Raw genomic sequence first — 144,179 nt, forward strand, 5'->3', positions numbered from 1 at the left:
ATTTTTGAGACGAGGCAAAGATCTTTTTTTTTTTCCTGAAACAATAGTAACAATAGCCAGGGAAACTGAGGAATGTCAGCACTGGTCCATGGTAGGCAGTATGAGGTCTTGTCCACTGGTTTCTAGAGCAAGGAGGAAGAGGAGGGCACTACTCTATCCAAGAGATTGAGAAGTGGGGCCTAGAAATCAGCAGCCTGATGTCGGCTCTGGGAGTCCCTCTTTTGTAGTCCTTGTGTGAGTCTGGGCTGTTCTGCGTCTAATTGGCTCACTAATCCCCCTAACTTCTAGTGGGGAGGCCACCTGTCCGTTTGTCTGGAGTGAATTCTTAAACATGGGGAAGACTGCAGACAACCATCCGAGGTTGCTGCTAAATACAGGAAATGGTAGTTTTTCCCCACAATAAAACAAATCCTAAACCTCTAAGGAGTGGTGAGCAAGATCCTAGAAATTTCTAGAAGCTTCTGGTTCAGTTCAATCAATAACAGATGGTAGGAGTTTGCACAAGTGTCTGATTTTTAGAATCGAAGGCCAATTCGATCCTGAAAAATGAGGTTCAAGTTTTTTTTGTTTTTTTGTTTTTTGTTTTTTTGGGTCCGGTCTTGAGGCCTGAACTCTGGGCCTGGGCGCTGTCCCTCAGCTCTTCAGCTCAAGGCTAGCACTCCACCACTTGAGCCACAGCACCACTTCCAGCTTTTTTTTCTTTTTTCTTATGTGGTGCTGAGGAATTGAACCCAGGGCCTCATGCACACAAGGCAAGCGCTCTACCATTGAGCCACCTTCCCAGCCCCCAATTTTTTTAAATTTTAATTTTATCATCTTTAAGTAGTTGTACAAAGGAGGTGCCACTTAACAAAGCAGTTTATAGATATGATGCATTTTGATTCCTGTTACCCTTTTTTTAAATCATTCTGTTTAGAAACAAGACTATTCTACATTGGGAATTTTACTGTTGTTTAGCAATATTTATATGAGTCTGTTACCCCTCCCCCACACCTTGTTTTGTACATTACTTCCTTCCTTCCACAATTTGTTTTTACCATGTAGAATTTTATATTGAAAATAGCCTTAGGCCAAATATAGCCAAACCTTCCCCTTTGTACTGGCCAGTGCAGAAAGATCCCTAATTTCTGACTTTGGACATTGGAATAAGCATGTTAAGTGAGAGGCTCCCTGTGGACCAATGAAACATCATTCTGGTGATACTAATTTCCTAGTCAGATTAGAACAATCCTCTGGGTGGTGAGAGCAACATAGAAGCACAGCTCTACATCGCCCCGAGGTATTAGGACAGAGCTTGCTGATTTTATTCAAGGAGCAGTTGGTGAGCCCCTAACAATCCTTCTAGCTCATGACACATCCTGGAATCTATTTCCGTTTATTGTATCAGAGAAAAAAATGATTTCAAGCATACCTTATTGCCAATAAACTCTCTGGTGGTGTTGATTTTGATAACCATATTTGAGATTCTTATTAAAATCCTTGGGCTGTTGGTGTTCTTGATAAGCAAGCTTCAAATGCTAGCCTCGTGTGTTTAGATGTCTGTGATGGTCTGTACTGAGCGCTTCATGCAGTATTGACTTAATCCATGCAGGTTTCCTTTCTATCAAGTAGAGACATAGGCATTGAGGTTTAGAAGTCTGCATAACATCTGGAATTAAAAATAGCATCAGTATTCTCGATGAGGCAAGCACATTTTGGAGCTGATGTGTTTTACATACATGTAAAGAGTCACGCTAGGGAAGCATAGCTCTTTGACACACCTGTAACCTTCTTGCTCCTTCCACAAGAGGACAATCACTTTGAGGAACTCGGCCTTAAGGCCTCTCCCAGTTATTTGTATTGCCTCCCATCCCATTCCACTGGGCATCTCAGTGTGTCGGTCGGGTTGTGCTTGACCACACCTAGCAGTAAGGGTGGAGAGGAGACCGTCTGTCAGTGGAATGACCTGTCCATCTGCAGTGGGAAGAGGTGAGCAGGAGTCCTCAGCCTGCGGGGACAGGTAGGTTCCCTCGAGTGGGAACACACGGGTGAGGTGTGACCGCAGGATAACCAGAGGACTTGAAAACCAGAGACATCGGAGGTGGCATTTTGTGGATGAAGAGTGGATTCCTTTCTTGCTCAGGGACATTACATGTTTTGATACTTTGGGGTAGAGGAGGTTGAAATTCAGCAGAGGCATGAAATGAAGCCAGATGTGGGAGTATAAATCCTCTTGGAATCGTTTACAAATGTTGGTAAAGCTAGTGGATCTTCCATCCCCTGGTTCTGATAATTGGAGAAAATCTTGTTTGCATTTAAACTTCTATGGGGATTCTATTCTCAAGTTAAAACCAGTGATTTATTTTATTTAACAAGTACTCTGGACGATCTATAATTTGCTTAGCTAGGGCCTTTAGAGGGATACAACATTTAAATGTCTGCCATTGATCATTGCCTTTTCAAATGAACATACTGTCCAATTGAGAACTAGAGCTGGAGTCGGGGACACACATTACAATTGCTGAGGAAGTTATTTAAAGCTTTTGATGGACACAAGTGCACATATGTTCCTTATCACCTTACTACTATCCTCCATATTTCTCTTTTCCTTTACAAAATTTGAATTTCTCCTTATTACTCCTATTCTTCAGAGAGCCACAGTTTCCAAAATGTCCATTCTTTTTGTGCGCACATGTGTAATAATGCAATGTTGTGCACCTTACAGGTCTTGAATCACAAGGAGTTGTCTGTGAGATTTCTAGGGCATTGGTGACTTACATATATTTTGTAGCCCTCAGAACTTCTGCAATAGTCTTCCAGCCCAAAGCTGAATGTCAGTCTTAATGGAAGAAATTGTGTGGGGTTTGACATAGATGGTTTTCCTACAAACATATTCTGAGAAGCCAGGGAAAGAATATAAATAAGAGAAAGCTACTGCTTAAGTGAAAAGTGAAATCTTTCTTTCTTTTTTGTTCTGGAGCAAAGATATCAATGATTTTCGAGCCTAATTTTATGTAAAGGGCAGACAATCATTCCTCTATTGTTTCTTTGTTTATGTCTAGGGACCATTGGTAGCCTTATTGAAACAATGATCCCAGATCTTTCCTTCTTTTGCTATTTTTGGCTCCTCGAATCAAAACCAATCATTCCTGGGATGTTCGGTTTGTTTTATGGTCCTGGAGCTTCAGGAAATCAGGGCAGCTCACCTGCTCCATGCTGCTGCGGATTCTAGCTGGGGAAGTTCTCAACATCTGTGTGGATAATAAAAAGCCTACGAAGGCAAAACAAATGGTTTTCCCTTCCTCCATTTCTCCTGCACATTAAAGGCTGATCACCCAGTCACAATCCTGGCTCTGAATGGAATCTGATGGAACAAAAAGAGATCAATCGCTGTCCCCACAAAAAAGGCCATGCAACATAAATTAGGAAAAGAATATTTTTCTATTGCTGGCCCCAAGCCGTGACTGGTTAGGTGCGAAGCCATACTTTTCATCAATGAAAAGCAGAAAGCAACTTTACTTAGCAGCAGGGTGGACGATAGTAGGATTATATTTTGGGCAATTCTCACTTCTCTTTATCGATCTTCAAATAATGAACTGAAGCACAATGATTCTCTCGAAAGTGAAGTTTGCTACTAAAATGTTGTGAGAAAGTTTTTCAACTGTAGCGAGAGAAATAGGTGAAACTGGCCCAGGCCTCAGTGGTTGCTGGCTTTAAGCATTTCAAGCATATAAAATGATCTTGGCTAGCCCCAAGACAAAATCTTATTAAAATATTTTCAAGAACTTTTTTTTGTTGGTCATGGGGCTTGAACTCTGGGCCTGGGTGCTGTCCCTCAGGTCTTCAGCTCACGGCTAGTGCTCTACCACTTGAGCCACAGCACCACTCCTGGTTTTCTGGTGGTTAATTGAAGATAAGAGTCTTTCTAGACTTTCCTGCCCAGGATGGCTTTGAACCATGATCCTCAGATCTCAACCTCCTGAGTGGCTAGGATTACAGGTGTGAGCCACCGGTACCCGAAGTCTTTCTTAAAACATTTCCAGAATGAAGCTGGGTGCTAGTGGCTCACACCTATAAACCTAACCACTCAGAGGACTGAGATATGGGAATGGAAGTTTGAAGCCAGCCCAAGCAGGAAAGTCAGTAAGACCCTTATTTCCAATTAATCAAGCCCCACGACTGACAAAAACCAGGACAAGAAAAAAAACACCCCAAAACAACAACAACAAAACGCACTGAATAGTGCTGCCATGTATAGATGTATTATGTTATGTTTATACATTTACCTCCTGCTAGGCATTTGAATTGTTTCTGGTTTTAGGGGGCTATTATATGATTGATATTGCTATAAAATACGTATAAGTCTTGGTGTGGACAAATGATTAAATTTCTATTGGGTGGATATTTAGGAGTAGCGTTATTGGCTCAGATGCTAAATATAGGTATTACTTTTAAAGGAAAGTGCCAAACTGTTCTCTAGGTGGCAGTTTTGACATTCCTTCTAGCAATATGTTAAAATTACAAGTTCTTTCTAGCTTCACTAACACTTTGTATTGTCATATATATTTTTTTAAACAAAAAGCCATTTAGTGGCTGCTATTTGTGTCTTGCTGTGCTTTAAATGATCTTTTTTTTTTAAATGACTAATGGAGATGAAAATGAGGAATTGCTTAATATGTTTAGGATTTCCATTTGTAAGCTGAAAAGAGTTCTGTAGATTGTGTGGGGGTGAGTCTACATTATATATTTATTTCACACCACTGAGTTGCACACATAAAAATGGTTAATATGGTAAAGTTTACATTTTGTGTTATTTTATCACAATAAAATTTTGTAAAAATAGGTTTCCACTATATTTTAATTGGTGGTATGGCCACGTTTCTAAGTATACAAAACCATTTTTGTTGGACAGGATATTCTGGCAGTGTTCCTCATGTCCAACTTGTTTTCAAGATAGATACCTTTCTATTTAAGAAATAGGTGTTGATGTAGAGTTCTATGTAGGTCTAAATAGTGGATAGATTTAGAAATGTACATGTGGCTTATCTATTTGGATCTGTGTATTTGATTTTGTATTTTTAATATATATTTTTGTTGTAAAGATACGGTACAGAGGGGTTGTAGTTCCATGAGTAAGGTAATGAGTCCATTTCCTATGGAGCATTGTTACCCCCTCCTTGGTGTTTTCCCTTACCATCCCTTCCCTCCCCAAGATTTTGTTTTTTGAATGTGACAAATGAATGTTTTAGGAGAAAAAAAGGAGGTTATGTTTCAGGAATGGATCCAGAGACAGTTGGAAGACTATTGGAATGTGCAGTGTTCAGGTGAAGCTAATGCTTCACATCAAAACAAATTGCTGTAAATACACTCACCTTTCAACACTGAAAAGTGTTGATAGCTGCTATGGTTTAAAGTTTTGTGTCCCCTTTAATATTTACATTGGTATTTCATCTCTAGTGTGTGCGTATAAAGAGATGGAGCTTTTGGAGGTGATTGGTCCCATGGACTCTCTCTCATGAAGAGGATTAAGATTTTATAAAAAGAAGCTTCCCAGAGCATTTTCTTTCTCCTTTTCTCCCTCCCTGGCTCTTCTACCATCTGATGCCACGTTTTACTCCTGGAAGGATGTGGTGGTCTGGCCTGGCATCAGCATGAAGGTAGCAAGCAGTCCTCAGTAGACACCAAACCATTGTAAACACATATGCAGTGAAGATCAGCTCATCCAAGTTTATAAGCACTACTGGACGTGAAGGTACAGATCGACTCCAACACAATAATACTGGGCGACTTCAGTGTCCCACTTTTATCAACAGTTCTGTTATCCAGACAGGAAAACCAACAGGGAATCATCAGGGTTAAATGAAACTATACATCACATGGCTTTATCAGAGAGCTACAGCATAGTTCACCCAACAGTCACAAACTACCTAGCTTTTCTCAAAAGCTTGTGGAATATTCTCCCCAAATAGGTCATATTTTAGGACATAAAACAAGGCTTAACAAATACAAGAAACTTAACCCCTGAATTTTACCAGATCCCAATGGACTACAACTAGAAAACAACAAGAAAAACTACAGAAAAATATACACACATAGGGATAGTGAATGCTGGGAGGGTCATTGAAGATAACGGGAGAAAATTAAGAGTCTTCTAGAATCCAGCGAAAATAAAAGCATAACCTACTGAAGCATGTGGATAAAACAGAAGTTTTAAGAAGGAAGTTTATAAATCCCCATATTAAAAATCAGGGAAATCTCAAATAGATAAACCCAGTGATTCTCCTCAAGGTCTTAGAAACAAAACAAAGTAAAACAAAAGGACTGGCCAATTCCAAAATTAGTACAGGAAAGAAATAAAGATTAGAGAAGAAATTAATGAAACAGAAAACAAAAGCATAATAGGATCAATGAAACAAATTTTGTTTCTTTGAAAAGATAAAGATTGACGAGCTCTTAATAAAAAATGAAAAAACCCGGGTAACTTATGCCTGTCGTCCTAGCTACTCAGGAGGCTGAGATCTGAGGATCACAATTAAAAGCCAGCCCAGGCAGAAAAATCCATGAGACTCTGATCTCCAAAAAACCACTAGAAAACTGGAAGTGGTGCTGTGGCTCAAGAGGTAGAGTGCTCACCTTGAGCTGAAGAGCACAGGGACAGTGCCCAGGCTCAGAGTTCAAGCCCCATGACCAACAACAAAAAAGAAAAAAAATGAAACAAAAAGTTTAAATTATAAGAGATAAGTATATTTAGGGGACAACTTGAAAACATACACCCCAATAAATTGGAAATTATAGAAGAAATGCTGGCTTTGAACCTTGATTCTCAGATTTCATCCTGTTAGCTAGGATTATAAGCATGAGCCTTTGGCATCCAGCTAGTTTTTTTTTTTTTAAACTTATTTCTTATGAGCTGCAGCTTTCTATTTTAAATTTTTGTTCTATTTTACTGATAAACATCTTCAAGTAATTCCTCAGAAAGGGTGTGTGGACAGCAAATGTTTGAGCTGGAAATGATTTTATTTTGCATTCTTGCTTGAACTGATAATTTGGCTGGCTGTTGACTTTTGGTTTCACAATGACTATTTCTCTTTAGCTTGGAAAATCTTATTCTGTGGTCTCTTAGTGTTCACTGCTGCTCATGCTAGCCCAGAAGCTGATGAATGCGCTTAACTGTTCCTTCAGGTTCTTTTGTTTATTGTTGCAGGTCTACAATGACATCAAGAAAATAGAACCCTAGATATTTCTTCAGTAGGAGAGGGGATTTGAATTAATTCCGACCTCATGTCAATGGCACGCTCCTTTTTTTTTTTTTTTTTTTTTTTTGCTTGTATCTCTAAAGTTCAATGCCAGGTAGGCATTCTACTGTTGAGCCACACCCACAATTCCAGTCTCTTTGATTCCTTCTGCATTCATTGTGACCATTCAATTGGAAGATTATTTTGACTATTTTTCAATATACAAATTTGTTTCCCATTTTCCCAGTTATGATTTTTTACTCAACATTTGTCTTTCTTCTTGTTGTATTATCTTTGTGTGTGTGTGTGTGTGTGTGTGTGTGTGTGTGTGTGTGTGTGTGTGTGTGTGTGTGTGTGTCCTGGGGTTTGAACTCAGGGTCTAACCACTGTCCCTGAGCTGCTTTTGTTCAAGGCAAGCCACTTGAGCCACTTATCACTTGAGCCACAGTTCCACTTAAAGCTTTTTTGATGATCAGTTGGAGATGAGCGTCTCATGGACTTTCCTGACTGGCTGGCTTTACACTGTGACCCTCAGATCTCAGCCTTTGGAGTAGCTAGGTTTACAGGTATGAGCCACCAGTTCTTGACTTGCATCTAATATTTTTAGGGTCTAAATTTTTTTTATCTGATCCTCTTGGATTCCCCCCCCCCCGTACTGAATTAGATTGTTCTTACCAGTTTAATGACAATTTTTCAAAATTTTTACAAGTTTTTCACATGGTGATACATTTTCTCTCTTTACCTTCTTAGAAAAATTTAAACACACTAAAAAGTTAAAATAATGACACAGAAATATCCAAACAACTTTAATTTCAATGAGTGTTAGCTTTTTGCCTTAAGTTTTTTCCTATTATATACATATCCATGTTTTCTACCGATCATTTGAAACTAAGCTGCAAATATAATGATGGCTAAATATTTTGGAATGTAGTCTTTTGAGAATAAAGAAAGCTGTGGGCTGGGAACGTGGAATAATGGTAGAGTGCTTGCCTAGCATTCATGAAGCTCTAGGTTCCATTCCTCAGTACCACATAAATAGAAAAAGCCAGAAGTGGTGCTGTGACTCAAATGGTAGAATGCTAGCCTTCAGGAAAAAGAAGCTCAGGGACAGTACTCAGGCCCTGAGTTCAAGCCCCAGGACAGAAAAAAAAAGAAGAAAGACAGTTGCTCTAACATTACAATACTGGCATCATACTAAGACAATTAACAATTATTCAGCAATGTCACACTACATCCAGTCTGTTCAGTTTCTGAAGTTGTGCAGAAAATGTCTTCTATATGTATTTAAAACAGAAGTAATCCATATTCATAGACTGCACTTAGCATATATGACTTAGTCTCTTTGTCTTGTGGAATGTCTCTCCATCCCCCAGATTTATCTGATTGTGTCTTCATGGTATCCTGACTTGTTCCTTTATAATCTACCCTTCTAACTTGTGTCCAAAGAATTAATTATATTCATCTAAAATGTTTTTCCACAAATACTTTGTGGGTGGAGTTCTGGATGTACAGAGCAAGGCAGATTGTATCAGGTAAGAACTGTACTATAATTTGATCATTTTGTTGAGGTGAGGTCCTATAGAGTGAACTGACCTGAGGGTTTCTTTCTAACAATTAGAAGTCATCTTTGAGGTTACTACACGGTTTTAACCTCAGTTGATGATATTACACAGAGATAATTACTAAATTAGAAGCTGCAAAGTGGTGATTTTCTAATTCTTCATTTCCTTTTACTTTCAATAGGGATTATTTTACCTAGAAAAGCTTTCCCTTTCCTTTCTCATTTTAGCTTCACTGTGTACCAAAAGCATTCTTATTACTTAAACTATTGCAAGGAATTATAATTACAGTTCTTTCTGGTGGCCAAATTGTCCCAAATTTAAAGATTTAAAGATCCGTGTTGTTGGATCATTATTCAGTTGGTTTTTGTGCGTATTCTTACTTTTTATTTTTGTGTCAGTACAGAAGCTTGAACTGAGGAGCTTGCATAGATGCTCTACTACTTGAGCCATACTTCCTCTTCCAGCTCTGTGTTGGTTAATTAGACATAAGAGCCTTCTGGATTTGCCTTCCCGGGCTGGTTTTGAACCTCAAGTCTCAGATCTCAGCTTACTGCATCACGAGGGTTTAGGTGTGAGCCACCAGCCCCTGGCTATGTTCTTACTTTTTCGACATGACACTTTGCTCTAGGGCTTGGAATGAGGCATTTCTCCAAGGAAGCCTGGTTTCTTGTAGTAGAGAATAATTTTTAGAAATCAAGGTTTGGAAGCTAGTATGCATTCATTTATACTCGTTTGTATTGCTTCTGGGCTCTTCCAGGAAGTGGAGCTAGGAATAAGTCTTTAAACCTTCCATTTTCTAGTTTGAATGTAACATTAGAGAGTTACGTTTTTTTTAAAATTTCATACTGAGCAGTCTTTGTTGCTACTGCTGCTAATGATCCATTTGTCTTATCTCATAGTATGTACAGTTTCTAAAATACACTATCGTTACCAAAAGCAAACATACCGAGTTAGTCTCCACACAGCTCTGCAGTTTCTTTTGTTCTTAAAATACATCACAGGAAGAACAAGCAGTCTGTACTTGAAATAATTATTTTTCTCTGGGTGGTTATCAACCTTGTGGAGTTTGGTTCATTTGTTTCCACAGGCTTTTAATGTTAAGATTTGCTTTTTGAGGTAATTTAATTTTTTAAGGGTATACAACATTTACATGATCAAATGACTGTGTTTTAGCCTTCTGAACCTACTTGCTTTATGAAGTTGCTGCTAGGACTCTGGAAACTACATTTCTTGTCCATAATTGCTTCTTGCCCTTCTTCCTTTCCTCCCTCTCTCTCTCCCAGGTTTATGCTGCCAATGACCCAAAGATTTCCAGGTAGGGTCTTGCATCTTAAGGGATCCTCATCACTTCTCAATTCCACCACTCTGGAGACTGGAGACTTAACTTACATCAAATAAACCCTGTTGGGGGAGAGGAAATAATATTTAAATCATAGCACTAGTTGGCAAGTTTTACATCCAGTTAACAAATCTTTATGCCAAATCATTTCTGTTCAAATAACGGTCCACTTCTATCTCCTGGCTGAATGTTAACTTAGAAATATGGTTCATACACAAAAATCATATGAAGGTTTTTTTTTCAGAGAAATCTTGAATGTCACAGTGGATGTCAAATTGAGTGGCTGTCAAATCAGTTTTTCTGTTTGCCTTTGTTACTCTCCTCCATGATGTCATATTATTCTTGCAAGTCTTGCTGGTTTAATATTAAAGAAAGAGTTCTTGGGTGGAGTGTTCAGGGAATTGGCTACTATGCAATTATCGCAGCTCCATATGTCTGGATGAAGAAGAAATTTCCTAGGGAGTGAATATGCTTGTCTCCAGTAGCTGTTTTCAGGGGAGGAGAACTTTTTTTGACTCTAGGTATGACTCTAGGCATACCTGTGTAGAAGGCTATTGTTAGAGAATACAGATCTAAATAACTTCTCTTTTTACACCCACATTTTAATTTCCACACTTTACTGGCATTTTAGTCTTTGAGTACAGAGCTCTTATTTTTAATTTTTAATTTTTTTTCCTGTTGTGGGGCTTGAACTTAGGGCCTGGGCGCTAACCCTGAACTCACTCAAGGCAAGCACTCTACCACTCTGAGCCATAACTCCACTTCCTCTCTTATCCTTGAGATAAGAGAGTGTCACAAGGACTTTCCTGCCTGAGCTGGCTTTGAACCACGATCCTCAGATCTCAGTCTCCTTAGTAGCTAGGTTTACAGGTGTGAACCACCAGCACCCAGCAAACATAGAGCTTTTACAGAGATTTTTCTCCCCTCTTAGTTTCCATGCACTTTAGAGTCTGGATTCAACATTACCCTTCTGAAATTTATTGAAGTCATCCATTTTGTTTCATGGATTTATGTCTTTTTTCATTCTTTGGTTATCTTTTTAAATGTATCTTTAGCTAAGGAGAAAAAGTCACATGCTAAGACTACCAAACTTGAACCGGAGTCTTTTTCCAGCTTGTTATTGTTGTTGGTGATCTCAAGACCTCCTGCTTTTACTTTGTTTGCTGGCTCTAGCCTGGTGTTCTCTTACTGAAAGCTACCCCTCTAGTCTGACACTATTTTTAAAATTTTTATTTATTTTTTATTGTGAAAATACTGTACAGAGGGGTTACAATTAGATGGGCAAAATAATGAGTACATTTCTTATCAAGCATTGTAGCCTCTTCCTTTGTCTACCCTTCCCATCCCTTCCCAGCCTCCCCCCACCCCCTTACCCAATCCTCCTCCCCCCTCCCACCAAAGTTGTAAAGTTCGTTTTGGACATGACACCTTGTACTTCTCATTGTTGCAACGGGTCCACCTGTATCCTGATTTAAATGACTTGTTTTTCCCCTTCCCCTCCACAAATTATGCCGACATCAAATACAGTGAAAGCAGGGGTTATACTGTGGGGGAGAGACATACAAAGCAACAAAGAAATAATCTTATGAATGTGTTAGAAACAATCGCATGAAAGAAAAAAAAACATTTGAATACATATCGTAGGGTTTGTTTCCCTAACATCACCTTATCTGACCTTTTCTGCTTGACTCAGACATATACTAGATATTGCAAATAAGGGAAACCATGGGACCTATGTTTCTTTGGCCTGGCTTACTTCATTTAATATAAGTTTTTCCAAGTCTTTCCATTTCCTAACAAATGGAGCATAGATGGAGGCATAGAATTCCATTGTGTATATATACCACATTTTCTTGATCCATTCATCTACTGAGGGGCATCTGGGTTGGTTCCATATCTTAGCTATGGTAAATAATGCTGCAATAAACATAGTTGTGCTGGTAGCTTTAGTGTGGTCTTGTTTGTAAACATTTGGGTAAATGCCCAAAAGTGGGTTTGCTGGGTCATAGGGGAGCTCTATGTGGAGTCTTTTGAGGAGCCTCCATACTGCTTTTGTCTGACATTTTTGAAAGCAGTTCATAGCTGATGGTGTCCTATGGACTTTTCTGCACTGGCTGGCCTTGAGCCTTAATCCCCAAAGTCTCAGACTCTTGAGTAGCTAGACTTAAAGGTGTGAGCCATGGTGCCCAGCCCCTGACTTCTAAGTCAGGACATGTAAAATCTCTATCACTGGCATCAGCCAGCAAGAGTCTGATAGAAGAGTTAGGATTTTTGTATGAGGTTCAATCCTGGACAAATCCATCAGTCTATTATTGGTGGACATCTAATTTATCATGGATTCTTATTTTAAAGTTATGAGTGGCAGCCCTGTGAAGAATGTATTTTTGTTCTGTTTGGCGGAAGTGGGCCTTGAACTCTGAACCTTGGGCTTACTAGGTAAGTGCTCTATCATTTGAACACACAGATGAAGAATGTCTTTTATGTGTATTTTTCAACCATTTCCTGAGGATAAATTCTTAGGTATAACATCTCTGAGTCAAATGGCAAAATCTCTTACTTTTTTTTTTAACATTGTCCTTCAGAAATATTACACCAATTGTGTTCCTAGCTGAAGTGTATGAAAAAGTGTATCAAACCTTACTGATAATTTGTATTAGGGATCTTTTTATTCCTTGCTAGTTTCAAATCCAAAGGGATTATTTAATTCCAGAATTATTATGCTGTGTTGGAAGCAATAGTAGTATTTGTTTCTACTTGTGAAGCTTATCATTTGCACCATGCTTTATTTATTCCTGTTTTATTTTGTGCTATGCTTTATATCTCTGATTTTTCACAAGTTTTATGTCCTATGATTTACGTTTACAGGAGAAGAATCTATGATTCAGAAATAACTGTTAAATAATTACTCCAAAGTTACGTAGCTGAATGGTTGTCTTGCATTTGGACTTCTATCTGCATTACTCCTACAGATGGGTAGAGACCGAATTTGCACAATATCCTATTCAAGATGTAATGTTATTTGATTCTCTTTAGATCTAGTGATCATAAGATTAAAATCAGTGGTAGGTAAATCTATATAGGAAAGATGAAAGCTAGCTTATTTCTGTCTTCTGAAAAGGCTTTGAAGCAATTATGACCTTTGCACTTTAGGTTGTTTCAACTCCCAAGTGACATGATTAGGGACTTCTTTGTTCTGTGGGTAGACAGCCATCACTACGGACAGAAAAGAAACAGCGATTACTATTTGTATTTTACAGATGAGGTACCTGTAAAAATGTATCTGAGTAACCAGCCCAGCTACGTCACTCCAAGTGTTAGAGTGAGTTTTCACCATTGATCTTCCTTTTTGTCTCTCACCAATCTGTAGGCTCCAAGTCAACAGCTTGACAATGAGAAAAGACAGAGCAGAACTTCATTCCTGATGATGCAGGGAGAATGGATACTTTGGAACTGATTTCCTGTCTTCTAACCATCCGAATGGAAAATCAATGGGGCTTTTTGAGGACATAGAAAGATAATCAGTTATAACCTCAGAGAAACAAACTATGTCTCTGAAAAAGAAAAAAAATTCATCTGCTTTCAGCATCCTTTGGCCCAACCTTATAATAAGGTTGGATTTTATCCTAACTTCAACCCCCAGGAGAACATCACTGTCAGACTCTTCTTTTGGAACAGCCTCTTTCTCATTTCCCAATAAAGGGGAGAGATACTCAGGAAATCAGCTACAGATTCTTTTAAAAAGGCAAAAATTGTTCTTAATAACTTCATCATAGTCTTTTTCTTTGTTATTGTTGGTTGTGGCGCTTGAACTCTGGTCCTGGTTGCTGTCCTGCGCATTTTTGCTCAAGGCCAGCATTCTACCACTTTGAGCCACAGTGCCACTTCCAGCTTTTTGGGGGTTAGCTGGAGATAAGAGTCTCAAGGACTTTCCTGCCAGGGCTGGCTTTCAATTGAAATCCTCAGGTCTCAGCCTGTCAAGTAGTCAGGATCATAACACCCCACAATAACTTTGTAGTCCTTTATTGACATGAGGGTCCCTACTTGGCCACTAAAATATGTCTCTTTCAGAGAGCAGTATTTACCCAGTTCAAGCCCTGTGTGGTTGTACAGGCTTGTAAAATTCTGGTCCTGTTTGATAAGAAGAGTGGTGATAAACGTGAAGCTCTCTATTATAACACTTCAATGCTTCAGGTGTCCAGGCTCACTGGTGGGAGGTCATTGGGATCAGCTGTTAAACTTCTTTTAGAGTTCATTCTAAAAATTAAAGCACGTAGCAGTGGGGTCATGCCTAGCCTTCACCACGGAGGTGTTTGCAGCCTGTTCAAACCTTCTTAAAGAAATAGGAGATTGCTAGTTGCAAACTAGTAGCTATTCTAGCATCTTGTTATTTCCCTTTAAAGCTCGTGATTGGAGCTTTATCCAGTAAGGCTGAGTTAGCATTACCACGGCCGTCTTTGCCTCTACTGGGTCTTAAGGGAATGGGAGATAGCTTCAGGTCTGACCTCTGATTAAGTCACACAGGGATTCTGAGATGTTGTAAACACTACTAACTTGAGAAAATGGATCTGCATCAGACTTGTTCTGAGAAAGAGAAACGAGTCTTCATTTATTCTGTTCCAGCCCCCTCATTTTCAATCAATCTCCATCTATCTGTCTGTCTATCTATCTATCTATCTATCTATCTATCTATCTATCTATCTATCTATCTATCTATCTGTATTTAAAGCCAGTATTGGGGCTTAAACTAGTATGGTCTCGCATTCTCAAGGCTGGCTCTCTACCACTTAAGTGCCAGTTCAAGCATCTCCACTTCTGGCCTTTTGCTGGTTAATTGGAGATGAGAGTCTTATGGACTTTTATGCCCTGGGTGGCTTTGTACCATGGCCCTCAGATCTGTACCTTCTGAGTAGCTAGGTTTATAGGAATGAGCTACCAGAACCCAGCTTGAATCTATTAGTTTTGGTGTCACTTATTCTCTATTATAGCACCTTGCTATTTCCCTTTAAATTGTCTAGCTTTGTCTGTGATTACACTATTTATTGGTCTATATACTTATTTTTTCTGCCTTTTTTCTACTAGGCTCCATCAACATGGTTTTCACAGCCGCTTTTGTTCACCACTCTTCCGCACCATCCAGCCCAGTGACTGAGACTTAAAACAGAGGCCACAGTAGTAATTTGTTAGATGAATTTGGAAGTGTTCATGAAATACTCAAGGGTAAGAGCAGCAGACACCACCAGTACTTTCCCCAGGGTCCCCATTCCCACTTTAGGACAAACCAGCTCCCTTCAACAGAAGCCTAAAGACTTCTTTTTGCCCTTTTCTTATTTTTGGCCTTGAGTTCTGCTTCCCCCCACCCCCCAAATTGAAATGGAAGTGCCTGGAAAGAGCGGCCCTCAACCCTGACTAGAGTAAGGGTATGGATAGTTTAGCTCTTTTGTCCTTTGGAAAGTGTTCAATGGTTTTGGCCTGAAGCAGCCACAATACTAGTTCACATGTGTTCTAATAACTTCTCCATACATGGTGAACTGTAACCTAACTTGACTTGTAAACAGACTAGAATCACCTCCAGTAACAAGTAGTTCAGTCTCAGCCAATCACAAGTGGCCAGCTTTTCAAACTGTATTCTAATAATATGGGACCTCTAACCAATCAGGGTGTCTCCCTGCCTTCCTTTTTTCTGTATGGTAATTTATTTTTGCTGACTATAAATATAAGCTACTCATGTAGTGGAGCCAGGCATTCAGAAGCATTTTTGGTCTGGCTTGCTGCCTGATTCTAGAATCCCAAATGTAGCCAGTTTAAGATATGAAAAACTAGATTTGTTGTAATGTTCTCTTTAAATGGTGGGATAATTCTCAAGTGATTTTATATGGTTTTAAGGTTGTTGAAACATTATTCAATGTACTGTCTGCCCCAGGACCTCACCCCTTATTAGCTGCTTTGCAATTCTTACTCATTTCAACTTCATAGGTAAAGCCTTTCTACCTGAGTCTTCCTCTCAGGGTCTACTAATGGAGAACCCAAAGCAAGCCAGATGGGAAAAAGTTCATCAAAATTTTACAGACATTCAAGTTTCTTGACAGAGCATACATATTTATTTTCAAGTGAAACTAAGTTGGAAAAGAAGTCATTTTCCGTTTTAAAACATAGATTTTTTTTATTGTATCTTTAGATTGGTTAGTATATTGAAATATGCTAACTTTGGTATATTTGATTGTTTCTTTTTTATTCTTTCCACTTTAGTTTTCAATGTACGTTATTTTGGGGCTACAAACCTTTGTGTGAAGGGATAGATACAAAAGTCATTTAGCACTGTGGGTTATATGATTTCTTTTGCAGCTACAGTGGCAGCCATTACTGCTCAGCCATAGGCAATATGTGTATCAATGAGTAAGCTTGTGGTTCCAGTAAAACTTGTTTTGCAAAATAAGCTGCACCTTGCCCCAAAACTTAATTTTGTTAACCTTGTGATAAATGAATTGTAGACGTACAGCGATGTTCCAAGTGATTTACTCCTTTATGAGGTAACATTTGCATTTGAACTCTATCTCAACACTTTAACAGGAGAGGGATCAACAGATCTGGAGGAGAAAAACAGGTAAGGAGACAGAAATTCTGGTAATTATCCAGTGGGATTGGGTTGGAAAGCCAGATGCTTGTGACTGATGCCTGTAATCCTAGCTATAGGAGGCTAAGATCTGAGGACAGAGGTTCAATAACAGACAGGGTAGAAAAGTCCGTAAGACCCTTACCTCCAATCAACCAGCAGAAAGCCAGAAGTGGATGTGTGACTCAAGTGATAGAAAGCACCAGCTTTGAGTGAAAAAGCCCAGGGACAATGCTCAGGCCCTAAGTTCAAGCCCCAGTACTGGCACTAAAAAGGAAAAAAAAGTTCTAGAATTGAATCATCTAGGGAGAGAGTAAGATGATTTTATCCATATGTTGAAGCACAGTGAGATTGCTGTGGAGGAAAATTAGGAAATATTGTAACATAATGAAACACGTTATGATAAGATGGATGGTTTCAACAATAGCGGTTTATTGATTCACAGTTCTGGAAGAGGGAACTTTGAAATCAAGGCACCGGCAGGATGTTTTTTTTTTTTTTTCTGAGCCTTTCCCCTTTGATTGTAGGTGGCTTTACAAAATGTTTCCTCTCTCTGTTGAAATCTTCAACGTTTACTTGATCTGTTCCTTAGCTTTTTTGCTCCAGATGGCATTCTATCCTCGAAGCCACAACTTCCACTTTTAGTTTTTGTTGGTTTATTGGAGAGAAGAGTTTCAGGGTCTTTCTTGCCTAGGATGGCTTTGAACCATAATCCTCAGATTTCAGCCTTTTGAATAGCTAGGACCACAGGTGGGAACCACGAGTGCCATTCTTTTAAGGACACCAATCACACTGGATTAGAGTTCACCCTCATGCTCTCATTTTAACTTCATAACCTCTATAAAGAGCCGATTTCCAAATAGTCCCATTCTTGAGATATTGGAGCTAGCTCTTTAACAGATGAACAAAAAGTTTGGAAGCTTCTAGTTTGCTTCTAGTCTCTCTCAATTGGACAAAGCTAGTAAGGAAATGCCATCTTATTAAGTCCTCCAATTTCAATCACTCACCACAGGAAACCTTCTTGTTTTCTGATCTATATATTTTTTTTATTATTCTTATTCTATAATGAGAAGTATGAGAGTAATTTCTGTGTATTTATTTGCTCTTAGAATATATAAAACAGCAATATCAATATATTACCAATAACAAATGTAGTAAATATGAGATTCTTTTGCAGTGAACATTGTTCTTAGAGTATATCTCATGGAAAGTTATGTCAGCCTAGTAAATTCAAAATTTGTTTATGATTTTTGTAAAGAATTAATTCTTAGGGGACCCTAAGATATTTGCAATATCTAGTATATGTCTGAGTCAAGCAGAATAGGTCAGATAAGGTGATGTTAGGGAAACAAACCCTACGATATGTATTCAAATGTTTTTTTTCTTTCATGCGATTGTTTCTAACACATTTATAAGATTATTTCTTTGTTGCTTTGTATGTCTCTCCCCCACAGTATAACCCCTGCTTTCACTGTATTTGATGTCGGTATAATTGGTGGAGGGGAAGGGGAAAAACAAATCGTTTAAATAGGGATACAGGTGGACCCATTGCAACAATGAGATGTACAAGTTGTCATGTCGAAAACGAACTTCACAACTTTGGTGGGGGGGGGAGGGGGGAGGGTTGGGTAGGGTGTGGGGGGGAGGATGGGAAGGGATGGGAAGGGGAAACAAAGGAGGAGGCTACAATGCTTGATAAGAAATGTACTCATTACCTTGCCCATGTAATTGTAACCCCTCTGTATGGTATTTTCACAATAAAAATTAAAAAAAGAATTAATTCCTGTAAAGTACTGGTGGCTCATGACTGCAATCTTAGTTACTCAGGAGGCTGAGGTCTGTGGATCATGGTTCAAAGTCAGCCCAGGCAGGAAAGTCCATGAGACTTTTATCCCCAATTAACCACCGGAAACCAGAAGTGGAGTTATGGCTGAAAGTGGCCAAAGTGGTAGAGTGCAAAAAAGCTCAGGGATAGCACCCAGGCTCTGAATTCAAAAAAGCTCAGGGATAGCACCCAGGCTCTGAATTCAAGCCCCATGACTGAAAGGTTAAAGATTGAGGCAGTGACCACTTGTTGCTTGTTTCTGTCTAGCAAAGCAACACGTGGTGGTAATCCAAACACCTGGTTGATTGTGTGCCTTATAAGACCTGCAAATCCTTAGCTCGGGGCTCTCCTCCTGGGCTCTGCTGTGTCGGAGCGTAGGATGAGGCCCGAGCTGCAGCCCATTTAAATAAAACAGCTGTAGAGTCTGACTGTCGGTGGTCTTCTTGCCGGACTTCCTGCGACCTTGACATAACATATTAGTGGGGGCTCATCCGGGATCCCCCCAAAGACCCCTGAGACCTCAGACTCCAAAGGTAAAACAGCGCTGTCTTTGTTATTTTGTCTTGTCCTGTTGTTTGTCTGTTTTACTTTCGTTTTCCCTGTGAGGATGGCCGCTCCGATTCGTAAAGGGTTGTTGGATGCGCTTGCATGACAACCCTGGAGGAACTGGGAGACGTCCCAGATCCTCTTGTGGGGCAGGAGTAACCCCGCCGTGTGAATTGTGGGGCGGGGGTCGGTTCGGTGTTGGGCCGGAACTGACCAAGCTTACCCACTGAGGGTCTGTGGACCAATTTGGGAGATCTCCACTTCGTAAGCTTTTTTTTTTTTTTTTTTGGTAACTGTCAGGCCTGCATGTGACTTGTTTGTACTGTTTATTGTTTTTTGGAAAACAGCTGTAGAGTCTGACTCTCGGTGGTCTTCTTGCGGGGGTTCTGTGACCTTGGCATAACAATGACCACTACCACCACCAATAAAAGTACAAAAAGACAATTAATGCTTTAAAATACGCTATTGATTTGATGAATAATTTAAGATGAATTTCAAAATTAATTCCATTCTTTTTGAGCTAATTTTAGACTTTGGAGATGTAAAATGTTAGCATGATTCAAAAATAAAAGTGAGCCAGCCTATAATCCTAGCTATTCAAGAGGTTGAGAGCTGAGGATCCTGTTTTGAAGCTAACCTGGGCAATAAAGTGTTTGAGGCAATTAATTGGCAAAAAAATCAGAGATAGAGCAGTTAGTGGTAGAGTACCAGCCATGAATGAAAAAGTTAAGGGATAGTGCCCTCACTCTGAGTTCATGCTCCATTGTTGGCACACAGACACAGGCATAAATACATATATACATATAGACATATAGACATATAGACAGACAGACAGACAACACACAGAAGTAAAACTGGCACGGTCAGATAATACAGTCAACCTTTTATCTATGGGGTCTGCAGGTTTTGTACCCATAAATTTAATCAGTGGTGGATTAAAATATTTGGGAAAAATAAGTACATCTATAATGAACATATACAGCTTTTTTTGGTCTTGCAGTTAGTCCTTAAAAATGCAGCATATTCACATAGACTTCATCTTGTATTAGGATCATGCTTAATATCTAGATGATTTTAAGTCTATAGAAGTGGCACTGTGGATCAAGGTGATAGAACACTAGCCTTGAGCTAAAGAGCTCAGGGACAGGTCCCAGATCCTGAGTTCAAGTCCCACAACTGGCAAAAAAGAAAAACAACAACAACAAATCTATAGGAGTGCATAGTTTTTATGCAGCTATTGTGCCATTTCACATTAGGGGGGCTGGAGAATCCTTAGGGTTTGGTATCTGAACAAGATTCTGGAACCAGTTTCCCCTGGATATACAGAGATCCTTGTGATTTTTATTAGTTTCTTTTTTTTAATTTTTATTTTTTGTGAACATACTGTACAGAGGGGTTATAATTACATGGGTAAGATAATGAATACATTTCTTATCAAGCATTGCAGCCTCCTCTTTTGTTTACCCTTCACATCCCTTCCCAGCCTCCCCCCGCCCCCCCCACAAAATCCCCCCCCCCACCAAAGTTGTAAAGTTCGTTTTTGACATGACAACTTGTACTTCTCATTGTTGCAACGGGTCCACCTTTATCCTTAAATGACTTGTTTTTCCCCATCTCCTCCACAAATTATACCGACATCAAATATAGTGAAAGCAGGGGTTATAGTGTGGGGGAGGAACATACAAAGCAACAAAGAAATAATCTTATAAATGCGTTAGAAACAAATGCATGAAAGAAAAAAGCATTTAAATACATATCTAAGGGTTCATTTTCCTAACATCACATTATCTGACCTTTTCTGCTTGACTCATACATATACTAGATATTGTAAATAAGGGAAACCATGGGACCTATGTTTCTTTGGGCTTGGCTTACATTAGTTTCTTATTGCTACTACATTTGCTTTATTTTTCTTTGCAAATTAAATGCTACCATAATATTATTAAATATTTGCACATTCTTATTTTTTTTTTGTCATGGACAAAAGTCTGCATACTATAAATACTCTTTTGACACTTACTTTTGTCTCTTAATATGTCATGGAAATAATACCATATTATTTCACAGAGAGCTTTACTTCCTAAAAGAAAAAAAACTGTTGAATTTTAAAAAATGTTTCACTGTGTGAGTAGCCCTTAATTTAATTGGCTTATTTTATATTGATGGATATTTGAGTCACTTTCCATGCATAGTAAAAATAACACAACTTTAAACAACAGCTTTGTAGCATTTTTTTTCTTGTTCTTTGAGGTGTATTTAGGCAAAATTCCTCCATGTGTGATTTCTGGATCAAATAATAAATGTATCTGTGGGACATATGGTATTTTCTTAGACCCATAATAGCAAATTACCACAAGCTTGGAATACCTGCTTTTTTTTTTTTTTTAAATTTCAATGTGCTAGTCATGGGGCTTGAACTTAGGGCCTGGCCACTGCCTATGAGCTTTTGTTTCCAAGGCTAGATCGCTACCATTGGAGCCACAGCTCCAATCCTGGATTTTTCTGCCTGGGCTGGCTTTGAACTATGGTTCTCAGATCTCAGCTGCCTGTGTAGCTAGAATTATGGGCATGAGCTACTGGGGCATGGCCCAAGTGGAGAATCTTCAAAGAACATATAAGTATTTTCTTAGTGAGAGCTGAAGGTCTGAAATCAAACTGTTGGCAAGGCCTTGCTGAGTCTAAAAACCCCAAAGCATGATCCTTGGTGGACTCTTCTTAGCTTCTGATAACTGCTGGCACTTGGCTTGGGGTTGCATCATTTCTTCATCTGCCTCCACCTTCAAATGGCGTTCTCCCCCACCACTTTTCCTCTTAGAAAGATATTAGTTATTGGATTAAGGTTTACCCTAAGCTAGCGTGACCCCAGTTTAAGTTGATTATACTTGCAAAGTCTCTATTTCTATATAAGCTCATGTTCACAGGTTCTGAGTGTTATGACTTAAATGTATTTGTTGTTTTTGCTGGATGTAATGAGGCTGCCATCATTGTAGACAAGAATGACTTCTTCCTTCCAGTTCTGCCAAAACACAGTATTGCAATTAAAAAAATATTTCCCAACCATAGAGGTACGAAACAATATCTTGGTATTTCTGTTTCTGTTATTAGGAAAGAAGTTAAATATATTTCATAGGTCTAGTTGTCTTTTGTTAACTGTCCCTTCATGCCTTTTTCATGCTATACAATTTTCCAACACACAGTACACACAAGCCAAGGATATGTTCTAACAAGTGAATATTTCTAATGCTGAGGTAATCAGTTACCATTTTCTCCCTCTTGTTTTATCCATATTCTTGCCGCCTATAAATTCATTTTTCCTGTTCCAGACATCATAGTATTTTATTTATAAGGACCGCAGAATGTAACTTTAACACAAAGAGCTTAAAAAAAAAGGTCAAAATATAATAGTGATGCTATTATTAGATATCACAACACTACCAATGATTCTCTGACTTTACTCATGCTCAGAATGTGTTCAAGTTGTCTTAAAAATCTTCAGTATAAGTCAACTTATTAAATGAGAGGTCAAGATTGTGTCCAGAATCCTTTTTTCCTTTTAAAATTTGGAGATTTTCAATATCTTCCACCTCTCTAATTCTACATAACAAATAAAGAGAAACCTGGCTATCGTAAGCTTTGAAATAGTTCCTGGTAATAAGCTCATTACTTACTGGTGTGCTCCGCAGTGCTCTGTTCCTGTGTTCTCTTTCTCTGGTTTGTAATAGTCTGATCTATTTTGCTACCATTAGATTGTTATCCATCACTCCTCTGGAAATGGAGTGACTTGGTGCTCTAATGGGACTTTGTTCTAAAAGCATTTTTCAGATGTGACAATAGATGATAATGTCACCTTAATCTTGCGGCGAGCCTGGTAGAGAGTGAAAAAAATATTATCAGGCCTGGATCTGACTGTAGGCTTGTCATTTTTTCCCCCTCATTTGTTCTCTCCTATTAATTTTCCCCAAATCTGGACTCTGCTACTCCATTGTTCCCAAACACTTGCATACTGCTAAGATCTAGTGGGCATTTCCCCGAGGCTCAGCACAGTGTCCAAAGTTCATATCTGCTGGGGCAGGAACTGTGGTTTTGGGCGACGTTTCTTTATCTGGAACAAAGAAAAATGATTTAAAAAAACAACAAACCTTTTCCAGCTTCAGAGAGTTGTTGGCAAGATTAAATAAATCCGTGTTACATATTTGCAATGTCCAGCAGATAGTGTGAGCGTAGGGTGGCGCTAACCCGTTCACATCCTGCATGCCTGTAGTCCTCCAGGCCTCTTTTCCCCCACTATTGTCACAATAAGAACGCTCTAGGAGAATTCCACCCTCCAATGATGGCCATTATCTGCCTATGCTGCTTCAGTTTAAATAATTGGAAACGAAAGTCTATCAGACATCTAGTTGGTCAGTCAAACTGGCCTCTTCGCAAGCACCCAGGTGCTGACCAACTGCACAGCCCCAATGTGTCCATTTGTCTCCACTCAGATAGGCTATGTCCGATTGCGATTGCTCATGCTGATGCTTCCAATCAATGCCAGAAGGCAATGTTGTTCCTCCTTATCTTATTTACATGAAGAAAGACAGTTCCTCTGTCTTTTAGGAGATGATTTGGGGGTGGGGAACCCCACTCAGTCCTCAGTCCTCTGTATGAGATAATATCCTTAATGGTATAGAGAAATGGAAGAATTCATTGAATCTAGTGGAAGAAATAACATATAAACTCTTTTCCCATCAGAGAGGATGTGTGTGTCGGGGGGAATGTTGGGAAGGGGTGATTCTGCTTCAGAAACACCAGACACTTCTCTGGACATGTTACTGTTGTAACCTCTCCTACAACCTTTCGAAGTTCTGAAAAACAACTGTTTTCTCTCAAAGGTGGCCCTTACTTCCTCATTTGTTCTCTTCCTTGGACATGTCTACCTGCCAAGGACTTTGCTTTTCTCTCTCCTGTTTCTATCGAGGTTTTGAACTCATGGCCTTGGGCGATTGCTCTTCCCTCACTCATGCTGATGTTCTACCACTTGAGTCATGGCTGGCTTCAGTTCAGTTTCTTCTGGTTAAGTGGAAATAAAGGTCAGATTTGTTGACCTGGGCTGGTCTTGAACTACTGCCTTGATCTCAGCTTCTTGAGTAGCTATGGTTACAGGCATGAGTCACAGGAACCTGGCTTTCTCCTTTTGCTTCCTCCTCTTCTTCCTCTTCTTATTCTAACACGCTCTCTTACTCAGACATGGCATCAATCCTGGCAGTATGGTTCCCTTCCTTACTCCTCCTGTCTCCCTGGGTGTGTGAGTTCAGTTCAGAAAAGGGCCAGGCTCCAGAGCTGAGCAGTACTGGCCATCCCAGTGTTGCTGAGAATCCCAGTGCTCAGGATCTTAAACATGATCCTGTGGTTTAATCACCACACATATATTTCTCAAATTGAGTACAGGCCACAGAGCAGGAAAGGGAACTAGTTATTTTCCTCTACAGCTCCTACTCCTCTCCCAACAGTCAAAATGCCTACCCAGGAATCCAAATTCCTCCATCTGACTTTCAAACTCTGTAATCTGGCTTCCCCATAATTATGTAATCAATGAATTAAATCTAGATTAAATTACCTTCCTTTAATTCAGCGACTGTTAGATGAATGTTTATGATATTTGGTTTCCTCTACTTGGCCTTGATATTGTAAAGATGACAGGATGTTGGTTCTTCATAAAAGATGGATTCGTGTGGTAGAAAGGCATAACAGCTCCATTACAGGTCTAATGTGCTAAATACCAGTTATAGTTAGAACAAGATGCTCTCGCTCCCACATTCTTATTGAAATTTAGCTCCCAGCGCATCCGTGCTGAGCAGCAAGGGAGCTGTGGAGGGACAATTAGAGTGATAACAAGGATTCATGCTTTTTCTGTGGGAATGAATGGATTTTTTGAAGGCCTGGATCTGTCTCTGTGAGAGCAGGATTTTCAAACTCAGAGTGAGTCCCTGAGGTTTTCTCTCGTGTGCATGCTCAGCCTGAGCTTCTGCTTTGTGCCCATGTTTTGGTGAAGCTGAGCTGATGCTGCTCATCAGCATTTGAACTTCCCACCCTCCACAACTCTGAACCAAAAAACGTCTTCCTCTTATAAATTATCCAGTCTTGGGTATTCTAGGATAGCCATAGAAAGTTGACTAAAAGAATTATAACAGAATGTGTTCTAAGTAGTGGAAGACCATGAAAAAGAGAGCAAAATTTTTCTCTGTAGCAAGAAACAAGTGAAGCCCCATGGAAACACACAGACACACAGACACACAGACACACAGACACACTGCCACCACTACCAGTACACACACACTCCGATTCATTGCTAATAGGAGTTTGCCAGAGAGAAATGCCATGGAAGGAACAGTCTAGGTAAATGGAGTAATACAAATGAAATAAGACATGGATTTTATGTTCCTTATAAGGTTGTGGAAGAAATCAGATTTAGTGGTTTTGTTGGATAAAATATGAGAGTGTCTTTTATCTGAGGGTGTGTCTTTTTTCTTTTTGCCACCTCCCCCTCCTCCTCCTCTTCTTTCTCCCCTCCCCCTCCTCCTCCTCTTCCTCCTCTTCCTCCTCCTCTTCCTCCTCCTCCTCCTCCTCCTTGTCCTCCTCCTCCTCCTTCTCCTGCTATTGGAGGAAAGATCCAGGAAAAATACTTTCTGTTTAATATGAGAATATACACAATATATAGGATGGAAGATTAATTATCACAAGACTCATAAATTTATGTACAGAGGAATGAGTTAATTACTACCATGGCTGGCGAATTCATTTAGTGATTTCAGTGAAAAGAATAGTTTCCTACACTAAATATCACCTATAAATTATATGTTTGTTATAACAAACATTTCTATAGACTATTTCTTATATGGGAATATCATATGATGGGCCAATTTTCCCCATAAAGAAGCTTTGTAATCACTATAGACTTCAAATTTAAAAATTATTCTACTTAGAAATCAAATTTAGAAAACTAAACAAAAAAACAGAAAAATATTTATGGTTAAAACTGGATATCTTAACTCCTTTGATAAGCACTAGAAAGAGGAATTATAATTTTTCCTATCAAGATTAGAGCGCATGGAAACACAGATCACACTAGTTCTCCACACTAGCTCTAGATTTCAGGTTTGCTTTATTTCATTTCTGCCATCAGAATATAGCTATTCTACAGTCCTTTCCTCTGTTTATCTTGTTGTGAAGAGCAATGGTCAGTTCAGTGTTGAAACCCAGATCTAGTCTAACACTTGCCATTCACAGGTGAGGCAAAGGAAGTATGAAGTAAGTTGGTTGTGTGGTTGTGTGTGTGTGTGTGTGTGTGTGTGTGTGTGTGTGTGTGTGTGTGCCTGTACTACTATACTAGGGCTTGAAGTCTTAGCCTGGGCACAGTCCCTAAGCTGTTTTGCTCAAGGCTTGCACTCTATGACTTACAACCCAGTTTCCCCTCTGGATTTTTGTGGTTCATTGGAGCTAAGAGTCCCTTAGACTTTCCTATCTGAGCTGGCTTTGAACCACAATCCTCAGATCTCAGCCTCTTGAGTAGCTAGGGTTTGTCATGATCCCCAGGCTTGAAGTCGCTTCTTAGGAAGGCCCTTCGGTGAATAGATGACTGAGTCACGGACAGATCTCAGGTCTTCTGGATATGGTGCCTTGACACTGCCTGGAATGTCTTTTCTTTTCTTTTGTTGGTCATGGTGCCTGAACTCTGGGCCTGGGCGCTGTCCCTCAGCTCTTCAGCTCAAGGCTAGTGCTCTACCACTTGAGCCACAGTACCACTTCCCGTTTTTTTCTGCTTATGTGGTACTGAGAAATCGGACCCAGGGCCTTATGCATGCAAGGCAAGCACTCTGCCACTGAGCCACCATCCCAGCCCCTGGAATATCTTTTTATTATTTATTTATTTATTTATGGAATATCTTTTCTACAGGTGAACACATAGGAGACAAGGATATAGGATTCTTTTTTTTTTTTTTAGCTTCATAGGTTGAAACTAAGATAATGAAGGATTTTGAGATTAAATTCTGGTTACATTACTGTAAGTCCAGTAATTTTAGAAATGCATAAAAGTATTCGATACTTCGATCTAGCAATGGTATTTCCAAGCCTCAGGTCACTGTATATATTTACTAGAGATAAAGTTCTTGCAATGAACAGCCATTATGACCCCCAGATCCTTGGGGTTTATTTTAATGAGATATAAATTGTGTTTGGCATGATTGATGATAATAACAAAGCAATAATATGTTAATAAGTACTATTTAAAAACTTTTCCCACATACATTATCATATTTTCATTATTTAGCAAGCCTTGGGGGAAGTTATTTTCCAGTTTTATAAACACAGAAGATGAAGCTTCAGTGACTTTATTTTAAGGGTTAGAGTTTTTAGTGATCTCATTAGGGCTACCAAGGGATAAGATTGAATAGATTCAAAGCATCGTGAGCTAGAGATCGAACAATGGATAGAGAATGTGTAGGGACTAAATCGAAAATACTCAGACCCCAAGTCTTGGATGCCCTAAAAATAACATATAAACAGATAAGCAAAAGTAGTTATCCTTGTTTTGGTGCTAGATACTGAAGCAAGGACTTTCTTCTTCTTTCTTTTTTTTTTTTTAACAAGTGAAGTATGTATTACTATTGAGCCCCAACCCTTGGCTATTACAATTGTCATTTTCCAAGAATGGAATAGTGGTAAAAGACCCAGACACAGCAGCACAAAGGCTTTCAGCCATCCAGATGGAGACGAGGTAGACATGTAGGTTTGTTGTAATCAGAATAGGGAAGCCAATGATGAAGCTGGAATCTTCTCAGCTCATGACAGGCTCTGCAACAGGGTAGAAAACTTGTTCTGAAAAGTTCTAGCATGATCACACATGGATTCCCAAGTTTGACGGTATTCAAGAATGCTGGAAGTAAGCCAGGTTTTTAGCCTAGACACATCCACAGTCTCACTGTTTAGGAAAAGTCGATGCCCTGATGCTGCCCCATTAATGCTGCATCCGATGTTGCTGTAACCGGAAGAAAGAGTAGCATGGATGGAGGGTGCTTGGCGCGTGGGTCAGCCTCCGATATTGCCACAATATAGCTGAGATGATCAACTTCGAAACAAGAAAGGTTTATTTTTCTGCTCACGATTTTGGAGGCTTCTGTGCACGGTTAGTTGGCCTGGTGTTTGGGGACTGTGGTGAGACAGAACATCTCTCTGCCCAGAAGCAGAGAGAGACACCGGAAGGGGGTGAAATCCTGCTATACTATTCTCTTTAAACCAACACCTAGCTTTCCTCTCCTAGGCCCTTGATCCTCCAAACCGAGTCCTGGCAGGAATTCTTTCAGAAGAAAGCAGGGAACTTCCAGAAACAAAGGTAGGCTCAACTTAAGTCATTCCACCAGTCAATAACAATATTTTAACATATGTAGTATTGTTTAAATTATTAACTCTTACATTAATGCCAGGGGTGTAAATGAAAATCTCTTCTTTCCCTCACTCCCTTCCTCCCTCCCTTCCTCCCTCCCTCCCTCCCTCCCTTCCTTCCTTCCTTCCTTCTTCCTTCCTTCCTTCCTTCCTTCCTTCCTTCCTTCCTTCCTTCCTTCCTCCCTCCCTCCCTCCCTTCCTTCCTTCCTCCCTTCCTCCCTTCCTCCCTTCCTTCCTTCCTTCCTTCCTTTCTTCCTTCTTCCTTCCTTCTCGGCCTCCCTCCCTCTTGCTCTTTCTCTCTCTCTCTCAACTCTCTTTCTCTCTCCTTTCCTCTCTCTCTCTATTTCTTCCTTCCCTCCCTCCCTTTCTCCCTCCTCCCTCTCTCCCTCCTCCCTCTCTCTCCCTCTCTCCTCTTTTTCTTTCTCTCTCTCTCTCCCTCCCTCCCTCCCTTCCTTCCTTCCTTCCTTCCTTCCTTCCTTCCTTCCTTCCTTCCTTCCTTCCTTCCTTCCTTCCTTCCTTCCCTCCCTCCCTCTCCCCCTCTTTACTGGTCCTGAGTGTGAAATTAGGGCCCAGTCTCTGTCTCTAAGCTTCATTTTGCACACGGCTATAGCTCTACCACTTGAGCCATACCTCCACTTTCAGCATTTTTGGTAGTTTATTGGAGATAAGAGTCTCACAGATTTTCCTTCCTGGGCTTGTCTTAAACTGTGACCCTCAGATCTCAGCCTCCTGAGTAGCTAGGGCTGCTAGGATTACAGGTATAAGCACCAGTGTCTGGCTACATCTCTACTTTTGAAGTAAAACAAACACGTTTTATACTAGTTCAGAATTTTTGAATTCAATCTTTCTATTATATGAAAATATTTTTATTTTGAAAAACTTTTTAAATCACTGGAATGTTTTAAGTTATTAATTTCATTTTATTCTATATATGTTAGTACATGATACAAAACATTTTTCTTGTGAAATGTGATGTGGAGTTCAAGAAGTATTTGTTCCGAAGTTAATGCAACCTCGGAAAGGGAGTTTCATGTCTGCAGAGCCTTATTTATTTATTTATTAAAAACTTTGGAGGAAACATGGCAAGAAAATGTTACATATGTACTTCGTGAGTTTACAAATGCTGATAATATTATTCTAGGGATTTCTCTTTGTGTTTGGCTTATCATTGAAGCATCAATAATGTAAGAGGAACGTGTAGTTTCAAAAAGGTAATTCTATAGAGACGTGTGTGTAATATTTGTTAGTGTTCATGATAATATCTGACTATAGATTTCTAGGTTAAAAAGGAAAAATTAAAAAGAAAAATTGTACTGAAAAAAATAACCTTCCAAACCAAACTTTTCCCTTCTTCAATGCCCTCTGGGGAGACGTGATAATCCTGAGACATTTGATCACCTTGCATACGCCAGGAAATAAGGTCTCACTGTCTATGTAATATTCTCAGGTTTGATTTGAGAAAGTGGGGAGAAATTGGGACTGGGAAGGTGGCTCAGTGGTAGAGTGCTTGTCTCGCATGCATGAGTCCCTGGGTTCGATTCCTCAGTACCCCATAAGCAGAAAAGCCGGAAGTGGAGCTGTGGCTCAAGTGGTAGAGCACTCACCTTGAGTTGAAGAGCTGAGTGAAAGGTTAAAGTTTGAGGCAGTGACCACTTGTTGCTTGTTTCTGTCTAGCAAAGCAACACGTGGTGGTAATCCAAACACCTGGTTGATTGTGTGCCTTTATAAGACCTGCAAATCCTTAGCTCGGTGCTCTCCTCCTGGGCTCCACTGTGTCGGAGTGTAGGATGAGGCCCGAGCCTGTTTAAATAAAACAGCTGTAGAGTCTGACTCTCGGTGGTCTTCTTGCGGGGGGGTCCTGTGACCTTGACATAACACTGAGGGGCAGCACCCATGCCCAGTGTTCAGGCCCCATGACCAACAAAAAGAAAGAAAGAAAGAAAGAAAGAAAAGAAAAAGTGGGGAGAATTAAGACATTGTGTCCTTATTGGGCCGCGAACTCCTCAGAAGCAGGAGAACCTGATGAGCTTTGGAAGATGGGAGACTAAGACTCATGAAGAGCCCCAGAGAAGAACTTGCCTAGAGCCTTGAAGTCATGGAAAATTTCCAGAAAAGTTAGAGGGCAAGTAGGAAAAAAATACCAAAAGGTAGAACCAACAGGTGAGGCTAATTGAAATCAGTCATCAGCCTTCTGTAAATATCTGAATCAAAATGTGTTTACAGGGGACTCTCTAGACTTTCTAGACCTTTAGTCCGTCAGTGGAATAGAGCCGTGTTTTCACAATAACTAGCAGGAGGAGAATTGTCCTCCAGGGCTTCTCACACTTGGAGTCTGTCGGAATCACCCGCAAGGTGTGTGGACGTAGCTTGCTGTCCCACTGCAGTGTTTCTGATTCGTAGGTCTGATTGAAGGATGAGGAGCTTGCATTTCTAACAAGTTCCCAGCCAGCCTCCCGCTGGGATGCTGTGGCAGATGCCCCTGGTACCCAGCCATCTCCCTTTCCAGTAGGTGCATCTACTCAGTGCTGCAGCTAACAGCCTAGCGCCTGCTGACTTCCTCAGAAAATCACCCTAGTCTGATGCAGCTGCCTTTGTAGAGATGACTGACGGCTTCCTGCCCTCTTGCCTAGCACTTCCAGCAACTAGCGATTGACCGGCAGTTGACTACCAAAGCCTGGTTCTTTACCTGGAGAAAAGAAAGCCCTATGATATGATTTAAAGCCCAGAGGAGTCCCTTCCCTCACTGGTCCCCTTTCTGCCACTTATAGATCAGGCCAAAGCTGTTTTCCTTTCCTCTCTCTGTTTTCCTCACTCTTTTGCGGTTATTTTGGGCAGAACACACTATCTATCTCAGGCATGTAAAACCCTGTCTCTGGCAATGATTCTAGGGGATCGATAGATAAAAATGTAAATGGCAGTATCTAGGGATTGGCTTAAAATAGACAAGTGTCTGTTTGGGAGCCCTGCAGCTTCAGACCAAGCTGTAGACTGAGATGTATACTCTGCTTCCTTGTTGCTCTCTCTGGCATGGCCTATTTCACTCTTGAGAAATCTGTCTGTAAACATGGCACCCAAGACTGTTGGAAGAATTGTGGCTTATTGTCCTTGTTTTATTTTTTTAGTCTCAACTGATTGGAAGCAATAAGAAAACATGAAACTGATTGGGGCAAAGTTTAGCCGTGGGGTTGGGGGAATGAACGAGGACATTAGCAAATACTGAAAATCAGGAGGGGGAGAGATGAATGTTTGTAATGGAAATGACAAGGTGGGTCAAAGGTATAGAAAGAAGGAGGTATACTCATTTTGAAATACATTTCTAGACAACTCATATTATGCAGAGAAACTTCACTGTGGTTAAATCTAAGGTATCCTGTGCTATGCTCAGCCATCCCCCATAGGTACCACCTGTTTCTAGCTGTAGGTAGCATAATACCAAAAATAGTTTTTGCACCCTCCCTAAACTCAGTCCTATTTCTCCTCAGTGGCAAATGACAGCATCGACTAAACTCTTACTCAGACCAAGGGTTTAATTTCTCCCTTTAGCTGACCCATAGATAAATCAGGTTAGCTTTGACAATCTCCAACTGCAGAGGCATATACTAAGTGTTCATTTTTCTTGAGGTGAGGTCTTTCATTCCACTTATTTCTTCCTTGCTGAAAAGTAAGGGTACCACAAGGGCCTCTTCCTGGTAGGACTCCTTTAATTGTGAATTCTAGAGTCTGCATTCCTTTATTTCTTAGAGATTCAAAGGAACCTTCTTGCAGGCTGCATGTAATTGCAGGGAGGGATGTAGACACACAAGCTCTCAGCGGTTCCTTGATTTCCTGATGGAAGGTAGAGGAGAAAGTGCAAAGGAACCATGAACAAAAGGATGCGACCAAATGTATCTTTTAAACGAAGAAGAAATCAACCACACAACAAATGCCTTCTCTTGAGAACCTGTCCATTTAAGCAGTGATGAGGTCTCTAGTCACAGAAGAAATGCAAACCAGTGACTTAATTTCATTCTTTCATATATACTTTCTGTCACTCCTCTGCCCCTCACGAAAATGGAAGGCATTCCACAGATTTGCAGTTTTCTTTTTTGACTGTACTTGGGCTTGAACTCAGGACCTTGTGCTTCCTAGAAAGACAGTCTATTGCCTTGCACTTTGTGTTTAATTTGTTTTTCAAATAGGGTTTCACATTTATGCCTTAGCTAATCTGGACTGTGGTCCCCCTATTTACACTTCCCTTGTAAGTGGAAGGAAAGGCGTGACCCACTACACCTAGATTTTACTGGTTGAGATGGGGATCTCTCAACCTTGAACTATGATTCTCTGGATCTCTGCCTTCTGAGTAGCTAGGATTTCTGGTGTGAGTTACCAAGCTGGTCCAGGAACACCATATTCTTTTCATCTCTCCCCAAACAATACTTTTTATCCTGGCTTCCTGGCAAATGAAGATATAGAACACATGTTCTTGGCATTTTGGTTGTGCCAGTAAATCAAAGGCTGAAGTTGTTTATGTCAGGTATTTATCAAAGCCACAAGAAATTAACACAGAAGAATACCAAAATGAGATGCCCCTTGTAAAGTTATTTTACGCACTATAGCACATACAGAACACAGATACGGCGCCAACTCTCACAGGTGTTAGTTTTTAGGTAAAATAAGTTGCAGTGCACTTTGGGGTTCACTCATTGCCAGGTATATTTTCCCTTTAAGTTCTTTACTTGAAGCACAAAATAATGGTAAATTTAATCGTGGTGTCAGCATGCAAGCTGAGACATGGAGGGTCCAGATACCAGAACCGTCTAAAAGACTTTTGGCTCTCTATTAATCTGTGTATTGAGCTTTAAGCGCCTCTAACTCCAGAGGATGTAAAATAAATCAAAACAAATTAATTAGCACATTCTACTGCAATTAGATCTAAGCTCAGTGTTCTGGGTAAAGGAATTCAATACTACGGTATGTATTGAACGAGGTGTTTGGAGGAATGGTGAAATGAAAAGATCTTTTCCTTGGTGTTAATTTAGTGAGGGAGAAGTCTCCCATGTACTTTGGCACTTATGGCCATCAGGCACTGGAATACGGTGGGGAGGATTTTTACTTCACTTTTTTCATTGAGTCAACTATGTTCAGGCTGGATAGATGCTATGAGTTCTCTCATTTTGGTATCCTTCTGTGTTAATCCATTTCTTGTGGCCTTGATAAATGCCCGACATGAACAACTTCAGCCAGAAATAGTGATGTCAGCTCAGGGTTTCAGTTTGTGCATGCTTGGCCTCATCATTTCAGGGTTGGTGGTGGAAAGAAGATTCTTCACCCTTACTAGGGCCAGGAAGCAGAAGGAGGGAATGCTTGCATTCTAAGGATCTCTTCTCTTTTTCTATCTGGGTCCCTACCCTGTGGGATGTTACCTCCCACATTTAGGGTCGGTCTTCCTCCATTAATTAAAGCCCTCTGGAAGCATCATCAGATACACCTCCTTAGACCGTGATAGAGCCATGGTTCACAAGCTCGCTCCTGAGGTACCACTGAAGACAACTCACAGTGGAATCATCACCACAGAAGTTAAAAAATGCCCCAGGGAAACAGCACAACCTCTGTTAAGCCACCCGTATCAGAGAATCTGCGCGACACTTAAGAGTCTTATTTCAGCACAGCTTGGTTTGAGGCAGTTGCTAGGATTAAAAGACAGCACCCTTAAAATTCAATGCGCAACAGAAATGAGAGCCTGCTATCAGACTCAATATACATAATTCTGAGGGCTAGGGAGCTGCTCCGTGATCAGGAAGCACACACATCCCATTTGACCGCTCTTTAAGAACACACTTAACACCCAGGCACCAGGTTTATGCCTGTAGTCCCAGTTACTCAGGAGATCTGAGGGTCACAGTTCAAGCCCAGCCCAGGTGGGAAAGTCCTTAAGACTGTTATCGGCAAATGACCACCAAAAGATGCTGGAAGTGGAGATGTGACTCAGGTTTGTTAAAGTACCAGCCTTAGTGAGAAAGCTAAGGGACAGGACCTAGGAATTGAGTAGCAGGTGCACACACATGCAAATAAATCAAAGAATAATTTAAATGCGTGGTTCTTTGAATTTATTTTCTAAAGCTACTGAAATTCACTGGGCCTGTAATGCTTACTAAGTTTTCATTTAATTACTTAGTCAGTGGGACTGTTGGGCATTTATTTGGGCTTCATTTGATAATAAAGGTGCCTTGAACTGTGAACTCAGGACTGGAGAGAAATGAATATGTTCCTTAAGCTCTATGTGGAAAAACTTGCTCAGGCTCTGAGTTCAACTCTTGGCCCACACACCAAAAGAGTAACTACCAGCATTTGAACTCAGGGTTAGGACACACTCTCAGCTTGCTTCTAACAGGGTTTAATCTCAGCTTGCTTGCTCTACCACTTGAGTCAGGCCTCCAGCAGGGCTTTTGGCTAATCACTTTGGATATGGAGTTTTATAAAATTTTCTACTCCAGTTGGCCTTAAACCTTGATTCTTCCGTACCAGTCTCCTGTGTATCTTGGTGTATAGGCATGAGTCACGTGCATCCAGCCTGAAAATGCTAATTTATTTTATTGAGCCAATGTCCTGAAAATTCCCATCATTTTTATAGTACATTATTCAAGTATATGCTATTACAAGATATCATGTCTGGGAAAAAAAGAAACAAATACTGAGTGAGGAGATAGTTGAATACTCACACTTCAGAAAGCTACTTCAACAGATGCTTTTTTTTTCTTTCCTCCCTCTGGTTAGAGATCTCTTTTGAGAGAAGAGAGAGGAAGGAATGACAGTGAGAGAGGGGGAAGAAAAAAGCAGAGGGCAAGAGGAGAGGTGCACCCTGTCCGAAGGCGTCCTGCAGGGCATGAGTGAATGAAGCTCAAAGAACTTGCCATGGGAAGTCAGGTTCATGGACGCCTGCAAGCTTGTCTCTCTCTTTTATGGTGGACAAACTACTGTGGAGAGCACATTCAAAATACTGCTCTGTAGTCCAAGTGCCCTCTGGATGTTCTAAAATTGCTTATTAGACTATCGTTTTAGAGAAGGGAATGGGACTTGTGAGGGAAGGTGACAGTGGACGGTTCCGTGTTAGGTCTATGACTTCCTCCCAGGCTCCCACCTGCCTGCTTAGGCCCCTCTGGGATGCTGGACGGAGGCTGCTGGGGGAGGGGGAGGGCATTGGGCTGGAATGGCACTGCAAGTAGCCAAAATGTCATCTCCACATCCAGGGGGAAAATGTTAGCAAAACCCACATGTAGTCACGAGGTTACTGATTGTACTTAGCCATCTATTCATCCTGGAGAAAGGCTGCGGCCCTTGGATTCAGCCCCTTATCTCCAGCCCCTTGAGGCAGTTTTGCTATTCTTCCTGTCAACATGGCACACTGCTAGTGTGGTACTATGACCATGTCCGGAGGTTACCAGCAAAGATTGTGACCTCTGAGAATCTGAGGAGTTCATTTGTCATCCACTGCAGGTGAGGTGTTACAGATCTTCCTTTCCAGAGCTTTAGAGAAAGCACTCTACCAGAATGTTAGAAACCAGAAAGGTAGGCAGGAATTGTAGATGATAAAATTGCCCTGAAGAGTTACACCTGCAAACACACACACACACACACACACACACACACACACACACACACACACACACACACACAGTCCCTCCCCCACACACGAACACACACATTATATATTATTCGTGGCTCTTTTTCCCATCGAACACAGGATAATCAGGAAAGGAGACTCAACATTTGCAACTGGCCTCCATGCATACCAGATCCTTTTCTAATGTTAAGCTGCCAGCAGGGCAAGAGCTATGCTGCTCTGCTTGAGCCATGAGAAGCAGAAAGACTCGCAGGACCTGTGCCAGCACGAATCCTACAAACCTGCTAGGAATATGAATTCTCAGGGACATCTGGGAAGAACTTTAGCAGAACGTAAAGAAGTTTGACTACCCCAGAAATCTGATACGTCTATAACGACTAAAATAGACACTACAAGCTGCTGAGGAAATTTTTAGAATAAAAGAGAAGGTAAAGAGGTAAATTTTGATAAGATATAAGAAATGGTGAAGAAGAGCAAAAGAAGGAAGATCTTGGAAAAAACCTATACTCTTGTTTTAGAAAATAAAACATCCAAAATACTACTGTTCATCAATGGTGGAAAAATAGCCTGTTGTAATGGAGGGGCAGAACTTTGAATTCTATGGTCTTCTTTTGGGTCCTGGTATAAGATGAATATAAAGGCTTTGTAGAGTTAGTATGAGTCAGGAGTGTGTCAAAGTGCACTAGTGTCTTTTTTAATGAATACAAATTTATAGAATTAGCATTTATTACCAATGGAGATGAGCAGCAAATCCCAGCTGTGTGTATTGAAGGAAGAGCTCATCATACCCACAGCTACATTCTCAACAAAGACATTCTCCTAAGGAATAAGAATATCTACTTTATTTGCTGCAGAGTGAGCTTTGCAAAGTATGTGTGCCTTATTCATGCTGTCAATGGCTGTCCTTTGGAGGCTGAACTGCTAAGTGGTCCTGTGTTTACTTTTGTCTTGGATAGTTTCCTTTTTGGATAAATTTGACTGTGAGGCTATTGATGAATGTTTCTCCAGGAACCTGTTAATTTTAATAATTTTAGGCCATTCACGTTATTAACTTCCAACATCCTGAACCTGTTTATATATCTATTCACCCAATTTGGAATCATTTGTCCTTATTATACCTCTGAGACATTTTAAACTTGTAGTTTTTTCTTGTGATGATGCGGGTCAGGTGATAATCACAAAGAAGTACATCTCCATCAAACTGTTGAACATATTGTTGCATTGCTTAGTTCTAGACTCCTTGTTTGTTTTGTTTTTGTTTCTGAAGATATACAACTGTACCCAATAAAAACAAAACTAAACAACACAGAACAACTTATTAAGATCACTAACCAGGCATGATGATAGGGCTTATACACCCCAACACTTGGGAGGCTGAAGGGAGAGGTTTCTGACGCCATCTTGTACTACACAGCGAAACATATCTAGAACAAGCAAACAAACAAAACAAAGCAAAGTACTAGTTGCTCCCACCTATAATTCTAACTACTTAAGAGGCTGAGATCTGAGGATTGCAGTTCAAAGCTCACCAGAGCAGAAAATTCCATGAGACTAGCTTCAGCTAACTAGCAAACAGTCAGAAATAGAGGTGTGGCTCCAGTTGTGGCACCAGGCTTAATTGAAAAAGCCTAGCCAGAGCTTGAGGACCTGATTCAAACTCCAGTACCGGCACGCATGCACACACACACACACACACACACACACACACACACACACACACACACACACACACACACACACTAAAACAACAACAGGAACCACACTTGCATGTCCATGTTCACAGATGCACTATTAAGAATAGCTACGTTCTCGAAACAGCCCAAATGCCCTTCAATAGATGCGTGGATACAAAAAATGTGATGCCTATGTACAGTAGAATTTTACACAGCCCTTAGAAAGAATAATATGATGTCATTTGCTGAGAAATGGATGGACCTAGAACAAAATCCTGTTAAGTGAGGCAAGCCAAGCTCAGAGATGCAGATGGTGCATGTTTTTACTCATATGTGGAAGCTAGATCTAATATACATTGGAATATGATAAACTATGCAAGACTCTAGACTTTCAGGCAGAGTAAGACCAAAGGAGGATATTCTTATGAGAGGAACAGAAAGTCACAATGCCTATGTACATCTGATCATACAAAATATTTATAGAAAGGAACTCCAGAAAATGGAAACAAGTGGTTTTGTTCTTTATTGCTGTTTTTGTTTTATTTTATTTTAGTCTTGTTTGTTCATTGATCTCTCTTTGGAGGGTAAGGGGGCGCATAAATAGAGGTCAAAGGGTGAACAAAGGCAGCAGTGATACTCACTAGACTCTACGTTGACAATGAACTATGTAACTTGTAAGTAGTGATGCGAGGGAAAGACTGGGAGGGAGGGAGAGAAGGGGTGACATTGTTCAAGACATACTGACGTATGGTAATGTCACCCCTCTGTGCATTACCTTGACAATGAAAAAATAAAAACAAAACAAAAAACACAACCCAAAGCAAAACAAACCAAAACAAAAAACACCCCCCCAAACACAACTATTTACCCTTCATTCAATGTTGTGTTACTTGTAGCAAATAGATGTATATGCTGCAGAAAACTTTCAATTTTGTGTTTGAAAGAATCAGCTAGAACAACTTTCTGTAATTTCTTGGATCCTGGCTGGGACATCTTCAAAATCAGAGATGAAGATGCTTGTTCTGAAAAGCTACTCAGGTTACAAAACCTCCCAGTCTCTGGGTACATAATCTCAATATTCGCTTCCTTTTCCTGGTATGAATTCTGCTGGAGCTGACATACTTGTTCAAACTGTTTAACTCTCTTCCACAGGGATAATATTTTCTATCTTATACTTTTTCTTGCTGAACTTTCCACATAGAAGCAATTTTGCTAATGTGCTAAGTTTTTTTAAAAGATTGTTTTTATTTTTCAGAATGTTTGAGGATTTGGCCTATAGCACATTAACTTATCTAGAAGTTCTTCTAGGCTCCTAACAAATGATTAAATTATTGTTATGTATGATATAGAATTAAACTCACGTGCTGTGAAAACCTTGTTATAGAATGAGTTGAGACAAGCCTATCATATTATTCCAGAATGATGAGTGCTGGAAGGAAACTTAGAAACATTTAGAATGCTTTATCATATATAGATGAGGAAACAGATCTGGAGGGGAACAAGGGGGAGGAACTGACCCAAGTTAAAAAATGCTAATAAGAGAGGTTAAGATTTTTCTGGATGAAAACCAGAGACATTTGCCCAATGAGTTCTATGAACTTCTGGAAAGTATTTTGAAGTATTTCGAGAATTTTTTATTGTTATTGTAAAGGTGATGTACAGAGGGCTTACAGTTATATAAGTCAGATAAACAGTACATTTCTTTTTGAATAATGTCACCCCATTTCCTTGTACTCTCCCAATCTTTCCCTTCTGTCTCCAACCACTAATGGTATAGTTCATTTCCAACATATGGCCTAGTGAGTATCGCTACTGCGCACGATCGCCTTTTGTATCACTATTTCTATACCCTCACTTTCCCTCCCAAAGACAGATAAATGAGCAAACGAGACAAGAGGAAAGTAAAATAAAAACAGCAGCAAAGATAAAGAAACTTTTTATTTCTACTTCCTGAAGTTCATCTGGATAAATATCATTTTATATGATCAGATGCACCTAGCTATTGTGCCTTTGTGATCCTCTCTGAACGCTATCCTCAGCCAGACATCAGTGGCTCACACCTGCAATCCTAGCTACTCAGGAGGCTGAGATCTGAGGATCATGGTTCAAAGCCAGCCTGGGCAGGAAAGTCCGTGAGACTCTTATTTCTAATTAACCACCAGCAAACCAGAAGTGGTGCTGTGACTCAAGTGGTAGAGCACTAGCCTTGAGCTGAAGAGCTGAGGGATAATGCCTAGGCCCAGAGTTCAAGATCCATGACTGACCAAAAAAAAACAAAACAAAAAGAATATCCTTCTGTGGTCTCACTCTGTGTGAATGTCTAGGGACTTGTAGAACGTATCATGTCCCAGTGGTTTTTAATTTTTTTACACCATGCATTGCATTTACTTGTAGATTTATAGGCATTCTAGTTACCACAAATGAGGGAAATTGGGCAACCTATGTTTCTTTGGGTCTGGTTTATTTCACTTAATATATTTTTTCCCAAGTCTTTCCTTCTGAATGGTACAATATCATTCTTTCTGGTGGATAAGTAGAATGCCATAGTATACATAGTATCCATATTTTCTTGATCCACTTGTCCACTGAGGGGCATTGGGGTGGCCAGTCAACACACAAAGAAACACTCCACATCTCTGGCCATAAAAGGAATGTGAATCTAAACAACATTGAGATTCCACCTTATCCCAGTTAGAACTGCCACTATCAAGAAAATGAACAATAACAGGTCCTGGTGGGGATGGGGCCAAAGGAACTCTATTACACGGTTGGTGGGGATGTCAACTTGTTCAGCCACTCTGGAATGCAATATGGAGGTTCCTCACAAGACTACACATAGAGCTTTACTGTGACCCACAAATTCCACTCCTGGGCATTTATCCAATAGACTGCCGGTAAAACTATATTAAAGCTACCAGCGCAACCGTGTTCATTGCAGAATTGTGTACTATAGTCAAGATATTCTGAGAATTTTTCTTAAAGAATTTATTTTATTGTTTCTGAAAAATGCTTAAAGCAAAGACAAGATAATGGTTTGTCATTTGTCAAACTCAGTTGATGAATTTAGATACAGTTCAATAGGAGTAAATACATAAGATAGTATATGTTTGTGAGATCTTTAGCTCTTTGGTTTTCCATTTCAAATCTTTTTCATTATGGGTACATCCTCCCTACAGAAACACAGAGTGAATGTGGAATAAACCCCATAAGCACATGTCTTAAAAATTTATCATGCTAATAAAATGGAGTTGCATAAAGTACAACTTGGTTTAAGGCAAGTATTTTCTTGATAGTAAAATCAAGTCAAGGTTTTTTTTTTTGTGATAATGAGATTTGAACTCAGATCCTGTTGCTCTACTGCTGAGCCACACCTCCAGCCCTCAGCCAAAGATTTTGAGATTAGAGTTTGGGTCTCTGAGACTGAAATGCTGCACCACCCCTTGCCATACTTAGAGTATCAACTCAGAAGTGGCTGCTGATATCCCCTATCAGTAATTCTAGACATTGCTTTTACTTTTGCCTGAATTGTGTAAGTTAGCATGAAGCAAACATTTCAGGGAAGTCCAGATGCATGTTTCAGGCATGGATGGGCAACTCTGAGCCACTCCATCAGCCCTGTATTTGAAAGCACAGTCTGGGTACCTATACAGTACTCTGATGATGTAGTATGGTTGTACAGCTTAAGTACTTTCACAAGTAGACCTACACTCATCTGAATTTCAAGGCCTTTTCCTATGGAACATATAACCAGTCTGCTCTCACAAAGGAAGGGGAAAATATCCAATTGAGAATCTTGTCCTTTCCGATAAGCTTATTATTACCACCGAAGGACAGTGGAACAGACTTCAAACCTCACACGTGGAATTCAAGTTGCATGACTCATCTTTTGTTTTTTGTTAACACATCCCCAGGCTTTCTCCAACAGCCCATGCCCTCTATGTCCACACAGCCCTTGTAGTATTTAAACAATTTCAGAGAAGGGAGGTGACGTCAAGCCAGAACTGAGCCAAATTCCACAGCTGGCCCACACACATGGGTTCAAGTCTCTGGTGATTGGTGCAGGGAGATCAGAGCCGCATATTTGCCAATTATGTCTAGGCCCTTTATCAAAGAAGCAGACTCTCATCACTGGCCATAAATTGTTGACAATGCATCCTCAAAGATGATCACAGAAAAGTGAAGCCTGTGGATTTTCAGACTCTGAGGCTTTATTTTCATCCAAGGGTTAAAGACGCAACATGATCTTCTCTGGGTTAGCATAGAAAAGTAGTAGAAAATGAAAGGAAGCCATCCATCAGCTTATTCTGTTGTTGGTAAGTTTTTGCAATGCTGGATGTATTGAGGAACTTTGGAATATGAGGCTTGTTATTTCTGGGAATAAAGAAGCAAAACTGGTTAGTGTCACCATAACCTCCTAAACTATTTCTGACCTCTAGTTAGAGATGGACAAAGGGGAGTACTTCGCCCTCATTCCAAAAGGCCAGGAGCAACCTTTTTACTCATGTCTTATCTGAGTCAAGAATTTTACAGTTTTAAAATCACACAAATATTCTCTCACTTTATATCCCTCCTCTAGGCATAGTTTTTGGGTCATATGGAGAAAATTCTAAGTGTGGGAGAGTGTTTTTTTTCCTCCTGGTCTCAAACCAAACAGTAAAAAACAAGGAGTGTGTGTGTGTGTGTGTGTGTGTGTGTGTGTGTGTGTGTGTGTGTGTGTGTGTGTGTGTGTGTGTGTGTGTGCGTGTGTGTGTGTGTGTGTGTGTGTGTGCGCGCTGGTACTGGAGCTTGAACTCAGGAGTCTGGGTGCTATTCCTTAGCTTTTTTGCTCAAGGCTAGCACTCTACCACTTCTGCTCCAGCTCTATTTCTGGCTTTTTGTTGGTTAACTGGAAATGAGAATCTCACAAACTTTCCTGCCCAGACGGGCTTTGAACCACAACCCTCAGATCTCAGCCTTTTAAATAGTTAGAATCACAGGCATGAGCCACTGATACCTAGTTAAGGACTAATTCTTTTTAGAGCAAGAACTTTACTCTTTAGAGCAAGTCTTTATTCTTAGACATTTCTTAGAGGCATATTCATGGGAAGATTAAGCCAAATTATTTTAGGTTTAAATTAACATAAAAATTTTAGTATGAGGGGGTTTCATTGCGATATTTCCATACACAGTGAACTTTGAACAAACTCACCTCCTCTACCACGTTCACATTTCTGCCTTCCTGTCCTCTTTTTCCAGATACCACTTGGTACATGTAATTATGATACATTTATGCTGCTGTGTAGCATGTGTGTGTGTGTGTGTGTGTGTGTGTGTGTATGTGTGTGTGTGTAGTGTCCTGTATTTCCATCACCTCTTAGTTTTCCTTTCTTTCCCTCTCTCCTTCCCACAGATTCCCCTGTAAATCTAGAGAAGGATTTTTCATAATGAGTTGAGCGACTTGCATGTGCCAATTGAGACAGAGTGAGTGATACTATTACAGAAAGCATCATTCATTTGGATGTGAGGTCCAGCATATTTGCCATGGTTGATCCTATCACTCAGCTGGAAAGGACGTTCTGAGATTTCCTGGCTCTGTCTGATATTCTTTTCCTCTGTCCCAGTGTCTCAGCTGTATGTTTCTGTGTCTTCTGTAAGTAGGAATGAAAGTATCCCTAGTCTGGCACTGCTAATACTCTTTTTATTGTCGGTCCTGGGGTTTGAACTCAGGGCCTGGGATCTGTCCCTGAGTGTTTTTGCTCAAAGACAGGGCTCTATAGCTTTGAGCTGTAGCTTCTACTTTCAGGTTTTTCTGGGGGGTGTGTGTGTGTGGGGGTACATTAATTGGATATGAGTCTCATGGATTTTCCTGCCCCAGCTGGCTTTGAACCATGATCCTCAAGTCTCAGCCTCCTGAGTAGCTAGAACACAGGTGTAAGCCGCCAGTTCCCAGCTGTTAATACTCTTGCTTTCAACAATAATAAGAAAGATTGTCAGTCAGGGAGACAAAGAACTAGAACTTGTGTGATAATTCAGCTTTCGTCTGGGCATTTCGTCTGCCCTCTTGTAATGAGCTATGCGAATACAATGGGGCCGCCATTGAGATGGGCTAATGTGTACTTAATTTAGATTCTTTCTTGACACTACAGAATTGGCCCTGTATGCTCTTACAAGAATATGTGGCAGTACTGGAAACTCAGAGCCTGGTATAAGCTTTCTACTTCTTGAGTGGCACCTACAGCTCTTTATGTTTTAGTCTTGCGCTTTTTGTTTAGGCTGACTTAGGACTGTGATCTTCTTTGCCTCCTGTGTAGCTGAGTTTACAGGTATGTGCCACAACACCAGGCTTTTAATTTGGGATAGGGTCTTGATAACTTTTTTCCCAGGCTAGCCTTGAACCATCGTTCTCCTGATCTCTGCCTCCTTAGTAGTTGGGATTAGAGATATGAACTAACAGTGCCTGGTGGTCTCACAAGAATTTACAAATACAATCTACCTCTATTGTATTACTTACAAAGCTGTTGCTTCCTCCTCCTCCTTCTCCTCCTCCTCCTCCTCCTCCTCTTCCTCCTCTTCTTCCTCCTCCTCCTCCTTCTCCTCTTCTTCCTCCCCCCACTCCTCCTCCTCCTCCTCCTCCTCCTCCTCCTCCTCCTCCTCCTCCTCCTCCTCCTCCTCCTTCTCCTCCTCCTCTTCCTCCCTCCCCTCTCCTCCTCTCTTCCTCCTCCTCCTCCTGCTCCTCCTCTTCTTCCTCCTCCTTCTTGTTAGTTCTGTGGCCTCAACTTAGGGCCTCCTGCCTCCTGCTCTCATTTGGTTTTCTTGTTCAGGGCTGACATCTACCATTTGAGCCACACTTCCAGTCCACCATTTGGCTGATTCTTTTAGTGATGGAGTTTTGCAGACTTTTCTGCCCAGGATGGCTTCAAACCATGATTCTCTAGGTCTCAGCCCCCTAAGTAGCTAGAATTATAGGCACAATCTACTGGTGCTGGGTTTCTGGTTCATTTATTAATCACAGTGGTCTCTCTGTATGTATAAGGACAGAGATGTACTGGGAAGCACAGACCATATAGACACAGATTTTCATGAGCAAATCTGAATGCATTTTGTTCTGCCGCAAGCATCTTCTTCTTGTTTGTTTTCCGTTTCAGTCATTATTATGAGGTGAGAGACTCCGTTTGTCACCTGTGTTTTCCCACATAATTGATCCATGAATCCTTTTGATTCTGTGTGTTCAGCATGCTCCTCCCATGTCGCTTTTCATTTAGACTCTCTCTAACGAGGGTCAGACCCTGGTTCTTGTTTTTTGTCTGGATTATTGCCCTGACTTTGTCACTCCCCCGGCAAACTCTTCTGCATCTTCCTGCCAGATTAATCTTTTGAAAGCACTATTCTGATTGTATCATTCCTCTGTTCAGAAACTTCATCAACTCTCCACTCCAGGATCTGACTTCAACCTACATTTTCAATCCTGTCTCTCACTGGTCTCCTTTACTTAATCTGTCTTCCAGCCAAACGGAATGTCTGTCATTCCTTAAGAATGAGCTAGTTTCTATCTCTTTACCTTTTGCTTGCTATGTCATTTCTCTCACTTTATAATTCCTCCTAAGAGCATTGCTGCTGGTTAGAAACTGTCCATTCTTCAAACTCACTTCAAATGCCTCCAAGAAATCTCTCCTGTTCTTCTCAGTGGGCCAGAATTCCAATAACCCTGCGCATTGCCTCCTTTTCAGTACTGTGACATTTTACATGCAGAGGAAATTCTACTTGTAGAGGAAACAAGTCGTAGCCAACAATGTGGGGCTGAGTTTAAGTTCTACATTTTCTTATTTTTGTGTGATTGTGATTCAAAAAATGGATCTTAGTCTGTTTGCCTCAGTTTCCTCTTAGAGTAATCCCTTGCACACAATTCACTGGATTATTGTGAAGATTATATAAGAAGATGTACATAAAGGTTTTACAATATCTGTTTATGCTAGTCTATATTTGATCTTTATATCAAATCACATATCTTGAAAGCATGTTCTATTCTTTTTTTGTGTGTGTTGTGTGACCCTTATGTAGAGCATTGGGTTATTTCAGATACTCAGAAATGTTTGTTGGATTAGCAAATATTTAACTTATTAAGCTTCATTGAGAAGGCATGTCAAGAGTGATCTTGAGGTCATAGTCTACATAATCATTGTTCTCATCAATACAGTCTTTCCCTCATCAATTTGAGATTTATTTTCCATACAGATCCATTTTTCAGTCTCAGTGCTACAAACCTTACTACTTGCTTATGCTTATATAATATAACCTTCAATGTTTGTAGTCTACTTTATATAAAACTTCTACTAGTTTTTTTTAATTTTTGTTTTTGGTATGTACTGTGGCTTGAACTCAGGGCCTGACCCTTAGCTTTTTCTGCTCAAGGCTGGCACTCTATCGCTTGAACTGTACCTCACTGGCCTTTTGGTGGTTAGCTGGAGCTAAGAATCTCATGGACTTTCCTACCTAGGCTGGCTTCAGACCCAATTCCTCAGATCTCAGCCTCTTGAGTAGCCAGGCTTACAGGAGTGACCCACTGGTACCTGACTTTTCTATTGATTTTTTTTAAAATTTAAATTTTTTTATTTGTTTTATTTGCTTTTATTGACATCAATGAATTGTACAGGGGATTTTAGTTTAAGAAATCCTTTTATGTATATGGTACTTTAAAAAAAAATGGCGGGTCTCAGAACCTTATATAAGTTAGGAGTAAGACCCACAGAGGAAAGGAATGTTGAAAGACATAGAAAATGGAAGTCAGTAGATTCAGAGAATGCACACTCTAATAAGAAGGTGGCAGAATGAGGCCATCATCTAGATAAAAAGAAATCACTGTCGTTTGTCTGTGCAATTGTACCAGTAAAGAATTGAGCCAAGACACATAAGGCCCTATGCGTTCAGGGAGTTGGAGGGTCTGCCTTCTTTCTCCTAGGGAAGGAAGCATGTTGGCTTGTTTCAGGATAGGGCTAAAGGGTGACATAATCTTCTTGGAAGAGTCTGGCTGGATTTGGTGACATTTTCTGGAAGTGTGAGTGATACTGCATCAACCACAGACGGCTTGGGAATGACTTACGTGGCAATCTCCTAACACCCTTCATGCTTCCCTAGAGGAGAAAGAAAGAGGTCACAAGAAAACCTAGGGACCGATGTGCCAGTTCTTATTCATCCTGGTATGGGAAGATCTGTGTGGCTGGAATACTAAGCGTGGTGGGTCTGAACGGATGGGGAGGCTGCATGCATTGTCATAGAACCTAGAGGGTCTTACCCATGCTTGTGTAGATACTCCAGCTTGTCTCGGGCTGAGGGAGAAAAACACGAAGGAGAGGATTATCAGAGTCTGGGTTGAATCAAAGAAGCTCTGGGTAGTAACTCAGATGGAAGAGGAGCATCTTTTGTGTACGCAGCACATCTTAAAATCCTCATCACTGTTGCCTCTGAGCAGTCAACGCGTTTGCAATTTGTGACTAGAGGACAGGTATAGAGGACAGGATGGACTCCTGATGGTCTCAAGTATGCATGCTGATGAAGAGGGTGGTGGCATCCAATAGAGATGAAGAATCAGTTTCTTACACACACACACACACACACACACACACACACACACACACACACACAAACACAGAGGCACACTTCTTCCTTCCTGGCTCTCTAGGACAATTGACCCCTCTTTTTTTTTTTTTTTCCTTTTATTGTTGTTGGTTATGGAGCTTGAGCTCATGGCCTGAACTTTTTTGTTGAAGGCTAGCTCACTACCACTGTGAGCCACAGCTCCACTTCTGGTTTTCTGGTGGTTAATTGGACATCAGAATTTCACAGCCTTTCCTGTCCAGGCTGGCTTTGAACTGTGATCCTCAGATCTCAACCTCCTGAGTAGCTAGGATTACCAGCATGAGCCACCAGCTCCCAGCAGTAGGCTCCTCTTTTATCTTCTGCTCCTGTGTCTTTGAGAGCTGTCTTTCTTCTCTTTCTTACCATTCTCCTACTTACTCTCTTTCTACTGCTGTTGCTGGAAGCCAGATTCATCTACACAAACATCAATACATTTTTGGCAAATTGACACAAGCCTAAAAAGATCAAGTCTCCTGTCTCCAAAAGGCCAAATGATGGGAAGTTGATTGCTTTTATTCTTGGTCAAGATGGTAACAGAGAAGCTCAGGAAATGTCCAATTATCCTTTCAAAGAATCTCACTTTGTCTGACTGACTGAGACTACCTAACCTCAGCATCTCCTGAAGGGAAGCTTAGTTAAATCCTTTGTCTTCCTCATGGCTTCTCATCAGTGGAATTTAAAAATGTTCAGACAAGAAGCATTGGTTGTCAGAGACCCATGACAGGTTGAGGAGACTCGACAGTGTCCAATACCAACCCCATTGGACAACCATCCACTGTGATACATTTTGGATTCATACTCAGGAATGTATATAATTTGAATTCTGAGCAATTTAACATAATAACCGAGGGATGGGCCTGGAATTTGGACAAGAACGCTAATGTTCATTACTCCTTCACTTAAAAAGAATCCACAAAACTCCTTTGTGCTAAGTTGACTTCATTAATCCTACAAGAGGTCCTGGCCCCCCGTCTCTGGGCTGTGGAAGCTGTGTGCAGATCCCCTTTAGTCCTGGCACGTAGACCTGGTTAATGAGAAACACACATGGTTTCAGTTATCTGAATTGAAAACAGATCTGAATGAGGAGATAGCTGTATTTTTGTCCCAATACCTCCCTATCCAACAGGGGGAATGCATGGGATGAAAAGGTCTTCCAGCCTCATCCCTGCCTAGTGATTTCATTTCAGAGCTCAAATCATAAATTGGACTTGATGTCAAACAGCAGCCAGGGCTGAGGATCTGCCTGGGTGTCCCGGGCTGGCTTCAGGCTGACTAACGGGCAGGCATACTGTCATGTCTGGGTCATCTACTGCCAATGGACCGTTCCCTGTGGGAGGTCCAGGTTGCCAGCTTTGCAAAAGTCTAGACAGGAGGTGACAGTGTGCTGACCTTTCCAACAAGATTGATCTCCTCGTGGGTTTTGTTGTTTTTTCTTTCTTTCTTTTTTTGATAGAAGGCCTTTTCAGATTGGAGTCTCGGGAGGAACCGTCTCGAAGCTTCATCATGGAGTGGAATTAAACCTGTGCATCAGCTCCACCCAGACTTGAAGGCCAGATTGTTCAAAGGCGTGTTTTGAGAGCTAACCCGTGAGATTCATTGCTCTTGCTAGTTTATCTGAAAGGCTTGCTTTGGGCTTCAGGAGTGGGGAAAAGACTTTGAGGAGGAAAGGAACGTGGGTAAAGGTACTCGACTGACTTCGAGGCTGACTCTAGGGACAAGATTTTATTTAAACACTCTACCCTGTTTTGCAGTCTGGGTTATCACCTGCATAACAACTAGGAAAATTGGAAGCTCACAGATGATCAAACCTGACCCAAGGCCATGAAGCCCGTGATTGCCTAGCTTCATTCATTTCTGTGCTTTGTCCAATGCCTTTCTAGGGACTGTCTTTTTTTTTCCCCCTTCCAAAGCAAGGATAATTTGAGCTTCCCCTGGAAACTCTGAGGCCTACACCACCATTAAAATAACTTAAAAATAGACTTTTACTTTCAGTAAAACTTTTATAGCCATAGGTGGTTATCTAGTTATACCTGAAAGAGAATAGAGATTGTTCATTCAAGCAAGCAATGGAGGAATCAATCTGGTCAAGCATGCCCTCAGTTACATTCCATAACAAAGTGGTCTCTGGATATTATCTGCACAAAATGCGGTTGGGGAGGGGGGATTGGCTTAAAATACCTGCTTCATGTTGTGCCGTACAACTGGATCATGCCAGTTTCATGCTTGCTAGAAAATGAGTCATAACGTGGGTCTAATGTCTTATAGAGCACAATTTGCAAACACTTTCCTAAATTGTGTTTTTGTCGGTCATGGGGCTTAAACTAAGGGCCTTGGCACTGTCCCTGAGCTTTTGGGCTCAAGGTTAGTGCTCTACCACTTTGATCCCTGGCTCCACTTCCAGTTTTTAGGTGGTTACTTGGAGGTAAGAGTCTCATGGATTTTCCTGGCTTCAAACCACAATCCTCAGATGTCAGCCTGCTGCGTAGTGACAATTACAGCTGTGAGCTACCAGTACCTGGCTTAGGGTCATTCCTTAAGTTTTAATGATACTATTTCCTTGGATCTCTACTCAGAAGCTTTATTAACTTTAGGCATAAAAATAAGATCAAATATAAGTATTTTCAGTCACTTGCTATGGCTGAGTGCCTGACTTAATAACAAACATGAAAGCAACTCAAGCAGCTTGAAGATTACACAAGGACGATTTGGGAGGTGTTTAAGATATTTCAAGTCAGAAAAAATTATCTGAGGCTGGGTGCATAGTCTTCTAAAGTTATGTTTGTGTACATCTTAAAGACAAGAATGTTTTTACCCGCACTACCATTCAGTAACGTATAATTACAAAGCATAAATACTCAAATCCAAAGATCTTTTTTGTCTTTGCAGATTAAAAAAATTAAATCAAACTCTTCTTGAACCTTTGAGCAAAAGTGAAATATATTCTCTCTCTCTCTCTCTCTCATTTTTTTCTTCTCTTTATTTTGCTCTTGGCTTTCTATTCATTCTCTCTTTTATTTTCTTTCTCCTTTGCATCCCCTTTCTCCACAGTGGATCATGGCTACTTTGTCATAATGGGAGTATGTGTGCTAATAATACTTACTCAGACTGCTCTGTTTCTGAAGACGTCAACCATCTTGCGGCTGTACGTCATCTATGTCAGCTAGGGCATTTTAAGTGCATTTCCATTGAGATTAACCAGGGTTTGGGGAGTAATAAAAATGTTTCTGGTTACTAATGAATCTCACCCAATATCTCATTTTATGGACTATCAAATAAAATTAAGCCACTCAGTTATTTATTTTGGATTTGTTCATGAGTCTAACAGTGCACTAGAGATATGGCTTTTTTAATTTGATTTTCAAAAATAATTATATTTATATAGAAGAAGGGGTTTCAAAGCTTGGGGGGATTATTGAAGCATATACTCTACTTTGGTTGCCTCAAGGTGTTTTACTGATGTATTTTCTGATAATAAAACATTTCACATGGGTTGGTTGTTTAAAGGGGAACAATATGTGGCCCACGAATTTTCTATAACGTAATGGGAGGCTTAAATTTTATTTTATTTGCTCTGATAAACAGAAAATCCAATCTCCTAGATGTTCAATTTAGTACTTAGAAGAGTAGCTACCTTCAAAGGGATTGAGAGACAGCTTAATCTCTCCAGTGGGAAGTTCTATGTATATGCCACCCAAACAAAACTTGGCATTTCAGTAAGCCTTGCTGGAAACTCTTAATTTGAAAATGTTATACAACCACAGCCATGTAGTTTATTTTTTCTTTTGGTATTGGAGTTTGAACTCAGGGTGATGTACTTGCTAGGTGATCATTGACTGCTTCTTTTGGGGGGGGCATGGGTTATTTTTGAGATAAGGTTTTGCTTTCTGCCTGGATGTGCTTTTGGACCACTATTCTCCTATTGTTTTGGCTTCCTGTTGTGGCTGGGATGAGAGGCATGTGCCCAGCTACTTCCACTGAGCTGGAGTCTTTGGATTTTGTAGCTTGGGTGGGTTAGAGGTGTGATCTTGCTGATCCTTCATGCACAAGGTTGACAGGTGCAGGCTATGGAACCCAGCTTTTGGTGGAGAAGGGGTCTTGTGTTTTGCCCCTATGGGCTGGACTTGTAGCCTGCTTGACCTCTCTCTGCCCACTGCCTGCAGTTTGCTCCACACATGTCCCATTTCCTGGTGTTTACATTGCTGAGACTTTTCTGAAGGCGTCTTCTCTATTGTCCCAGGGCAAGGTTCTTAGTTATTCTGTGTGTGTGTGTGTTTGCTGAGGCTGGGGCTTGAACTTGGGATGTGGGAGTTGTCCCTGAGTATTTTTTTGTTCTATAAACTAGTGCTCTACCCCTTGAGCTACAGCTCCACCTCTGGGTTTTTTTTTTTTTTTTTGGTGGTTTGTTGGAGATCAGAGTCATGCAGACTTTTCTGCCTGGGCTAGCTTTGAACCTTGATGTTTTACATCTCAGCTTCCTGAGTAGCTAGGATAATAGGCATGAGCCACCAGCACCTGGCTCTTGGCTACTTTTTAGTTGGACTGAACTCTTCAGCCAGCATAACTTCCTTGGTTCCAGCTTTGTGAGTGTTTCTTTTTGGAAAACTTCTTTTCTATGCATTTTGCTATTAATTTTCACTACTAATCTGGCGCAAAGCAGCCAGGAGTAAACAAGCATAGCCTGAAGACAGGGCTGTAAGCAGGAGTAAACATGCATAACCTGAAGACAGGGCTGCCTTGAATTTTCCACAGCTGGAGTAATTGCTTCATCATTTTTAAACTCAGCCTCCCTCAAACTCATAGGCCTTGGACAGACATGTAGAAAGTTTGTGAGAATGTTACATGCAGGATCTCTAGCTCTGTTTGCACTGGAGTCCCTGCTCTCGTTGGAAACCTCAGTCTCTTCCGTGCGCATTCCCGTCAGCATGCTGGTATTCTGAGCTTCTACCAGAATTACCCCCCACCCCCCCCTCCCCGTTAAGCTCCACTTACATCCTTCCAAACACTCCGTGACTAGCTCCAAAGTTGTAGGAGCTACAAGTAGTTACAGCTTCTTAGTACCAATTTTCTCTGTTAGTTATTCTTATGAGTATGACAGAAAACTTGGCACAGAACCTTAAAGGAGAGTGAATGTATTCTGGTTCACAGTTTCAGAGATTTTAATCCCACAGAGAGGGTGTTATCAAACAGAGAGGTTCACATCATGGTGGCCAGGAAGAAGACAGAGAAAGAATAACCATGATTCTTTTTGTTCTCATCCAGTCTGCGACCTCAGCCTTCTGGGTAGTGCTACCCACATTTAGGGTGAGTCTTTCTTAGGGGTTTGTCCTCTTTGGACAAACACGCAGGCATGCCCAGGAGTGTATGTCATGTTAGTACCAGTCTCAATCCAGTCTCCAGTGTAACCATTAATGTGATGGCTCATCTTAATTCACTATCATAATGATTAGGACTTTAAGTATCACACCTGCAACTTCTACCAAGATAAACATCTGTGCTCTAACCCTAAGACTTAGCAGTCTTTAAGTACTGTGTTGAGTTTGAAGACTTATCTTCTCTGGTCCCTTTCTGCATTATTGTGTTACCACCATCAGTTCTATATGGCAGAGCTGAATATGGTCCTGACACAGAAGGACAGAAGGAAGATGAGACCCTCCGTTTGAAGTCTGCTCTATGTTTACCCTCTTAAATAATCCAAGCGTGTCTTTTGGTCTTGTGGGCATGTCCCATGCACAATCACATGTAGAATGTGAAAACTGCTCCCACTCATGAGAAAATTTTTTTTCAGAAGGAAACATCTACTGATAATGATGACTTCCAACCCAAAACAGGCAGGGCTGGGTCCTTAGCAAAACGGTGAAGGAAACAATCTTCCTTCTTTTTCCATTGCTTCAAAGCCACAACGTTCAGGCATGGTACCTTTAGTATTACTCAGTGAATAGAAAATATTCTAGTGGTTAGTCGCTTCTTCTGCTTGAAATACAGGGTGCAGGCCATCACATTCTCTTCTCTGAAGATGCTGGCCTGGAAGTTTCGTACCTTAAAAGAATTTTCGTATTTAAGCTTGTGTCAGAGCTGGGAAATTTTTCTCTTCTTTCTGGCCACTTCCCATTTAAAAAAAGATGCTATTTCTCTATGTTGCCAAGGCTGGACCTGAACTCCTGGGCTCAAGTGATCCTCCTTCCTCAGCATCCCTAGTAGTTGTTTCATGGGTTTTTTTTCCTGCCCAATTAGCTGTCTCTTAGCACCCAGATAACAACACTCATGGGGCCAGGTTCAGGTCACTGAGTCCACAGCTGTACTGCTGAATGAACTCGTGACTCAAGAAAAAGACAATCACTGTCTAAATTTGGGGCTCCAGACCTAGGAAACTATGTTGAGGTCCAGATCAGCTAGTCTGTTTTCTGTCTGTCAGTGCAAGGAGGAAGATTGGATTTGGCAGAAGCACATCTGTGTGACATAATTAGGACGTGTCATTCCCTCCACTCATTACTGTGGCTGGTGATGTGCATCACCACTTTCTTGGTTGTTTTGAGGTAGACACCTTCCCAGCAGTGTTTACTCTGTCTCTTGGTGTTTTGAACCAGGACAAGTCACTCAGGGGCTGGTATACAGATTCGTTTGAGATAGCAAGCCCCAGGTTGAGGAAATTGCTAAAGATTGCCCTCTTCCTTTTCCTGGTGTTTAACTCTTGGGGCTGTCATCCTGTCTATCCTGGATCTGGATGACTTCAGAGTCTCTGTCCAGTTGGATGCCCAATGCCTGGATCATCTTGCAGGGATGGGAAAAGGCGTGACTCATGGGGGTAGAATGGGAAGTCTCACAATCCACCCTGACTGTGAGAATCATTTCTTGGGCTTTCGAGCTCATTACTCTGAGCCATGCTGATATTTTTTAGAGGAAGCTTGGATGTCCCTGTGATTGTGTTTGGGTCATATTAGTCATAAATTCCTCTATCAGCACATCAAGCTTGCGCATGAGAACAGCTCTCATACATATGATGAAGCCATTCGTCTATACCTAGCTTTCTAAATCCTGTAAATTTCTAGGAAAGTGATGTATTGTATTTTTTGCATTATTTATTTGTCACACTTTTTAGTAGATGACTTGTCCCAGTTCAATACTAAGAGTATTACAAACATTTTATACAGCAGCAGGAGAAATGTAAAACATTCTCCAATTAGGTTCCAGGAAGAAGCAGAGGAATGAGCGAATCACTCAGCCTGAATTTTCATTATGGCTAAATGCTGAAAAATAGCAGGTACCAGCTAAAGAATTGGTTGCTATCTGTAGATAGATTGCTATATCTGTTGATGGAGATAAAGCTTTAAGTAGACTCATTTCCCAATTCCACATCATCATGACACTGTTGGCAACAGCCTATTAAAGAAGAACCTTTGTTTTCTAAAAAAGTTATTTATTTCTGTTATTATTCTTAAGTAGTTGTACGAAGAGGTTTCAATTCAACCTGTCAGTTTGTGAGTACAATGTATTTTGATCAATATCACCCTTCCATCATTCAGAGAAGGTGTTAGAACCATTTGTAAAATAAACAGCTTAAAGCACCAAGTAGTTAAATAGGGATGTATACATGTGTGTACATTGAACACATGGTGTTAAGATGAATAAAAGGATGTCACATGACAGGTAAGACTGTATTAGATATGGTCATGTAAGTATAAGTAGGAAGAATCCATCTTCTCATCAGCTCATGGCTCATGTATTGATTGTAGTGGGTGCTCTCCAGTGTAGGGAGACCGGCTGTGGAGGAAGGGAGCTGTCTTATCCAAACTACATCTTCCCAGGTGCACCTCATGTGGAGTGACTGGTCTATGAGCAAGGCCATGATGAGGCCCCACGGGGTCCCAGCTGGAGGGTCTCTGAAGGGCTACCCTCACTTGTCTGAGTCTAGTCACAGTGTAGCTTCCCTTTGATTGTGTAACTCCTTCCAGCAACTTCTTGTTTTTAGACAATAGATACCAGGAAGCTGTCACATGTGTTATGTGGTGGGGTGGGGGTGGGAGGGACAGCAGACAAAGGGAGAAAAGAATAGTAGGAGACTATAATCTCAATATTCAGGAGTCATAGATGAAAATGAAAATAGGTAAACAAGGGAATGGGTAGGTTTGGAAGTGATGGGGGGAAAGGAATAACTTGGGGAAGGAATAACACTGATCAAGACACAGTGTAGATACAGGTGGATCCATTGCAACAATGAGATGTACAAGTCGTTATGTCGAAAAATGAACTTTACAACTTTGGTGGGGGGTAGGATCGGGTAGGGGGGGTTATGGGAAGGGATAGGAAGGGGAAACAAAGGAGGAGGCAACAATGCTTGCTAAGAAATGTACGCTTTATCTTGCCCATGTAATTGTAACCCCTCTGTACGGTATTTTCACAATTAAAAAAAAGAAAATTATAAATTTCTAATGAAAGAAATAAAAAAGACACAGTGTAGTCACAAACCGATATGCTGAAATTCCTTTGTACAATTTCTTAAATTAATTTAAAAAAATCATCTGTTCCGCTGAGTATATTACATATGTTTTCCCTAGGATCACCCCCAAAAACTTGCTGAACCCAGATCTGTGTTCCAGGCTCTGGGTTCTCAGGAACAATGATTTAAAACATTAATCTAGTAAGTTCCAAGGGCTTCTGGAACTGTTAGATGATTTTCTTGGGATATTACTAGTTTTCCTGTGGTACCCAGTATTCAATTAGGATGAGGGGTTGTAATTTGTATCCATCCATCTTTTATCTAAATGCTAGTACCTGTCATATTCCGAGCATTGTTTAGTACATTGGAACTCTACTGGTGAACAGGCAGAAAAAGACCAGGTGATCACTGGACTTACCTTCCCTGGAAGAGTCTGACAAAACAAAACAAAACAAAACAAAAACAGATAGTACAGAGGAAAGAATCACATAATGTTATCAAGGACTTATAATGAGGGGATGTATTTGGGGATGTGTTTGTGTGTAAGTGCATATGTGGGTGCGGGGAAACTCAACTCCAAGAAGTGATATATTTTGGTGAGATTGTGAGTAGAAGGACCTGGGCCTACAAACAGCCTGAGAAAAGGTGTTCAAAGGGACTTTGGTGACCTACATTATGCCTAATAATGAGGGCAAGCGGGAAGGCATTCCAGAAGAGCGTCCTGGGTGTACGATAACCTTTAACACAGGCCTTGGATAGAAGACTTCAAATTAAACTTAATTAAAATCTCCACATTCTTGTCATCTATTTTGTGACTTCTGGCTTGCAGGATCAGTGGTGGTTTCAAGTAAAAATTCCATGTTACTCTTTCTTTTTTTCTTTCTTTTTTTTTTTTTTTTTTTGGTTGGTCATGGGGCTTGAATCCATGTTACTCTTTCTGAGAATCAGTTTGCCTCATTGTTCAGTGTGAAGTTAGTTCTCCCATCCAATGGCCTTCTACGTGTCCCCCCTCTACAGTTGTTCATTTTAGATGACCTTGGATAAAAAGACTTCCTTTTATTCATATCTACTTCCCATTACTTCTAGGAAACAATTCCAGGTAAAGTCTCCTGATGCTATGATGAATGAGATCATCTCAAAAAGAGAGTGTATAATGTTCTTTTTAGTATTGCATAAGAAATTCTTCAGTGTGCAAAATTCAGTCCTTTTCCTCCTCCTGAATATTTCTGAAAGACTCTTATTACTCTTCCTTAGTTGAATGCAAACAGGCTAATAAATGACACTCCTAAATTTTCTGGGAGTCTTTAATTTTCCTCTCTGGACACTCTCTTTCAGTGGCCTAGTTATGTATCTACTTGATTAACCAGGTTGTGTTTCCCTAGAAAGCTTATAATCAGATTGGTCCAAATAGGTACAAAGGTCTGTAGAATCCTTGCCTCAGACAAATGATGGGAAGATTAAGAGACAGAGTGGAAAGAAGGCTCCCAGGGCTTTCTTCAAGTATTAGAGGATCTTTCCTGGGTGTTGCTGGATTTTCCATGTTCCATTGCTGTACAGCTAGGACAGAGAATGGAACGTGTGCTCATGCAGATGATAGCGTCACACAGATGAAGCGTCCCACAAGTTGTAGTCCTCCAATAATTGAATCGTCCCTTGTTCCTGATGGTTCATGAGTTGCAGTTGCTTCAAGTCATTCAATGGAGAAGGGGCAGATAAATGAGGGGGTGGGTAAATGAAAAGTATGCAACTGCTCAAATCCACTGGCAACACATGGGAGGTGTTTCTTCATTACCTGCTGACTTGTTTAGGTGAATTGCAGATTTCCATTCATGCTAAATTCTTGCTGTCTTGTGGCTCAAGATAAAGACTGAAATCAGATTGAGAGAAATGTTCTTTGTAGTAAGCTGCTGAGGTGGTAGGGGGTCACTTGCTTTTGTGGGATGGCCAGGATACTCTTGATTGCTACAGATACACACTAGCTTTGCGATAGCCAAGAGGGAGTGAAAGTCTCTTAATGACCACGATCGTGACAATAAGGATAACAAGAGCTGACATTACTTGGCACTTTCTACGTTTCAGGGCTTTAAATACATGACCGTGAGTAACATACTGAAGGTCACAGAGCTGGGGTCTGACCTTGGCTGTGGTTGGGTCCAGAGTAAGATTCTCAGGCAGGTTGCAGTCCTGTCATTCCACTTCGTGATTCTGTGTCACCAACTTCTCATTTACAGTGTGAGGCTAGAAATAATCCCTGTCGCATTGCTTTTTTTCTCCATTTGATGCTGTTTTGAGGAAATCTAGAAGAAAATTTTTTTTTCTGTTTCTAAAAAGAATGGAGGAAGAATATGAAAACAGGGACTGGGGCATTCTCAAGTAGTAGAGCACCTTTCTAGCAAGAGTGCGGTCTTGACCTCTCTGCTACTGGCTCACACCGGTGATCCTGGCTACTCGGGAGGCTGAGATCTGAGAATCATGGTACAAAGCCAGTCCAGGCAGGAAAGTCTGTGAAATCTTATCTCCAATTAACAAGCTCTTCCCTCCCAGATCCTCCCAAGAGGTAGAGCACTAGCCTTGAGCAAAAAAGCTTGGGGACAACACCCAAACCCTGAGTGTAAGCCCCACAACAGACTCCAGCCCCCCCCCCAAAAAAAGAGTGAGTTCTTGAGTTGAGACTCCAGTTCTGCCAATTGAACCAAACCAAGCCAAACCAAATAAAATGGCAACAACCTCCTCACTCATACCAGATACTGGAAGTTGGGTGGCAGAAAGGTATTTTAAACCAATATTGATTGAGTCACCTCTCTTTGGCCATTTTGTGTCAGTGTGATTAGATTGAATACCTGGCAGGATTTGACCAGCCATAGTGGTTGCTACCATGGTGGTAGTGGACTGAAGAGGTCAGGATAGAAGAAGCTGGCCTCATGGTTTATTTACAGCAAGGCCTTTGAGAAAAAATGGTGTGGTCTCATTGTTGTTTGGGATGGCCGAACCTAAAGAAACCAAAGAAACTCATCTCCCCTTGTGGTCTGGACGGAAGCCTGAGGCACATAGGGAACATACTCCAGAAAACGCAGCCAACGGCTTGTTTGGTTGGTTTATGAAATAGTAAGTATATTGGAGGATGTCATAACAAACCACACAAGACCAGAGACATAATCAGGCAGAAGTTTTACTCAGATTGTTTGGATAGCAGCTGTTCTTTCAGAAACAGACGGAACAAATACACTACATTTGGAATTCTCAAAACCTGGAGGAGAGTGGGTGTTCAAGCCGCTATTTGTTCCCCCTAGCAACCTTGTGTTTCTTCTCGTGTAACGGCCTATTTCCTCACTAACCTGGCCATTTCCATGGTTTGCTTTTTATAAAATTATGATGTTTATATGAAGTTTGATCTTCCTCCCTAGTGTAACTGAGTCACAGTCCTGTATAGCAAGCGTTTTTGTATTATTAGATTGAGTCCAAAGTAAGCAAAATTATCCACCTACTTGAAGCATATCAAGGGGGAGGGGAAGAAATAGAGACAGAACAAGATGGGGGATGAAGTGGATAGAAAAAGGGAATGAGGGGGGAGAAGAGAGCGTGTATAATACCCATGAATTCCTGTCATGGTGGCTTTGACACCAATATCCTTCCAAATTACTCCCCTTCTGGTTCCTGGTTGAATACATGAGGATCACAGGCCGGTAAAAAAAAACAAACAGAGGGAAAAAGGGCTCAGAATGAAGAAAAACAGAAGAGAATCTTAACTTTGCGTAATTGGAATGCAGGTGGTGTTGCTTGCTCCTGTCCCTCCTCCTCCACCTCCTCCTCCTCTTCCTCCTCCTCCTCTTCCTCCTCCATCTCCTCTTCACCCTCTGTTTTTCTTCTATGGTAAAAGGCACCTAAGATTCTGACCCCAGGAATTTATAGAGTGACTATAGATTAGTCATGCCATAGAGCAGAAAGACTTGGAAATCAGCTAAGGTCACTTTTGGTTTTTAGAGCACCCGGGGGCCTCCCAGGGGTATTATGTTCAAACCATATGTGAAGCTGTAGAAATGTGTAGAAGGAGACAGCAGGGCAGAGCAGTGATAGCGGACAGAGCTGCTGTATGGGGAGTTATCCTTTCTAGCCTCTATGATTTTAAACTAAAGTTTGATTCAGGCCTGTCTTATTAAGGCACCATTAAATATTCCATATACAAGCTCTTTTAATTCCCAATTATATTAGTAACTGGGAAAAAACCCTGCTTTTTGGGAATGCACCATATACAATGTGCTAAGCACACACAGGTGCACACACAGCTGTCACTGTGCCTGATGAAGATAGGTAAGCCAGGTGCCGGTAACTCACGCCTGCAATCCTAGCTGTTCAGGAGGCTGAGATCTGAGAATCGCAGTTCAAAGCCAGCTAGGCAGGAAAGGCTCTGAGACTCTTAGCTCCAATTAATCAGAACAAAACAGAAGTGGAGCTGTGGTTCAAGTGGTTGAGCGCTGTCCTTGACAGGAAAGAACTAAGGAAGAGTACCAAGGGTGAGTTCAAGTCTTAACACTGGCACAGATATTAAGAAAAGAAAAAGAATATCTAAAGAATATCTAAAAGAAAAAGAATATCATACCCTGTTCTCCATAGAGATCCTGGTTCCAAATGTCTTCTTGATTTGTTTCTTGCTTTTATGTTAATTTATGTCGGTCCATGTGATAACAGCCAATTTGTTGGTTCGTAGTAACTATACTCATTCATTCACGGGGTAATTTGCAGTTTCTGCGGTGGCATGTCCAAAATATTTACAGAGTATATATGTACATTTTTTTCATATAGCGTTAGCTCTTTTTATTTCATTCATAACTCTCATCACTTGCTCTAACTATATATTTTTTGCCTCCTAAATTTCAGCTCCATGAAAGTGGAGACTTGTTTCCTGGCTGCATCTTCTTTACTCAGGGCCACGCCCAGAACACAGCAGGGGGCTGGTAGGTGGCTGTGGGACAGGTGAATGCATTTGTGTGGATTTAGCTCTTTTTGTTCCTCTTTGAGAACCTCACAAATGTGTGCAAATTTCTGAGTGTGCAACCTTCTACTTTCAAATACTTCCCCAAAGTTGTTTCTCTCTGAGCTCCTTTGTGGGAGGGTTTGCTCTGTCCCTGATATTTTAATAGGAGGAAAATAAGTCATGAGGTGAGCTCTCATAAAGACACTCCCTGCTGCTCAGACGCTATCTAATCCTCATCCGGGCACATCCTGTGCCCCACCGTGGGAGTCTAGCCTTGACTGTGTGGTTGGATTTGTTCCCCGACTCTCTGAAGAAATATGAGTTAGTCTTCCATAGCGTCTCAGCAGAATGCAGGATTAGACCACTTGCCTTGTCAATAACCAACATTTGAGTATAAAACGTTGTGCCTCATTACTTTTCATATTGAAAAATAGGATGATACTAGTAACAGTAGCTAAAATTGGTTGATCCAGGTTCTGAAATGTGGGGAGAATGTGGGAAGTATGAGGGATGTAGGGGTGTGTGTGTGTGTGTGTGTGTGTGTGTGTGTGTGTGTGTGTGTGTGTGTGTGTGAGAGAGAGAGAGAGAGAGAGAGAGAGAGAGAGAGAGACAGAGAGAGAGAGAGAGAGAGAGAGTAAATTGTTGAGTAGAGATAGAGACAAAATTGATGAACTCCCTTTGACAATTTTGGGATTTTTATGAGAGACAGAAAACAAACAGAAGGCACAGGAAAAGTGAGACATTTAGCATTTGTACAATAAGGCAAGTTCCCGTTGGATGTCTCTATATTCTGTCTTTGCTGGATGCCATTCCCATGTTCTCTGTTCTAATTTAGTATGTATGTACATCTCATTTCCTCCTGTTGAGATGTTCATTTTTGTTGAGTTTTGTTGTTTAAGATAGTGTCTTGTTGTGTAGCCAAGGCTGAACTGAACAAATGATAATCTTGCCTCACTCAGCATTCTAGTGATGGTATTAAAAGCTTGCACCATTACTCTTAGCTATAACTTTTTAAAAATTAAATTAATGTTTATCATTTTAAGCATAGAAATGGGCCCATTTTGTTCTTTCCAATCTCAACACAGAGTTCAGTACAAAGGAGGTGGTCAATGAACATATTACATAAATACAAGAAATCATAGGGATGATTGTATACTCTAGATTTTCTGGACCATTCAAGACAGATGAAATTCCAACTGGTTTGAAAATTCTCACCCCAGGGCCATCAGAAAATATTACCAGGGTGAATTTAGGGATAAAGGAGGAGGGAGCAGTTAATGGATGTAATCACTCAAATGTACTCACTTGAATATGAGAGAAATACATGGATTTAGCCAAAATACGTTAAGGGAAAACCAGCAGATACTAACATGAATTATTATGTTTAACCTGGTGTGTGTTGGAGATGGTCACATGTATGTGAACCTGGCTTTTTGAGTCCCTGTAAAAATGCTTTGAGGTGAATAGAAGGTGGTAGAAGCTGTGCCTTCGCAGGGTCATAATTTTCCTAGGTCATATGTTGTAAATATGGTGGAAAGAAATGACATTCAGAAGAGTAACATAGATCAGCGTAATACCCAAATCCTAAGTCTGCTTTTTTTCTGACAGCTGTGGGTCCCAGGGGGAGCCGGAGGCCCTGGTCCATTCTTGGCTGATCTCTCCACACCCACACATTAAAAATAATAGAATATGCATTCAAAAATGTTGAATGTATGAATGGGAAACCTAGTTGGAAATTATTTGTCCTTCCTCCCTATTGCATTATGCACTCTGCAAAATAACCCAGAGGAAGCTTTGCTGAAGAGACACTTTGCTTTGCTAGATCTTGAGGTGGATTCCTGAAACTCCCCTGTGAGGTCCGATCTGTGGCTTGCAACCTTCTCTCGTATCTAGTCCACTGATACACTGATTTATTTCTCCTTAAGAGCTGTCCCTGCCCCCACCCCCCCCATGAAATTTTAAGGTCAAAATATCCACCAAAAGATAAACTCAAGGGAGACACTGGTGACTCACTTCGACAGTCCTAGTTACTCCGAAGGCTGAGATATGAGATTTGTGGTTTGAAGCTAGTTGGGGCAGGAAAAGCCTTGAGACCCTTATATGCAATTAACCAGAAAAAAGCCAGAAGTAGAGGTGTAGTTTGAGTGTTGGAGTGGAGAAAGCCCAGAAAGAGTGTGAGGCCCTTAGTTCAAGCACCAGTACCAGATCTCCTCTCTCTCTCTCTCTCTCTCTCTCTCTCTCTCTCTCTCTCTCTCTCTCTCTCTCTCTCTCTTTCTCTCTCTCTCTGTCTCTCTCTCACACACATGCACACATACGCATGACTTCAGTAAAGGATGGTCAGTCTGGCACAGTCTTGGAATAGGCACTTGTGCACTAGTACAGAAAATTCTGAAAGACTTGTCACTTGCAGACTTGATATGACAGTGGTCAATAATTTGGCTTAAAAGTGAGCCTAAGAAGTGACATTGAACTTCCTTACACTTTGGTGTGTGTGTGTGTGTGTGTGTGTGTGTGTGTGTGTGTGTGTGTGTGTGTGTGTACTGGGGCTTGATTGCACAGCCTTTTTTATTATAGAATGACTCACAGTCAAGTACAGAATTGGGCAATAAACTTGTAACCCTCTTAGAGATTTGAAAAGAAATAACAAAACACACACAAACAAGGCAGGGTTTGGTTGCCCCATGAAACTGGATAAGGGAGACCTCTTGACAGGATGGAGTTTTGCTTAATTTGAGTTTATATAAACAGACATTCTTCTCTCAAGCCAGGCATCATGCAAAAAAAAAAAAGGTTAGACGTGCTGTGTGGAATATTTGTAGATATTGTTTGTCTCATCAAGAACCATTCTTCCTGACTTCCTTCTTTTTTGTTGGGTGAAGGACGGTATTGGGATTTGAATTCAGGGCCTTGCACTTGGTGAGCAAGCATTCTGGAACTGGAGATGCATCTCTAGCCCCTTTTGCTTTTAGGTTGCTTTTTGAATAGGGTCTTGAGTTTTCCTAAGGCTGGTCTAGAACTACAAACCTCAGACTGATGCCTCCTTTGTAGCTGGAATTACAGCTGAGACACTACCTAGCTTATTTGTTAAGATGGGAGTTTTGATAACTTTATGCCTAGCCTGAAGTGGAATCTTAATCTTCCTGCTCTCTACTTCCTGAGTAGCTAGGATTACAGACATGAGACACAGGACTCAGTCTTCCTACTTTTTTTTCTTAATCAAATGCACATTTTGGTCAGATGGGTCAAGTATGCCTCCTGAAGGACTAGATCACCCGTGGAGTAAGCCAGTCATGGAGTTCCTTTTGTGTTTTGCCAGATTTTCAGTTTTCCAGCCACCTTTGTAACCTGGGGGGATCATATGATCTGTGATTGATCATTTGGAAGGTTGATTGAGCATGATGATAGAAAAAGCCTGTGTGTGTGTGTGTGTGTGTGTGTGTGTGTGTGTGTGTGTGTGTGTATGTGTTTTAAAACATATTAGTCAGGCCGGGTGCTGGTGGCTCACACCTGTAATCCTAGCTACTCAGGAAGCTGAGATCTGAGGTTCAAAGCCAGCCCAGGCAGGAAAATCTGTGAGATTCTTATTTCCAATTAACCACTGGAAAACCAGAAGTGGTGCTGTGGCTCAAGTGGTAGAGTGCTTGCCTTGATCTGAAGAGCTCAGGGAAAGCACCCAGGCACAGAGTTCAAGCCCCACAACTGACAAAAAAAAGGAAAAAAAAAGATATTATTCAGCTTCTCAATCATTCTGATAATGAACAAGATACTAGAGGTCTGATGGTGTCTGGGGAACGGAGCATGGACGTATGGAGCATTTATCTCCTTATCTAACAGAAGGGCAGTCCATTTGGTGCAACATTACCTACTTGGTATGAAAGGCAGTGAGCAGGAAGTTCTGAGTTTCCCTGACTTAGGGGTTTTTATCCAACTATTTTTTTGATACCACATTTGAGGAAAAAAAGGAAGACATTAATAAGTCTGTCAGCTTGGTGGTAAGTAAAAGGTACAGTAAAAGGAAAGTAGCTAATTCTGAATTGTTCATATAAACCTTTGAATCCATATTAGCTTTTGGGATCTTGCCTAATTTGAATGTCCTCATAGTTATGTCCCTGAAGCTGGATTGTCTGGTACTTATAGTCAAAAACATCAATTTTCAGAGCATGCCAATAGCAATCCCCACACTGGTTAATGGATGATAAAAAGAGATAATGGTCAGTGGAGGGGAAGGACAGTGTTTAGGCAAACTCATCTTACGTACTGACCATGACATTCAAATGAAAGGTCACACAAACAAATCCTGAATCATATGCTGATAGAAAAAGGAAATAATACACAGACACTAACCCCGACTTTATTATCCAAGTCCAGACTATAGAACTGGTAAGATTCCAGTGTAACAGAAAGAGAGAATTAGATGACCCAGCTTAAAAGCTTACCTTCAATATTTACTAGTTGAGTAGCTGTTGATTATATCACCTGTCTGAGCTCCAGATTCCTTATTTGTAAAATAAATAAATAAATAAATAAGCAATAATACCATCTTCAAAAGGGTTATTGTGAGACAATTTCAGGTTGCATATATGTATGTATATATGTGTGTGTAAATATATATATATATATATATGTATATAGTCAAGTACCACATAATAATGCTTTCATCAGTGACAGTCAACATATAGGATCATATGTGGGACTTCGAGTCTTATGGGAACCCTAGGGCCCCATGAAAACTATGTGTATGTTCAGGAGTACAGATAGATAGTTGCATGGAGAATGCTGGATACCAGCGGAAAACCACTGGTTGTGTGATTGCTAATCTTGTGTCTGAGCAAAGACATAGGATCTGAGTGTTTGACTTTCTGCAGTAATCCTTTCAAAAGACAAAATGAGTGCTGGTATATACTTATCTAATTTCTTTCAGATGTCTTCTTAACTGCTCCTTGGAATATGGCTTTCCTTTTGTCTCTGCCTTAGGCAAACTCCTGTAACCCCTTAACCATGGAGGATGGGAAAGAATTCTTTAGTTTAATCATGTTGGTCGATCAAACTTCTTCTTCACCTCCCATAGTGGTATTAAAACATTCAATATGAAATATTTCATGGGTGATTCTTCATCCATATGTATCTGCTGGATAGATCTGGCAACAATGGTCCAATAATATAATGGAACTAAAGCATTCCTAGCTCCTAATGACACTGTAGGTGCTGTAATGCTGTAGCCTACACGTCTTATGAGCTGTGGGCCATGCTCAGGGCTTATCTAGTCTAAACAATCTACTGTTTGCTAGTGATGTAAAAGCACAGCACACACAACACATGCAACTTGATCATAGGTAAGTGTGTTGCTGATCTATGTATTCATCATATTGTATCTTTACCATAATTTTAGAGGATGCTTCTACGTATGAAAAACAGTTTACTACTATACACCTCACAATGCCACTCTACTGTAATGCCACACATTATTTACTTGCCATGTCTCTTGATTATATGAAGAAGCCACATTGAGTGACCTACATCAGCTTACTTTGTGTCAAGGTGAAACAACCTAATAGCACGTTTATCAGAATGTACCTTGGTTGTTAAGTTATGTGGACTGTACTAAATTTATGACCCAAATATTCACTGGATTCTGAGGGATAGAGCATGGGTAAGAAGCTGTTTTCAAATTTGTGATGAATGTAGACAGTCTTTGGAGCTTTATTTTAAAAAACAGTTACTTAAACATCTTTGGATTCATGTTTCATAGATATTTCCTCTATTTCCCTCACTTTTGTCCTAGATTCATACATCTATTTTTAACATGTATAGATATTGGTAAGGAAGAAAAGAGCAGGACATAAATATATTTTAAAAATCATGAAGAGACCAGGCAGGATTCACCCATTAAACAGGAAGAAGGCTGTAGACAAATTCTACCCCTGTACCTCACTTTCATCTTCTCAGAGCTGGGTTGTGTCCATACCTCCAGGGGCTCTTGATTTTTTTAAGGGTAAGTTTGGAGTCAGTGGAAGGGAGGCTCAAGGTGGAGGCTCATAACAAGGGCTCCTACACAAGCACATCTGCACACAGCCATATCACTGAAGACAAGCCAGCCTTGAGATAGGATTTTCACCCTCTTCTGGGTCATGAGGTTGTCAAGTGTTATAACACTGTGTGGGCCCAGACTCCCATGCATTGTAAAAATGTCTCTAGGTTTAGTGGCCACTGATTGAAACCTTAAGGAAGTTGAGTGAGTAATGAAAACTGGGAAATAACCCAGGAGTTGACCTGGACAAATAATTGAACTCCAGTATGTGAGCTGGCTCCCCATGGGATGGGTAAAAAAAATGGACAATGGGAAATAACAAATAAGGAATGAGATAAATATAGGTGCTTTTTAGAGATGGTGGAGATACAGAGGGAGAGAAAGGGAGAGAGGGAAGAAGAGGAGAGGGAGAGGGAGAGAAGCAAGGTGAAGAAAGAAGAGGAAGAGGAGGAGAAGGAAGAGTAGAAAGAGGAAGAGACTAGCCAGGGTGGGGGCGGGGACGAAAAAGGCAGAAGTGGAGTGGTGGCTTAGGTGCTAAGGACGTAAGTGCTAGAGGCATAGCCTTGAACATAAAAAGCCCAGGAAGAGGAACACCAGTGGCTCACATCTGTAATCCTAGCTGCTCAGGAGGCTGAGACCTAAGGATTGTGGTTTGAAGCCAGCCTGGTTAGGAAAGTGTTTGAAACTCATCTCCAATTAATCCCAGAAAAAGCCAGAAGTGGCACTGTGATTCAAGTAATAGAGCACTAGTCTTGACCAAAAAGGAGCTCAGGGACAGCATCCATGCCCAGAGTTCAAGGTCCAGGACCAGCAAAAAAAACAAAAAAAGTTTAGGGGCAATGTCCAGGACACACACACACACACACACACACACACACACACACACACACACACACACACACACACACACACACACACACACACACACACACACCAAACAGTTCCAGTTCCAGTATTTCTTTTAGATACACTGTTTTTAATGTTATCAAGTATTTTTATTACATGTACTTGTATTTGTAAAAGCAATGTGTATTATTATCTTATATGCATTTAAATTTAATGTAAATTGCCTCACACTACACATTCCTTCGGCATTGTTTTTTTGTATGTTTTTTATTGTAAAAATGCTGTACAGAGGGGTTACAGTTACATGAGCAAGGTAATGAGTACATTTCCTATTGAGCATTATTGGTCATATGGTGCTAAAGTGGTACAAATTTGTCAATGCAAATAGTATTTTTCATTCAAAACAAAATGCATGCCTCTTTTCCTTAGAAATATTTATGGAGGCTCCTGTATCTTAAGTTAATTGTAGTTCAACAGAGAAATTTGTATTAGATGGTTTCCATTCTTAAAAAAAAAAACTCAAGGAAATATTTTAAAAATTTTACAGGGGGAAAATATCATGACACATGAATTATAAAGAAGGAAGGGCTTTGTCTTTCAAGCAATATCTTCTGCAATTATGAGGCATGTGACTTAATTACCAATCACATGAATTATTTAGAGGAGGAAGTCTGGTACAGTCCTCTATATTCCTACAAATCAAATTCAATGTGACTTGATCCTAGAAAAATCAGTGTAAGTTTCTGAAATCTGCTTGGTTTGGTCAACTAACCATCTTTTGTGTGTCCCAAATTTCCATAAAGTATTTTGGAAATGTAGTGGTCTGGTTACCTTGGTCTGTTCGCCCATCTCCACTGGGCAGGGCTCCGAAGTTTCCCCTTAGTGTTTGCTTTTCTGTCATCCTTTTCCTCTCTCCGTTCACCGTTCCATTCTGCACACCAGGGTAGCATAAAGGGGCACTCAGAAGGCTGGGAATGTGACTTGTCAACTTTAGACAGGGCTAATATTGTATGGCAGTACTCCAGAGACTTGAATTCAATAAATATCGATGGAGCAGACTGCTTTGTAACAGACTTCATGGCAGAGACTACAAGGAATTCAATAAATGAAATTACCGCTGTGTTTCAAATATCTGTTCCAATGATCTGCCCCTTGTGAGAAAACAGGTCAGCCCACAAAGCAATGCCTGATAAACAGAGGCTGCTCGGTTCTGCTCGTGACTGGAAGAACGGCAGGGCCAGTGAAGGATCTAGAAGTAGCAAAGATCCCTGGCGGCTATGCATGTCTGGTGGTTCTCTCAATAAAAAGGATGGACTACTCATAGTTGAGGATGAAGGCACAAGGGAAAATGGGATTGGCTAGAGTCTGGATGTATAGTTATAAATGAGCAAGGTGAAGGAGTCTTTGAATGGCCAGACACAACACCCTGTCATAGGGATAGATAAAATGGTGGAGTCTTGGTTCCTTTGTGCCCTTGAGGTTTTTATATTTTGCTCAAGGTCAGTGCTCTACTCTTTGAGCCAGAGCTCTACTTCTGACATTTTGGTGCTTAATTGGAGATCAGAGTCTCATGGATTTTCCTGCCTCGGCTGGCTTTGAACAGCGGTCCTCAGATCTCAGCCTCCTGAGTATCTAGGATTACAGGTGTGAGCCATCATCACAATGGAAGAATTTTTTCAAAAATTTCTGTGACTGTCAGACTAGAGGAACTGCCACTCACAGGAGATGAGTAACCACAACCTGTAGTTGTAGGTGGCAGCTGGAGTATGGACAATAGATAGAACTTTCTAGAAATTGGCCCAGTTGCATACTTGCACAGCTGTAAACGTGAGGCTGTCCTGAGTTGCTTTGTACCTGGTCTGGGAGAGTGAGATTCTCCTATCTGGGACTGTTAGTGGTCTTAGACAGCGTGAACCTAATAAAAGAAGTGCTTTTATGTGTGTGTGTGGGGGGGGGGGGAGTCAAAGGGGAAGTCAAAGTTTCTAGTCATGACTTTAAAACGAGTTAACAACTCCTCTGACACATTCCTGGTGGCACGGTGGGTGGTTAGGTGGGAAGGGCTGAGATTAGGATGTCCTGTTATCAAATTAGACAGAGAGCAGATCTTGGAGCTCTCTGAACCTCCTGCTAATCAATACTGCACCCACATTAGTGTGAGAAATGTGATTTTCTTGAGGAAATAATGAACATATATCACGGGGAGAGAGAAATAAGACGGGCTCTATTTAAAAATATTTTTTAAAGTAAGATTTACCTTTAAAGCAGGCCTATCTGGGGGCGAAGCATAATGTGGTGTTCTGTAATCCTAGAGAACCTTCTCTGCTCAATGAAAGTCAATGGCCAAGCAAGAATGTAACAAATGAGAGGTATTTTCCCATGACTACGCTTGTGTTAATATAAAGTTGTGAGGACAGGAACTTTTTGAAAGGCTCGAAGCTTCTTGTTTCTGACTATAGAAGTCATAAGCATGCCCAGGGGATCCACTGTTCACTTACTTTTGGCAGGTCCATTTGAAAATGAGCACACAGATTTCTAGATGAAGTTGTGAGATAAGAAATACCCCCAAGGTAGAGGAAGTGACTGAAAATCTGGAAGCTTAATTGATCCATGCTAATATTTATTCTAAGGGGATAAAGCACAGATTTAGCCCTACTAACACTTGAACAGGTGATGCATCATCTCATCCAGGACCATAGCGTACGCTAAATCACCTCAACCACATGCCTACAATTGAAACTGTCTAAGGATTTGATCTTGCTCAATGAATGGTCTCAACCCAGGTTAGGTGACCTGCCCAGAGGGAGTTGCTCCATGTAAGCATATAAAGACCTGTGCACAGTGTACACATCTACAAATGTATATGTATTGGCAAGAGGAAAAAAACCTCTGAGATTTCCTAAATTTAGTGACAAGAACTACAGATAAATCTGGGATGTAACTCAGTGCCAAAGCACTTTCCTAGCAAATATATCGTCCTGGGTTCAATCCCCAGTACCAAAAAGAGAAAAGAAAAGACATCTATTTGCTGGGCGCCGGTGGCTAATGCCTGTCATCCTAGCTACTCAGGAGGCTGAGTTATGAGGATCAAGGTTCAAAGCCAGCCTGGGCAGGAAAGTCCATGAGACTCTTATCTCCAATTAACTACCAGAAAACCAGAAGTGACTCAGTGGCTGAAAGTGGTAGAACAGTAGCTTGAGCATAAAAGCTCAGCGACAGTGCCCAGGCCCTGAGTTCAAGGCCATGACCAACAACAAACAAACAAACAAACAGAACCACAGATACAGGAGAGAGACTTAAGGAAGTTAATCAGTAGGCAATCACAGACTAAAGGAATAGAAACAACTCCACATTGTTCTGGGTCTGTTGAAACATCTTTGGATGCCATCACATCCCATTGCAACCCTGGCTGCTCCAGAAGTAGTGGGCATTTCATCTCCTTAAATATGTCCTCCTAAACTTCCCCTTCTTGCCTACTGTCAGCACAGGCTTTGTTTAAACACCTTACGGTGGTTATACAGTCTTTCCCCAATTTCCATGATGAAAATGTCCTTAGCTCATGTACCCATGTGGTCTCACAGCCTGCCGCTGTGGGACCTGGGAATTATCTCAGAACCTAGCACCTTTCTAACTAGCATCTGTAAAGGCTCAACAGACCTTTTTTTTTTATTTCAGAGATCTCTTGCCCTCAAGCGTTTTGTTTTGTCTTTTATTTTCATTGCATGCTAAATGAGCTAAGTCCTCTGTTGATTTCTTCCTTTCCCTCTACCCCTTTTAGCTTCTCTTCATATCCTTACTTCCTGTTTCATATCCTTACTTCCTGTTTCATATCCTTACTTCATGTTTCATATCCTTACTTCCTGTTTCATATCCTTACTTCCTGTTTCATATCCTTACTTCCTGTTTCCTCAACTCCTGGACAGTTCCACACTTCCAAGAACAGCCCTAACAAACTCCTTGCTCTCATATCTCATATTCAGTCTCTTTCCCAGGGAGCATTACCGATGACATCTGTCCATAGGATGACCCATTTCCCAAAGAATATGTTTCGTAGAACCAAATTTCCTTTTATTCGAATGAAGAGTAGGTTGGGAAGAAAAGAGCAGGTATGAACTTTATAAAATTTTCTCTATTCTTTGGGAAAAAAAAAACCCACATTACTGGAACTATTGCAGACCCCAGAAAAGAAAGCTTCCTGATTCTTTTTATGATGCTAGAATAATTTTAGAAGTTGATTGATATATTATTACAAAAAAAGGAGGAACAATGGCTTTCTGGCAGAATATAGATATTAAAATGCTGCACAGCATATAGAAATTGATTCCGCCAGGTAAGAGAACAGTGTAATACAACTTAGTAGAGTTTATTCTAAGGCCATAAGAATGGTTCAATATTAGAGAACCCATCAATATAATTTATTACACTAACAAATGAAATAAAGCAAGCCAATGATTACATCAATGAGTGCCTGAAAGAGCTCATAAAATTCAAAATCCTTTCCTAATAAAAATTCACAGTAAATAAGAAATAAAGGAAATAAAGGAAACTGTTTAAATATGATAGATTATCTTTATCTATTTCTGCAAAAACTCCCTAGTAAACACTGCAGTAGACTATGAAATACTGAAATTGTTTCCATTAAAAACAGATTTGCTTTCTTGTTAAAATTAGCACACAGCAGTTGCCAGGTGCAGGTGGCTCACGCTTGTAATCCTAGTTACTTAAGAGGCTGAGATCTGAGGATCGTGATTCAAAGCCAGCCCAGGCAGGAAAGTTTGTGAGACTTTTTTTTTAACTGGTCCTGGGGCTAGGTGCTCTTCCTGAGCCTCATGTGTGCTCAAGGCTAATGCCTATCACTTCAGTGGCAGCAACACTTCTGGCTTTTTCTGAGTAGTTCATTGGAGATGAGAATGTCACGGACTTTCTTGACTGAATTGGCTTTGAACCATGATGCTCAGATCTCAGCCTCCTGACTAGCTAGGATTATAGGCGTGAGCCACTGATGCCTGGCTGTGAGACTCTTATTTCCAATTAACCACTAGAAAACCAGAAGTAGAGCTGTGGCTCAAAGTGGTAGAGTACTAGCCTTGAGCACAAGAGCTCAGGGACAGTGTCCAAGCTGAGTTCAAGCCCGATGACCAAAAACAAAAACAAAAAAACCAATTAGCATGCAGCATAATTGTTCATATCTTTCTTCCCCCACTGGCTCAGGACATGCCCCAGGGCAACAATTACAGAGATACATTTAAATATCCCTACATGCAAGTACGTGTCTTACAATATTTTGCACTTTAAGTCTCTGACACATTTTGGGGCACACACACATACACACACACACACACACACACACACACACACACACACACACACACACGGATTCTTGATAATATGAATAATTGAAAGAAAGTAATAGTAGAATCTGATACTTGGAAAAAATACAAAATCCCATAGAGGATTGTACTAGTTTGATTTATATATGTCTCTGGGACCCTGAGTTATTTCACTTGATATTAGCAGACCAGGGATCTCTGCTTGCCATTTTCTGCCACCCCTGCTGAAGCAAATGCATGGTGCTATTGTGTCTTTCCCTTAAGAACGGTTCCATTTATTACTCTAAGATGGAAAACAGGCTGGAAGGGTTGCCCACCTGCTGAGTGATTTACTTATTTAATAAGTGCTTATGAAGCTTATAGCTACAGAGTACAGAAAGAATGGGCTCAAACCCCACAGGAATTTAGTCTGCACTATTTATTCTCCTCGCTCCATCTCTGGGTATTTCTCATTGATATCTTTGGAGCCAAGAAGAAAACCAAAAGCCATGTTCTTATGTCTCACAGATGTCATCATTGAAAGGATGACTTAAAGAAACAATCGTTTTATCTATCTATCTATCTATCTATCTATCTATCTATCTATCTATCTATCTATCTATCTATCTATCTATCTATCTATCATCTTGGTCCTCCTTGGTCCTCCTAGCCTGTAACTTCAGCACTCTCTCCTGGAAATGGTACGTGCTTTCTTTAGCTAATCCACTCTTTCTGTGAGTTAAGGGAGGCTGGATATCCACTTCAGCGGATATTGGGTGCAGTTATATTCGCGAGAGGAATGTCTGGGGTTATACCTGGAATTACCAGGATGAAGCAGCCCCATTGGCTTGCTAAATCAACAGAGTTCTATCCTGATGTCATCTCATGAAACCTGGAGAAATTGTGTGAACAAGAATTTTAAAAATAGGAGAAAGGAAGGGAACATATGACTGTTGAGGGGGTGATGAAGGTCAAGATAATTGAATCCATACACTGCTTTGTTAGATGGCATCTCCTTTGTACAACTACTTGAAGATAATTTTAAAAATAACATAAATAAAGTAGGAGAAAGAGAACTGTAGGAGGAATACATAAAGGCCTATCTTTTTTAAACAAGAATATTTGAGGACTTGACTTCCCCAAATTTAAGCCTATGGCCTTCTGAGTTACACATTTGTTCCCTCTCTAGAGCTTAATTTTTAGAGCTTGTTTGTTTTTTGAGGAGGAGCATCTTTCACCTGTAACTTGATACATATATCTGGGACGCCTAGAGCAGTCTAGGAGAGTCACAGAAGGCATCCTGGGAAAGCAACATCAAATTATCTCTCAAAAGAAGTCAGATTAAGAGGGAAGGGGGGGATAGCTGAGAAGATGACATAATAGATGAGTTTGGGCAGAGAGATGCATTTTGTGTGGGGCACTGAAAGCAGTTGGCACAAGAATGCAAGAAGGGACAGAAGCAGGCATGCCAAGGGCTAAGGGCCTGCAGAAGTTGCCAAGGAACAGATAACACTTAACTTTTGTCCTCTAGGCAAAGAGGAAAATACTGTGGAGAAATGCTAAATAGGGAAACGGTAAGCTCCATCTAGAAGTGTTTCAGTCATGTAGGAAAACGGTCAAAGAGGGACAAGACAAGACCGAAGACAAGGGAAATCTTAGAGTGAAATGGTAGTGAACTTTTCTCGCAGTGGCTGCAGAACTAAAGAGAGGTGAATGAAGAATGAATTAGGTCTGTAAGAGCTATCACCCAGAGAGTCTTTGGGGACTGAGAGGAGAGAGGTGGAGAAGGAAGAGGATGCTAAGATTGTTCTCTGGCATCTGTCTGATGGTGCTGACTGGGAACATCATAAGTGGAAAAAGATTAAGAAGATGGATCCTGTATTGGAGAATTTGTGCTTGAGATGGGAAATGTGAGATTGTGAGATAAGCCATGGAATATTTTAGTCCATACATCAGGTGCCCGACGACATCAGGCACTTGGGTTGGAGATAAAATTTCAATATGGGTTCAACTGAAGTTATGACTGGAGATGAGATGCTTTGGGTTCAATATATTAGGTATGGAACAAAGAAGGCTTGGCGCAGAATCCTAAAGAGTCCTGGTATTTTGAGAATGATCCATGAATATTTATTTAGGGGTGACTACAAGAGAAATCACTCTCCAAGAGTCTAGAAAGACTCTAGAAAGAGCAGAAAACAAACAACACAGAAAAACAACCCAGTGACTTGAAAACTCACAGGCCCAAAGTAAGCAGTATGTTTAAAAAAGAAAAGGGGCGGTGGTAACAGGAGAGCGTATCATGTTAGGAGAGGGTCAATGAACATCTGTCCATTAGGAATATTTATTGTTTCTGCTTGCCTTTGATGGGTTGTTTCCAGAATTCTTATTGGACAATCAAGGCTTGTTAAAAAACATATTTTTTGTAAACTATGGATTATACAATTGCTGATGTTAAAGTTCCAAAAGAGTGAAAAGAATTAGCGAGAATTAGCAAGTCTTAAGGTAATTCTGCAAGAGAAAACGTGAGAGAGGGAATCAAAGGAAAGGAGGCTCAAATCAATCTCTGGCTGGGGTGACACGTTGTACAAAATCTGAACATTTATTTGTGTTGATTGAAGTAATTTTTATACTATTTCATGGGGAAGAAAGGGCTGTGGTTTACACTGAACTTTGTAGTTTGAATCTAAAATGCTCTGCAAAGGTTCCTGTGTTGGAATTCTGTCTCAAGCTGTAGGAGTTTTTGGAGGTGGGGTCCAGTTGGATGAAGGAGTCACTTGAGACTTGCTTTTGAAGGATCTATTTTGTGCCTCCCCCCACCTCGAAAAAAATCTGGTTTCTGACCACCCAGCAGTGACCATCTCTAGGGCCATGCTGTTTCTGCCTTGCCACAGGCTTACAAGGGAGCCAGCCAGAGATAAAAGCTTCTAAAGCTTCTAAAGCCTCTAAAGACAAACCTCTCCTTTTAACTGTTCTTCCCAAGCATTTTGTCATAGCAATGGAAAGATAACCAACACAGGGATGAGGTGAGGAGCAGAGAACGAATAAGAAAACCAAACAAGAATGCAGGGGTGGGAGGAGGGAGACTGGGCAGGTGGATGGGGCAGGGCTGAGCTGTCATTCTAAGGGCAAGGGAGCTCTTCTACTTCCTATCTGTGGATCCACCAAGATAGCCAGTCTCTTAGTCTGCAAAAATAAGGACACCAATGCTTTCTACATCATAGGATGTGGTATACATGTTGCTGGCACATAACAGCTCTTCAAAGATGCTTCCATTTTTTAATATATATTTTTTATTGTAAAAATACTGTACAGAGGGGTTACAGTTACACGAGTAAGGTAATGAGTCCGTTTTCTATTGCGCATTGTTACCCCCTCTTTTGTTTTTCTCTACCATCCCTTCCCTCCCCACCTCCCCAATTCCTCCCTCCCCTTGCCCCCCCCCCACCTGAAGTTCGTTTTAACATAGTGTCTTGTACATCTCATAGATGCTTTCATTTCTTTTCTCACAAAGCTTATAGAGGGCTTCAGGTTTCAAAGCCAAGGGGATTGAAAAGCACGGGGGCTGAGGGGATTAAGGCACTATCCCTCCAGGACTGAATTCAAGGAAAATTCCCAAATGACGTCTGCATTCCATACAAGAAGGGATTAAATTGATTTGTGGGGTTTAATCACAAGCATGGTGCTACTGTCCTTAAGAAAAAAATATGTGTGTGGGGGGTAGGGAGGGTCCTGGGATTTGAACTCAGGTCCTGTCCCTGAGCTGTTTTGCTCCAGGCTAAGCAATCTACCACTTGAGTCACAGGTCCACATTCCACTTTTTGGCACTTAAGTGGAGATTAGAGTTGCATGGCCTTTCCTGCTTAGGGGTAGGGGCTGGCTTTGAACTTCCGTCCTCAGATCTCAGACTCTGGAGTAGCTAGGATTACAGGCATGAGCCATTGACACCCAGCTTGGCAAATAATACTCTTATATAAAAATTTGGATAAGGACTTATTGTATACTTGCTTTCACCCCCCCCTGCCCCCCCAGGATTTGGTTTTCAATTTCTTAATCTTCTGGAATGCTGGAAATTACTTTTGGCATATTTGTCATTCCTGGGGTACAACTTTGTGCTATTTGAAACAGAAATGGTTTCTACCTCAAAATAACACAGTTCCTGTTAACCAGCTCAAAGTCTTCCAAGTCACAAAGATGATTGGAAGCCAGGATCCACTTTTCTGGACTGAGTAAGTATTGGCTCAGTCCTTGAGATTGAAATCAAACTGAGTCTGATTTTCCAGGTCTCAGTCTTTGGAAAGGAGACAAGAGAACATCCCACTGGTGAGTTATGGTTTTTGTGAATAGCAAGCTTCATCAGCATTTTCTTAGCATCTACATTTTTGTCCTTTGAATAGATCTGGAAGCTTACAGGTATATTTTCACAAAATTATTTTTTCCCTTTGTGTTTCTCTTGCTTACCATGGAAGATGTCATGTCTTTAGCATTTAAAAAAATGTTTATTGAATCCACGAGTGAATACATACAGGTGGTATTTAAAAGACACTGTGAGATCTATCATTAGAAAATTTCCAAGTTAAAATTTAATTCCTCCTATCAATTTTGATCTATTATGTATATAAAAGGATTGACAGTTAATGAATTTCTGAATAAGTTCTTCTGAAGTCATCCTGAGATATGTTCTTATTAACTTTAAAAAGCTCTTAAAGGTAATCTGACTTTCTCAAATGAAGGAAAATAAAAAGTTCTCAAAGACCTAACCAACCAAACAACCACAAACACAAAGAAAACAATGCATAAAAACAAAAGAGTGAAACAAACGAAGAGATATAGCCTGTCTGCTTAACCAGGCATCCGTGGGCCTGAATCTAGGAATACTTTTCCAAATGAGGTCGAGTATAGTTGAGAGGCAAGTCTCTATGAATTCTTGAATTCCTGATGGGGCAGTTTGAATTGTGGTCACAAGGAGATTGAGCGGGAGATGTGGAAAGGGACAGGCTTGATTAAAGGCGGATGTGATTGCTTCTGAGACCAAACTCACTGAGAGGCCCATGAAAGCACTAACTAGTCATTGAGCATCCTGCCCCTGATTGAAACGGTGATTGAGACATCCTAATCTGTCTCCCGTGGACTGCAACGTGGCCATATTTAGTTTTGATCAACTATTTTCATCTTTGATTGAGATAGGTTTTCCAGGAGCTTTTGCTGGACGGAGGCCATCCCCCTATTCAGGAGAGGAAGGGGGTCTGCGGTGAGACACCTGCATGCACCTCTTCTACACAACTACCAGAATAGACACTTTTGTTTTTTGAGGAAGGAATCATAGAATACCAGGACTGACCAACCAGTCTGATATTTTTATTGTACAGTGAGAAAATGAGGCCTGGAGAGGTGCAATTTTTTTTTTTTTAATAATTGTGCTGTGATTCGTAGGGTGTTGTACAGAGAGGTCACCATTTTGTAAGTCAGATAATGTTTCTGTTTTGGACAGTGTCTCCCTCCATCTCCCCGCAGTTTTCTCCTCCAGCTTCTGCCCGCAAGGCACAGAGTTCATTTTCCAGAGAGGTGAGGTTTTGTTTTTATTTGTTTTGTGATGTGGGGCTTGCACTTAGTTCCTTGTGGAAGTTAGGCAAAGGTTGTACCAATGACTGCATCCATAGTCACATGTTGGTTTGGGGGAGGGGGCGGGGGAGGCAGAGGTACTATTATTTGGCTAAGGATACGATTAGGTTGAACTGGAATTGAGGTCTTCTGTTTGCATTAAAACTTGTGACCGGTAATGTTGCCACACTTGGACAATTCTATACAAGGTCCATACTTCTTAGTGAGAGGTTTCACAATTGAATATCTTACTCCTCTACGCTGTTTTCTCATCAGTCATAAGCACAGTCAACTTGAGATATCTTCTTCCCTGCAATCTCACCCTCAGTCAAAAATGCAACAACTACCCATGGAATCTTTATATCACTGCAAGGACATGACTTGGTTCTTTTTCTGTCAGTCAAATAGCATGTAGACCCACAAGGTTGCAGGTAAACTCTGGGGCAGCAACCTGGCCCATATCCTACTCATCATGTTGGTGAGGTTCTGTAGGTGTTGACTTCAAATTAGGTCCTTATTGTGGTTCTCAAACTGCAAAGACCGAATGGCTGGGTGGGTTTGTAAGCATGATCACCCATATTGGCTGGACTTGAGGGGTCTGTTGTTAACGCGGGCTCAGATGTTACTGTGGGGACAGCCCCTAGGCCATGTTGAGCAAATGATTTCATCTTACTGTGTGAACGTTTCTTCATCTGCTTTTGGAAATGATACTTATGTCCAAAGAGGAGTGATATACAGCATGATAAAATGGCCTAGAACGAGGATCCCACATTGGCTAGAGCATGCTGGCCCAAGCTGGGAGCCTTCACCTGGGCGGGAGAGGCAGCGGCGATACTGAGCTTTTCTTTTCACTGAGATCATAAACCTGCCATAAACAACATAAAGGAGGGAAATATTTATCTTGGCTCATGTTTTCAAAGGGTTCAGTCCATGGTCACTTGGCTCCATGCATTTGGACAGAAACTCAGGCAATGGGAGCATGTGGTGAGGAGATTTTTTTACCTCATGGTGGACAGAAAGAGGAGAGAGCAACAGGAAGTGGCCAGGGACAAAATACTTCCAAGGACCTGCCCTTGGTGACCAACTTCTAGTTAGGACCCAGCTCCTACAGTTCCTAGGACCTTACCAAACAGCATCACTAGCGGAGGACCAAGTGTTAAAATACGAACCTGGGGATATTTCATATTTAAAGCACACCCTTAGCTGTACCCAATTTCAAAACCTCTCCAAGACTGGTGGCTTCCTTCTCTCAGCAGTATGTAAATGTGATGGCAGTACTTCTCTCCTATATGGCTGAGGTCTTTAGACCCTGGTGTTTGGTTTTCATAAAAATTGCTGTGAAGAGCTGGCATACAAGCCCCATAGCAAGAAAAGACAACAAGGAGAGATATGTAATGCTGTAGTGCTGGATCACAGAGCCTTTGTTAACACATGGTGATATATATATATATATATATATATATATATATATATATATGCATATATATACACATATAGATCGCAGTGACATATATAGTATAGTTGCATATAGTTTGAAACATAACCCTCTATAGGATGTTCCAAACTCTAAGATTCTAAACATCTGTTGGCCTGGGTTCTAGTCTTAACAAGTGGTCATGTTTCTGCGAAGATTAAATGTATTGATAAAGGCTAGGCACTGGATGCACATGCTTGTAATCCTTGTTATTTAGGAGGTTGAGAGCTACTGATCAAAGTTCAAAGCCAGACTTGTACTCCAACTAACCACCAAAAAGCCAGAAGTAGAATTGTGGTTCAAATGGTAGAGAACAAAGGCTCAATGATACCATCTAGGCTCTGAGTTCAAGCCCTAGTACCGCTGTAAACAAACAAAAAGTACATTAATATATAAAAATACCCAAGGAGAAGGCCTGATATTCTTAGCTCTCAAATGGACATAATCACCTTGTGAGTTAATCTATGTATCCATCATGTGTAAACTATAAACACATACCTATTACAATTATAGGCTGTATCTATTATCTGAGGCATAAAGTTCCCTTTCCCCAGCCAGATGTATAACAGGAGAGTCATGTTAGCATTTATTAGAGACTGGAAAGAAATGTGTATATAAACCATGGATAATGGGCAGAAGGACATGCAGTTCAGCTGGGATTTCCTCTACACATTTTTAACCTTTTTATTTGTTTTTTTAAAGGATCTACCAGAGAAAGATTACATTTGTCTTCCGTCTTCTATGTTTTAAAGTGGGTGGGGGAGTACCTTTTGTTCCTCTTATAATAACAAAACAAAAATCACATGCTGCTGGGCTGCCTATGGCTCATGCCTATAATTCTGGCTACTCAAGAGGCTGAGAACTAAGGATCTCTGAATGAAGCTAGCCTAGGCAGTCCTTGAGGTAATTGAAGTTCTTACTTCCAATTAACCACCAGCATGCTGGAAGTAGAGTTGTGGTTCCAGTGGTAGAGTGCCAGCCTTGCATGACAAAGCTAAGGGACAGCTCCCCGGCCCGGAGTTTAATCACATCTATGCATTTCCAGAAGGTTGTTAAAACCCTTAGATTTCCCCCCCTTCACTTTCAGATGTATAAATACATGTGTGCTCTAACATCACATGAATAGGAGAAAAATAAATTCTTGTTAAAAATACCACCAGTTTGCTACTGCCTAGAATAAGAAATGACATGTCAATAAGCCTGGAACACGAATCTCATTATGTTAAGGCTGTGTGGATGAGGGCTGGGCTATGAATATGGCAGCCAGGAGAATATTCAAATGGTTATAACTCTTGAGCGGAACTTCCAAAAGCCTGAGAGCCCAGCCACCATTCCCATTACTCTTACACTCTCATCAAGCCTTTTAGTTCTGCTTTCAGTATGTGTTATGGTCTTCACTTCTTCCCATTATCATGGCCCTGCTGTCTTAGCCCAAGCTCCATCAACTTTCGCATGAACTTCTAGAAGACCCTTGTGGTCTGTCTATTTTCTTCCACTCCAATAAGTTCTCTATATAATTGGATCTGATCTGTTTGAATGTACAGTAGCTTCTTGTTACTCTTGGACTAAAACCCCAACTCAATATCATGGCTCCATGTGCCTCATTAAATTCCCCTCCTTTGTGTAGGAAATTCATGGTCTTCTTCTAGTTTGTTTTTTAGTTCCAGAAGTGTCATCATCCAGAGCATTTGCACACAGGAACTTTCTCACACGTTCCTTTCCCCCATTTATTTATTTCCTCTATTTTCAGCTCAAATACTGTTTTTTTCCTTTAGACATGCACAGACACAAATGCACGCTCCTATCTAAATCAGAGTCGTGTGTTAAGTAGTACTTCTTTCTTTCTCAGAACATTCTGTATTATTATTATTATTATTATTATTATTATTATTATTATTATTATTATTATTATTGGTTGTGGGTCTTAAACTCAGCCTCTTTGTGTTCAAGGCCAGTGCTCTATCACTTGAGTCACAGTACCACTTCCAGTTTTTTGAGTGGTTAATTGGAGATAAGAGTCTCATGGGGAGTTTCCTGCCTGGGCTGGCTTTGAACCACAATTCTCAGATCTTAGCCTCCTGTGTAGCCAGGATGACAGGTGTGAGCCACTGGCACCAGCTTCTGTATTAATTAAGTGCATTCTCAGCCACTCCACTTACGTATGCATCTGTAACTATTAGTTTGTGTCTTAATCCCATGACTCCTTATTGGGTAGTAAGATCCAAGAAGATAGGAACCGTATTTGGTTTGTTTACTCACGAGAACATAATATCTAGCATTGCACCTAGCACAAAGTAGGCGTTGAAGAAATTATCTGAGAATGAAAACTCATTATAACAGGTTGTAATAATATACTCCAGATGCTAAAGCAACTCAGGGATATTTTTTTATTGAGGCTATCCCAGATTGGAGCAAGTTACTAAACTTCTCTGATTGAATTTTTATCATTGGCAAATTGAAGGAAATAATGAATCCTATCTTTTTAAATTCCCTCCTGAATAATGTTGAGGATCAAACAAGGAGAGTTGTATTAGTGCTTTGAGATAATTATCTAAACAAATTTACACTATTGTCATTATTAAATACTAAATTATATTTGAGTGCAGAATAAGGAAAGAAGATAAAGAAGAGGAAAACAAATGATGGCCAAGAAGTCATTGGCAAATAAATGCAGTAGACTGGAATTTCTTACCCATTCTCTTAAATTCCAGAATATGAGAAAAGCCAAACCAATCAAAACCATCATAAAGCATTTATAGTACATATAATTTTATGCTACTTGCATCTCTGAGAAATGAATGGTAGGTGATTGACAGGACATATTACCTATATTTTTAAAATTCTTTGGACCTTCCTGCTTTTGGATATTTCATAAACATTCAGTATTTACTTCATTTCATGCCTTCTGAAATTTTCCTTTCTTTTTGTAAATTATATGCTAATTTCTAAACCTGTACAAGTTCTTTTATGATGTAAATGATATCTTTTGTTATACCTATTTAATTCTGAAATTCTCAATTCATCATGTAATTTAAGCTCAACTTATGAAATATCCATTATAATCTGTCTCATTGTTTTTATAATAATCTTTTATATAATCTTAGCCCAGAGCCTGACATCATTTGACTTCTGATTTTACAGTGGAGTTTATATATTGACCACCTTACTTGATTCTGATCTGCAATACAATATATGGAGAAATCTGGTCTTAGGTCTCCAGGTGAGAAAGAGGAGCCACGGTGAATACAGCACTTTAATTAGCTGTCATTTAAAAATTAATGAGCAAGGGAAGTGTCTTCTTCCACTCAATCTCCAAATGTAACCTCTTTAAAGAGAATGTATTTGAGGCACATAAGAAGTTATCTAGAAGGTACTCCAGGTGCACCTAGCCATTCACCCATCCATTTATTCAGTGAACTACTATTCTTGATGTCAAGCATTAAGAAACATAACAAAGAGCCTTGTCTGTAGTCTTACCTTCTTATTTATTCACAGCTAGACTTAGAATTCAGTTATGTAAAACCAGACTTGGTAACAAGACTCCTCAGAGTCTCCAACCTAGGAGTTCATTTTAATAAATGCCTGAGGCCTAATTCCCAGTGCTGCTGGTTTTGGAAACACTGGGTTGCATGTGCACACACACACACACACACACACACACACACACACACACACACACACACACACACACATTTAAATTCTCCTTAACTTTCTAAATATAAAGACACCAGACACCCCTTGTTGACATGCTGTGCTAGTCAGGATACTGGTTTGGCTGCTTCAATAGAAGCCATAATAGCAGTGGTTTAAACCAGATAGAGGATTATTTCTTTCATACGTAAAAGTCCAGGTTGGCAGGAGGCCTGGGCAAGGGGACAATGTTGGTCCCTGAGGTTATCCAAGGACTTCAGGGCTCTTTCTGTTTGACGACTCTACCATCTTCTAGAGTGTGGCTGGCAGCCATGTGGTCTGGCCTCCACCTGTCTGTGTCCTAGACAGGAAGGGAAAAGAGCAAGTGGAGGACATGTTTGCTTCTGAAAATTATAACCTGGAATATGTTCCTTTTACTTTTCATAACTCATGTCATTTAAGAACACCAAGCCACCAGGGAAACCGGGAAATTTAATCTGTAGTTGTTCACCGAGTGTTCAGAAAAACTCAGGGAAAATGAATGCAGTGAGTATTGGATTAAACCTAGAAATTCTTGGGAGAGATGTCACGATACTTTTCCTCTCAGATGTTTATTCTGCATTTTCGAAAGAGAATAAAAATGTATTTTTTTTATAAAAATAAATCTCAATATAAAAAGACACATAGAGTTTTAAAACACTTATGAATCGGACATAACAGACACAAAAGTTTCATGGAGTACTTCCCCACCCCCAAGTGCTGGGGTCCAAACACAGGTTCTCAAACATATTAAGCAGATACTCTACATACTATTAAGCCACATCTCCATTCTTATGAGTTCAAATCCCCCTGGTTTATGCCATTTTTCTCTTCAGTCTTAAGAACCAATGATATGATAATCGCCCTTTGCTACACACACACACACACACACACACACACACACACACACACACACCACAGAGATGCTGTTCAAAGGAAATAGCTAACCAGAAGCAATCTGGTAAAGACAATTTCCCTAATTTCACATGCTCACTGTAAGGCAGCCTCCCAATGGTGGAATATCTGGAGTGTGGGGCTGAATTTGACCACCTCACTATCTAATCTCCCTTATATTCATTCATACTTTCTCCCTGCAACCCATCTTGATTCTTGGGGAAGCCTCAAGTCTTCATTCATCCATTTACTCAATCAATGTTTGTTGAATATCTGCTGCTGCCTGGCAGAGAAGTGGGTATGGAAGAGAAAGAAAGTACACTGTTTATGCCCTTGAAGCATTTATGATCTGGAAGAGATAGAGGAGGGATCTATATGCTGAGTCATTAAAACTGTGATGTGTGACAAAAGTTTGGAACTATTGGGTGGGTGGCAATTCAGAAGCAGACAGAATCTTATCTGGTGAGGAAATCTGCTATTTATTTGTTTGTTTGTTTATGTGCTGGTACTGGAGATTGAAGTCAAGGCCCTTATCATTTTGGGCTCAAGGCTAGAGCTCTACCAATGAGCCACACCTCCATTTGAGGCTTTTGCTGATTAATTGAAAGTAAGAGTTTGGATTTGTCTGCTTGGGCTGGTTTTGAATCAGGCTCCTCAGATCTCAGTCTCCTGAGTCGCTGGGATTCCAGGCACAGGCTTTGTATAAGATTTTTTTTTGGTGTGGGGAAGAGTGGTCAAAGTGATTGAACTCAGGGCCTAGGTGCTGTCTCAGAGCATTTGTACTGAAGGCTAGTGCTCTACCACTTTGAGCCACCATTTCACGTCCAGTTTTGAGGTGGTTAATTAGAGGTAAGAGTCTCACAGTTTTTCATGCCCTGGCTAGCTTTGAATTGTGATCCTCAGATCTCAGTCTCCTGAGTAGTTAGGATTAGAGGTGTGAACCCCCAGCGTCTGGGTTATAGAGAAGTTTTAAAGGTAATACTCACGAGGAGTTTCTGAGCAGGTGGAAATGCAGTGTGATATTATCTAGGCTTTTTCCTCCCACTTGGAAGGGAAAAAGTAACTTAGTAGATACAGGTGCTGACTTTCTAAGGTAGCTTATCATGAGGCGCTGAGGGGAACAGCTTGAGAGTGTTATTCATTTCCAAACTTAGGCTACCTGGTACTCCACAGGCTCTGTGACAGCAGGGCCTGTCTCTGGGGCATGTGAGGATAACCACCCTGTCCTCACAGGCCCTGTGTCCCCACAGTCCCCTCCCTTCCTGGGTAATCAGGCTCCTTAAGTTCTTACATGAATGAAAATGACTCGAATCTCTGCCTCTCCAACCTAACTTCTGCACCTCAGCATCATCCCGTAAGATTCTTCTTGAAATACAGACGGTTCCGTGTGCTGCCTTCATATGATTTTTATGTTTTTCGTCCTTGGTTTTTAACCTGCCAATGGCAAATCTTCCCCATTACGGAGGATGAGGGATCTTGCTCTTTTGCCAGGATTTGAGCCAGTGTTGAGACCCAGATGCCTGAGTTAGGGATGTAGATTACCCATAATCCACTGCTCTCAGTAGTGAGATACCCATGAATTGATTTCTGAGCTGAGAAAATACTACATCCGGGGCTTCCACCAGTCTTAACAGTGAAATAAAGTCACGGGCGTGTTCAGTGCTGCGCAGAGGCTTCTGCACCAAGCTCTTGTCTGAAACAGTCCTGACGCTGAAACGGATCAGGGGCAACTTTAAAAAAATGATATTAAAATGTTAATTCCCTCCAGTAGTTCCACTTACAACAGTTTCTGAACTCACTGAGTTGAAAAGAATGGTTTCAACTTTGCCACAATAGTACAACTTCTGACTGAACTGTGAACATTTCCAATATGAAAGTGTTTAGATTTTTGATTTACATTTCAATAAAGCTCCTTACAGACGGAATGCTTGAGAAAAAAAAAACCCAAAAATTGTTCTTCCTTGTCGGGGTCTGGGATGTAATGCAAGTTCTGCCTGAGGAAGAATCCAGAAAGGAGAGAAAGGCTCGGAGGATCTATCAAGTCATTGATTACCTTGCTCTATTGTCTTATCCCACCAGGGATAAATGCCAGTGGAAGTGAAATGTGTTGGCCCCTCAGCAAGAAAGGCAGGGCAGCAATTCAAAGTGGCATATATGTCTTCATCGTTAATAATGAAGTTATGGATTGTTCATGGGTCAGTTTGGCAAATGATTAATACCTGAACAATAAATCTGCATTAGTGTTCAAACTGGATTCTTCAAACTTTTCCTAATCCTATACTTTCTTGAATTTTTTTGTCTCTCATTATATTTTTTAGGGATTAGACGAATGTATTCTTTTTTTTTGACATTTGATGAACTATCGAAATCGACTTGCTTTGCTTGTGAGGTTGGCATTATTAGACCAAACAGAAGGAAAGTTGGTGAACCCCAAGTTGCAGCTCATAGAAGCTGCCTCAGGATGAGTTCCAGGCAAATATCTTGATGTGATAAGAGTTTAGTGGAGAGGAAAATGGTTTGTGATGCTTAAAAACCCATTGTCTTTATCACTAAGAATAAAACATCAGGCTGGGCACCAGTATGTCATATCTGTAATTCTACCTACTCAGGATGCTGTGATCTGAGGATCGCAGTTCTAAGCCAGCCCAGGCAGGACAGTTCAAAGTTCATGAGATCCTTATCCCCATTTAATCACCCCCAAAAAGCCAGAAGTGGAGGTATGGCTTAAGTGGTAGAATGCTAGCTTTGAGCAAAAAAAGCTCAGGGAAAAAATAAAACACAAAAAGCTTGGGACAGTATCCAGTTCAATCCTAGGGCTGGCATGAGCACACACACACACACACACACACACACACACACACACACACACACACACACTAAAGTATCAGTGCCCAGGAGACATAATGCCAACTGTGAAAAGTAGGAGATGCCGCATTGGGAGATGCTGCTTATTCTTTGAATTGGTTTATTTTCTTTTCATTTTTCAAATCTTTAAGTAGTTGTACAAAGGATTGTCATTCAACAAAGCAGTTTAGGAATACAGTGCATCTTGATCAATGTCACCCCTGTTAGCTAATGGTTACTCCTATGCCTTTGGGAAACCCATAATATAGTTATCTATATCTCTATAGGTATCTCTATATATTTCCATCTATCTTATCACTATTGTTCTTTCTTCCAAATTAGATGCAACCTTCTTTCACTTCTAAGATTGAATCGTTCAGGTTTGTGGGTGCCCTAGAGTAGATAACTTTTGGTGGTGTCCAATGGGAACTGTTTTCCAGTAAACAAACAAAAATAGCTCCTGGGAACTTTTAGGCTCACTTTTTGTTGTTGGCTTCATGCTATCTCTTTGGTTGGCGACTGTGTGGGAAAAACATACGAAGGGATAAAGAGGCAAAAGAACGAGTGGCTGAAATTCTATTTGGTCCCTTGGATCCCGTTGAGCACATCAACTTGGTGATAGTGAGCACAGGTAGAAATGGGTGTGTGCATCACACTAGCGATCTCTGAGCAGGAAATGATGTTTGTGTAAAAACTCTAGCATTTTATAACTACCGAATAAAGGGCAATGTGAATGCATTGCCTTTTGCTTATGGGAGAAGAAGCATGGCTTGACAAAGATCAGGGAAGACTTAGGGCCACAGGTTGGTGTCTTGGCAGTGTATCCGGCCGACTCAGTGTGGACTGCTTCACGAGCCACACTACTGGCATCTCCCCAGTCCTCCCTAAGGACTTGCTGCCTCCAGAATGTTGATTTCAAATTCAGAGATCTTCCAATCTGTCTGCTCTCACTCTCTAGAAATCTCTTCAGTCCTCTCTCATTTGCCTCTGGAAATCTGCTCTTTACGACCACTGTTCCTTCTCCTCTGAAGCTTTAACCCTGAAAACAAGATTGGGCATTTTATTTAGTAAATGAGAAAAATCTTTGAGTTGAAGGAGAAGCATATATTAAATACACTGGAAAAAAACCCACACCAAACGTATCCCTAGCAATGACTATAAAAGAGTTGGTGAACCTGCAGAAGCAGCTACAGAGCACAGATACTCTTCCTTCTTCCTCCACAAGATGGAAATTGTGCGTTCTTCTCTGTCCCTCCTTCTTGAGATGGTCATATCAAGAGGAGCAATGAATAGCTGTGCCCAGGGGGACAGATCTCAAGATGGCCGTCTGCCCCATAGATGCAGTTCACCAGCTAAGGAGAAGAGCCTTGCCTTCTGGGTGCTAATGGTCGCAACTTTACATTACCTTCATGTGGAATACAGTGACTTTTGTAAGAAATATCTTCTCTCATGGATACCTGCCTCTTCTGAGTGCAGAACCCTTTCAATAGACGGACAATATAACTAGAAAGTGTCATATAAGGCCAGCTTGAGAAAGATAAAATGTTGTATGTTCTTCCTCATATGCAGAATCAAGACCTAAGAATTAAAACAAAAAAATAATGCAACCAAAAATGGGATATTGTAAATCTGTAGGTTATGGAACTACAACCAGATTTGTTCTTCTTTATCTGTGAAACATAGAAATAACAGAGATCAGAGGTGTTGGTGACTCATGTCTGTAATCACAGCTACACAGGAGGCTGAGATCTGAGGATTCAGTTCAGAGCCAGCCTGGCATTTTTATCTCCAATTAACCACCAAAAAGCCAGAGTGGAGCTGTGGCTCTAGTGGTAGAGCACCAGATTTCAGTGAAAAAGCCAAGGAAGTGTGTGAGATCCTGAGTTCAAGTCCCAGGACCAGCACATAAAAACACATAACAGATCCAACTCTACACTGTCAAAAAGAAATCTACCTAACACCTGAGGTTTCTGAGAGTGTGAGTGTTTAGTGAAGTAAACAGTAACCAAAGATCTAAGAAAAATGAATAAGTGTTTATCTTTCTTCTCAGTATCTATTCTTGGATGTCTGTGCCACAATAAAAAAAAACTTGAAAATGGTTAGCAGATTACATGAACAAGAATATTCATTCATAACATCATTATTCATAACAACAAAAGTCTGAAAAGGTATTCAATATTCACTAACAATAGGATGAATAAATATTGAATTATGTTCTAAAGTGGAAACAAAATAAATCTATACACACTATTGGCGATTATTATTAGAAAGGCAATTGTAAATCAAAAAAGGAATTGTAGACCACATAATTTATATGAAATGTAAGAGGTGGAGTGTTTGAATAGCAAGCACAAATCCCAGTACCTCAATAAATAAATAAATAAATAAAGTGAATGAATGAATAAAATGATGAGAAGTAAATAATCAGACTCTTTTAATTCACTGTGCAGATGATGGAGAGCTGAGAATCAAGGTAAGAAGCTAGATGTGTTTTGTGTGTAGTCATCTGGATCTACAAGGAGAGTTCTTAAGAAAGGAGTCTTTTAGAGAATATATTGTCACCGTCGACAAATATGTCTGCGCATGGATGTTTGTACAATTGCTTCTCTGAGATGTCTATAAATTCTTCTCCCTGCAAATGTATGAGTGTGTGTTTATTAAAGCACACTTCCTATTTTGAAAGAAGAGTCAATAATTTGCTTAAAATGGGGGAGAAAGGGGACAAAAGAAAGAGAACAAACGCAATGAAACATCTCAAAAACGGTTCTGTCCTATCAGTAAATCATTACTGCATTTCAACCCAAGAAAAATTGATTTTTTTTTGCATCTTCTATATGGTAGCCCTACAATAAAGAACATCACAGCCAGTGGCACACAAACTTGAGTGAGCAGGTTGTTTAAAAACCAGGAGGTTTGTAGACCTTTTGGGGAAGTTGGCTGAGGCAAAAGGCCCAGCCAGTGGTGGTGGTGGGCTGAAGGGGTTTATGCCAGGAGGGGCTCACAGAGAGTTCCCAGCCTTTGGTTATGATGTTCCCTGCAACAAATGCCACAGGATATCTGAATAGAGACTTAAGAATAAGATTGTATCGGCCTTTTAAAAGGTTGATGAGGGATGTGGTAGGAGAATGAGATCAACGGTAGGTGATGATGGATCTGGTTAGCGTGCATTGCCTCTTGGGCAAGGAGAGAGGTGGTTTCACACAACATCCATGTCATCTGCATGCCTAATACAGGGGGGCAAATGGAGCCCATTCCTCAACCAGGCTTCTACTCTTCGGACGCCTCCCTTCTTCCCTTCCCTTCTACAGTGTTCACCTGCCATCTGTCTGTTCCTTTTCCGTCTCACAGTCACTCACTGGTCGCAGCTTGGATCTGGTGTGACTTTGTTCTTCGCTGTCTACTCTTGGGAGACCGTTCCCTTGTAATGTTTTGTATAGAATCTGAATTCTATTCCATTTTTATTTTTTTGCCAGTCCTGGGACTTGAACTCAGGGTCAAGGCCTATACACTGTCCCTGAGCTTCTCTTGCTCAAGGCTAGCACTCTACCACTTGAGCCACAGTGTCATTTTTTTGTGTATGTGGTACTGAGGAATCGAACTCAGGGCTTCGTGCTTGCTAGCAAGCACACTACCACTCAGGCACATTCCCAGCCCCTGTATTATATTCTAGTTCGTTGAGTTCCAGGCCCAAGGTACAGAGAACACGGTGAATATAGATTTCAGGTAGGCCTATGGACCACTGCCCCTGTGGATTCCTTGTCCTGGTCTCATAGGAAGTCTGGAGTGGGCCTTTCTGAACACAGAAGCCCATGGCAAGAGCTCAGTGGCCTAGATTTAAGGGAGGTACTGCAGAAAGAGTCCAAGCTGCGTCTTAAGAAACCTGACCTTTATGCTAATGTGTGGAGAAGCCACAAAGAAAAATTACACCATTCCTGTGTATAAAATAGTCCCACAAAATGGCGAAGATGGCCAAGATTTAGATACCATCAGCACCCTGTTCTTATTAGAAAAAGGGAATTCAAGAGCGATAACATCAAAGACTCTATGTTGCGCTAATAGACTAATTTTAGAAGAAAGAGCTCAGGTTACATTTTCTTCGTTTCTAAATTGACCTAGTTGTTAGCAGACCACATTTCCTCTTTATCTGGCCTGTGGTCTAAAAGAAATCTGAGCGTTCTCCCAATTTTCAAATACCTCGGTCAGCCTAGCCACCCCGTTCTCCGTGCCCTGTCTTGCTCTCTCAGCAGATCTCATTTTTCTTTTGGAGTGTATATGTAAAGTGCATGGAGAGAGATGGGGGGTGGGGTCAGAGAGCAAAGCTGAGGAGGTAAGTCAAAGGGAGGGAGTGATTTCTAGAGCTAGAACCTATCAACTACACGGTAACCGCTACGACAGGGGTAGGGCATCAAATCAAGTAAGATGTAAGCTGGCCTTTGTAAAGCAAACTAAGTCAGGGCTGTGAGCAGAATAGGGTCTGCTATTAACCTTGCCCAGCTACGCCTTGTACCATAATCCTCTTACTTCTTCCTCTCTAGTAGCTGGGAATACAATCATGGCCTACCTGCTCCTGGCTCCCATAGTGAATTCCTCTAAGGGCTTTGAATTCCTTTAATTTTATCTTTCTCTCAACATGGCAGTTCTTGTGCAGGTTCATCTTCATGCGTTATTTACCCCCTAGTTTTGTGGCAGACTCCCTTGGTTCCATGAATGAGTATCACCTAGCAAGCATTGAGTTTTCTGCCCTGATGTGTCTTCTCATGCAAAAGCTGCTCCCTCCCAAACCTCAGACTTTCACAATGGTGTTCTGGTCAAACAGATAGGGTCTGTGTTTTCTCTGCAGATTAGAGAAAGATCAACACTCCTAAGTGAAATTGTTCTAAAGCAATCAGAGAAATAATGAACATTTGGTGTTTGGCTTTCAACTCAGAATTGGTCTCCTATTTCAGATTGCAGAAAACTCTGCTCCTTTTTTACCTTCTTCATAAGCATCAGAATATGGAAGGGAAAAGAAGATAAGGATTGAAATTGAAACAATAATTTGCTGACTCTCTGAGTTTTTAAAAAAAATGTGAACCTTAATTCTCTCAACTGTAAGATAAATTTAGTATATATCTTATACTTCAAAATAGAGATATAGGACATGGGTACCAGTGGCTCAAGCCTGTAAATCCTAGCTACCTAGGAGATTGAAATAGGACAGATTGCAGTTCAAAGCTAGCCTGAGCAGAAAACTCTTTGAGATTCTATCTCTAACCCACAAAAATGTGGGTTGAAGGTATGGCACAAGTCGTAGAGGGGTACGTCTCCAGCTGATGCCAGACAGACAGAGAAAAAAGAGAAGGAAAAAAAGAAAAAGAAAGAAAGCAAGTAAGCAAGCAAGAAAGGAAGACAGACAGACAGACAGACAGACAGAAAGAAAGAAAGAAAGAAAGAAAGAAAGAAAGAAAGAAAGAAAGAAAGAAAGAAAGAAAGAAAGAGAGGAAGGAGAATGAGAGAAAGAAAGAGAGAGAAAGAGAAAAAGAAAGAAAGAAAGAAAGAAAGAAAGAAAGAAAGAAAGAAAGAAAGAAAGAAAGAAAGGAGAAAGAGAAAGAGAAAGAGAGAAGGGAAAGAAGGAAGGAAGGAAGAGAGAAAGAAAGAGCAAGGGGGAGAGAAAGAAAGAAAGAGAAAGAAAGAAAGAGAAAAGAGGAAGGAAGGAAGGAAGAGAGAGAGAGAAAGAAAGAGAGAAAGAAAGAAAGAAAAAGTAAGAAAAAAGAAAGGAAGAAAGGAAAGAAAGAAGGAAGGAAGGAAGGAAGGAAGGAAGGAAGGAGGGAAGAAGGAAAGAAAGAAGAAAACGGTGTATATATAAAAACCCAAGTAGTAATCTGAATAACTAGTACGTTTCAATCTGATGCTAATTCTTGTGTGGACATAATTTACAGAGCAAGGGGTCTGGCACACATAGGAGGAGGTAACTGTTGTGTGGGTGTGTACCTGCTCTAGCTCTTCAACCTCTGAGTTGCAGGATGTTACACTGTTGGTGGAACTTGATCCTGTTGTTTTTATGCTCTAAGAGCAGACATGACTAAGATTTGTCTTTCTGAGATGAAACCATCTTTGTCATGCTTACGTTGGTTCTTCCCAGAAAGAGGGGAAAATGTACACTTCGGTGGGGGGTGGCTGAAGAAAACCTGAAATCAGATGGTTTGTATTTTGGAGCTATTGGGTTCTGGACAGTGCGGTCCTTCAGTAGCCCCCTGAGGTGGTGGATGGGCGGGCCTCACCTGCCTCTTTATTTTAGGATTAATGAGGAAAGAAGTAGTACATTTCCGGAAGTGATTTGGGGGACATTGGCCAGGGGCTGAAATGTGAACCACTAGGAGGATGCTGGGAAATGGGTGAGGTCTTTGTAGAGATGACCACAAAATAAACAGCTAAGTGCTCAGCACTGATTCCGGGAAGGAGAGACTTGAGGATCCTGAAGGAACGTGATCCTCTTTCCTCATGAACATCTAGAATGGGTCTGGGGAGATTGGAATGGACAGCTGGTCTGGAGGCCCAGCTCACAGGACTGAGCAGCTGCTGAGCCATTCAACACCAAGGCTTCTGGTCTGTGGATGTGGCCATCCGGGCCACTCCTCGGTTCTCTGTTATTGTGTGTTTTAAAGAGGACAGGAAGGGGAGGATACCAGACATTTTCATAATTTGGCCTTGGGGCTCAAGACATCTATTCACAAGAAACAAAAGACATGTGATATTAATTGTGTCATCAGAATATTGGGCAACTCATTCCAGCTAGTGAGTCTGCATTTGCATTTTACTTGTGTTTTTCTTCTGCCTGATAATTCAAGTTTTTCTCTTGTGGCTTCAGGTTCTTTTTATTTTTATATTAAAAAAAAAACCCAGCAAATTAAAGAATGACCCATCTGGCAGATAGACCATCTTGGGGGAAAGAGGACATGTTTTTACTGTCAGTTATTACTTGTCACAGGTTATGACCTGTGTTCTCAGCTTTTGCTGGGAAATTACTATGGGAGAGCACGTGAGCAGTTGTGTCTCCTTGTGCTGCTTTGTGTATCTCAGGGCCAACATTTGGGGAGGAAACTCTTTTCCTCATACTGAAGCCATATTGTGTTGTGAACATACCCCTTTCTAGTAGGTGCTGTCTCATCGGCAATATTTGTGGTGCTATCATTAAATATATTAAATCTCCCGGGAAAGAAACAGCTGAAACATAAACAAGTGGAGTTATTTTACGAATAAATTATTAGGTTACAAATCAGGAGTTGTTGCAAATCAACTGTTAAGTGTGTGGAGGGGGAGGGGGATGGTCTTTGTAGCTTTGGGATATGATGAATGAGTCTGTTTCACAGTTGTTTCTGAAATGTAAGCATTTTCTAATCAGTATTGCCTCATTTGGTCTCAGGAGAACAATGAGAATTTCTAAAGCTAATCTCATGTCCCCTGCACGAATTCTTTGAAGAGCATTGTGCATTGTAGGCTGGGCTGGACCACTGTACTCTTTAAGAAGAGCCTTGACTTGAGCTCGACTTAGTAGGGTTAATTTGTTATGTGACTTTGGTCCAGCCACCTAAGAACCTTGTTGCTTCTTTTTTGTGTGTGTTGTGTGTTTTAATCTGTTTAATTTAGACTTGGGATAGCCAAAGGTCCTCTTCAGAACTTTACAAACTCCAGAGCCTTAATCTTTAGGCCTCTGAGTGCTGGAAAGCTTTTTCTCTTCCTCATTCTGTTCCGATGCTTGGGGAAAGTTGTCACCAGTGGGAGAATTGCAGGTCCAAAACCTAGGCAGGCTAGTCCTTCATGGTATAATAGGAATGCTTGTTCTGGGAGGTGAGACGTGTCTGTGGAGCTCTGGATCGGACATCCAGAGTGTGCGCTGTGGTCCTGAATCAGGGCATGCAGACATGCAATCACCCTTACCCCTCATCTTAACCCTTCTCTAGTACTTTTCTAAGGAACTCCATTTTCTCCAGTGACTCTGTGTGTGTGTGTGTGTGTGTGTGTGCATGGGTGCCCATCCTGAACTCAGGATTTGTACTCTTGTACTCTTTATACTCTTCCTTAGCTTTTTCACTCAAGGCTAGAGCTCTCCCATTTGAGCCACACCTCCACGCATGGCTTTTTGCTGGCTTCACTGCACATAAGAGTCTCACACACTTTTCTGCCTAGGCTGGCCTCAAATCCGAATCCTCAGATCTCAGTTGCCTGAGTAGTCAGGATTACCAGGATTACAAGTGTGAGCCACTGGTGCCCAGCTTCCTCTAGTAACTTATGTTCCCTTTACTTTTACCCCTTTTCTTTGTCCCTTCCTTATTTTTCTGGGCTCTCCCTTCTCTCTTCGCCTAGCTATTTCTGGCTTCGCTTTCTGGCTAGCCAATATACCAAACTAATTTTCATCAAAGCGCTTAGGGACAGATCTGGATCGAAGAGTAGACTATCCTGCTAACATGAAGTCTATGGCAACCACAATAGTAGATGTGCTCAGTGGCCCCACAGAAAGTGTACTTTCAAAGATGCCCAGGTGGAAGTTCTGCCAGGCAGGAATTGCAGGCCATGCATAAGGATAAGCAAGAAGGCTCTTCTTTTCTCAGACTTGGTTCTATGGTCATAACACATCTGAGTTTCTATGGCTTACCGGAGAGGTGTACTGAGAAAATAGTGACGTTACCCACCCTTCATGGATGGTTTTGGAGAGACCCTTCTGTTCAATGAGACAGTTTCTTTTTGGGGGCAGGCGGAATACAAGTGTTCATGTTCACATCTATCATCAGCAGGAGCCAGCCCAGAGTTCTGATTCCTCATTCCAAGTAAGAACATGAAAATCGAGTGGACACGATGTGTGCTTTGATGATGCTGTGAGTTTCAACAGATTTTAGCTTATCTTCCTGACTCATTATTTCTTAGCACTGAGAAAGAAAGATTTTTTTTTAAGTGTTGCTATGTCCCCTCAATTCCTAAAGACACAATGGAAGAAAAAAGTAGTTTTACTACCCAGGGCTTCTGATTCTTCTCTTTCCCTTCCCACAGTACTATTGATATCACTGTTGGAAGTCTAGGCAGATAAAGTGACTCTAAATGGCTGTGTTCATAGAGGAGTCCTACACCAGAGAAACTGCTAGAAAACACGATTTCCTAACTCCTCAGCTCAGCTTGGATGAGAGGCTTCCACAAACTCAGATCCAGGGAACATAACCACATTGGGCCAGGTACTCTATCCTGGAAGTAGGCAGCACTCACAGTTGGACTGAGTGATTGAGCCCAACCTAGACACAGGCTTCTTCCAGAAAATGAATCATTTTTTAAAGAAAATGTCTAGTTTTAGTTAGGGGGTTAATTAGGGTTAGTTAGTGTAGGGGGGTTAACTATAATTGTTCCAATTATAATCTACTCAAATGGTATCTCTAGCTAGGATGTGAGGGTCAAGGAGAACTGCTTTCAAATGTGTAGGTGCTCCCAGACCATCTCTTTCCACTCTACTGTAGCTCTAGGATACTTATTTTAGTTGTTCTGGTGCTAGGAATTGACCTAGGGTCTCACATTTGCTAAGCAGGGGTTCCAGCCCTAAGCTACACTAATTCTATATGACTGATTCGATATGATTCACATCTATGAGGAGCCTGGAGTGGTCAAATTCATACAACAGACAGTAGAATGGGGTTAGCAGTGGGGAGGAAAATAGTTGTTATTTCAAGGATATAGAGCATCAGTTTTTGGGGAAAATATGGAGATTAGTTGCACAAAAATGAATAGATTTAATGCTACAGAACTCTATTCTTGGAAATGGTTAGGACTTCACAAATGGTTAGGACTTCACCACAAAATTAAGAAAAGTAAGAGAAGGGCTAGGTTAAAGGGGGAGGAGAATGTTGAAGGAGTGACACTGATCAGATGCACCGTATTCATAAATGGCATTATTAAGGGGCAATTCCTTTGAACAACTACTTAGAGATAATAAAAATAATAAAAAAGAAATGGCTAAGATAATAAATTACTCTATGTTATGCAAACTTTGCCACAGTAAGAAAAGTGGTAGTTTGGGATTTAAAAAATATTCTTCCTGGGGCTGGGAAGGTGGCTCAGTGGTAGAGCGCTTGCTTTGCATGCTCAAGGCCCTGGGTTCGATTCCTCAGCACCACATAAGCAAAAAGAAAAAAGCCGGAAGTGGCGCTGTGGCTCAAGTGGTAGAGCGCTAGCCTTGAGCTGAAGAGCTGAGGGACAGTGCCCAGGCCCAGAGTTCAGGCCCCACGACCGGACCCAAAAAAAAAAAAATATTCTTCCTTAGTTCCTACTGATTTTTAAATAAAGTTCTTAAATAAAGAAAGATTTGGGTTTATTTTTGTGGTGTCTTGGGCATGTTTGTTAAGTGCTCTGCCCCTGAGCTACCCACTTAGCCTAAGTTTTCCAGAAGCAAGTAAACAGAAGTTTCCTGTCACCTGCACACCATAATCTCTTATTTCTTTTTCCAAAGAGCTTGCTGTGGGACCAAGAAAAGTGTCATTGTTTGCCTGCTCTTGTGGTTTATCTAAACACAAAGAATCTAAGAAGGAGAATGGCCTCTGTCTGTATGGCACTGTGATTGGCTATTCTCAATTATTATCGAATTGTGATTGGCTATTCCCAATTATTATCACATTGTGATTGGCTATTCCCAATTATTATCACATTGTGATTGGCTATTCCCAATTATTATCACATTGTGATTGGCTATTCCCAATTATTATCACATTGTGATTGGCTAGTCCCAATTATTATCACATTGTGATTGGCTATTCCCAATTATTATCACATTGTTTGCTGTTCACATTCCTTTGCTCTCAGAATAAAAAAAATAAGAAAGCATCTATCTGCAACTAAGGGATTCTATGCAGAATTTCAGAGGCAATGCCACTCAGAAAGACTTTGCTCTAACATTATTTGGCTCTAACGGCATTAAACACAATGATACACTTCAAAGAATTTTGAAGTGTATCGTTGCCCTGATGTTAGAGAAATTAAACACGCATGTGCACACATGCACGCACAGCATGTTTTATTCCTAGCTCATCTCCCTCCCTCAGACATCCCAGGGATGTATAGACATTAAAATACGGCCCACGCAATTCAGTAACTTTCACTGTGGGAGTCTATCAATATTTACTGCTGAAGGGACCTGGGGCTTCTTTGCAACACTACTCTGGTCTCTAGTCAAAATCCTTTGTGTTCTGACTTCAGTTTCAACACTATTCTATTTTTGAACTATGGAAAAGAATTTCCACCAAATCCCTCTCCTCATCAACCTGGGACTGTAATAAATATACATTTCTTTCCCACTACTGCTGATCCCAGGACCTCCTGGTATCTGTGAGGTCACTGATATTTATGAGAGAGCCTGTAGGTAGGATTATTTCTTGTAAGTGTGAAGTTCAGGTCATTTGGGTTTTCTACTTTTTTTAGGATTTATTTTTCTGGATCCAAACCTAGATTTGACTTCTCAGAAGTTAAAGTTTCTATTTTGTGACATAGTGCCTGTATCAGAAACTCTACTTGTGCATTTTGTCTAAAAGTCAATCCTGTTGCTATAGTTATTATTATTTTTTCTTGGTATTAGGGTTTGCCTCTTTATGGTGATTATTTTGGAGATGGAGTCTCAAGAATTTTTCTGCCCAGACTGGCTGTCAACCATGATCCTCTGGATAGCAGTCTCGTACGTAGTTAGGATTACAGGCGTGTGCCATCGGTGCCTGGCTCATTACTTTTTGTTGTGATACTTTCCATCTAGGGTTACCTTGCTATGCTAGGCAGCTTTCTCTCACTATAACAAATAGCTGAGATAATCACCTAATGAAGAAAAAAAGGTTTATTCTGGCTCAGCTTTGGAAGTTCCAGTCCATGACTGGCTGGTCCTGCATAAGCCTGAGATGAGCCAGATAAAACTGCTTGCTTTATTGCTGAAGAGGAAGACACAGGGTGGAGGGGGGGGGGGGGAGAAGTCCCATAATCCCCTTGGAGGCGATGGCCCCAGCCACCTAGCCATGTTCTATTAGGCCCCATTTCTCAAAGTTTCCATCACTTCCCACCAGTGCCAAGGTGAGGACTGAACCTTTAACACATGGACTTTGCGGGGCAGGGGAATGGCGAGGGGAACACCAAAGATCCTAATAGTAGCATTTGAAAATCAGGACTTAGCTAAAATAAAACTAGACATTCACTGTTCTAATACCGTGCTCAGTGCTGGCTCTTGGACCTGCATCATTGATGAAGGGGGGGGGGGGGACTAAAACTGGCTTCCAAGGACAGATCCCAAAGTAGCAGCAGAAGAAAGGGTTGAAAATAAGGATCATTTCTTCAAGATAAAGATAATGGTCTTAACCTCTTTCCCAGTTGGTTCTTTTTCTTTTGAGCAAAGATAAGCTGTGATGATGTTTGGAACTCCGTACCTACCTAAGGATCAGAAGAGATATAGACAAGATGAATGAATTTGCTTGAGGCAGTGATCCAGGTGTGAACACTCATAGCTGAGCAAGCTAATCTCTGGATATCCAGAGGGTCATTCTTCCTGATTTGTGGTAGCATTCTCTTCCTGCTCTACTAATATTTGATCATGTCTTTGCTCTTGGAAAAAATAAGTGGGATCTCAATTATTCTTTTGTTTCAAGTCCTGCACTGTATCTGTGGCCTTAGATCAGAACAGCCAAATCTTCTGAAGAGAGGAAACACCTTCCATTGTGCTGCTCCAGCCTCATTTTGCAAACTCATTTTATTCCTCTTCACTTACTACTCTGCTGTAGCATTAACTTGCTTCAATTTCATTCCATTTGCCAAATTCTTTCTTGGCAGTAGATGGCCATGTTGTTTTGCTTGCCTGGAAAGCTTTTTATTCATGTGACTCCTACAGATTCTTCAGGTTTTTAGTTTAATACTATTCTCTCAGAAAGGCCTTTCCTATTAGTATATTTCACAACACTTTGCTCTTTTTTAAAAAATCATTAGTCATTATATATTTATTGGTATGTATGATTCATGGCTGTGTGTCTTCATCAGTAGATAGTAAAGGCCATGAATATATTTGTTGGGCTAATCCCTGAGTTTCCAATAACAACACTCAAGTAATCTGTGCTTTGGGTATTTTGGAGTCAACATCAACAGCAGCAGCTCAGGCTCAGCTCACGTTCAGCACAGTGCCAGGGAAGGAGATAAAACCAGGCAAGTGGTTGAACACCAATCAGGGGACCCAGTTCTTCAGGAACAGATCAAAACCCTGGAAGACAGGACACACGCTGGTAGATTGTGTTCTCTCAACATAGACAAAGAATATGGATAAACAAAACAAAACTTATAGATGCTCATAGTGCCAAACAGGGTCAAGTACTCAGCAAAATCATAGGTAGTAAACAGCACCAGCAATACAACCACAGACAGAAACAATGTCTTGTCTCTGCAAGGGAGAAGCTCATATGAGATCATTTTTGTCCTTAATGCGATGACTCAACTTGACAAGTCTCACTGCAGGCCTATCAGCTGCATGTGCCTTTACCTGACAGACATCCTTGCATGTCTGCATTTGATTACTCATCCTGGCAGTGGGTACCGAGTGGATTCATCTTCTCTCCGCCCGGCAGAGTATGCTACACAAACACTGCATGGCGAGTTTTGGTATTCACCATTCGGTTTGCAATTATGACAGCCCCCTTCTGTTCCCCAAGGCACTGAGGTGGGGTAATAGAACACTTGCATCCTTTTTGAGTAAGTTGTATTGGATTTAAGAGATCCTTTGGCTGAAAAGCACACACAAGCTGTAAAGAGGGAAGGAAAGTACTGAGGCTGATTGTACAACAGGACCTCTGGCTCTGTAAGGGCTACCTACTCCAATCAGGGAAGAAAGAGGCAAAACAGGGACGCCTTCTTGCTGGGTTGAATGAATGGATTCTGGTTGCTCATTGTTGATCAAACTTGTTTCCTTAAGATTTTTTTCCCAGTGTTCCTATTGTCACAGAAGAAACCAACTTAAGACAAGGTCAGCCTAGAGTCCCTCTCAGTCCACTTTGCCTAATGCAGTGACTATTTCAGCTTTGTTGAGGAAATGGAAAGCTTTTCTTCTCCTGATACATAAGTGTGGCTGGGTCACCTGCCTCCCACATCCTGTAGCCCTATTTCCCACCTTGGAGGAACCTCTCTGAGGAAGCGGTTTCAACTGTTGAAGAAAATAATCAGGAAGTCATGAGCTAGACTAGAATAGACTCCCCCAGTGAGTCAGCTCTCTGTTACTATGACAACATACCTGCGATCAATCCACTTAAAGGAGAAAAGGTTTGTTTGGGCTCATGATCTCTGGTTCACTTACTGGCTAGTCACCTCCATTGTTTTGGGTGGCAAGGCAGACAATCTTGGTGGGAAGCCTGGGGTGCCATGAAGGTGCTCACTTTGTGCATCTGGGAAGAAAAGAGAGAAGAGGAGAGAGAGAATATGAGGTTAGCATCATCTCAATGTCTCCCTCCAGGGACCTCCCCCTCCCCAATGACCTAACTTCCTTCCACCAAGCCCCACCTACTGAAAGTTTTAACATTTCTAGTAGGCCTGGTTACCAAGCCTTGAACATATAAACTTGGGGAGACAACACTCAGTCATCAAATTTTATGGGTGATCTGTCATAGAAACCCAGAGGAATAACCAGCAGCTGTTCATCTGTGGCTCTGTGTCATCAAGGACAGAGGCCAAGGAATTACCCAGATGACTAGCGGAGGTGGACATGCCACTCCCGGCACCACAAACCCTGGAGGAGCTGTGAATGCTGATACTAAGTGCTTGCTACCGCAGCGTGGCTCTGCATGGGCTTGCAACTCAGCAGGAAAGCTCCTAAGTGTAACCTCAACTGCCTTCTGTAGAAACAGGTCTGAAGTATCAGTAAGTCAAAAGCAAGGTGCAAGAGCTTAAGTAGAAGGTAACGGCACCTGTCTAAGGTAATGAGGAGGCGTGTGGTAGATGACGGAGGCTCTTCCTTTTATATGAAATCAGACAGGAAGAGGCTCCATGATTATGTCTGGAAATACTACAAGGTAGTAATTATTACAGATTCCCCAGCACGTTCCATTGTGTGCGTAGAGAACGCTTCTTAATGAAAGCCCTGTGCACAGAAGGAAGTCCTTATTTTGTCTATTAACGTAGGTTTGTTTTTGTTTTTTCCAGAAAACAATGATATACAGTGAAGGCTCTTTAGTAAATGACCTTGGTCTTTAGTTATAGACCCAGAAAAATTAATTAAATTATCTGTTTGTTCTGATTTACTGGGGCTTGGAGTCAGGGCCTGAGCACTGTCTCTGAGCTTTTTCACTCAAGGCTGGTGCCCTACTACTTGAACCACACCTTTACTTCCAGCTTTTGGGTGGCTAATTAGGAATAAGAGTCTTACATAATTTCTTTCCTGGGCTGATCTGGAGCCTCAATTCTCAATCCTTAGAGCTGAGCTTCCTGAGTAGCTAGGATTACAGGCACGAGCCATCTACACCTAGCTCCAAAAAGTTATTTACGGAATATATCTGTATCTAATCACTTTAGTATGGTGTTTCTTTCTTTCCTTCCTTCTCTCATTCTCTACTTTTTGGAGTTGCTTCTTAAAACCGCCCATCAATGTCAAGGATGAGACAGTAATTCAGCTGATTGGGAGAGAAGAAACTGAGAAAAAAATCAGGAAACTGTTTTGAAGTTTTGATTTTGTTTTGGAGTAGGGGGTCCCAGTCCTGGGGCCTCAACTCAGGGTGGGGGGATTGTCCCTGAGTTTTCATGCTCAAAGCTGGTGTTCTTGCTCTTACCACTTGAGTCACAGCTACCCTTTGGGCTTTTTTGTTTGTTTGATTCATTAAAGGTAAGAGCCTCATGGACTTTCCTGCCCAAGTTGGCTTGGAACTGCATTCCTCAGACCTCAGCCTCCTGAGGAGCTGGGATTGCAAGTGTGAACCACCCAGCCCCCAGCTTGTTTTGAAGGTCTTTACTGAAAAGCAGGCCAGTGTTCCTCGTGGCTCTTGCAGAAGGAACTTCCGTCATGCTTGTCTCAAGAGACATCTCTTCCCACAACTTGTATGTTTTGCTCCAAAAGGAATCTTCAGCATCTTGTCACACAAGCATGATTTTTTTTATTAAAACAAAACAAAACAAAATGCGACTATGAAATAACAAGCAAGCACCCAGCATACAGAGCTCCTTGGAAATTCTAGTTCTTGCCAGCTTGGAGTCTAGACTATTGGAGTGAGGCTCAGGGTGTGTGAGCAACTGTTTTGTTGGACGCTTAAGGGTGAGAGGCAATTTCTCAACCAAGAGTTCCTCATGGAAAACCAGAGTTTCAGCTACAGCCTGAGGTCAAACTGGGAATAACTAGCAAGAATTCTCCTGGCCACGTTCAGTTGTTGAGATTGTGAAAGGAGAAAGGAATCTTTTTCCCCACACCACCTCCAAGATTCAGGGGAGGGGGGTGGGCACTGGATTCTGAAGAACTTTCTCCATGTCAGCCATTTTGGGAGTGCTTATAAGAAGCAGACAGAATTGTAACTGAGGTTGCTTTTGTGGTTTAAAAAAAACCAACAAACAAACAAAACAGAACAACTCAGAGGCTTGAGGAGATGCCTCCTCCTCCTCCTCCTCCTCCTCCTCCTCCTCCCCTTTATATCTCCCCTACCATCCCTTTCCTCCCCACCTCCCCAACTCCTCCCTCCCCTCCCACTCCCCACAAAGTTGTAAAGTTCATTTTCAACATACTGTCTTGTACATCTCATTGTTACAATGGATCATCCTGTATCCTTATTTTAGTATTTTGTTATCTCCCTTCCTCCTTCTCCTCTTCCTCCTCCTCCTCTTCTCCTCCTCCTCCTCCTCTTATTCTTCTCCTCCTCCTCCTCCTCTTCTCCTCCTCCTCCTCCTCTTCTTCTCCTCCTCCTCCTTCTCCTTCTCCTCCTCCTCCTTCTTTTCTTCTCATCCTCCTTTCCCTCCTCCTCTCCCGCCTTATTAACAGGGCTAGAATGCAGAGCCTCAGGCTCCTCCTTGGCTTTATTGCTCAAGGCTGTTCCACTGCCATTTGAGCCACAGCTCCATTTCTGGCCTTTTGCTGGCTAAGTGGATATAAGAGTTTCACATCTCACACACTTTCCTTCCTGGGCTGCCTTTGGACCTCGATCATCAGATCTCAGCCTCATGAGGAGCTTGATAATAGCTGAGCACACAGCCCAGCGATATTCCCTTTAGTTAGCAGAACGCCCAGTAGATAGCAGAGCATAGAGCTGATGCTCAGAGAACTGCAGGCCTCCAGTTCCTGCTTCTGTGCTTAAAACACAAGAGCCTCACGCATGATGTTCTACATGGGCATCATCTGTGATGATGATGAAATGGGTCCACTGGAAATTTCCACAGGAAAATTTGCAGTAGAATCTCTAGGAGCCATGGGTGTTATTCAGTCACAGAAGGGATCTCAAAGTCCACTATTTTCAAATCCTATTTAAAGAAGTTGTAAGAAATGATCTCTAGCCAGTTTGTAACTGACAGAATCGAATGGTGGAGGACTGGGGTGGGGTGGGGTGAGGTAATTAACCTGGAAGGAAGGTAAATTATCACCTCGTGAGACATCTCCAACTCTGTAAGCTAACTTCTCAGTCAGTTTTCCTCCACAGTCTCCGCCTTTGACATCCCCACCTAGAGGGTGAGGAGCTGGAGAATGAGGCTCATGAGTGACAGATTTCTAAGCATAGCTCCTTTGGGCGGGGCTTCCGGTTTGTTTCAATAGCAAACTGGACTGATGTGTGATTAGATTTTCCTGGGGCTGAAGCCAGAGGCCTAAGCTGTCTTTGGAGGCCCTAAGCACAATATGGGTGTTTAAATAATACCAGCTGAATAAAAATATGAGGGTTGTCTAGAGAGAGGAGGAGAAAGAGAAGAAGAGGAAGAGGGTAGGGAGGAGAGAGAGAGAAGGAGAGGGAGGAGGGAAAGGGAGGCTGAGGGTGAACTCTGACACGACACGTGCTTGGCTTAGTGACTTGATTTTTTGACTTTGAAGAATCAAAGAAGTGGGGGAACTTGAAGATCTATTTTTAATCCTAATTCAGTTTCTACTTATATTTTTACCTCCTGGAGTAAAAGCTATTTTTAAAGTAGCCAGTAAAGTTCAGTTTGTGGAAACATGTTGGTTTCAGTATCTACTATAATCCTTTTATCCCCGCACACACAGCCTGTCCTCCCCCCACCCCCGCCCCCAAATGGGCCTGAAACTTGGAAACTTAGGAAAGACTTTTAGAATAAAGGAATCAGAGGCAGAGGATTACAGCTATCCTTCGGGGATCTAGAAATAACTCTTGTGTTTCATCCTGTCAGGCTTTAGTTTTTGCTTGCTATAGAAAGCCAGTGGGTCTAGCTGACCACCATGTTCAGGGAGGTGACAGGAACCCATCTGAGTTTTCTGAAGGACAATCAAGGACTGTCCAGGTAACGAGCATGTCTATTGATCTATGGAAGAGGGACATGGGTGAGCACTCCATTGGTTTTCATTTTTATATGATTAGCACCATTCCGGCCTAATTTTCAAATGCTTTATTGCACTTGGATTTCAAACATTAAGACGTGACCTTTTTATGCTGTGCCCTTATGTATGCTATATAGCTGATCTTTTATTACAATTCTATTGAGCTTCTCTTTAGGGTGCCTTTTAGGGCCCCCCTGTTCTCCATCAGAGCATCCACAGAGGTGTACATTATTTGGCATGCCTGCCGACTATGTGGCTGGCAGGCTGGCGCTTTAGAGAAAGCTTGCTGTGGAAAATACTCTGGAAGATAAGAGTATTACTTTCCCTCACTTTCTTTCATCATCACAGTTGGATGTAAAAAAAAAAAAACCCAAGGCATCCCAGAATTCACCTGAGGTGAAGGAACATAAATAAGCCACTCTTTAAAAGTCAATATTGTGAAGAAAGATGAGACTAATCATGTTTTCTTTCCTTTGATTTGCTCCCAGTCTAGTTGCATCCATGGCTCTGTGGCTCGAGAGTCTGTGGTTCTGATCATTCAAGGACACTGTCAGGCCCTGGCAGTGAGCCACTGGACATAAAAGGCTCTTCTGATCTTACCACCGGTTTCATTTTTGCTCTCCCTGTGCTTCAGGCATGTTGACATCTTCCAGGACCTGGCGGGGGCCTCCTCTTCCCTCTACCACAGGCCATTTCTGCTATTGGATACCCATGCCTAACACATTCCGTGGCCAATTCCAACTCATTCTGTGGTCTTTGGGAAGTCTCTCCTGCTGTCTCCCAGGGGTCTTGGTGTCTCACCTTGATCTTTAGTTCAAAGTCTAAGCTTGGAATGGCAAAGGCTTGTCTACTTACCTGTGTCCAATAATAGCCCATGAGAAAATGATCCTTAGATGTGTGTCCTCTGTAAATGGGCCACTATGCATACTGACTGAGGTGTGTGTGTGTGTGTGTGTGTGTGTGTGAGAGAGAGAGAGAGAGAGAGAGAGAGAGAGAGAGTGAACTCAGCTCATGTATGTACAGCACTCAGAAAATCTCTGGCAGAGTATGAAGGACTCTTCAGCTAGACTGAAAGCAGAGCCCATACCTATCTTAGTATGTTCCTGCAGTCTGCCATAGTCCAAGAACAGAACACATTATTGAACATTATTTACTGAGTTCTGATGCTCAAGAATTCTGGGAGGCCCAAGTCATGGTCTTCAGAATATCAGTGCCTCTGGTTAAATGCTCTACAGCTTCATAGATGTCTCAGCTCATTATATCTAAGACAGCCATGCCCTTGACTCCTCCATGCATGGACCAACTAAGTTGTCAGTGGAAATCACAGAGCCTTCCTATTCTCAGTCATCAGGATCTGGTGAATTGTACAGGTGCCCTCAATGTTCAGAGGCTCAAGTATGGGAAAAGTTTGAGAGGTACAACCCTTCTCTGCTCTCTTAGAGGGTTTTGAGAAATGTAGACAAATGCAAAAAGCACCATGATCCTGAAAGGGGAAAAGCTGGAACTAGAATCCAGGTGTCTCTGACTGGCATGTTTGCAATAAACCTGTGGTGATCCAGTTATCAAACTTACTCTTCCTCAATAGCTTCATCCAGGAAGATAGGACTTAGCAAGCTAGTTCTGCTCTTTGATAGTTGTATGTCAGACACACTTACATAAGTTTCTTTAAGCTCCAGTGTTATCCATAAAACAGATTTTAAACAGACTTAATAGCATAACACATTAAATTAGTAGAGGCTAAGAGCTCAGAAGTGGAAGCCCTATCTGTTTTACTGCTGTCATAAATGGTTCCTTGAAATATGGCAATTTCACATGATAGAAAAAAACTGATGGGTTGAGCAAAAGCTTACAGATATGTCTTCCAAACCCCAAATAGTCCACATTCCACGCAGGAATTTATTACAGAGAGTAACAGCCCACTAGAGGTACAGATCACCCATCTGTTTTTAACTCTCTACAGCTTTTAGAATCCTCTATAATATTCTTGGTACCCTATCTTCTTTTTCATCAAGAAGTGTTTTATCACATAGAAAGACAAATCAATGATGAGCTCTTCCTTTGTTGTGTCTTTGGACACAACGTTGTGCAGTATGATTGTAAACCATTCTAAGTTGTTCTTACTGTGAAAAGCAATGGAACAAATGATGTTAATAGGCCTGGGACTTTGCTTGGCTCACCCATGTTCTAACGATACTTCCCTTTGGAAGGTGCCCAAGAATGGCTGGCAAACCAGATCAGCATTCTTCAGTCTACATTTCTGCATGTTTCACGCTTAGGAACCAAACACCTTTAAATTGTTCCATTTTTAACTGTTGGATTGCATTTCAGCCTGTGATTACACTGAGGGAGAAAAGAGGGGAAAAAAACATGTTAGCACAATTTTGGGTTTAGTAGCTTTACATTCCTCTCCTTTACAATGAAAGTATCTCATTTATGAGTCTTGGCACCTAGGGGTAGAATAGTGTGTATTCAATGGGGCCTCTGACAGGCAGCCATGTAGTACTATTAGTTTATTGGTAGTTCTGCAATGGACCCATCAATATGATCACGTGGGCTGATGTCTAATTCCAGTGTTTCAATTAAAAATGTCTGTAGGACACAGTTTCTAAGCGAGAAGGGGGAAATAAAGAATAAAGACACCTTTGCTTCTGAGCCCCAAGGACAAGAGAAAACTAAATATGAAATGGCCCACACTGTGTTTAAGATCTCCATCTTATCATAACATTCTTATGTTTACTTTCTGGCACTACGCGCCCAGCCTTTACACACTTTCTAAAAATGGCCTGTCTGCAAGCCAAAGATGGCCTTGCCTGCAGGCAACAAGGTCCAGAATAAATCCACTGTCTGGAATGTATTTTCTGTACTGATCTAAGGTGCCAGGACTGGTGGGGGCCTGGAGGATTCAAAGGCAAGAAAGATGTGACACCTGAGCTTCAAGGAACTTGGAGGGGACGCACAGCCATGTAATTGGAGTTTGGGGTGGTAGGCCACAAAGTCCCTAGAAAAGTTCTTGGGGAAGCACAGGATAGCGAGTGATTCGGCCTAGAAAATGGAGGAAGCTGTCCTCAAGGACACAGGATGTGACGTCAATCTCAAGGGACATTCTGTGCTCCCAACAGCTCCAGGAAGTACAACAAGATTCACCTCTGAGAATCACAAGCAGTAACTCCAGTGTACTTTCTGAGCATTTGAGTCATTCTGACATCTTAGGGTTGGGTGGTACACAGGACGGGCGGCATCTCTTTCCACTTTGTAGAAGAGACCAGGACACCATGTTGAAAGGGACAGGGTGGCGAACCTATGTTCTGTGGACCAAGTACGTTGGTGAGAATTCACACTGGGGGAGGCTGTGGTTTTTCTGCTTTGTCAGTGTGTCTCGCACTCAGGGCCTGTGAAAAGGACAAATCTCCAAAGTGTGTGTTGAGCTCTGGTGGCCACGCAGGATCAGAGTCTTGTGCATGTGGGAGCTGCTGAGTGGGAAGACTGGTGATGAAGGCGAGAGTGATCTGAGACTTCGTGCTTCTGTGAGCCCCTGGCCTCTTGATGAATAGACAGGAGGGTGCGGGATTGGGGTGAACACCCTTGTCGCTGGGGTGACAGTAGCTCTGGGATGTAGGTATGACAAGACTTCTTAACTGGAGACAAGGATGCTGATGTACAGAGCCGGGTAAGAGAACTTGCCACGTGACAAATAAGCTATTGTAACTAGAGCCGGAATTCAGATCTATTTTAGTCCCACTAGCTTTCATTCTGTTGAGCGATATGACGTCTCTTCATGTTTGTGGAATTCCTTTGATAGGAAGCGATGTCTTCTACTCTATAATAAGCCATGGTTTAAGATGAAGTATTAGTCTGCCCTCCATTCTTGTCAAACCATAAGTCATTCGTATTAGATCTTTCCCTGATAGCCATTTTTGCCGGGCGCGGAAGGCCGTAAGAGATAAAAATGAGACACTAAGATTCTGAGTGATGGAGGAGGAGGAAAGAGGGAAAGGTCCTTCCTTGCTACGTGAGCTACGTCTTTTGGTGCTTCATTGGAGATAAGAGCCTCATGGACTTTCCTATCTGGGCTGGCTTTGAACCAGATCTTTGAACTCAGATCTCCACCTCCTGAGTAGCTAGGACGATAGGTCTGAGCCACTGGTGCCTGGCTATGTTAAGATGTTTATGACACTGCTGCCTGATTCATTCTCTTTTTACATCTAGTTTGATAAAGCTTCCAAAGCTTGTTCCTGGATCTAGAATTGCAGTGTGTGTGTGTGTGTGTGTGTGTGTGTGTGTGTGTGTGTGTGTGTGTGTACACACACATGCACATGTCAGTGTGAATGATGGGGGCATTCCTGATTCATGAATGTCATAGGTAAGTTCTTATTATGGGGCTTGGAATGTAAATGTACCCCAAGCTCATGTGTTGAAGGCTTGGTTGCGTTGCTGCGGCGCTCTGGGGAAGTGGTGGTACCTTTGAAGGTGGAGTCTCATGGGGGCAAGTTAGGTAGTTAGGCCATGCTTTTTTGTTGTTGTTGTTGCTGGTGGTGGTGGTGGTCTTGGGCCTGGGCGCTGTCCCTCAGCTCTTCAGCTCAAGGCTAGTATTCTACCACTTGAGCCACAGCGCCACTTGGGTTTTTTCTGCTTATGTGGTGCTGAGGAATCGAACCCAGGGCCTCATGCATGCAAGGCAAGTGCTCTACCATTGAGCCACCTCCCCAGCCCCATGGGGGATGTTCTCGCTGAGTATTGGCATCCCAGCCCCTTCCTCTCAGATTTTGCTTCCTGCTGTGAGCACTTTGCTCTAGAGTCCTGTACCCCTTACTGTCCCGGTAGCAGCGATGGAGCCAAATAACCATGGAAATCATGAGTCAGAAGGAATCTTGCTGTTCAGCACATTTTCTCAAATATTTTGTTTTTTAATCACGGCCACAGAGAGCTGAAAAAACACAGTGCTCAAAGAAAAAGAAGCCAGCCCAATTTTACAGGTGAAACTCATGGTGTTAGTTAGGGTCAGTTCTGTTCCATAGTCCAATATTATGGCCATTGAAAAGCACCTGGACCTTCAGAAGGAAGCCCAATGTCCTGAGCAAGCCATGTGGACCATGGAGAAAATTGGGGTGAAGGAGAAGCCCTCAGGAAAGAGGACATCGGGGTCCAAATAGTGGAGCATCTGTAGCCTCTTTGAAAAATCTGCCTTCCATAATACTGCAGACAGCTCCTAGTCACCAAATTTGTCATGGAGTCCTTCCCAGAGCCACGCAATCCAAAAGAGAGAGGACCTCTGTGTCCCGAACTCCCCATTCCAAACCGCCCAAGGGCTCTTACGTTAGAAAACACTGGCTTCATTCCAGCCAGTATTTGGAAATCTCTGGCCCCCACTGAGAGTTTCTTGTTTCAAAATGACCCCAGTGAGACAAAACAATTGGAGGTGTAGGTGCGTATGAGTGTGAACAGGATTTCAGGGTGTCAGGGCGGCCTTCTTAATATGCATAACATCTGACAGCTTACAAAACAGCTTCTCACTTCTTACCTCATTTGGCCCTCACAATTACTTCCAGAAATAGGCAGGGCAGGATTATTATTTTCTCCTTACAGATGGTGCTCAGCGACTAAGAGCCTTTCCTGTGACCACACGGTAATGAAGCACAGATCCTCAGCGTTTAGAACTTTGTTTTCCATGTCTAGGGCTGTTTCTTCTATCCTCAAAGTACCCTAGATAACACGCAGTACCCCCAAGAAAGGGAAAGGATAGAAATGGTCAGGAGGTGACACAATCACATAAAAAGAAAAGGAGAAAACCAAAAGAGAAGATGTAATCCAAATCAGTATTAACTTTGACAGGTAATATGTGAACATATATATATATATATATATATATATATATATATATATATATATATATATGCATATGTATATCACACATACTTTTGGAGAAAGAGAACAAGAAATCTGTAGAAATAATAGGAATATTTGTTCCATATTTTGTCCTTGACCTGGACATCATAAAAGGAGTTGGAATTCTCTTTTTCTAGCCTTCTGTCTTCCCAGGGGCCTTCTGATGTATATTTCCCTCATTGATAAGAAATACAAAAAGCCAACATCAATGGCTCATACTTGTAATCCTAGCTATTCAGGAAGTTGAGATCTGAGAATCTTGGGTCAAGGCCAGCACTAGCAGGCAAGACCATGAAACCCTTCTCTCCAATTAACCACCACCAGTAGCAGCAGCATCAATAACATAAAAAAACCAGAAGTGGAACTGTGGCATAGGTGGTAGAACACTAGCCTGGAGTATAAAAGCTCAGGGACAGCACCCAGGTCCTGAGTTCAAGCCCGGGACTTGCACAAAGAAAGAAAGAAAAAAGAAAAGAAAGACAAAACAATAAATTGCTTGTTCTGCTATTGGATGGAATTGTGTGAGAATGTGATATCAGAACTGTTGAGACCAGAGAGGAAGGAAGATGTGGAGATGGTGATCATGGAAAGATAGAAAGCTATATCAACTTTGATCTGTGCTTTAAAGAGGTCATGAACTAGTCTTGAAGCTCTTCTATCGGTAGATTCCACATTGTGTGCCAAGACAGGCTAAAATCACTTTTAGATGGATATTCTCGTATTTGTGGCTAGAGCAGTTGAACGTATTCAGGTAGCAATCACCTGCCCCTGAGAGTAGGATCCTGGCATCAGCGAGCCTGATCCTTAGTTGAAATCTGTGAATTCAAACTTGGAATTAAAATAGAGGAGTAAGAGTGATATAGAGCAAAAGTTATTTAGTATCAATAATTTCTATCTTGATGAATTGCTACTATTATAAAAATCTTTTTTATATCAGGAATGCACTAGAAAGGAAGCAACATTCTTAGTTCTCTTTATCAGGATGCTATCAGTTAATTGGTATTGGTTCCAAGCAAGTTTTGTGATTGCCAGCCCCTGGTTGATACAAACATTCCAGTATACATTTCTGTCCACATCTACTGCATCATTCTATTTTTTCCTAACCCAATTTATTCATTTAATCATCATTCTCAGGGTTTTATCCACTTTCAGACAACTTTACAATGTATTTTAAATTGCAAATGCTTGAGACTCTTATCTCCAATTAAAACCAAAAAGCTGGAAGTGTAGCTAGGATTCCAGCGGCAGAGTGCAAGCTTGAGGCAAAAAATCTAAGGGACAGCACCCAGGCCCTGAGTTCCAGCCCCAAGACAAGCGCAATCACAAAAATTACTATTGTACATCACTCTAGGCATCTGAAAGCTTCTTTGAAACCATAAGCCATAATAGTTTGCGTCTCTGCCACATGTCTTAACAGGGTGGAAGTAAAATATATTCTGGTGTTAAGAGATTGCCAAAATAAATATGAAGCCTGTGAGGGGTATAGTGGCTCACACCGTATGCCTAGAGAATCAAGGAGCTGAGATCTGAGGATTGAGGTTCAAACCCAGCCTGGGCAGGAAAGCCCGTGAAACTCATCTCCAATTAACCAGCAAAAAGCTGGAATTGGAGGTGTACCTCAACCGGTAGAGTTGCGGCCTTTAGTGAAAAAGTGAAGGGAGAGTTCTCAGGCTGAGCCCCAGTACTAGCATGTGCGCATGTGCACACACACTCGAAAGTTGCCCTTAGAGCTCCCAGTCTTGTGACAGAACACCCCACTATTTAATCAGCAGTAAATCCGACACTTAAGCCAAGGAGAAAAATCTGAAGGAAGTTGGACTTGCGGACATGCTGAGCAGGCCTTTTGTGCCACACTACAGCTCAGGTGTCTCAATGGCTTCTTGGTCTGCCCTGCACGAAGGCTCCCTGTTCTCTGGCTCAACTCAGCACCCGGAGATTCAACGACAACACAAAATACCTTTGATGTGCACCTCATCTGAGGTAAGTCAATGTGCATGTGCTCCTGAAGTGGTAGAGGCTGGCTTTACAGAAGAGTCTTCTGGACACCTGTGAGCCCTTTGGGCTACAGATGTGTGTGGGGGAAGAGGGACTGGAAAGCATACCTGTAACTAGGTGTGAGAGAAGAGCACATGACGTAAAGCCAATCCACCGAATGCGGGCTTTGGTACTCTAAATGAGGATGAAAAGCTAATGAGCAGATCTCATGCTAAATAATTTCCTCTTTCCTTCTATTTGGCCTGTAAAAACGCTTTCCTGAAACATCTCCGCTCTGCTCCTGGTCTTGTCATCAGGAACTAATGATATTATTACAAATGTCAGGACTCCAGCAAGCCCAGGTTTGTGGTCGCAAGCAGGAGACCGAAAAGCAACAGTGAAGAGGCACTAATGGCTTGGGCAGCCAAACTTGACAAGGTGTGTTTTACTGCAGGCAATTACACGCATCTCAGGAGCAGCTAGGAGACTGGTGCTGACATTAATGACCTGAGATTCCACTTACCCTTTGCATTTTCTCTGTTATGTCCAATAATGGAAATGTCCAGAAAGTTCTTGTAACTATAAAGTTGCAGCAGAATTCCTTTTCATAGGATAAAGCTGGATTCATCCTTTGGCTTGGGAAATGGTTTGTTATACTTCAACTGAAAGGGAGAATAAAATTAAGATTAGCTAAAAAGCACTATCTCACTACGTCTGGGTCCCTTGTTACCAATGCAGTAATAATAATTGTTCATCATCTTCTTCTTCCTCCTCCTCCTCCTCCTCCTCCTCCTCCTCCTCCTCCTCCTCCTCCTCCTCCTCCTCCTCCTCCTCCTCCTCCTCCTCCTCCTCCTCCTCCTCTAAGCCTGGGTTTTGTTCTTGTGAGAGCCACCAATGCCCTGCATCGATGTTGCTCCTGTAAGAGTTTTGGGAAGTCCATCCCAAATTTGATAAGAAAATATTCAGTCACGTATATAATCAACAAGGAATAAATCCCATAAGTAGATCTCTCATTTTTCATTGAGCAACTATGATTGCAAGTGGTGTCTATCAGGCTGTTTCTCAGTGATGCTACTTGAAGTGAGGCTACTCTCCAGATTATATGCCAGTCATTCTTTGGAGACATGCCTAAATCAACTTACAAGGGGAATTGAAGCTCTGTCCTCTGCAGCTCCATGGTGTCTCTATTGTTTTGTGTGATAAGATCTCACTGTGTGCTTCACTACGGCTTTGACAATCTTTCTATTTCGGTTTACCGAATGCTGGGATTACAGGCAAGTAGCACCACGTCCCAAGTGTGGCTCCGTTAAACCTTTTCTCAAAAGAAAAAACAAACAAATATATGAGTATGACAACATTCACCGTATTTGTCCAGATAGCATTATGAGTAGAAGTGTGTTCGTTTGGAAGGAATATTAGAGATGGAAATGGCTAAAATAAACTCCCGGTGGGGCTGCCTTCGGGGCTTGAGAGAGAGAAGCAAATCCATCGTAGAAGAGCAAGAAAAAATAGAGAACTATGATCGTAGAGGTGGGTTTCCCACCAGCCGTTCAGGCTCACCTGGGACACAATGGCAAAGCAGCTCTGCGCGCGGGCCCAGGACTGGCTGCTGCAGACAGGACGGTACTGGGAGAAGCAGATGATTCCTCTTTACTCCTCGCACCGCCCCGGGCCTCCTTCCCGGGCATTCCTGAAAAGAAAAAGCTGTGGCTTGCAGAGGGCCACTAGGTTCTAAATGAGGAGTGCATGGGGCCAGAGATAGGACCAGAGAGTTATGAATGCCTGACAGAAAGCTTTCTCTGCATGGGAAAGAGAAGCAGGGGGATGAGCAGTAGTTATCGAATGGAAATAGGGCCCAGGCAGGGCTCAGCTCAGCCATCACCTAACTAAAGGTTATGGTGCTGAAGCTGCGGACTCCCCTTCTGCTATTGCCTTCCTCTGGCCTTGGCCTTACCTGATTCCCCACTAGCATTAGCGTCCTGCTAGGGTTTGAATGCTCTCTCCCAAAGGCCATTCATTGGAACTTGGCCATCAATCATCATGGTGCTGAGGGGGCCTTTAAGAGGCAAGTGGTGAGGTAGAATTACTCTGTCATTGCATGAACGTACAGGTTCATGCTGTTGCTATGGGGTACTGTTTGTTATAGTGACACTGGGCTTGTTATACAGCCAGCGTAGTCCCCTGCTACCCTCTTACACCCTTCTGCCCGTCAATTTTTCTATCCCATGCGGGTGTAGCACACAGTCCCATGCCAGATGTATACATATACATTACATATACATATATATTTATTTATTTATTTTATTTATATAGCTCCTATTTACAATATATTTATATATTATATTTATCATATATTTATATATTTCTGTTATACACACACACACACACACACACACACACACACACACACACACACACACACACACACATATATATATTTCTATGATAGGGGTCAGTATGTAGAGTAGCTGGACTCAGTGGCTCACAACTGTAATCCCAGAAACTTGAGAGACAGAGATAGGAGGATCATAAAGATCATGATTAGCAGGACTCCATCTCAAAGATCAAGCTGGGTGTGGTGGTCTTTATCCGTAATTCTAATTATGTCAAAGGCTTAGGTAGAAGATTACAGTTCAAGGCTGACTTGGGCATAAAAGCCTCAGACCCTATCTGAAAAATAATGAAGGAAAAAGGGCGTGAGGCATGTGAGTAAAATAACACCTTCCTAACAATCACAAAGCCCAGAGTCTAAAACCCCAGGACCATCAACAGAAAACAAAAGGCTTAGTATGTAGCAAATAGGAATGATAAAAATAGATTAATAGATTAAATATGATATTATTTAGTATATCAGAGTAATATAATATATGTGTTAAGGAAGGGAAAAGGAAAACATAATTGATATATCAAATGTGTGCAGAGTTAAAATAAAATGAAGATAAAGGTTTAGCTGAGCAAACTATCATTCATTTAAAAGAGACTGAAGCCACATGTCAGAAACGGGTGATGAAGAGACAGATAATTACTATTTATATTTCACAGGAATAGGGAGCATCTATTCCTGAGCATCTATTCATTAAAATCAGCTAGGTCCTGGAGAGAATGACAGCGAATACTTTTTTTTTTACTCCATTATTGAGTTCAGCACGAAACATAGAAGAAATGAGTGCGGCTTCTACTTGTGGTTAGGTGGTTTCTTGTGTTATAGACTCTTCTGCAGCTTCCAAGACTGTGGTGCTGAAAGGTGAAAGAAGAGGGAATTGATCACTGCATGATCACAGCCACAATGCCTGATCAACACACACACACACACAGACACACACACAGACACACACACAGACACACACACAGACACACACACACACACAGGAAGTTCAAGTCTGGACAAGAGAGGAGCTGCATCTGATGCCATTACACCAAGGAGCTAGGACCTACCATTAGGCCAAATTGGGTCGTATCTGTTGTCTCTTGTGGTTCTTATCAGAAACAATGAATGCTTTCTGGGGGGATGGGGAAGCATCTTTTCTTCAGCCTTTAGAAATCATCTCAAAATCTCTGCTGGAGGCTAGTGTTTTTCTAACCTTAGCTAATTAAGAGGCTGAGATCTGAAGATGGAGGTTTGAAACAAGCCTGAGCAGACAAATCTGCAAAAAGTTGAAAGTGGAGTTGTACCTCAGGTGGTAAGTGTCAGCTTTGAGCAAAATAGCTAAGCAAACAGAAGGCCCCGAGTCCAAGCCCCAGTACTGTTATACCTCACTACATTTGGGTCCCTTGTTACCAATGCAGTAATAATAATTCTTCTTCATCATCTTCTTCCTCCTCCTCCTCCTCCTCTTCCACCTTCTTGACCTCTAAGCCTGGGTATTGTTCCTTAGCTTTTCCACTCAAGGTTGGTGCTCTGTCATTCAAGCCGCAGCTCCACTTCTGGCCTTTGGTAGAAAATTGGAGATAAGAGTCTTAATCTAAGATCTTTAAAATATAAACTGATTAAAAAAACCCCACAATACTGAGTTATTATGATTAAGAATAAAATGAAACAGCAAAATTAAACTACTAACTTCAAAGGTTAGGATTATTAGATATTGTAGATGAAGACATTCTGAAATATGTAAAGAAATATGAGAAGAGATTAAACAAATTAAAAAAACCCAAATCTGCACTAGAAACAATAACCAATATGTCCAGGGACATCTGAAAAACAATCAAATTAGGAACAAAAAAATTAGAAACAGAAACAAAAAAACTGTAAATGGCAAAATTAAAAGTTCAATGAATTAGCTAAGTTGATGAAATCCGTCAAAGTTGAAGGAAGAATTGGTGAACTAGAAGGTAAAAAAACAAAGAAGGTACCTAGAGTATATCACAAAGAAACAAAAATATGTGGAAAGGGAACTAAGAGATATGGTATATAGAATGAGAAGACTTAATATAACCAAACATAAAGATTACATTGATCTATATTCAAAGGCCTACAAAGGTGAACAAAAAGGCACAAAGAAAAAAATGTAAAAGAGAAGTTGATGGTTCACTTTTTTGGGGGTGGCACGGTCGTGGGGCCTGAACTCTGGGCCTGGGCGCTGTCCCTGAGCTCTTCAGCTCCAGGCTAGCGCTCTACCACTTGAGCCACAGCACCACTTCTGGCTTTTTCTGCTTATGTGGTGCTGAGGAATGGAACCAGGGTCTCATGCATGCAAGGCAAGCACTCTACCACTGAGCCACCTTGTTCATTTTTTAATGAGTCAATTTGACTACAAACAGTGCTTAGTTTGGTCAAGAAACAGTATAAACGTTGTGATATGCTTTGGGTGTGTTTGACATTTACAATCTGTAGACATTAAGTAAGCAGGTCACCTCTCTAATGTCTGTGGCCTCAACCAATTAGTTGAAAGGCTTAAGAGGAAAAGACAGATTTTCTAAGGAAGAACTATGTCCAACAACTCCAGCATAGACAGGATTACTTGAGTTTCTAGCCTGTCTTGTCTAGCCGCCAGCATTTCACACTTGCCAGCTTCCATCTCATGTGAACCAAATATTTTAAAGTTTCTTTTCTTCTTTCTCTGTTTCTCCTTCTCATATGAAATTGGTTCTGAATCTCTGGCTCTCTCTCGAGAGCTCTCACTAATGTAGCATGACTGATAGAAATGCATGCGTGTCGATAGTGACAATAACTGTAAATGGCCTAAAATAATGAACTAAAAGACAGATATCCCATTACAGAAAGAGATAAACTTCCCCTAAATAATCTGAGAAACATTCTTAAAACTCAGACACAGAATAATGAAAGAAAAAAAAAACGAAACACAACTGGGCTGAAGTAATTGTTCATAGCAGATAAGTACATGCTACGACAGTCTCACAAACCAGGATCATACACAAGGGATCGAGAGAATTCACTAGAATTAGTAAAACATTTGAAACTTGTACAAATTTAACACAAAAATCTGACTGAAGAAGAAAAATCTATTCTTAAATATTGTGAGTTGTCAACGAGCATTTCTTAATCACTGATCAATTAAGTAGGCTAAAAATGAATAACGGCATTAAAAAAATGGAATGAAATAACCTGCACGTTATTATAATGGGCATGTAATAGTTTGTATCCCAAAATGGATTACACATTCTACTGATGCACACGTGGAATCATCACAAAATGGAACATAAGCCATGAAATAAGTATCAAAAAATAAAAACATGATAGCAGGAAAATTATTTTCTTAGTTCACAATATAAATATTACACATCAACAAAATGCTTAAATAGGCATAGAGGTGGACCCATTGTAACAATGAGATGGACAAGACACTATGTTGAAAAATGAACTTTACAATTTAGGTGGGGGTTGGGGGTGGGGTGGGGGGAGCATAGTTGTGGAGGTGGGGAGGGAAGGGATGGAAGGGGAAAACAAAGGAGGAGGTAACAATGCTTGATAGGAAATGTACTTATGATCTTGCTCATGTAACTGTAACCCCTCTGAACAGTATTTTTACAATAAAATGTATTAAAAATATTACTCATCATAAACAAAGAGTAAAGCCTGGTGCCAGTGGCTCAGGCTTGTAGCCTGCAATCTTAGCTGCTTAGGTGGCTGAGATCTGAGACTCTTGGAGCAACTCTTCTCTCCAATAAACTACTAAAAAAAAAAGCCAGAAATGGAGCTGTAGCTCAAATCGTAGAGCATTGTCTTTGAGCACAAAAGCTCAGAGACAGTGCCCAGTCCTTGAGTTCAAATCCCAGGATAGATAAAACAACTAAAAAAATTTTAAAAACATGAAAAATTTAATAGAAATTGCCATACAGTCATAACTTTGTAAACATATTTCTAAGTAACACTACACAAGGAATCGTCATAGAAAAAATTAAAATTATTTAAACTAGTTTATGAAATACTACAGATTAATCTTTGGGGTATATTAAAAGTTGAAGTTCTATATAGTGTTTCATGCATATGACTTATGACTAAATTCTTAAGATTTAGTGAGATAGATATTGAACTTCAAAATTATGAAAATAACAAAATTAGAAAAAAAGCAAAAGAAGGAAAATAATGAAAAAGAAACAGTTATAAAAAGTTATAAATAGCCACAAGTTAAAATGCCTCTTTGAAAAGATTACCAATATAGATATACTAATTTTTAGATTATTTAAGAAGAGAAGACATAAGGAATAGAAAAAAAAACCAAGTAAGAAGATACAGTTGAAAACAAGCTAATTATAAGTCCTCATGAAACAATTTATGCCAACTCATTTGAACAGAGACATAATATAAAGATTCTTTAAAAATACAACTATGAGAGAAAAGAAATCTGGCTGTAGGAAAAAAGAAATCTGTAATAGTTAAGAATCTTCCCACCAAATAAACGGTCAAGCCTGAATGGCTTCTTTAGGGAGTACTATTAATTTAATAATAAATAATTTTAATATGTATTTTTCTTCTCTAGAACAGAAGAGAAACAGTACAATTTAGGTTTTGAGTTAACTTTGACATGAAGACTGGATAAAGTCATTAAGAGAGACCAATTTCACTTTGTGTCAAGGGAGTAAATATTTTAAACAAAATATTATCATATGGAGCATGGCAGTGCTTACAATATTAATATGGAATGATTATGTTGCCTTCCTACCAGGAATGCCAGAGTATTTTAATATTTGAACACTGATATTTAATATTTGAATACTGATAGTTGGGCTTGATGGTATATGCCTATAATGAACTCTAGGCCAGCTTGAGCTACTTAGTGAGACTTTGTCTCAAACAAATGAACAAGCAACAAACAAGCAGGATACTGATAAATATTTTATTATAATAATTTAAAAAAATTGATCATTGTTAGGAATATGTTAGGAATATATGGAAATATCTTGCTTCAAATCTAATCCTTACCAGTGAGACTGTAATAATAGTCACCTGAAAATCAGAATAAGTAGAAAGTTCAGTTTCTCTGGCTTCATTCACTACTGGAGTTACTTGCCAGGCAATAAAGATATGAAAATAAAATGAATGCATTAAGATTGGACTTCTAACACAGGTGCCGAGAGGAAATACAATGCAATGCTAATGGTAACAGAGTTCTAGCAAATGGTGCCCCGGATGTATATGGAGAAAATTGTGCACCAATAAAACTTTATTGAAAATCACTAAGAACTAAATAAACTCAGGAATAGCCATTTTGTGAATGCAGTGCGTCAGTGTTGTAAACTTATTAAACTTTTCCTTAACTTGAACAAATGCCCACCTGAGTTATCTCTAAGTTAAATGTTATCTCTAACATTTGAATGAAAGAGAAAAATCTCAAGGAAAAATATTGTCAGGACCTATATAACTTGAAAACCAGGTACACACTTCCTGCATTTTTATAGAAGTCACAGAGTCAACAACGTGAAGAGAACAGACTCCCCTAAAGCTGATTCCCATATGAAATTTTACGACAGAGGTGGCATTATCTGTAAATAGGAAAGGAGGAGCTGTGAAATAAATGTTGCTGAGAGTTAATTATCCATATGGGGGGGAAATCTGAGCAGCAGACACACTGCAAAGAAAATACAGTTCTAGTTGAACTTACTCTTATATACAAAAGGCAAGACTTTAGAATTTTCTAGAATATGTGTTTGCAAATTCAACCTTCAAGTAAAGAAACATTCATGGCCTGGTATATGGATTTGTAACCTTTTTGTACTACTACTTCATTACAGTTTTTTTTAAGAAAAGAGAAATAATTCAAATGCAGAAAGCAATAATTTAAACTTTTGGGGCCTTGTAGTTTCTCAGATTATTTGCTCAGCTGGCATTGTACTATTTGAGCAATGTCTCCATGCTGGCTTTTTGAAAGTTAGTTGATGTGGGAGTCTAGTGGACTTTTCCTACCAGGCTTTGAACTATGATGCTCTGGCTTTCAGCCTCCTGAGTAGGTAGGATTACAGTAATGAGTAATGGGCATTCTGCTACTAATCTATTTTTTAAGACACTATAAAGTAAGTAGAAATGCAAGGGACTGGGATTTGCCTGAAAAATAATAAGTAAAATTAACTTTTAGACTTTTACAAATCTATGAAAGAGTTCCAAGCAATGAAAAATGAGACACTTGATCCAACAAAAAGAAAAAAAAAATGGGAAAAGATCTATTACCCAAAAGGCAACACCAGAGGCCAATGTGTGCTTCAAATGCCTTTTATGAGGAGGGAAATACAAATGGATACACTTTTCCCAAAAGCTCAAATGGAAGCCAGGGTAAACAATACATTGTTTACTTAGAGGTCTGCCTGCTACTCTTCTGAGGCAAATCAGTTATGAGCTCCACACTCAGCACAGTGCCCTGACAGGAAATGGGAGGGAGAGGGAAGCCCCGGATGGATTCAACACAGAATCAAATAGGTTCATTGTGAACTCACAGTATTTCCTTAGCCGATTTCATAATTCATACATCTGCCACCTCCTTCCTATAGGATAATCTCGTGTCTTACATAAATTTCATGCCATAAAAATGGAAAAGAACTCATTGGATATGACCTTCTTTCTGCTGTCTTCCATTTCCTTCTTTATGAGCACTGGTGGCTCACGTCGGTAATTTTAGACACTCAGTTGTTTGTGATCTGGAGGATCATGAGTTTGAAAGTAACATATGCAGAAAAGCCTTTGAAACTCCATCGCCAATTAAGCAGCAAAATGTCTGACTGAAGGCCTGACTTAAGTGGTAGAACACCAGCCACAAGCAAGCAAGCCAAGTAAGAGCATAAGGCCCTGTGTTTAAACACAAGGACCAGGACCAGCTCTCTCTCTCTCTCTCTCTCTCTCTCTCTCTCTCTCTCTCTCTCTCTCTCTCTCTCTCTCTCTCTCTCTCTTTCTCTCTCTCTCGCACACACACACACACACACACACACAGAGACAGAATAAAAATGAATGGGTCATTTAAAAGTGTAGGTGGAAAACACCTTCATATGTCCTGTCTGCTTAATGCACCAGATAGCAAGGAGTCCATTCTCTGGCCTTTGGTGATCTCTTTGTTCAGGTTCCTGACTCCAGCCTCTACTCTATAGGTGGAAGAAGTTTAACTCATTGTTTATTCAACAAAGCAAAGAAACATAAATGAGTTGGTGGCATGAAATCAAATTTGAAGCAGAAAAGCCCTTGTGTTGCACCGTACCCACACTACATACAGATGTGCACTTCATAAATGCTTCTTGGTAATCGTGGTGATGAGAAAAGGAATCTTTGGAGGGAAGGTGCTGTATGTTTGGGGGGCAGTGTCATGAATCCTGCAGGCGAGAGGCTTTGAAGCCTTGGTCTTAGACTGTCATTCCCAAGAAGGCTTCAGCCAGACACTTCTCTGTGGTTCCCAGTTCAAGCTTTCGGGACCACCCAATGGTTACAAAACATACTCATGAGGCATATTCCCTCTGACTTCACAGCAAAGAAAACTAATGCTAGTCAACATATTCTCTCTTATACTTCCAAGTCCTGACTTTTTATCCAATGGGGTGGGGTGCCTTCATTCCAAGGTAGAGATATTGGTGTTTACTTCTTACATCATGCAACACTTTAACTTCTACATTTCCTTAGTACTTCTTTCTGGGTTTTGTTTTTCTTTTCTGTTTTGTTAAGGGTGTCCTATGACAAATAAATGCAGAGCTGTTTTGGAAAGCTAGACATTGTTAGCTTATTTAAAGAAGTAATGGTAGATTTAGAAATGCAACAACCCAGCAGTGAAAATCCAAAGCAGAAAGAAAGAAGCTTGTACATAGATGCCAATATATTGATGCATGTTTTTCCATCCAGATGATCTTTTCAGATTCCTACTAGAAGAGAATTTATTATACACGTTGCTTTTGAAATTAATCTAAGGTCTTATGTGTAAGGTTTCATAATGTTAATGAAAGGAGAGAGAATGTGGGTTTATTTAAAAAGCCCTAATTATCCAGGTGCTGGTGGCTCAGGTCTATACGCCTAGCTACTCAAGAGGCTGAGATCTGAGGATCATGGTTTGAAGCCAGCCAAGGCAGAAAACTCTGTGAGACTCTTTTCACCAATTAACCACTAGAAAACTGAAGTGGAGCTGTGGCTCAAAGTGGTAGCATGCTATCCTTGAAGAAATAGCTCAGGGACAGCACCCAGGCCCCCAGGGCATACCCCCACTACCGACAAAAAATAAAAAAGTAAAAATCCCAAAGCACATATTTTTTTATTACCTTTATAGTTAGTGAGTGGGTGTTGACATTTGAGTTCAAGCAGTTTTCAGGTTGAATCTCTATCATTTCTCTGCATTAGTCATGTTTCATGATGAAGAGTTGCACATCGGAAGGATTTCTTCAAGAACGAGTGCTTGGATTCTTAAGTTCAAATACAATTCCATAAGTAATCTAAATTGCTGGTTGATTCATTCTATTCTGTAAATGAGTGCAGTTCTCTCTAATATTGTTAAGTGCTAACTATTCTGAAAACAAGTAGCATTAAAAATCAACATAATAAGCCAAGGGAAAAGAAGTACATGTGATACTGCTGAAAATAGATGCACAAATTTCAATAGCTCTTCTTCAGAGAAAGTTTAATGAATGTCATGGCTGAGATTTATTGATTGATTGATTGATTTTGTGCTGGTTCTGAGGCTTGAACTCAGGGCTTAGGCACTGCCACTGAATTTTTAATATTTTTAACATTTTTTGGCTCAAGGCTAGCTCTTTACCACTTGAGCCACAGCCCCAATTCCAACTTTTTGCTGGCTAATTGGAGGTAAGATTCTCATGAACTTCCTTGGCTGACTTTGAAAAGTGATCCTCAGATCTCAGCCTGCTGAGTAGGTAGGATTATGGATGTGAGCCACAGATGCCTGGCTTCAGACTTGTTTTTAATGACTTTTAGAAATTATTGTTACCAGTTAGATATTAGAACATCTAAAAAGTTATATAATCCTTGTCACCATTAGATTTTGTTGCAAATGATTGTACTGGATATACTGGATGTTTTTCTTTAGCTTGCATGTGTATAACTCAGCCTTTTCCCCAGTGTAGTATCTACTGAGCTGGTCCAGTTTGTTAAGATATCTCCTTGAACAGTGGGCAGCCCTTTTAACGTCCCGATTCTTCTTACATAGACTAGCTTTGAAGAAAACAATGCAGCCATGGATTTTTACCTGGTCTTGAAGACACAGCTCTGGTCTTCAGCTGAGTTTAGCTGTGCAATGTGAGGTTCTTTCTACAACGCCTCCAGATTGACAGCTCAGACTGTATAATAGTTGAGACTCATATTACAGAGAACAAGTATAAATCAGGCAGAATTGTTGGGATCTACAATATTCCACTCTCTCCCTGACACCTAAGCCGGGTTTTTTGTTTGTTTTTGTTTTGCTGTTCATCTCTTTGTAAAGAGAAAATAGCAGAAAAATACCCTCCAATCTCTTCCCTTGATGAAAGAAGTGCTTTTGTACAAAGCAAATCAATTAATAAGAAATGAGGAGATTCACCGTGCTGATTTTGGCCGGAGAGTATGCTGACATGGATTCAGGGCACGCTCCTAAAGTCTGTGGATGTATGAGGTCAATCAGCTTGATTGGATTGTTAGTACAGCCAGAACCAATCAGGAAACTGAGCCGAACAGAACCAAACGAAGCTGCCAAATTCTGCCATTCTCCTTAGATATTGTAACCTTTTTGTGGGTCTTCATGGGAATATTTTGTGAGCATGCTTTTAGCACACCCAGGTGATCTTTTTGATGAGAGCTTGTGCATGCCAGGTATATACACATGTGTAGATAAGTATATATTATTTTCCCCGTAAGACAACATGTCCGAGGTTTTGAGATATATCTAACTTCAGGCAATCAGCCCAGATTCCCATAGGGTCAGTCAACTGTGGTGATCTGGAGTTGTTTGGGTGCAGAATTGTAATTGTAGATGCATGATGTTTCTATCTGAGCTGAACAGAGCTGTTTCCTTGCATCGCTGCATAGCACTGACCACTGCATCACATCAGAATGAGAAAGATCCCATTCTCTCAGTACCACTACCTCCTGCCCAACCCCTCTCCCCCCCTCCCCGCCAATACACATCTAAAGTAGAACCCTAGGAGCTTACATAAAAAAATTGCTAACATTTGGAGTGCATATTTGACATATTAATTAATTCATAGAATAGTCGTTACTTTGATGAGCATTTACTCCTCATTTTGGATTGTGAAATAGAACCAAAATAGACCAATTTAAGTGTTAAGTCGATTGTTATGAGAGATCAAACAGCCGTTAGAAAATAAGAACAGAATTAAGTGAAAGTCTTCTAGGTAGTTGATGCAGTCCACTGATTATTTTGTGATCAGATAAACTCAGGCTGGAATACTCAGATAAGGAATCTCAAACTCCATTGCTTAGGGGCAAGTCATCAGTGGAAACAAACATGCAAGCAGGTAAAGTAGATTGATTCTGACCCAGGTCCCATCCAAAGGCAGATCCTACTCCTGTATGGCCATCATAGCCACATGCAGAAGTTTGGGCTTAGTGGGGCCAAATACGATTTTTCAAGATGATACCTATATCTTCCATATAATATCTCCTTACCTATTTATGCTATATGACTTCTACTCATCCTTTTTCATTTCATTTCCATATTACCAGCTCTAGGAAACATTTCTTAATTCCCATAATGAGAAATGAATTGTTCTCAATATGTTGTGCAAACCATATGGATTTCACTTTACTGATGACTAATATTGCAGGCTAAGACCTCTTCTCTCCCAGCTACACAGTGGACTGCTTTTGAGAAATAACATTGCAAATCTCAGTACCTGGCCCCAGGATATGGTGGAAAACAGATATGGAAGTAGGAGTCAAATGCAAAGCATTGAGGTTCTTAGATCTGATTTGATGGTTACGTTTATAATGGAGACAATGGACAAGAAGGGGGAAGAGTTTGTTAAAAGCTTGTTGCAAGCATGCCTTGTTAAACGCCTTCATTTTCCTAATTTTAGATTCAATTCTTGTTTCCCCCAAGCTGTGTACCATGAAATACTACCCCAAATTGAACTATCAGGGGCAGGATACTTGTCTTTGAATCCTGAAATTCTAGCACACTGACTAAAACATAGCTCATTTAATGCTCTCATGAAAGAACAAATGAATGTATGATAGCACACTTGCTGTTTCTCTAAATGAGTAAGCATAGAAGGACCTGTAGAGGAACATGATCCTACACAGACAACAAAACAGGTCACAGAGTAGGGTAGCTAGGCATGCAAGACCCTTACCCATGACAAGTGTTCATTTCATAAGTTCTTTGGAGGCTGGGCTCAACTGGGGGAATCTGATATGCCACACTCACTGCAGAATGGGATTATGGGTAATTTTGTTATAGTTAAAACTTTATTTCCTAGAATTTCATTCTTCACCACATAAGGTGTAAGTAAGCTCTGTGAATAAGATACAAGCCAGCTTGTATCTTTCTCTACTTCAGCTGCCCTATTGGGAGGTGAACTTGACAATAGTGTTCAAACAGCCATTTGAAAGCTACTGGTGTGAAAGGACTATCATAACCAGTATATGTATGTGCTGCTTAGCCAGGCTTAAAGGGATGATGTGACTGTGATGTTTTGTCTCAGAACTGAGCTAATGCCACATAGAATATATTTTACTCTGAGGAGAAACAGCTTGTTTGTGTGTAGCAGACTCTATTCGTTCCTTTGTACAAATCTCAGACAGATATTTCCCAAGCTACATCACTCCCCACTATGTAAAAACATTATTAGATTTTGTTTGGGTGGGGAAATAAAAAGTAAGCCTGTAGCACCAAGCATAACAAAATGTTGTCAATTTCTGGTGTTTAGATGATGGGTAAGTATTACTCATCGCTTCTAAGAGTAGCAATTACATTATAATAGTGTCCCTTTCGGGCCCTAAAACAGAATCCTATGAGTAAAGGAAAAGGGACTTAATGGGTTACGATATTCAATCTTTCTGAATTTTCATGGCTTTTAAGTACCAGTAAGAGGAATTTAATTGCAGTATAGTAATAAAGTAATAATATCACAGTAGTAATGGTAACAATGGAGACTGAGCTCACTTTTTTCTCTGGCTTGCTGTACAAACACATGTATTTCTCTGAGACTCCTCATGGGAAACGCACGTCAACATGCACAGATCATTGTAAAGCTCTAGCTTTGCGCTCAGCCTTGAGAAATGGGATTTTCACATTCTCCAACTAGGACTGAACTGAGGTGTCCCAGTAGGCCAAGGAAGAGACCGAGAAAAAAGGACACACTTGCACACCCGAACAAACAGCAAAGACATTGAGGGAACATGTCCCAGGTCACGCAGAGGTCACTGGTATAATCAGGAGGAGACTCTGGTTGATATCCAGATGCACAGCTGGGGATGGAAGTTGTTCCAAGTTGCAGGCACAGACGAATAGAGCTTCTGAAATAGTATGTTCCAGCTGGGTGGTCCCAAGATGGCCTCTTGATCACCAAGTATGGAGACATGGCCCAGTGGACCCCTTGGGTAAGAATCAAAGTCTGATGTTAGACCCTGTTAGGATAATGGTGCTAATATTCTAACAGCGACTGATGACAGAAGGAACTTCAGGTTGCTCAGAAGAGCAGTCTTCACAAGAGAAAAACGTTGGACCATTACCTCTGCTCACTGCACCTAGGTGGGAAACAGTCAGGACTGTTGTTGTTGAGGTCATGTTATTTTATGTCCCGGTCTGTCTAGCTTGCTGTGTGTTCTTATTGACTACTGTTGAATAAATAAGTCACTATCATCCCTATAATTACTGTATCAACTCAGTAAAGAAATGGCTCCAGGGAGGAAATTGCTAGCTGTTACAGAATGTCGGCTCTTCTCACTTTTATTTTTTTTTGTTTTATTTGCAGATGAATACCAAAGCTTGAATTTGGGGCCTTGCATTTTTCACTCAGCTTCTTTCTTGCTCATGGCTGGTGCTCTACCACACAAGCTGTGTCTTCAGCCCAGCATTTTGCTGGTTATTTTCAAGATAGAGACTCTTAGACATTTCCTTTGGGTTTGTAGACATGGGGCTTGAACTCAGGACCTGGGCTCTGTCCCTGAGCCTTTCTGTGCTCAAACTTGTCTTCTCGGGCTGGCTTCAAACTGCAATGCTAAGTTTCTTGAGTAGCCAGTATTAATGACATGAGCCACCAGGCTTGTACTGAACATTTGATGTAAGGCTCATATTTGAAACCGTTTCCTTTACCCAGGGCCTCTCTTTACTGGTTGGCGGTTACCTGACTTCAGTTGCCCAAAATCTTTGAATTGATTGCTATCTCTAATATGCTTCCCAAAGTGGAGTTGTTAAAAAAAAAAGTCAATGTTATGTATCCCGTATTACAAGTCAGGCTGATCCAGTGTGGATTATAAATTGACATCCATTTTATGTCAGAGATGGGAGCTCATTCCTATTTACACATCTTGAAAGATCAACATATCTCAAAGGCAATGATAACTTTCTCCTGGAGTGTCTTGGGTGAGCTTCAGGCTCACCCAAGATTCCATTTACTTATCTGGAAGCTCTTCTTTGAAAGTTTAAGGTCACATTGGGGTTGATAAATCCTGGAGTAGCTCATGACCTTGCAGAATCTCAGAATTCTTCACATTGGTTTTTAAACTTTAAGCTCATTTCATAAAAAATTAATGCAAGCATGAAGTGCCATTTGTGTGTGCGTGTGTGTGTGTGTGTGTGTGTGTGTGTGTGTGTGTGTGTGTGTGTGTGTTGGTCCTAGAACTTGAACTCAAGGCCTAGGAGCTGACCCTGAGCTTCTTTTTGCTCAAGGCTAGCACTTTATCACTTGAGCTACAGCTCTACTTCTGATTTTTTTAATTGGAGATAAGCCTGGTCTGGCTTTAAAGATCTCAGTCTCTGGAGTAGCTAGGATGAGAGGCATGAGTCACTAGTGCCTAGCTAGTCCCATTTTTCTTGGTAACAGCCATGTGTATTTTTCTCTCTTCTGCAGACATGAAGCATGACTGAGATGAACCCCATCCATGGTTCCCGCCCTTGGCTTCAGAGATGAAGCTGTCATTTAGTCAGAGTCTTTGGGGAGTGATTCCCAGAAATTCCTACAATTTTGACCCAATTTAGGTTAGCTTTTCTTTTTGTTGCAACTAAAAAAAAAAAATACTGACAGATACATAGATCATTTGGATGAATTTAGTGTCTGTGTTTGTGCTTATGTTTCCAGTATTTTTCCTGCCAAGTAATACTACTTTAATTATCTCAAACTAATAAGAAAATAATAGAAGTCAATTTAATATGTAAACGATGCACATTTTATAAATGAAGGGTTCTTCCCCCCACTCCAGTTATCCAGTAGCGAGAAGAGAGTTGTCAAATGGCATCTAATTTTTAAGCCTGAAGAACTTGAAAAGACCCATAACATAGCTGTGGATATAGGGCCCCAATGGCAATGTGATTAGTGTGCTGTTCAACAACACACCACCATCCATCACATCGAATTAAGATTGCTAATTAAAAACTTATTGGCTTGAAGTTGCATTTGTATTTAATTTAAAACTCCTTAGTTGTTGGAGAGCTATCTGCATAAGGTTTTATTTTTTATATCTATACATTTAAGGGTTGTACAGACTTGCATGACATTAAAAGAAAAACACCAGAAACCCTGGGGGAAATGGGCTTTTTTTCATTACAGAGAATCTGTTCATTTCTTGAGTCTTCAAAGTGTCGCCATAAAAGGTAAAAGGTGCATTGGTGTTAAAAAAGACAGTCTATGGGATTGGATAAACATCCTCCTGTCTGGAACATGACTGAATTGTACCAAACTATAATTTAAAAAAAAGTCTACCTCTAAAATTCCAGTCCTTTAAAAGGAGCTTCTCTCATCTAAGGAGGACTTCGTGTTTTGGGAGCATAATTGCTCTCATTTTCAGCTCACCGTGTGTGAGCTCATTCAGCAAATGCTTGGAACAGATGTGACATGAACCTGAGCTCACCAAGTCTAGTTGCATGGGTGGCAGGCAGACATCATGTTGCTGCAACCTCTTTTATAGGAAAGTATACTTCTGAAGGAAAAACCCCACCCCAGCAGGGCTCAGGGAGGGTACAGGGAGGTTGGGTAATGTAGGAGGGCAGGGAAATGACTGCTAGTTTTCCTCTACTACTGAGCAGTCTTCAGATCTCTATGTCTACTTCAACTCAGCAATCCAAAGTTGTCCTGTGGGCAGCTTAACTTTGATTTCTTGTCACCTGCCCTGGGTCACAAAAGAGCAGCCTTCTTGCGGAAGGTACTGCTGGATTATACACACCGGGCAGTCGATGTTTACCTCTTGTCAGAATAAGTTCAGGTCTCAGGTCAGGTCAGCAAACAATTCCAAATTCAAATTCTTATGTACAGCATTGTGCCGCTGTTCATTTGGGGAAAACCAGGAGAGGATAAGCTGTGATTGTTTCCTCTAAGAAATGTGTGTTATAGGGAGAAGGAAGATTACGATGCAATGGAATAATCCAGTGACACAAATATTCACCAAATAGTATGGAAAGCCATCCTCTTACGGTCAGACAATTCAGTGGAAACAAAGGAGGTGAAGCTAATCCTTTGTATGATCATATACACACAAAAATATTTAAGTATTTGGTTTCATAGCTGATTGCATTGACATCTCCTTCTGTCTACTAGCTGAACTTAAACAATGTTAAATGGTAGAACGCACGAGTTTTAAGACTGCTGCTGCTATTTGAGTCTCATGTTTTAGAGTTGTCAGCAACATATTTGTCCAGCTTAACTTTGTACCTAAGATGATATATTTGGCAAGACAATGATGGCTTTTATTTCCACACCTGTGTGCATTGGAAAGCTCTTTTTCTTGCCAACTAAGCTATAGTACCATTTTCCTGTTGATGCCCTGGAAGGTTGAAGCCAGGCTTTGCTTCAAGCCTGCCAGCTTCCCTTGCTCACTAATCCTGGGTCAATTCAAGTTGTTATTCCTCCACATGCCAAAAGGCTAAAACATTGCAGAAATGGCATGAAGGAGGAGGTGTTTTTTGGTTGGAACCATTTGGATGACAAAAGGGCTGGGCTGGGAGTGTGCATTACGGAGGCTGAAGGATAGAAGAGGAGATGGCAGGTTTTAGGTCATTGTGCTTTTCCCTCTCATAAAGAGAGCGTTGTTGTTTCAGAGCTGAATTTTTCTCTATTTGACTTGGCTTTGTTGTTTGGGCCACTATGTCTGGGTTGTCAAAAACCACATCCTCTTTATTTAAAGTCTTTCCATTTTTACCTTTCACTTCCTTACCAGCCAAAGTCCTTCTCGTGCTAATTCAATCAATTCATCTTCCACTTATTTGGAGAAAAGCACTTTGAAAGTCACTCCCTCCAGTGTCTGAGGAGACTTCTGTATAAAATTGAGAGTTTTGAATGCCATTGGCAAAAGATATTTTTCTTAAAAAAATTATTTCAGGTTTTTCCTGATGGGTGCACTTATTGAGGAATCCTGAAAAATGTGATTTTATTAATAAAGATTTAATTATGCTGAGAAATAATGAAGTTGAAAGATCCCACTGGAGAATATGCTAGATAACTGATTCCCATGACACATTTCTCAGTGCTGGTATGTAAAGATTCATGGGGAACACGCTGAGCATGTATTCATCTCTGGAAGAAAATGAGAGTATTCATGGTATATGTGTATTTATCAGTATTGCTTAAAGCATTCTTTAAAAACAATAGATGTTACACTGAAGGCACAAATAAAAAAATAGAAATTATTTTTGTGTCCAATAATTATTCATCAAAAAATGACTTTTGCTTTTTCTTACAGTAAAAGCTTTGAGTATAATGTCTTCTGCTTGTTAGTGAAGAATTCTACCACTTGAGCCTGGCCAACAACTAGAGAATATCCTAAACTAATTACTTTATCTGATAAAAAGCAATGGGTTTTATATAATGGATAAAAAAACAGTAAACTAGTAAGTAGATCTATCTGTAAAAACCAGTTAGTGACTTTACTTCATCATCAGGATTCTAATTCACTGGATTTATTTTAGTTTAACCTATTTTTCAATTAAATTTTCTCTTTCTATTCCTTCCTCACGCTTCCATATTTTTGTAGATGCCCTTAATGTTGTAACAGTCACAATTTTAAAAATGTTCATTGGAAATGTATGCATCTGAAGAACACAGGATTATATTCATAAACTGCTCTATGGAATGGCACCTCCTTTGTACAACCACCTAAAGAAAATAAAACTAAATGTAAAAAGAACCTCCAAACAATAGATGTATATTTGTATAGTCTTCGGAAATGTCATTCAAATACTATAGTCTTTAAGGAAATAACCGTAGAAGAACAGTTAATACTATTTTGGCTGACATATTCATTTATTCCAACACCATTTATTAAATGTATCATGGAAATTGAGGGCAGTGAAGTTAAGACTGTTTCTGCATCCCTTTTTCCATGTTCTTAGTTCAAAGCTTCAAATGTATAATTGCTAATAGATGGTTCATTAAAAAATAGTGAAGGAGAAGGCATAGCATCCGTGGGTAGGTGATGGGAAAACACTCTTTGCTTACACCTTCCTGAGAAAGGTAGAGCTGTGAATTGGAGACTCTGGGATTTCTTGTCTCACATAAAATAGATGTTAATTTTATCTAGCCTAGAGTTTCTAGTTTTTAGTGGAGCATGAATGCCCTATTTCTTTTCAGGAAATGTCTTTCCCATGGAACATAACAACAACATCAACAACCAGAGCCGTGCAGGTGGCTTTCATCGTCTTCAAGGGCTGGCTGATGGGGGGTGGTGGCATAGTCATACAGCTCTCACAAAACCATCATGGTGGAATGGCATATGGCATAGTATGAGACAGGACTAGTCTTCTAAACCAAGATTTCTCTACTGTTGTGTCAAAGAGTTGTCAAGGGAGGGCTGGGTATCCTACCCCAGCAGATTGTGCTCACTGACTTTTCTCTCTCCCTTTCAAGTTTAAGGACATGCCCGTGTCACGCACACCACAGGAGCTGTCCTTCTCCTGCGTCTACCTTCTGCTTCTGTGAGAGCAGTAATTGGGACATGTAATGTAGCCACTCATTTGGTTTTCTAAGTAGGTTCCCTGTGTGATTTAGACCTATTTTAACCTCTGCCTTCTTGCAATGCTCAACCTACTTTTAGGAGATTGATATCAAGATACCGGAGAGGAAGCAGAAGCTGCACCTAACTACATTATAAAATGTGTGTATGTAAGCAAATAAACACACGTTTCACAAGACACAAGATGAAACACATTTCATGTGAACATTTGAACTATTCACAATACATTCTTGAGAATGTAAACTAGTGTGGCCAATATGGAAATCAGTATGGGGGTTCTTTAAATGATAAAACTAAAAATAGAACTACCATACTGTCCAGAAATACCACTCTTAAGTACATAACCAAAGATTGAAATTCAGGATACAATACAGGCACATGCACAGCCATAATCATTGCAGCACTGGTCCTAATTACAAAGCTATGCAAGCATCCCTTATGCCCTATGGCTCATGTGCAGATCAAGACGATGTAGTGTATGTGCTCAATGGAGTATTTTTTAGCTGTGAAGAAGAATGAAATTATGTCATCTGCAGGGAAATGGAGGGAAATGGAGAGCATCGTGTTAAATGAAGTAAGCCAGGTTCCGAAGGACATGTATTTTGTCTCACATACAGATATGAAACCTAAATGATGAGCACACACACACACACACACACACACACATACACACACACACAAATTTACTTGTCAAATACCAGGTGGTTCCAATTGAAAACACAATTGATGTAAAAGACACATACACACAAAGTAATACAGGAATTATATGCATGTATATATATATATATATATACATATATATATATAATCTCTCTCTCTCTATCTTTTTTGTTATTCTGAAACTGTTTGAAGGGATTAGAGAAAATCAAGAAGAAAAGAAAATGTTAGAGGGTAAATACTATCAAAATACCTTGCTTCTGTGAATGAATATAGAAAAACAAAAGACACTGAAAGCTGGTGGATAAAGAAAGTGAGGATGGGAAAAGTAGAGTGAGAGGGTCAATCCGATTAGAATACTATTTATGTACATGTTGAATGCCTTTAAACAATCTTGAAACAAATGACAAACTAGTGAAAGGAGTCCTGTCTAGTTTGTGGGTACTAGTGGCCGGAAGAAGGCAACAGAGTGGGGAACATAGCAAAAGCTTTATATACATGTGTGAGAATGGAACAAAAAAGCTTGCTGAGATTGGCCTAGGAAGGTGGGAAGGGAGATGGAGAACTCTGGTCCATTGTATGCATGTGCATATCCTAAAACGCAACACTCTGACAGCACTAATTGATTTTAATAAAACTGTGGGAAAATATTGTCATATGCAATAATCTAATTGGCCCCAACTCTGTTCTTAAGAGATAGCCAGACATAGAGAACTAGCACTACAGAGATTATAGAGATTCATAGCACGATGAACACTAAGACTAAGAAATATTTACCCTAACAAAGCAGCTTTTGTAGGAGACTAGTGTTTTTCAAAGTGTGTGAATTGAAGGAAGGGCCTGAATATAGCATTAAATGTTCATGTTCATAAGGGCAGAAATGTTTCCATTTCTTTTAAAAATACTTCTGAATACATAAAGGAAAAGAGAATAGTAGACGCTTCCAGTCTTTAAAACCACTCTAACATTGGCATGTCTCTCCTAGCAACAAGCAAAAGGCTGGACACATTATAATGTGTTAATTCATTTCACGGTTAACCTTTTATTGGTGGTAATATAATGATTTCTTTTTACACAAAACTATTTATTATATTAACTCAACAGTATATTCCAATGGTACAATATTTAAACGGCACAAAAAGATATGCCCTTTAAAACAAACTATGGCCAATAGCTTCTTAATAGTATTCTTAGGGAATTAGGATGTTCATTAACAAAATATGTGGATGTGTGTGGATATAGACATAGATTTGATTTTGGGGGATGGGGTGGGGGATTACGGGGCTTGAACTCAGGGTCTGGGCACTGTCGCTGAGCTCTTTTGCTCAAGGCTAGAACTCTAACACTTTGAGCCACAGCTTCACTTCCCGTGTTTAGGTGGTTAACTAGAAATTATAGTCTCATGAACTTTCCTCCCTGGGCTGGCTTTGAGTCTCAGATCTCAGCCTTCTGAGTAGCTAAGATCACAGGCCTGAGCCACTGGTGTCCAGCTAGATACTGATTTAAAAGAAAATCCGAATGATACTGTATTAGCATGCTGTTCTGTACCTCAGTGCGGTTCCTATTCAACATGTAGCTGGAGATTCCAGCTATGACAAATACTTTAAAGCTGGTTCATGTAAAATCTCTTTCCTACTCCCTGTAGGTAAAAATAAGAGACGCTGCTGAAATGCTTTTGCTCCATAATTAAATCAAGAAGGATTAAATGAAGTCAAATCACGTGGGTTTTTCCACCTTTTTTTTTTTTTTAATTTCCCCTTTTGGTTCTTTGTATTGTCTTGTCCCTGTACTTTTCCTTGAAGCAGAGGAGGGAAAGGCCTTGCTTATTTGCTGGAGAGGAGATCTGAAAGGAAGGAACAAAATGTTAATGACCTTTCATCCCCATAATGGTTTAGAGGAGCCCTGAGCATGAATCAAGCTTACAAAAGAGGGAAATGGTTTTTCCTAATGGCTTTCTCTCCGGAAAGCAGAGGTAGGTTTAACATAAAGATGCCGATAGTCTGATTTGCTGAAGTCCATGAAAACCAGTCCACAAATTAAAGTCACTTGGGAAAACTGCTCTACTAAAGTCAAAAGCCTGACACAACTTGCTTTGGACTTACCTACTTTTGTCTTTACCCAATAATAGATGGGCTTCTCCTCCTCCACCTTACTAAGTTTTCACTGAAAATCTATTTGGCCAGGATATGAGCATTTACTTAAAACTCACTGGAACCATGGTAATTTCTATGAACGTGCTCATATTCAGCCAGCAGAGTTTATGTTTCAAAAAAATAGCAGCTTAGGGATGGTGGGGGTGGAGTTGAGAGGCAAAGTATGCATTTAGCATGATGGATGATTTGGGCTCCGTTCTCAGCACTAAATATAGTGATGGAGATGTCAACTTCACTGTGTTCTGAGATTGTTGGCTCAGAACGTCCCAGGTGGGACATTCAATATTCTTGTAGAGAAGAGGAAAAGCTACTCACTTGCGCCAGTTTTCATGGTGGCTTTGAGCTTGTTTTGGATGGAGCACTGGAGGGTTTGTTCTAGCTGTTAGAGGTTAGTAACAGGTTAAGAAAGACAGACACGTTTTCACCACTCCGAGGGGGAATCTGACATAAAACACATAGGATTAATTGCTAAGTATCTTTCTAAAAGTTCACATGATGCTCTGCGAAATCCAAGAATCATCCATGATACAGCAACCATGATGTTAATTGTTATTACCAGCTTCATTTTGTGTAGATTGGAAAGCTAGGACTCAGAGATATATAATACTTTAGTGATTTTTCACAGCATTAACGGGCAAATACTCAAACCAGGGACCTTTGATTTCAGGTCATGAGTGAGTAGCCTGCCCTTCATGCAAGTGAACAGCCTTCCTTCCCTCCCTCCCTCCCTCCCTCCCTCCCTCCTTCCCTCCTTCCCTCCCTCACTCCTTCCTTCCTTCCTTCCTTCCTTCCTTCCTTCCTTCCTTCCTTCCTTCCTTCCTTCCTTCCTTCCTTCCTATTCCTCCTTCTTCTCTTCCTCCTCTTCCTTCTTTCTCTTTCCTGTCCTTCTCATAAGCTCTCTCTCTCTCACTCTCTCTCTCTCTGTCTCTCTCTCATAAACTCTCTCTATATGCCCCCAGGCTGGCCTTGACCTCACCATCTGCCCGTTTCCTTAGTGCTGGGAGTGCAGTTCTGTACCACCATACTTGACAAAGTCTTGCTTCTTAAGTCTATTTCACACTCAACCACTTCTGCCACCTATGCTTTTCCATGATATGATCCCATGTGAAGAACTGAGAAGGACAGAATTTATTTTTTTTGGTTGTGGGGCTTGAACTCTGGGCTTGAGCGCTGTCCCTCAGCTCTTCAGCTTAAGGCAAGCACTCTACCACTTGAGCCACAGCACCACTTTTGGTTTTCTAGTGGTTTATTGGCGATAAGAGTCTCTCGGGGACTTTCCCACCCGGGCTGGCTTTGAACCGCAATCCTCAGATCTCAGCCTCCTGAGTAGCTAGGATTATAGTGTGAGCCATTGGCGCCCTGCTGCAATTTTATGTAAGTATAGCTTTTAGTCATTCATTTAAGAAAAGCCTTACACATTGTGCACATACCCGGATGGATCACATTGTGCTCCACAATTATTCCATGGCAAAATAAATACCCTCCAATGGAGACCCTGGCCAGGCTGCTCCGCTCACTGGTTTTTTTTTTTTTTTTTTTTGACAATGTTTGAACATGTTTCTGGAGGTGTGGATTGGCAACAATGTTGCAGCTGATGCTTGATTGACTGAAGGTCATTCAAGTCCCATTTGCTGGTGTGTTGAACTCCTCCGTACTCAGACACACTGCATCCAACTCTGCTAAGCAGCTCTAGGGCTGTTGAATTGGATGGAAAGATTTCCATTTATGTTCAGCTGTTGAAGCTGAGTTGGCTGTTTACAGAGAAGGAATTCTGTTGTAGCAAACTCATGTGATATAAGAAATTGCCAGAACATGGTGATGAGATTCCCCGTAGCTAACATTTCATACACTGGGAGCATGAAGATGCATGCCACATGCAATTAGGGCTAGATTTTATGTATCAGGGAACTAATTCCAGGAGCTTAGTCATGTCTTTTCCTGCCAAAGCCTTTCCCCAAAGGTAATGTGGATTCCAGGAGTACAACACTGAGGCCACGGCTAGGGTGCAACCTGTCTGGTAGTGTCTTCTGGGGGGAAAAATGCACTCCTACTATTCGTATTCCAGTGAGCAGGAACTTACCTTGATGCTGTTCCTTGTGGATCAGAGCACTAGACCCTGGGCCCTACGCTCTTTCCCTGACACTATCCTCAACCCACTCAAGTTCGTGGAAGTACAAAGGCATTTGTCCAAGAGATTGTACGCCCATCCAAGGGTGAGACAAATAGCGTCATGTTCTTTTCTGGAATTAGGGTTAAGGGACAGGGTTAAGGAAAACATTTCTCCTGCTTCATTTACTGGAAATAAAGCACTCATATTTCACTCTAATGCTATTTTTCCACCATAATTTGGCATTCTACAATGACTCTTTGATTGTCTCACATTGGATGGTCTCACACTTGAATGTCATGTGACTACTTTATTTTTGTTCTCCCTCAATGTGGTATTGTGGAAAGCAGATTAAAAGCTACTCATTTGTGTGAGGCAAAGTGGCCTGGGTCTCTTTGGTTGTGTGTAGCAGACACTCATGAATTTTGCTTGTTAAATCGAGAGTAAGCATAAATTCACAGTCTGAAGCTGGCATCTTTGGAGATGTTGGGCCATTTTAATAATTCTCTGGAGATAAGCACAAAGTTGGAAGCACAAATGCTTTGGAAAGCAAACCATCAGTGCACCATGAGAATGTTAACTGATTTGAATTACACCAAATGCAGAAAGTAAGGAGAGTGGAAAAGTACTGCAAGCCATAGTATCATTGGCTCCCCACTCATCTCCAATGAAAAAATTTTGCATCTGATGCTAAACCTAAAAACACACACTTGGCTGGATCAGACAGCTGCACATCTCAATGACCAGAGTTACTATCACCTTGCGGTTTCTCTTACGCATGGTAAGCTTTAATTCCAACAAACTCATTGTCTTCTGCTTTACAGTTCTCTTTAATGCAGGAATCACCTGTAAGAGCTAGAACCACAGCTCTGGGCATAGGGCAGTGATTGATTACTCCATTTTCCTAGCACATTAAAGTCTTTTGGCTTCTTTTCCTTTCCCCATGGGTTCGTCCAAGCCCCCATTTCCAGGCTCCCTTTTGTTAATATTTCTATTTTCATAGCTGGGCATCATGATATTCAAGGGACTTTCTGAGATGCCATGTTTTCACTTTAATATGGCCATGATAGACGGCTGGTCATTTCAAAAGTTATTTGACTTGTTGCCCCTCACATTTTTTTAAGGATGTTGTAAGCTCATGTTCCCTAAAGCTACTGCCTATAATCAATATGCCCACAAGTCCCCTGGTTCTAGGACTCCATGGGCCTCTCTGTCGCTCCCCAGTGCCCTCTTTCTCCACTTGCTGTGGTTTCCAGGCCCACAGTCCAGCCTCTGGCTCATCCACTGCATGTCACTCTAGCATTCCTAAGTCAAGAAGTGTTCACATGCAGTGCAGACATCCTTTCGGCATGTTTCTGGGCTGAGAGCTCAGCCATGTTCACACCCGAACGGCATTTCCATACCCAGCTCCCTCAGTCTTGGTGCTTCTATAAAGTCAAACTGGTTTTTATCAAAGTCTGTCCAGTCCATTGTTTATTATTTTTTTTGCTTTTACAGATTAAATATATTATTTCTTTCTAGAATATGTGCAAATACTGAAGGATATGAAGAAAAATAAACAATTCCTTAATATGAAGGACATCTAATGTTCTAATTTCATCACAATGTTTCTTGTGTTGTTTGTACAAATTTAATTTTACACTAGTAATATTACACCCTTTGTGCATTTTGCGCATATTTATCTTTCTATTTGCCTACATATCAATACATTTATCCTTGGCTAGAAAATGTTCTATTTTACAGATTATCTTTCTAGAATTTAACCAGCTTCTTATTACTGACATTTACTTTGTTTCTACTTTACCTGTTTGTAAATAACATTAGGATTGTATTTATGATCTCTCTTTTCAATTTATTCCCTTAGGCTTGACTGTTGAAAGGGAAACAATTCTAGATTCTTCTGTGGCTTAAGGACTCTTGCTACATATTGAAAATTGCTTATCTGAAAGTTGTAACCATTTCTTCCTTTCACAAGAATGTCTCACCACTTCCTGTAAGCAATTTTTTCTTTTGGAAGTGCTAGAGTTTGAACTCAGAAGCCTAGTGTTTGCTGGGCAAGCACTCTACCACTACAGACTTCAGTTTTTTTTCAGATAAATTCTTCCCTTTTCTTTGGTCAGTCAGGACTGAAATCCTTCTAGCTAGGATTACAAGTATGTACCACCATATTTGACTTGTTCATTGAGCTGGGAATCTTGTTAACTTTTTCCTGTGCTGATTGGGAACCATGATCCTTCCAATCTCTACCTCTTGGTGTAAGATATTGAAACATAGAAAAAATTTCCACCACTAAGAATCTTTACTAATGTGAAGGTTAAAATTTTTGAATTTTTTATTATAATGGAAGTTAACACATGTTTTGTCATTAGTAATTTGTATTCTATCTCTTATATCTTATAATACCATTGGCCAATTTATCTTGGATCATTGTTTTTATAAAATTTTGAGGAAATTCTATTTTAAAAAGGATTTTAACTCATTGCTTGTCATATTTAGTAAGCACATTCCCCCCCCCCCCATTTTCAAATTTGCCTTTTAAGTTGGCTCTTTATCTTGGTAACTAATAGCCATCTACAGGACTATGGAACAAAGCTACATTTTGTGTCATTTTCCTGTAAATTTTACCTTAAATAAGTCCCTTCCCCTCACTCAAGAGAAACTAAAATATTAACTAAAAAATTCTCAACTGTATCCCACTTATTTATAGCAACACTTTTATTGAGTTCTATGTGATTCTTTATTTCAAAAAGACCTGTTTAGGGTTTTTGTTGAGTGTCATTGACTTGTTTTTTTCTTGAATTGCTATTACCAACTTTATTATTATAGCCTTGCATTTGTTAATTGATTTGATTCCGTAATTATGAAACACCTGCTGTGTTGTTCAGAAGCCATCTAGTGAAGATGTAGCAATGCTACGCTGCATAATGGTGGACATAGTTCACCAGATGCATAGTACCCTCGTATGCATGGTTCCTAGCTCAAGAAACAGGATAGCTGATGTGTACCAACCAGAGAAACACAAACTGTGAGAAGAGAGGCATGTGTGCTGGGGATGATATGGTAAGGCTCTACCTCAGGCTTGGCATCAGTGAAGTTTCCTGGATGAGAGACTTCTAAGTGGAGTCCTGAGGTTCATGGTAGGCAGGCAAACAGATAAGAGAGAAGAATGGAACAGGTGTCAGGAATACCTAAGAACCAACAGAGAGTCTCATGCACTTGAGAAATTGGACATAATTCTATGTGGCTGTGGAAGAGTATGGAGAGTTGGTTCTGAACAGAAGCTAGATCCAGAAGGACCCATGCTAAGGAACATGAGGTTTATGCTGAAAGGCATGGGATATCATTTAAAAATTAAATTAGAAGGGATTTGATGAGATTCAGCGTGAGTACTGATCTGTCTGGCTCAACTGGGGAAGAGGCAAAAAACTGTAGTGGTGATTGTCAGGTATTGTAATAAATCAGAAAGGAAAAAAATGATGCTGGTTTGATGGAGAGATACAGATGTATTTGACAAATGTTGTATGTTTGGAAGATAAGACTGACAGAAATTGCTGATTGGTTGGGCATATAAAGTAAGAGCTGGGGACCCAGGAATGGCACCACAGAGCAGTTGGGTACTTGCTGGTTTCAGAGAGGGAATGCAGTAATGGTGGATGGAAGATGGGAAGATACTAATTTTTGAGTATGGAGAGTTTGAGGTGTCGGTTGTGAACCTAGAGTTGCCTATGCAAAAGACAATTAGCTGGATTACAATGAGATGCACTAGAGATACAAATGTGTGTGCTATGTTGTTAGAGTGGACATCATCCCTCATGTAATTCTGCAGAGTAAATATTACAGGAAGTCTATGGAACACCAATAATTTAGGTACAAGCAGAAGACAGAGAGCCATGACCTGACAGAGAACACACAGGGGAGGGGGACAGGGAAAGAGAACAGGGTGACAGCTTGCAAATAGAAGGGGCATGGTTGCCGCCGCCTCCTCCTCCTCCTCCTCCCCTTCCTCCTTCCCCTCCTCTTCCTCCTCCTCCTCCTCCTCCTTCCCCTCCTCTTCCTCCTCCTCCTCCTCCTCCTCCTCCTCCTCCTCCTTCCCCTCCTCCTTCTCCTCCTCCTTCCCCTCCTCCTCCTCCTTCCCCTCCTCCTCTACCTCCTCTTTCTCCTTTATCCTCCTCCTCCTTCTCTTTCTTTCCCCCCTCCTCCTCCTCTATCTACCACCTCCTCCTCCTTCCAGAAAAAGGAGTTGATTTGACATTGTACAATAACATGTGGATATCAGGGGAAATAATGACTCCAGTGCTATCATGGGCTGCTGATATTGCTGTCGATTCTAAAAGCTTTGTTTCAGTAAAACAGAAGCAAAACAAAATCACTTGAAGAAGAACAAGACAAAATAGCATGTTAAAGGTACAAGTGAAATCAAGGTAGTTCACTTTCTACCCAGGTCTATGTTAACAGCTCTTCCATTTACATAACCTTTTGTAGCTCTCTGAGAATTTGTGAATTTCTTGATGTGGTTGTTCCTATCTAATGGATTTGTTTCCTTTTAATTAATGTTTTTTTTTTTTTGGTGGTCATAGGGCTTGAACTCAGGGCCTGGGTGCTGTCCCTGAGCTTGCTACCACTTTGAGCAACAGCTATACTTCCAGTTTTCTGGTGGTTAGTTGGAAAGAAAAGTCTCATGGACTTTCCTGCCTGGGCTGGCTTTGAACTGCAATCCTTAGATCTCAGCCTCCTGAGTAGCTAGGGCTACAGGTGTAAGCCACAGGTAACTGGCTTCCTTTTAATTTAAATACTATTTTTTTTCAAAATTCTTTTTACTTTATAGTTACTAACTAGCTATCATTGGTATATGGAAATCATATGATTTTTCTAAATTTGTATAATTACCTTACTTCTATCACTTTGCTGGAACATTACATTACTATTTATATATA

Source organism: Dipodomys merriami, unplaced genomic scaffold, assembly GCF_024711535.1.
Source record: "Dipodomys merriami isolate MVZ:Mamm:240054 unplaced genomic scaffold, mDipMer1.0.p SCAF_26, whole genome shotgun sequence".
NCBI lineage: Eukaryota > Metazoa > Chordata > Mammalia > Rodentia > Heteromyidae > Dipodomys > Dipodomys merriami.